The following is a 103,618-nucleotide window of genomic DNA, read 5'->3' as shown; positions in this document are numbered from 1 at the left end:
GTAGAAAGTGCTTGCAGAATTCAGTGACTTTTTAATTACAAAAAATAATTTGACTTAGCACTCAATTGTTGCTATGTAATGAAGTCATGGGCATTACATTACTGACCTTGAATTAATGAATGTTTCTGAAGTTGATTTTAATATAGTATACTAAGTTGGTAGGTCATATCATAGTCTGTATCCAGCATAAATGATTTTACAGCTAAGCACAATTGCCTCCCTAACTACAGCTAGGATCACCCACCTATAGAGATAGCATTTTCGATCCCCAAGAAATAGCTAGTCCAGCCTATCCCCACCACATTTTGCTATGACTAAGATAAGGTGGCAATTCTCATAATACCGATCAGTATTTTACAAACAAAATACAGATTGTACCAACTCCAACTCCGGTGGCTTTGAATTATGTGGTTCTAAAACAGAGGAGCACGATCTGAAACTCCAGGGTCAGATGCAGTCTCTGAAAACTTGGGATGCAACTGCAGAGCCTTCAAATATTGTTACCAATTTGTAATCTGATAAAACAGATAGTTTAAATATATATGCCTTTATATTTATATGTCTGTGACATGAAATCAAAATTAATGTGTGTGTGTATTTAGCTTTTGTCCCAGCCCTGCCTGCTACTCTTTGAAACATAGTCCCCAGCATACTTTTCAAAAGCCAAGAGTTGCCAGAAAAAGTTGCACACCCTAGCTCTGCAAGGTGAAGTGAGATCCTTCTAGGTTACTTGAATTAAATAAGGCCATCAGGAAGCTTTGTTGTAATGTGATGCTTCTGAATGCAATAGAAAGGCCACTGGTCTGGAAAAAAAATCCACTACTTTTAACTGTATTCAGAGAATGGGAATGAAATCAAGCAAAAAACTTAAGGGATCATCTCCAAATCAAATACTCCTTACATATTCCAGAAACTTGGCAAAGTTGAATTGCACAGAAGGTGCATTATGCCTGCATATAGTATGCATAGAGAGTAAGGAAGTTGACATTGACAGAGACAGTCAAGATCCGTTACCAAAACAACGAGGGAAAAAACCAGCAGAAAATATGTGGAAGAGGATCAGACAGAACCTCCCTAATTCACGTGAATATAAGAAGGGGAAGAGGTATAGCACAATCAGACTTGCAAGATTCTGTTATACTGTAGCCACTCAATACAGTAGCCTTAATCTTCCTGTGGAGTTGAGTTGTGGTCTGGCCTACCTGGCAGGGCTGACAGTACAGGAAGTCCTCACTTAACAACCATTTGTTTAATGATGGTTCGGACTTACAATAATGCTTAAAAAAACTGACTTAAGACTGGTCCTCGCACTTACAACTGTCGCAGCATCCCCATGGTCACGTGATCACGATTTGGGCACTTGGCAACCGGTTCACATTTATGACTGTCGCAGAGTCCCATGGTCACGTGATTGCCTTTTTTTTACCTCCCAGCTGGCTTCTAGCAAGCAAAATCAGTGGGGAACTGCATGATTCATTTAACAACCACTTGGTTTGCTTGATGCCTGTGGTGATTCACTTAATGACCGCTGCAAAAAGGGTTGTTAAATCAGCTCAGATTTGCTTAATGACCACTTTGCTTAGCAACTGAAATTCTGGTCCCAATTGTGGTTGTTAAGCGAGGACTACCTGTATGTGAGCGCCATTTTGGTCCAGCAATTAAGGAACTGGACAAGAGAGGGGAAATCCAAGTTTAGTCCCACCTTAGGCATGAAGCCAGCTGGGTGACCCTGGGTCAGTCATCTCTATCAGCCTTAGGAAGAAGGCAATAGCAAACCACTTCCAAAAATCTTGCCAAGAAAATTCATGGACTTGACCATGTAGTCGTCAGGAGCAAATATAATCCAATTATATATGAAAATTAGCAAAACTGCAACCCTTGCCTACATGGGATCTCCAGGATCAGAGACTGTCAAAAATGAAAAAAGCAGCATTGCACCATTGTGTGACAAGCTGCACTCCTTTTGTATGTTTGTACAACATCACAAATGTAGACAAAAATGCCAGAGCTTGCATTGTAATGGTGCAACACCACTTTAATCATTTGACCTCTCCTCAACCCCCCTTTGCAGATACCTCTGACTTTCTAGGTTTTAGAAAACACATAGAAAACACCTCCATCTGCTTTGAAATATGGCAACTGCCATCTCCACCAAGCCAGAAGAATCGACCATACCTGAATATTTCATTCCCATTTGTTGAAAAATAATGAAATTTAAATAATTATTTTAAAATCAACCAATGAATTAAACTAAATTTTAAATAATTAAATTAATTTTATAGTAATTTAATTCATTAGCAGTAAATAATTATTTTAATTACTGCCAATGAATTAAATTGTTTAATTTAAAATTAATTAACAATTTTGATTGATTGATTAAATAATTAATTAAATAATAAATAAACATAGGGACCACCCAACTCTAGATGACTCTGAGGTTTACAATTTAAAAAAATTAAAAGAGAAGCCTGGATCTCATTTCACTCGAATCCACTCTGGTTCACTAAGTAAAATTTGGCATCATCTGATTCATTCCAAAATAAAACAAACCCAAACAAAATATACGCAGTCTCTTTCCATCACACATGTCTTTCTAGCACATCAGGACATATGGACATGAATACAAGACTGTAAACTGAAATTATAGAAAAGGTTACTTCATTATAATGAGTGACATTGTAGGTAGTTTATTCTGGCCTGCTGACTATATGGCTACTGGATATTTGTGTCTACATGTAGTTACTTCAGCATGTCTGCCATATCTCAAAATAAGCAGGTAGCATTTTCTTGATTGCTGACTTTCAGAGGCCAGATTATGCCCCATTTTACAGAAGGTTAAGATAATGGCTTCCCAAACCATTGGTGAGTGCCAATTATCTATCCAAATACAACAGCTGAACAATGTAATTCCAGTTAAATTTACTTGGGGATGTAGAACCCCTCAAAGCTTTTTCTGCTTCCAAAGAACCCACGATGCACCAATTAGAAAATGTTTTCACAGAATAATAATTAACTTAGTGTTGTTAGGGACCTGAGGGAGAAAGGAAGAGAATTTGGCTAGTGGCGAAGTTTCCAGCAGTAGTTAATGAATGTGTAAAAAGGGCTTTGCATATATAGTACTTTTTATCAGAAGATCTCCACATATTAGATTTATCTTGAAGGCCCCAGGCCAGCTCATGCATACTTTGTATACAAGTGGTACAAAGTCAAGGTAGCAGCAATTTTAAAATTTGATTATATCTTTTCATTATATGCAAAATGTATTTTGCTATTTTATCTATATCTGTATTGAATTGGATAAAAAATAGTATTTGCTGGAGAAGTGAAAGGAAAGGCATGCACACACTAATGATCAGAGCAGAGGGACTGATAGCAAGCACAATGGTACTGAAATTTTTGTTCCGCTTAAAGCATTTTTGTGGTAAGGAGGATGGGCCTAATGCATTAGATTGCAAGCCAAGAGCAAAGCCTACCACGAACACTTGAGGGACAAGCTAGTTGGTCAAGCATTTCATTCCCCAAATCACTGCTAGCCAGCATGCTATTTCAGACCCTTTAATCTATCCAGCCTCGCACAGATTGCCCCATTTGTACAGGCTGTAACTAGTCAGTTTATAGGCACTTAAATCCTAACATCCTCTGGGAATTGGCCAACCTGGATGAAGCCTAACCCCCAAAGACCCTGGGATCTTCCATTTTTGAGATGTAATGGATTGCCAGGGATGAGCAATTGTCTGCATCAAGTAACCCACATCCTCATCTTATACTTCTAGCCATTTTATTACCACCTCTTGACCATCTCCTCATCTGAAGCAAGCCACACCTGTTGTGGGCTAAAAAGATATGCATTTTTATTGTACCATGAGTCAAAATCCCTCCAGTCTGTCTTCCTTGTAAAATCTACCCTTGACATTAATAAAACCTTGCAATGACATGAGCATTAAAAGCTACCTGATAAATGAGATTTCAGATCTGTATCTCATGAGATTAGAATAGGCATATCATCCCTCACCAGCTCCTAATGATCAGTTGCAGTGGCATAGGCTCAGCAACTTTTATACTAGAACATCTATGACGCTATGTTAAAAAAAAAAACCTCACTCTGGAGCACATAAATAAATTATGGAACACAGAAATGCCTTGCAGGCTAGCATAGGATAGTTCTGCAAATCAGAGCATCATTGACACAGACTTCATAGGTATACCAACTGTACTATAGGTGCAGACTCAGTAGTTCAGGACAGTCTGCTCTCAAAAATATCCTTACTGGCAAAACTTTCCTCTTCTTCATCCAAAACTCACTTTACTCATCTGAAGATGGCAATATTAATAAAATATGCATGTCACTGGTTAAATGGCCACTATTAGCTATTAAAGTAGGGTGGGAAACTTTTGGCTCTTGACCTAATCTCCTAATCGGCTGACTCAACCAGCCTATTACCCTAGGATGTAATCCATCTGGCCCTGGAGAGCTGTACTCATTCAAATTAGCTAATTTCTCTATTACCCTCTCCTTGTCTAGCCTAAGCTTTTGTTCCCCCACTGATGACCAGTTAGGGTTCCACTTCCCACTTGAGAAAAGACAGGCACAAAATAAGAGTTAAGAAGTTCTGCTTTCTCACCATCACTCATCACCACTTCACCATTCTCTCTTCACAACGGACCTACAATCACTTTGGCTTTCCTTTTTGTTCTTATACCCAAAGAACTCTTCTTGGCTGTTTTCAGTATTCCTTGCAAGCCTAAGCTCATTCTGAGTTCTAGCCTTTCTGACAGAGTCCTTTAGTTTCTGAAGGCTACCATACATTCTTCTTTGGTTATGTTCTCCTTCTTCCATTTCCTGCATAAAAAAACATGCCTCTTCCAGGGCTAATTGAAAGATCAGAACAGGAGCCAGAGACACCTCTAGGCTCAACTGTCTTCCTCCCCCTCCTAGAATAAGGTTTGGGGAATTTTCTTATTTTTATGATAGGATGATGCAATCAGGAAGTTTAATCAGGTTTCACCTAAGTGTAAGTCAGCTGAGAGTATGGAAGTATTGAAGTGATAAATTGTACAGAGCTAAGATTGACTGAGTCTGGAAAAGGGACAGTTCGAGAACCAAATGTGTGGCACCATGAACGCCACAAGGAATGTATATTTAAATTGGGGAAGAGGGCTAATTTAACTCTCTGGCTGCAGTCCATGTGAGAAGAATACATTCCCCATTCTGACTTGATCTGTGAAGAGAGAAGATATATCCTTAAGTTGCATGCAGCCGTCTCAGATGTTTGCCCCCAAAGATAGAAAGGCTACATTTAATGTACAAAATTAGTATGTTCAGTTAGGGTGTTGCTGAGGATATTAGCTATAATGTGCCAATGCTTAGGAGTTCATGACTAGATTGTTCTAGGAAACAATGACATTTTTAGGGTTTGATGTAGAAGATACCCTTAGAATTAATAAAATATTTACTTTAATACAGTATTTAAAATAAATTTGAAACATTTGTCACTTAAGCTAAATACACAAAACAGGAAAATTTCTGCATTTTACATAAAAAGATAAGCATTTACTATACAAAACATATTTGCCTTGAACCATCAAAATTGTGCTACTTATTCTTTCTTATCCAAGAGTGCCCACTTTATAAATATGCATAAAGATATGCACAAATAATTTACTGCATTAGTTTAACTATCTCAGTTCTCAATTTTCCTAACAGGGAAACCATGAAACAAGATTAGAAACTCAATATAACTACAGTAGTTCTTGTTATAAAGTGTTTTTCCCCATCTTTGTATTCTCCATTTTATAATATGTACAGAAACTGTAAAGAATCTTTTTTATTTAAAATAAAGTCTTCAGTTGTGAAGGCATTCAGTTGCTGTCTTCCCCACAGATTCCATTATATACATCCATGTCATATGTGGTATATAACATGTCCACAATTAGGTAACGTTCATTGAAAAGTGCAAAAGATGAGAGCAGGTAGATCTCTATCATCATCATCATCATCATCATCATCATCTCAGGATGGATTAATATTTAGATTCAACACTGTGGCACCGGGAGAGTTTTGTGCTCTTCTACAAATACCCTAGCAAAATTTTTCTTCTGCTGCAGTTTAGGTTTTAGAATTACTTCCAAGTCACCAGTATAAGATAAAGTGAGCAGATCCCTGATAATCAGTACATATATTCTCCTCATTCCCACAATGAGAAAGATCAAATCATTTCATACTTTAAATAAAGCAAGGGGGCATATTGAATCTTGTAAGCTGTGTTTTTTAAAACACACACAAATGCATATGCAAAGTTAAATGCATCTGAAGTCATCTTATGCTGGAAATGGATGGGCCACTGTCCTATGAAATGTCCCACGAAATTACTTTGACATTTCAAGTATTGCTTTCTCCAACTTTTATAACTGTAATTTGCTTGCAGATCTGTCTGGTAGGACTGGTAACACAACGAATGCCAGTAGGGATTCTTCCTTTCCCATCTTTCTTTGGAGGCAGGAAATTATAGCCTGCATTTTGACATTTTTTGGTTGGCTCCCAGGTGGTTTCTCTCCAACTAGGACACACAGAAAGGTTGAATACTGCAGGCTATACACTAGCAAACTGCTGGTTTGTCATTAAATACATTCATCACATCATTCTTCCCTAACTGCAATGTTAGAAGGCACACTCTTCATGGAATAATATTGCGGATTTATATACCAATACAGTACCTTGCATGGAACTTAGCAGGCACCTGAAGCCTTCTTTCTTTCATGTGACCAGGCAGCATGCTTATGTTCAACAGTGACCTAACGAATGATTTCTTGTAATACATGACTTCAGGATAGTGCAAACAAATTGTTCTTTGGCAATGTATGGTAGTAAGCTGAAATGCAGAATTAGACTGGCCACTACTTCAGAAGAGTTCGATATAAGACTAGAGAATGCTTTGTTTCTTTCTCTTGTTCCAGACAAAAGATCAAGTCCCTGAGACAAATTCGGGTTATTCTTGGCCAAAGAGGTGATCTGTTGATGCCCTAGATGGGAGAAAAGGTTAGATGAAAAGTATTTAATATGTGTAATACATGAAGACTGAATAGGTTTTTTCGTAAGTTTGACACCCAGTATCACTGCTTGATATTTGCCTTATACGTTATCTATTGAGGTCTGTTCCCATCATGACCCTTATTCACACAACCTATGGAGTAAAGCAGCCCCTTGCTTCTTTATTAGTGCCCATATCATACCAGCATACAGTGATTAAAAAGGTAGAAAATCCTTGCCACCAGAAAAGTTGCTTCACCGTATTAGTCACTTGCATATGCAAAGGACTCAAGCTAAGCCACAAATCAGGATTTGGTTTCTCAGACTTAAGGCAAATAAGACATGCAACAGTTTGATGAAAGTGACTGACCATGTATCCTTGCAGTTTCTTTTTCCTCCAAAGCTGGCCAATACTTGCATTACTGCTTCAGTTGCAACTATCTGAGTTATATATGTGAATACATTTGGAATCCATTGAATTTAACAATTACAATTAAAACTAACAAACTGACACCCTGAACATCTGTTTATGAAATATATTCAGAAAAGACAACTAGAAGGTTGCTCATTGGGAAAGGTGAAGAAAAAGATTTGTTTGTTTATTTATTTATTCACTTTATAAGACCATCCTACTCACAAATTGTGACTTGTTAAAGTTTATTGGCTTGACATTGATTAAAAGAACCCCAATAAAATAAAAAGTACGAAACAGACAAATATAACAATTACAATAAACACATAGCCAAGGCTGGGTATAACAAACCCTCTCACAACACAATAGATTCATTTAGCATCCCGGTTAGAATACCCACTTCTCAAATAATTGCCTATCTTTACTTCATCATTCCCCTCTCCCTCCATCAGCAGTTGCATGATGTTGTCTTTTCCTAGATATATAAAACTCATGCAGTAAGTTAGTTGCTGGCCTCTCAGAGGCCACCAGAATCTTTGTTGGTTTTCCTGCAAAGGATTTATTACTACTTTATAGTGAAAATATAGTGATCAGTTCAGTTGACTACAAAAACGTGGTAAACATAGTGAACCTCAACTTCAGAAAAGGATTCTACAAAGTTTCCCATGAGATTCTACTAGAGAAGACAGTAGAAAGGGGACTGAGTTATGACACTAGTAGATGGATACACAGCTGACTAAGCAATCACACCCCACATATATCCATCACCCGTTCCACATCAAGCTGGAAGGAAGTGTTGTTCAGAAGGCTCATGACCAGGGAGAACATTGGGAAAAAATCAGCAAAATGTATTTCAGAAAGTATAAATGCAAAGTCCTACCTTTGGGTAGGAAAAATCAAAGATACGAGTACAGGATGTGAGGGTCATATCAGACAGCAGTACATACATAAAGGATCTGGGCGTATTGGTAAATCATGAGCTGAATGTATACCCACAGTATAACGTGGTTGCAAAAAAAGCAACTCTTAGGTTGCATTGACATAAGTAGAGTGTCATGCTCAAGAAAAGCCATCATTCCTTTCATTTTTTCTGCAATGGTTGGACTGCATCTAGATAATTGTGTCTAGTTCTAGGCCCCACATTTTATGAAGAATACAGTACTAACAAACTGGACAGGGTCAAGAGGAAAGTAATCAAGATGACAAGGATTCTGGAAGGAAAACCTTTCAAGGAATAATTGGTGGAGTTTTGGTATGTTTAGGCTGGAAAAGACTGTGGAGAGACACAACAGCAGGAAGAAGAGGCTGGTCAGAGATCTTGGGGATACTGTAGCAGTGGATTCCTGCACAGAACTTGGGGTGGAGCAGATGATCTCTGAGGCACCCTGTATTCTATGATTTATTTATCACCACTCTATAGCAGTTATACCTATTCTTACCATTCCACTTCACTAACCCACTTCTCAACAACTATATGTGTATGTAAAATTTATTAGATGTTAGGAATTTTTTCCTAACAATGAGGCCTGTTTGACAGTGGAGCCAATTAGCCAGAGTTGGTGGCTCCCTTTCACTGGATGTGTTCAAGCAGAGCATGGACAGCCATCAGTTTGAGATATTTCAGTCTGGATTTCTGCAGTGAGTAGGGGGTTGAACTCAACGCCTACGTGGCCCCTTCCAACTCTTTCATTTTAATCCTTCTCACAGGACCATACAGATGCTCTGAACATGACCCACAAAAGTTTATGCTGTAATAATCTGTTAGTAGTTGCTAGTTTCCCACTTCTGTTCTGGGAAGGTCACTTGACCATGGCTCTTACCCCTGTTCTAGAAAATCTGAGCTGGTCAGTTCATTCACTTTTTCAAGGATGTGATGAACACAATATTAGTCTTCACACAGTCTGTACCCCATGTCAAAACCAAGTGTAACACTTTTAACATTATATTGCAAATTGCTTCAAGGGAAAAATTTTTGGCTAAAAAGTGGAGTAAGAAAACATTTTTATCTGAGAAGTTTTAATGATATGGAACTTAAATTAACTTCAACCTCTGCTTAGAAGCATGGCTGAAACAATTTAAGTGCAAGCACTTTGAAGTTTGATAAGTGATGTAAAAGGCATGCAGCAATTTAAGTAAAATAAAATGTAAAAATGGTATGAAAAAATGTATTGTCAGCAATCATAGTTAAGCCACTCTGAATAGTTGATATAATCTCCTTTTTAGAAAAGTAAAATTTTCCTGCTAATATCAGGAAGCACAACTGACTGATTTAATCCAAAATAATAAAAATGCCATTGGTTGAAACTTTCCATTTCTTCATGTTCATTTGGCAACTATGCATAACATTGTTCAATTATTGCTTCTTTACTTAAGCTTGAGTTTGGGATGGTTTTCTGAGACGTACCCCTAGAGCCTTTCAGGTTTTTAAAGAAGTGCAAGGATTCTTCATAAATTCAAAAGAAGTCAGAGGGGCAAAGTAGTATTTTGCATATATGGTTTAAACTGGTTACCACTTGAGGTTTTTAAGATAAATGGCACATTCCCACCTCTTTCCCACAGTGCATATATAATCCCCACCCTATACCCCAGTATAGGGTGGGGATTATATAAGGTCTCTAGCACCACTTTTATGTTCTCTGACTCCCTGAATTTTTTCTGTTGCCTTGTAGGGAGTAAGGAGTGTCTCTTAATCATACCACACACCATACCACACTCCACTACACTCCATTTAGGGGCCATTTCTGCCCTGCTGACTCTGGCAACACCATCAGTCACACCCCCTGGAGCCCTTAGAGGCAAAACAAGAACCAAAGAATCAAAGCAGTGCGATTATGGATGGCAAAAATACTGACGGCCTCCTTGTGCAGTCTGTGTGGTTTTTAAGAATCTCCTCTATCAGCTGTGAGGCTGTTAAGAGAAACTTCCCAAACCAGCCCAATAAGAAGGCACTGCAGTAAAAGTGCCAAGCATATACTGCCACAAGTGCTCCTGCGTGCAGACAAATGAGGACCACCAGAATGCCAACCGGGTGTCAGCCAAAGCAATGGTCACCTGCAAGATTTCCCAACATTTGTTGCAATTAAGCAGCTCCATACTCCATCTCTGAAATTTAACTTCTATCTGGAAGCCTGTCCTACCATATTTCTTTGAAAATGCTGACTACAAATGCTTAAGAGCAAAGGAAATTTGTATTTCACAAGAATGTATATCAATGTTTGTAAGCCATAAAAATCCACAAATGGAAGTTTTAAAGTTTACCTCCACTGTGGATGAGGTTTAATTTCACAAACATCTCCTGATGATAACTTGAATAGGATAGTGACATCACCTCTCATAAAAGTTGGCTTCTGAAAGGAGTCTACTCATCAAGGCTGTAATCAAACTACACATTCTCTTAGAAAGGCTAGTGCTTTTGCCTGTATCCACCTTTGTCTCTTCCCTCAAATCCTCATGATTGCCACATCCATGTTCTTCTTCAAAATCCTGATATAAACTGATGTTCGCTCTACAGTGTAGGCAATTTATACAGTCTTTTTCAACAGCGTATCAGTCAGAACCTCTTTTAATTCTTAATGTGCCATGGGAGAAATCAAAACCTCAAAAATGTTATGTGGACAAACATTCATTTATTATCTTGCATTATTTATTATCTGAGTCTCCTAATACCACATACATGCTTTTTAGTATGTTGATATTAGCACCTATAACATAAACCATACCTACAAAAGATTCAGGTTCCAATGTAGGATTTTGCAAATTGCTATTTAACTACTTTTAATATTTGCAATGCAGGTATAACCACTATGGGAGGGTTGCACAATAACATCAGAGCATAATAACAAGCATTTTAAATTTGTCAGACACTTTCAATCTATTCTCTGTCCTCCACTCCTACCTTCTGGATTTCTTGCACACCAGCAAGCATCCCAGGGCCTTGCTGAACATGCTTGGTTCTCAATGGGCTATTTTAGTGTACCCACTTTAGAAAGTTATTTTAGAGTGCTTGTTCTTTTGAAAACTATGATACTCCTGCCTGATGTTGCCAGTATATAATGTGGGTCTTGGCTAATAAGCAACAACAGTCACTGTAAAACTTTAGGAAAAAAAGAGACTGGTGTACATACTGTTTTTACTGTATGCTGTCCAGAGTCATTGTGGAGTTGGGCGGCCTTATACATTCCTAAAATAAATAAGCAAACGAACTTATCCTAGAAAACGTCCCAGCCTTCTGGACCAATACTATGGACATGTGGAGAAGATGAAGGCATATTGCTCTGGCTGACATGTAACTTAGAAATAAGAAAGCCTGCAATGTCAGCAGACCTTTGGCTCCAAAGTTCACTTACCCATTCAAAATAACCATGTTGCATTATGTCACAATTAACAGTTTGATTAGGACTGAGAAGTGGCACTAAAACCAGAATCCTAGAACAGACCAAAACTCTTTCCTTTGGGAAGACATTCTGATGCTGAAAACACTTGGAGATGGAACTGTTTTCCTACGGTTTCAGTCTGAGTGCACACAGCTTTATAACTGCAATCTATACCTACTATACATAGTTATACCACTAAACTTAAGCTATTTTGTCAATAGTGTTACAAGCATATCTAATACAGGAGTTTGAATTTTAGGAGGAAAAGAATAACATTTCTGGTGACAAATCATGCTACGACTTGAAAAGCATTTAAATACTGAAATACATTTAACAATTTAGGAATAAATGTGTATATTAAGGATCTTGTTATCTTGAGTCAAGTTGGAACTTCATTAAACTGTCAAAGATTTAGAAAAAAACTGGTATTAATATTCAGCTGTGCAACATTCCTCTGCCCCATTTCCTCTGTGACATTTCTACAAATTGGTTGAAATGTAACCAGCAGAATGTTTTACATATTGAGACAAATTACTGCAAATATGGTATCAGTTTATTCTCCACTACGCCCAAGATTCATATATGCATGTCACTTTCTGTGGCTACATCAGATCTTTAATCTGTACCTGGAGGTAACAAGTACTGTACAAAATATGTCATGTTGCCTTAATAGACAATTATTAAACTAAAGTATTTTGACTTTTTGCCAGATCATTTAAGCACTATAATCAAAATTATCAGTCTCTTGACCTTGCAGATGCCATCAACATTTATGTTGTCAATATGTTTAGCCCAAAGCTACAATACAATTAGTCATTTAAATTGCAGAGATCTTTCACACAAAATAATTAAGCTCCATTTATGAATAGGAGGAATATTTTGCCAGTGAGTTACATAGCTCAAACCTATGAACTGCAGTCTGGAATAGCTCTGTCTTTCTACAGGCAAAGTATATGTCAACAGTGTAGCCTAAACTGAAAACCACTACAAAGTTTAGCACCTTCCCGAATTCCACTTGACTCTGATACAAACTAGATTAGGTCTTTCAATTACATTCAACCATTATACTTGTTGTTTTCTAGCAATTTCTAGTGAAATCACATCTCAGTTACACATGAATTATGAGTGTGAGTAGCTGAAGAAGCATCTAACACAAAGGAGAATTTCATAGTTAGACTATGGAAATGACTGGCACGTTAACATGCTTCTTACTCCCTGGAAAAACAGATTCCTGCAACAACAGTCAATCTATGCATTATTTCAGAACAAGTGGACTACAGCTGAACAGATTTCAGGTTTTAAAGATCTGCTTTTGTTTTTAGTGTTTGTTTTTTTTTAAGAAGATCAAGTTTCCTACCAGGGTCATGCAAAATAAAGTGATCAAGAAGGGTAGAACCCACTAAAAATAAATTACCACATCCTACCAGTTTGTATTTGCAAACACATATCTACTTCTGAGTTACTATAGACCAGGGATTTTAACAAATCAAAATTCAATGGTAAAGTGGAACAAAGGCAAAGTAGGCTCATTGTATAGATAAACAACAACGAAGCAGAAGAGGAAAAAGCAATTAATATAATGTCAACAGAGACTTTTTGTAAACTGAAATTTTGTAAACTACTGGAAATCACACATCTTATGAGAGCTCCAACAAATACATCTGGCAGTAGATACTAATCTATCTTCTCCTCCACCTACATTATATAAAAAATTAGGGCCACAAACAAGAAAAACTTCTTTCTAACCCATCATGCTGACGAATTTTCATCTGAGCTGACCAATAACATTTGGCAATAAACACTCATATCAGTATGCTGCAGTGTCATCAACCTTCAATGAAGTACTCCTGATCAAAGTTGTACTTACACCTGCTTACAGGATATGACAGCTGTTGGGGGCTCAAATGAGACCACTGAGTATGAAATGCCAATAACCACAATGTTTTATGATTTTTCATGAACTGCACCATTAATATGACATAATGCTGTAGTCCAAATTTCATCACTATCTGAAAAATAGGAGTAAGTGATAGGATAAACTATTTTTAAAAGACCAAGTTCTTGTGCCCTACAATAACTTTCAGAAATACAAGAAATAGGATCACCATGCAAATCTGCAGTCACAGGCATAAGAGAGGGAAGGACAAAAGGTGATATTGAAGAATGCAAGATTCAGGTTGGTGTTCTTTAATAAGTCATTGCCTCCTGAAGACTCCTGAATTGAGGGAATGCTGGTTTTGGTAATACAAAATTTATGTTCACATTATGATGCAACTATCAACTTACCCATAGATACAGGTTTTTGGCTAATGAAATCCACGAAATATGTAAAATACTAAACCATTAAGAGTTTATAGGATCTGCTCTCAGTATCTAGTGTAATATACTCTAATTTTCCTTTTTTTAAAAAATTATATTACATAACTAGATCTTATGATAGTTGAAATCAACACAGGTCTGAATCAACTATTTTTACACTTTGCTGTAAATCCCCAAAATGAGTTTGCATTAACTTGGCTGCACTAATTTTCATGGGTGGTTTTGGGGAATGCGAAAAAGCCCCATAAGCTGCTAAATTAAAACTAGTTAAAGTGAGCTAGTGACATATTACATAACATAAAGCTTCAGAGTTCCTTTGTTCTGAGTGTTTTAACAGTCACGTTTCTTTAAAGCTGAAGACTTCCTACATCAGACCTGCTGGAGAAGGGGACAATTTTACCTTTTGATTTGTTTGGATCATGTCCAGTCCTTTTTATAGGGATGAATAATGGAATTATCTGAGAGGTATACTTGGGTAAGGAAAAAATGGCATCTTCCACTCAATTCCAAACAGCTATAGAAGAGACCTGCTCCATGGACTCACTGGACAGAGGCAAAAGATGCCTCGTTACTCTTTAAACCAGGGTTTCTCAACCAGGATTCCACAGAATCCTAGGGTTCTGCCAGAGGTCAGTAGGAATTCCCTGGGAGATCACAATTTATTTAAAGATTTATTTCAAATTTGGGCAACTTCACATTAAAGAGGTAAGTTTCATTCTTTACTTTTAGTTTAAGGACATCGTTAATGCATATATACAGGCTTACCCATGAAATGGATGTAACAGTTTTGTAACATCTGGTCTATATTTGAGCCTGAATGTGCAGGGGTTCCCTGAGGCCTGAAAAATATTTCAGGGGTTCCTCCAGGGTCAAAAAGTTGAGAAAGGCTGCTCTAAACTGTATATGCTAGAATTCAAAGCATAATTTGGGGGAATTAGCCCTGCTTTATTCACCACTGATAAGATCAGTAACTGGAGTTGCGACATGTGTGTGTGAAATTAATTTATTCCTGACATTTATTTGCCTTGGAAATATGCATCCATGCACTCAAGTTATTCAGTTTTACATATTTAAGTTAGTCAAGTGTTCTGAAAATATGCAACTTCAACTCCCAGAATTACAGACATTTTAATTTGCCAAGGTCGAGAAACATCAGTATAGACCTTCGAGCCATATTTTATTTATTTATTTATTTCTCCAAATTGTGCTACCGCCCATCTCCCCCCAAAGGAGGACTCTATTCTACTTCGAGGCCATCATTTCTTTGCTGAACAGAATATTGTTTACGTATCAGGATGTTTTGTCTTCCTTGTTATGCCTGCACTGCAAGCATTCTACTTCAAGATTTCCAAACTGGTATATCTTGTGGTGAGGAAGAACGATATACATGAAACAAGTTCACAGCATTTCAAGGGAATTTTATGAATATTAGTGGCAACTGGATGGAATAAACTCCATTGGCCCTTTAACACCTCTAAATTTGACAAGCTAAAGTGGATTCCATAGAAAACCAAAGCTATGGATGCCACAGCAGATTTACATGATAGAAATGAATGAACAACCCTGCCCCCCATGCCTCTCTTTCTAGAAAGAATCTCCAGAGTAATGCTTGGCAAAGCTATTACTAATCTTCTTTCCCCGCACAAGACAGATACCATTTTTCCCTCCCTCAAACCTTATATGTCAACTTTACATTTGAGGGGGAAAAAAATCCTGTTTTCACTCTCAAAATACACATGGGTTCTCTATACGGCCAAAAATTGCTGCTCTCATTGTAGTTCTTTGTTGAGTGTCTAGTGTAGCAAACTCTGATCTGCCAGTTTATTGTCTGAAGTGAAATCACTAACTTGCAATTGCTGTATTTTCTAGGCACCCTTATAAATATGCAAAGTGTACGTACAGTGTGCCTAAACGTACTGCTCATGTAGCACAAAATGTTGAATTCTATTGTTCTGATGCATGACTCCATTGCCACTGGCATTTTCATCAATAGTGTTATATAGGATTACACCAGAAGGGCTTAATAACAAAGGAGTCACATCAGCGACAGCAAGAATATGGCCAAGGGGCACCCATTACAAACCCTCTAGTATTATACAAAAGGAAAAGCTAGAAATAATTACTGCCTTGCTCTTCTGCAGCCTCTTCCTGCTTAATAGTAAACATAATGATTTACCTAATGAAAAGTTTAATTGTAATGGGAGGGACCTGGGAAAGCTCATGATTTCAAATCTTTCAGCAGTAATTAAGAGAGATAAAAGCTCATTCTGTATACGTAAAGAGGATAGCTACTAATTTATTAAAATTATACTCCCAAGCTCAAAGGCAAGTTAATATTTCCCACTGGTGGGTTAATTTGCTTTTGCGGGCTAGCTGGGCTGGTCTTCTGCTCACACGTCTCCTCTACATGCTTTAACATTCAACATTCCACATTCCATCTGCATGAATTCTTAAAGCAACCAGGATCCAGGAAGCTACTGCACAGTTCAGTGGAGTAGCAAGGGACAGGAGGGCAAGCTGCTTTCAGTTTTATTTACGTTATTACAGTGTAAGACATGTAAAATGAGCTTCCGCCAGCCTGACAATTAGTCTGCCAGTGATTTTTTTTTTACACCATTGTCAATTCATTTCTAAAACACTGCTTCCTCCAAATAAAAAGACTGCTCAGTCTATGTGGCTCACTGAAGTTAAGCAGGATCAATGGCTAAAGTATATTTAGTCTTGTTGTTGAGGAACTATAGTAACTTACACACTGATAGAGTCATGCAATAATGCTGCAGGACAGTTGGTTTCTGTTAGGATCCCAGCTGTTCCATTTGCATATACTTCTCTCTCCTTTTCTACCCTGCCCCCTAGGAAGTACAACCAATGATTCCTATTAAAAAATTTCCTTATTAAGGAGAAGTTCCCAAAATAGTCCAATTTATGGCTTTTGAGAGTGGGGTGTACTTCAATAGTAATAAAATCTGGGATTCTGTTCTGATTTCCATAGACTGTTCTCATTCCAATTAGAAGGAATAAATTGTGAAGTTTCTGTATGAACGAAGTACTCACTTATCAAGACAGTAAGACCATTTCCTCTGCACATTTATTTATTTATGATCTCTTCCCCTATTTTTTCCTACTTTTTCAGTCACAGAATTTCATTACCCTTCCAACCCCTTTTCAGTTCAACCCTCTCAGTCAGCATTCTGTGCAAGGCTCACTGGCTGTTCTGAAGTCTCTCTTTCCTTCTTAAACTAGGTTTTCTTTTTCCTCCTAAAGATTTTTTTGGAGTAACTGCAAACCTTGAGGTTACTCTCTCTGTGGTTTCTTTGCCATTCTTGCTACATAAGCACAAGTGTGGGAAAAAGTGAATTAGATACAGAGAAAATGGTGATTGCAATTCCTTAACCTTAATGACTCCCAGCAATAAAACAAAACTATTCAAAAAAAGAGTGTAAGTCCTAAGTTTCAGTGATGGCAGCTTGTTCAATTGGTTTCCGAAAGGGAAATAACTTCATATACAGATCTACCAAATGGATTTAGCCTGGATATTCCATACCGCTATTATTCTCAGAGGCTAGGAAAACCACCAAAGGGCAGTGGGATTCCAGACACTCCAAAACTCCCTGAGGAAAGCAGCATGGTGGATGTGGCACAACAAAATTGAAGGCAACAAACTAGTGCTGGAAGTCAAAAAGCACTTTTCTTAAAGCCAATCAGGACCTTAATGACCTGTCTCAGAACACAGCATTCTCTTAGAGTGATTCCACAACACAACGTGGGAAGCTTTGTCTGAAGCAATGTATGTAAAACATGGACACAGAATATGTTTAGATGCAGGAGTAAGAATTTAGAACAAAAATTACTTCAAACTGAATTTAAAATAAATTATATTAAATACAGTTAATACAATGGCTCCCAGTGTAGTTTCATCTGTCATATTAAACATTACACTTTAGCGATAGCCTCTGGAAGAGCTTTGAGGAGTCCACATTCAAGGCTGTGGTACATGTTTTGTATCACTTGAACATCTGAAGCTGTGGGAATATATAGGCACAGACTCCCTACCCAGAAACACCAAGCAAGACTTCTATTTCCTTAGTATGGCATACATGATTATGTAGATTAACTTAATTTCTAGTTACTCAGGCTCAGTATGTAAGTGCTAAGTTTGCTAAGCAGTGGACTGAAAACAATACATTTGGAGGAACGTCTAAATATATGACAGATGCACCTACTCAGTCATGTAAGCCTGCTGATTCTAGTCCTGCTTTCCACTTCCTTATCCTGAGTGTAAAAAGAAGGCAGGAAAGGGATAGGCATCTACGTACTACAAATGCTGTATTAAAAATAGTGACAACAGTCAAAGAGGTACTGTGAGAAAACATTTTTATTTGCTGTAACTGGAGTGTGTTTTTAACAGATGGAAGCAGCTTTTCTTTTCATAAAAAACTTTGTACTTTTAAGTATATTTAAATCTATGTTGATGTCATTTTACGAAAATTTATTTGAAACACAGCCAAAATTATTAGGATGCTTTTCTGCTAAAAGAATTCTAGGGACATTCCTAAGCTGGGTGGGATAAACTTTCAATAAGGACAATGGATTTTGTTGCATATTGTTAGATAGTTTCAACTTTTTTCCCCCACTGGGAAGCAAAGAGTGCAATACCCTGTAAGAATTCTATAGGAAGATTCTAGATAAGCATTTTCTCTAAGATGGATGGATGTGCGCAGTAACCCCTAACTGGTACCCATAACACTAAAAAAACTATTTGGAGGAAGGGGGGAAAAGTCTTACTTAACAGTATATTTTGCTGCAGGATTACTAAAGTATTTCCTTCACAGAATACCACACAATCAAGCCCATTTCTCTGGATATGAAATGGATGCCTAATTCCAACAAAACTGGTAAAAATATTCCACTATAAAAGAATTCTCTGAGCAGACCACATCCTTTATAAAAAGCAGAAACAGGGTTCAGCTGGTGGTGATAATACAGTAGAGGGAAAAAGCACAATGTTACAAACCTCAAATCCAGACACAGAAATAGATGGATCCAGTGGTCTCTTCTTTCTTGGCCCAAGGGCTTCCAGAGCCGCACGATTAGCCTCCCTTTGCTGCATTTGTGCAAATTCTAACTGTTGCATCTAAGATAAAGGGGAAGTTATAAATAGGTTAGATCTCAATATACTGAAAGCTACATCTGGGCATCATCAGTTTTTCCCACCTTGATCTACTTTTTAAATAGCAGGGAAGTTTTATGAGTCTTAAATAAACGAACAAGCAAGCAAACAAAGATACTGGGTTGTGTTGCAAAGTAACCAATAAGAATCCCACTCAGACAGCACTGTTCACAAGGTCCCTCTATACTATACATTAAGAAATTATTCCAGTAGGATTTTTATCATGTAAGAAAAGTGGTCCAAAGTTGTTAAATACAGTCATATCAGAGTATCATTTTAAAAAATACGTATTTTTTAACGCACCACGTTTTACAGTAATTTTTGCTTTTGCAAGAGGTATTTTAGCTACTTTCTGGCAGAGGGCAGCTTTGAAATATTAACATTCACTTAGATTCCATTCTGGGGCTGCTTTTAACAAGTTCAAATAGCTAGACTATCATATATAAATGCACTGTGTCTGTTTTGTTGTAAGCTATGACAACTGTATATGTGAACCACACCTGTGTCTTTATCTCCTGAGAGAACTGATAGTGATAAACATCAGCTACCAAAGTATATGGAGGAAGGTGTGTATTCCTAAACTAAACAAAGCAAGTCCCCACAAAGCTAACTCGTACTCCTGACTTCACCTTTATATATTCACTCAAAAAAAAGAGACAAGTCTTGCAATCAGGAGCCATAGAGAAAACATTTCAAAAGCATTTCCCTTCTTCGATTTTTCCATCAGCTCCAAGTACAAAGATTTCTTAAAAACCTGTGTAAAGATCAAATTGCCATGAAAACATTGCAGAAATGGTAAAATGGTCTTTGTTGCTGCTGGCCTTTTTAATAATAATATATAGGGTTTTTAAAGTCTAGTCTTGAAGCAGTCAAGCAGTTTCTAGGTGACACAATAACCATTTTGGTTAATCTGACCTGAAGCACAAATAAAGTAGAGGCACATTTTTAAAAGCCCTTCCCAATAGTTAGATGGCATTTGCAGCCAAGCTATAGTCACATAAAGGAATTAAGAAGGGAAACCCTGTGTACTCTGCTCAGCTTTAAGGGAAAAAAACCTTTATTTCTATCTTGCACAAATAGGATTTTTCACGTTTATAAAAGTTTACTCCACCATCCTCATTTTCCTCCATGTTTTGTGCAAATATGGTATCTACCTGTCGCTTAAGATCCATACAAGCTTAAAATGTCCATACAAACCGAGGTTTGTTGCAGGTCAACTGCAACATGTTCACCTTCAGGAACAGGTCCCGCCCTTTGGAACATCCTTCCCACTCCCTCCTGGACTTCAGAAAACAGCTGAAGACCTGGTTTTGCCACCTTGCCTGGAGTGGGGAGAGGAAGAGCCATTCTTGAGGCTGGCTGGTTCCCTAGTTCTGCCGGGACTGGTCTTACCCCCTTATGGGCTGAATTAGATCTGCCGTTACTTGGATTTCATTGCATTTTACATTTATTGATTACTGGTATTATTTATGATTTTATTGAATTTTAAATTGTTTTTATTGTGAACCGCCCAGGGTCCCTGGTGGGGAGATGGGCAGTGATAAAAATATGATAAAAAAAAATAATAAAACAAATAAACCTCTGCCCATAAACAATCACAATACATGAAGAACACTAGTTTATAATATGTCAAGAATTACCATTTGGATTAGACTACTCAGTGGTCAGGTGAAGTATATCATCAAAAGGTAGACTGTACACAAAACAGACACCTCTTATATTAATTGCTGCTCTGCTTCCTCCCTACAATTACATGATTTTATACTGCTGTTTTTATCCTACCTTGTTCATCTGCAGAGTGCTGCAGTCTATAAATATGTTAGTATGCTGATTCTCCAAGTACTCATCTTAAGCCAAATGGCATATGTCACCACCAACTTTACTAGGCAGAATCCCCTTTATTCCATGCTTCTTCATTCTTTCTGAACCCTAATACTACAGTCTTTCAATGAGATGCAAAGATCTTCCATGGCCAGCTGCTAAACTCTCCCCTAAACTCAGTTTATTTATCTTCAATTTTGTAACTTTTTCCTCTTGTCTTACAAATCTAACAGTATTCTTTTCCTTTCTCCAGCATCTTCCCCTACTGTAGCATGCTTACATCCCCTAATATTTTAACTACATTTCTAGATCTACCCCAGTTAAATAGGTGAAAATTATTTTCAGGCTACTAAAGAAGAGTTACAACATTAGGGTAACATTTTTACTTATATTAGAACACTTGATGGAGATAGATTGATATAGATATAAAAATAAAAATTCTGTCTTGATTTTAATTATATTGTTTTCATTCACATGTTTGCAAACTTATATTTTTAACACAAGCTGTTTGATGCAATACCCAAGTTTATTTTCAGACCACCACTATCTGCATTCTGAGAAGATTCAATGGACTATGATGAAGCTGAAGAAAATAATTGATTATCTATTAAGATGGAAAAAAAGATTCTTGCAATGGCACCACTACAGGAACAAGCATTTTGCAACTTAAAGGCAATAAACGTGTCATATTGTGGCAAATAGAAGAGCATCCCTGAAGGCAGTATTTCAAGTAATATTGAAATATTTTCTCAGACTCTGGAGAAAATAATAAAGTGAATCCTACAAGGGCAAAGTGTGCTTATCCCAGTGAAGACTGTGGCTAAATGTGAAAGAATCAGAGTGAGAAGGAATTGTAACTATGGTAATAAGGATCAGTAGGAAACTGACAAGTTATCTGTTAACTGCTTAATGGGGAATCGTGCATATAAAAAAGGATAGTATGAATCTGATGGTACTGAATTGGGGAAGAATCTTGCAGATCCTTGGAGTGTAGGATATGCATAGGGAAACTAGTTGAATGGGGCTCAAAGAGAAGCAATAAACATCAACGTTCTACAAGTAATCCTTTTTTATGTCATTTAAAACATCCATTAATGTTTTTTAAAGAGTTCACAGCACAAAGGAAAGGTTTGTTATGCTTTGATATCTGTTTTGCAAGATACAGTATGGAGCCACACAGATTAAGAAAACTGGTTCAAGCAAATGAAAGGCCAGTGCCATCTGATGGAGAGTTGAATAAAGGTGCTGCTTCCTATTTTGGAAAACCTATACCATTTTTCCATCATCCAAAGATGAGCTAAAAATACATTCATTTTCTCTCAAAGAAGAACAAATATCTAATCATCAACTCTGATAATTGGCTACTGCTGCCATTAAAAAAGCTTTTTCTCTGGGAAGTCTAACTTGTTTATATCTGTCAAAATATGAAGTGTAATAAAAATCCTTTGCTTAAGCTGCCTATCCTAGTGATGTTGATGTACAAGAAGGTACAAGGTCTTTCTCATCATTAACATACAGTTTTTCCATTCCATGAAACACTGGTGATCCAAAGATTACTTTGGTTCCTAAACCTTTTACTTAAGCTTCAGAAATGTCAGAGAAGTAAGTTTGAAAGCTCCCAAGTGTAGCATTTCAAAGATCTCACCAGCTGGTCTCTCCAAAATCTGATACATTTTCTGAAAGTCACAGGATAAAGATAATCAACCGTGTCCATTTGATAATCATTCTGATGTAACTATGAAATCAATACAACATAAGGTCTCTAATCCTCCTCATAAACGAGGTTAGAAAATAAGGCCGTGCTTCTAAAGATCAAAGTAGAGACACTTCCTTGGTGGACTGATAAAATGGAGTTATAAGAGAAATCTGAGTTACAGTGGGGACACTGGAAACAAACTCTAAACAGGAAACATATAACTGGAACGCACAAGATTAAGAACCTTCTAGTAACGTATGGATGGTCTCATGATTTGCTCACCCACCAAATAAAAGATCCAGAAGTATGACTCAGCACTCATGACAAAAAGTAAAAGAAAATTCATCACTGGTGAAACCCAATCATAGACACAAAAGTACAGAGGTTCTTGCACACAATTAGTTAGCAAAATGTATTGTGTTTACCAAAGGACACTTTTGAAGACACATCCTATTTCTTTGCTTCTTTACAACTCTGCATCCATGTTAAAGATTAATTTAGTTTTGGCCTTGAAAAGGAAGTGGAAGAGGTAAAACATGGGAAAGTAAAACATGTGAGAAAGACTCAGAACAGCCTTAACCTGACCTTGTTGTCCTTCTAAAGGGACAATGTTGTCCTTATAAAGGGATATTATTCACTGAGGATTTTTTTTTTGGCACAGCCATTTGTGAGAGACATTCTGGAAACTGTGGGAGTTAGGAGTCCTCTCTGAATCCCTCCCTCACTCACTCTTAATAAGAATTGACTAAAAAAGGTAATCTCATAACCATTATGTCAGGGGGTGGTAACTAAGATCTACTGTTAGAATTTGTAGATTTAGAAATGCATAAAACTGTCTCATACAGAGTCATGTTCAACCTGGTCCATCTAGCTCCATGTACAGGTTCCTGGATGACTAGGCCGCTTATGTTATCTCTTAAAACATGGGCAGTATGTCTTATGTATCAGTTGCTGGGAAGCAATAGTGAAATGGGATTGTTGTCCTCTGACTTAGGAGTTCCCCAAATGTATCTAATTGGTCACTAGAAGTTGGATTAAATGGGTCTATGGCCTGATCTAGCAGGATTCTTAAGCTTTAGCTCAAAACCAACTAGTGGCAGTCCATCACTATTTTAAAAAGAGAACTTTCCAAGCCCTGCTTTCAGTGATGGGTTGAAAAGCTCTGACTAACAACATTGCAAAGCATGTGCTCTAAAACTGAAATCTTGGTTTCCCTATTTGATTGGATGCTGATAATTTAGAACAGTCTTCCTCAAGTTTGGCATGTTTCAGATTGGGGAATTCTAGGAGTTGAAGTCCACACATTTGGAGAGTATATACCCAGACTGAGAATTTTTTTCCATGAAAAAATAGGAGCAAAGTAAACTGAAGATATTTCTGAAAGAGGTATTTCTGCAAAGTTGTTCATAAATGCAACAACAACAAAAACTCATTTTTTCATACAGTAAAATAGGAAAGCTATGCTCTAAGATATTATATGTAATGATGATGGTCCAATTCTGGAATGTTATTCTGTAGCTTCATCAAAGTATTTTAATGTTTTACTTGGGGTGGCGGGGTGGCCTTTGAACCAGCCTTGACTCCTGGCAACTACACAGACAATCCATGGAGTTTCTTTGGCAAAAAATTTGGAAGTGGTTTGCTATTGCCTTCTTCCTAGGCCTGGAAAAGACTGACTGGCCCAAAGTAACCCAGTTGGTTTTTGTGCCTAAGGCAGAAGTAGAACCCAGGTTGCCCCACTACTAGTCCATTATCTTAACTACTAGACCAAACATAGGGGGCAAAAGCTGGTAAAATACAGGGAAGCTTGACAACTCTGTCCCTGCCTTCTCATCCTCTGCAAGTCATCTTCTACATGCAAGCAAAAAAGAACCAGTGTTCCCTTAGCGCTGAAACATTGTAGGTCTGCTTTCTAAGATGGGCCTGAAAAAAAATCAACAAAAGGGTGTATCGAGCAACTTAGAGTAAAAAAAAAAAAAAGTGGCTTTTATGGTTTACAGGAGAGAACCATACTGGAGAATGCATATCCCACATGTTCTTCCAAGTGGCTAAAATATAAATGAAACCACAAGGTATTTTAAACCAAAAGGGCAGAGCAGCAATAAAAGCTAACAACTAACAGAATTAACAGATGGACCTCTCAATCATACTATCTCCTTTGATACCTGAATTGTTTAAAAGTTCTAAGTGCCTTCTTGGCCCTACTTCGCTCAAAAATATTGTTTCCTCAAAATATATTTCCTCTTCCAATTCCTTTCCTCATGTCAATTTATATTAGTTTTCCCAGAAATTTTGTTCATCTATATCTACTTTTTTTAAAGATAACTTTTTCATCATTATAGTTTCCTTGACCTTAGTATTTATATATCTTGGCATCCTCTTGGACTAGTCATCCTTTTAATTTGTGACATAATTTTGTTTCTGATTTCCTGTTGCAGAAGTTTTAAACAAAACTTTCAGGTTCCCTAAAGAGATCTGATCCCTACCAATTGGACATTCACCTTTCTTATAACTAAAATTATTTTATTTAAAAATTCTTATCTTTTGAAATGCGAGATGTGCATATTGAACCTTCAAGGCACCTTTCCAGTTACATCAAAGCTAGAGCTCAGCACTATTGCAAGTACTACTCCCAAGTGGTTCAACTATATTTAAATCTTGAACTAGATTTTGAAGTTTTCTGGTATTAAAACCATGGTCACAGCTCTTACGTTGGCTTCATGCTAAATAATTCTGTCTTAGAGCAGTTAATTGCATCTGTTGTTTATTCGTTTAGTCGCTTCCGACTCTTCGTGACTTCATGGACCAGCCCACGTCAGAGCTTCCTGTCGGTCGTCAACACCCCCAGCTCCCCCAGGGACGAGTCCGTCACCTCTAGAATATCATCCATCCATCTTGCCCTTGGTCGGCCCCTCTTCCTTTTGCCTTCCACTCTCCCTAGCATCAGCATCTTCTCCAGGGTGTCCTGTCTTCTCATGATGTGGCCAAAGTATTTCAGTTTTGCCTTTAATATCATTCCCTCAAGTGAGCAGTCTGGCTTTATTTCCTGGAGGATGGACTGGTTGGATCTTCTTGCAGTCCAAGGCACTCTCAGAATTTTCCTCCAACACCACAGTTCAAAAGCATCGATCTTCCTTCGCTCAGCCTTCCTTATGGTCCAGCTCTCGCAGCCATATGTTATTACAGGGAACACCATTGCTTTAACTATGCGGGCCTTTGTTGTCAGTGTGATGTCTCTGCTCTTAACTATTTTATCGAGATTTGTCATTGCTCTTCTTCCAAGGATTAAGCGTCTTCTGATTTCCTGACTGCAGTCAGCATCTGCAGTAATCTTTGCACCTAGGAATACAAAGTCTTTCACTGCTTCTACATATTCTCCCTCTATTTGCCAGTTATCAATCAAGCTGGTTGCCATAATCTTGGTTTTTTTGAGGTTTAGCTGCAAACCAGCTTTTGCACTTTCTTCTTTCACCTTCATCATAAGGCTCCTCAGTTCCTCTTCACTTTCAGCCATCAAAGTGGTATCATCTGCATATCTGAGATTGTTAATGTTTCTTCCAGAGATTTTAACTCCAGCCTTGGATTCCTCAAGGCCAGCTTGTCGCATGATGTGTTCTGCATACAAGTTGAATAGGTAGGGTGAGAGTATACAGCCCTGCCGTACTCCTTTCCCAATCTTAAACCAGTCTGTTGTTCCGTGGTCTGTTCTTACTGTTGCTACTTTGTCGTTATACAGATTCTTCAGGAGGCATACAAGATGACTTGGTATCCCCATACCACTAAGAACTTGCCACAATTTGTTATGGTCCACACAGTCAAAGGCTTTAGAATAGTCAATAAAACAGAAATAGATGTTTTTCTGAAACTCCCTGGCTTTTTCCATTATCCAGCGGATATTGGCAATTTGGTCTCTAGTTCCTCTGCCTTTTCTAAAGCCAGCTTGTACATCTGACAATTCTCGCTCCATGAACTGCTGAAGTCTATCTTGCAGGATCTTGAGCATTACCTTACTGGCATGTGAAATGAGTGCCACTGTTCGATAGTTTGAACATTCTTTAGTGTTTCCCTTTTTTGGTATGGGGATATAAGTTGATTTTTTCCAGTCTGATGGCCATTCTTGTGTTTTCCGAATTTGCTGGCATATAGCATGCATTACCTTGACAGCATCATCTTGCAAGATTTTGAACAGTTCAGCTGGGATGCCGTCGTCTCCTGTTGCCTTGTTATTAGCAATGCTTCTTAAGGCCCACTCAACCTCACTCTTCAGGATGTCTGGCTCTAGCTCACCGACCACACCGTCAAAGCTATCCCCGATATTGTTATCCTTCCTATACAGGTTTTCTGTATATTCTTGCCACCTTTTCTTGATCTCTTCTTCTTCTGTTAGGTCCTTGCCATCTTTGTTTTTGATCATACCCATTTTTGCCTGGAATTTACCTCCAATGTTTCTAATTTTCTGGAAGAGGTCTCTTGTCCTTCCTATTCTATTGTCTTCTTCCACTTCCACACATTGCTTGTTTAAAAATAATTCCTTATCTCTTCTGGCTAACCTCTGGAATTTTGCATTTAATTGGGCATATCTCCCCCTATCACTGTTGCCTTTTGCTTTTCTTCTTTCTTGGGCTACTTCTAGTGTCTCAGCAGACAGCCATTTTGCCTTCTTGGTTTTCTCTTTCTTTGGGATGTATTTTGTTGCCGCCTCCTGAACAATGCTGCCAACTTCTGTCCAGAGTTCTTCCGGGACCCCATCTACTAAGTCCAGTCCCTTAAATCTATTCTTCACCTCCACTGCATATTCCTTAGGAATATTAGTGAGCTCATATCTAGCTGATCTGTGGGTCTTCCCTAATCTCTTTAGTCTGATCCTAAATCGTGCAAGAAGAAGTTCGTGATCTGAACTACAGTCAGCTCCAGGCCTTGTTTTTACCGACTGTACAGATGTCCGCCACCTTTGGCTGCAAAGGATGTAATCAATCTGATTTCGGTGTTGTCCATCTGGTGAAGTCCATGTATAAAGCCGTCTCTTAGGTTGTTGGAAGAGAGTGTTTGTTATGCAGAGTGAATTGTCTTGGCAAAATTCTATCAGCCTGTGTCCTGCTTCGTTTTGTTCTCCCAGGCCATACTTACCTGTAATTCCAGGTGTCATTTGACTGCCCACCTTAGCATTCCAGTCTCCTGTGATGAAAATAACATCTCTTTTAGGTGTGTTGTCCAGTAGGTGCTGCAGATCCTCATAGAACTGCTCTACTTCAGCTTCTTCAGCATTTGTGGTTGGGGCATATATTTGGATCACTGTGATGTTAGATGGCTTGCCCTGAATTCGAATTGAGATCATTCTGTCGTTTTTTGGGTTGTATCCAAGCACTGCTTTAGCCACTTTACTATTAATTATGAAGGCTACTCCATTTCTTCTGTGGTCCTCTTGTCCGCAGTAGTAGATCTGGTGGTCATTTGATGTGAAGTGGCCCATTCCAGTCCATTTCAGTTCACTGACGCCCAGAATGTCTATCTTTAATCTTGACATCTCACCAATAACCACATCCAATTTGCCCTGGCTCATAGATCTTACATTCCAGGTTCCGATGGTGTGTTGATCCTTAGAACATCGGATTCGCCGTTCACCACCAGCACCGTCGGCCACTAGCCGTCCTTTCGGCTTTGAGCTAGCTGCGTCATCACGTCTGGGGCTAGTTGAGCTCATCCTCTGTTCCTCCCCAGTAGCATTTTGACCATCCTCCGACCTGGGGGTCTCATCTTCCGATGGTATACCGACATATCTCTGGTTGTACTGATCCATTTAGTTTTCACGGCAAGAATACTGGGGTGGGTTGCCATTACCTTCCCCAGGGATCGCGTTTAGTCTGACCTCTCTGTCATGACCTTCCCGTCTTGGGTGGCCCTTCACAGTTTAGCTCATGGCATCACTGAGGTGCTCAAGCTCCAGCACCACGACAAGGTAACGATCCTTTGCTGAAGTAATTGCATCTAGAAATAGTGTTTTGATACAGCGTTCCCTAACCTGGTGTCCTTCAAGTGTACAGGGATCACAACTCTCCCAATTCCCTATTAAAATTCCCTCTGGCAATTCTGTCTGGAAATTCCAAGTTGGGTTCCAATGTATCTGGAAGAATTCAGTTGAGAAAGACTATACTGATTATATTCTGTAAACCTAGCCTGCATGAAGAGAATTGAAATCTCTCATTGCAAGTGTGTAACCAATGTCTTTTGCCATTTCAAGATTGCTTTCTCAGCTAGGTCAGGAAAAAAGTATATGTCCACACATGAATACCATAGGAATAGTCTTTAAGAGCTACGAATGGAATTTCTTTCTGGCCAGACACTGCACTTTTTAACAAGAGCCACGGCTGGTAACATCACAACTGTGGATCAGACCAATATTTTTGGCCTTTTTCCGCATTTGGCAGGCAGGGAGGATAAAGGGAAAATGGATTTCTTGAGTCTGAAAGAGACTCAGGACACTCAGACTGCACTTTAAAACTTTAAAAGACTGCATTTATATTGTCCTTTAAACTCCCTCCTTCAAGCAAAAGCTGTGCTAGAAGTTTTGGCTTTACAAATGGTGATGCTTTCAGAGTTGCTAAAGAAATGCCGGAGATCACATGGTTGTTTATACTTTGTTATCTAGAATCACAGAATGGAAAGGTTGGGAAGACCCTTAGAATTGGTTACTGTACACTGACTTCCAGTGGGGACATGGCTGACTGAACAGCTGGGTCTGCGAGCTCCGCGGACTGAACTGACAGCATTTTTTTTTTCTGGGGTGCAGGCAGGTTTTTTCCTGAAGCCTGGAGCATTTTCACGGACAAAGAAAATGCTTGGAATCATTCCATTTGTCCTCTGGAACGGCGACTTGCAGCCTGAGAATTGCAAACAGCGTTTGCGTCAATTGGGTAAGAGTTGCTGGGAGGCTGGGATGTCATCATTTCCAAGCTGCGCTGTAGGCTTAAGGGACATTAGGTCGAGCCACCCCATTTCTAAACCACCCAATTTATATTTTCTTTTTCAGTTATGTGCCGTAAGAGAGACTTTCTACAGCAAGGAGAAATGATCTCTCTTGGTGCTTGTCATTATCTCTGGGATTAATTTTCAAAAATCTTTTAAAGCTTTGGCTTGTTTCCCCATTTGGATATTGAAGAGGATTGAAAATAAATAATTGTCTCCCTGCTATTATTTCTGTATTGAATTTGAAGGATTTAATTTTTTCCTACACGTTGAATTTGCTGTTTTGAATCTTCAGTTTTCTGTTCACTTTCTCTGAGAGCTGCTTGTTAGCATACTTTCTCCTGTGTCAACAACTTTCAGAGATCTTCTATTAATTCATTAACTCCTATGTCTGCCAGTCAAGTATCTAGGGGGCACCATAATCTACTGCCTAATGAAGGAGGAGATGTTTCTACCAACAGCAAAATTGAAGCTCTTGTTGTGCCAGATGTTGGTGTTGAAGGAATTAAAAGAACAGACTGAGTTGCAAATGACAAATGCAGTTCGTTTTTTGATGAAATGTTATGGGAAAGAAGAGGCTGTATTCTGTGGGAGATTTTTTTCTTTTATTGAGAAGTCTGAGTTTCCAAGGGAGGCAGATGGGCTGTTTGATTTCTGTATGAAAAATGCCTTGTGTGTAATATGGAGATATGTAAATGTTTTTGGTTTATTCAGAGGTTGGGTAGAGAATTAAGAATATTTATTTGGATTGATATTAAGGCTTGTATGATTTTATCTTTCTTTAATGATTTCGATTAAGTTTTACTCGACTGCATTTAGATTGTTTGATTTTTAATATTTATAAGATATAATATTTGCTTGGTTTTAGGTTTAATAGGTTTACAATTGTTATATTATTAATTATAAAAGTAAACAATTTAACTTCAGCAAAGGATCGTTACCTTGTCGTGGTGCTGGAGCTTGAGCACCTCAATGATGCCATGAGCTAAACCGTGAAGGGCCACCCAAGACGGAAAGGTCATGACAGAGAGGTCAGACTAAATGCGATCCCTGGGGAAGGTAATGGCAACCCACCCCAGTATTCTTGCCGTGAAAACTAAATGGATCAGTACAACCAGAGATATGTCGGTATACCATCGGAAGATGAGACCCCCAGGTCGGAGGATGGTCAAAATGCTACTGGGGAGGAACAGAGGATGAGTTCAACTACCCCAGACGTGATGACGCAGCTAGCTCAAAGCCGAAAGGACGGCTAGCAGCCAACGGTGCTGGTGGTGAACGGCGAATCTGATGTTCTAAGGATCAACACACCACTGGAACCTGGAATGTAAGATCTATGAGCCAGGGCAAATTGGATGTGGTTATTGGTGAGATGTCAAGATTAAAGATAGACATTTTGGGCGTCAGTGAACTGAAATGGACTGGAATGGGCCACTTCACATCAAATGACCACCAGATCTACTACTGTGGACAAGAGGACCACAGAAGAAATGGAGTAGCCTTCATAATTAATCGTAAAGTGGCTAAAGCAGTGCTTGGATACAATCCAAAAAACGATAGAATGATCTCAATTCGAATTCAGGGCAAGCCATCTAACATCACAGTGATCCAAATATACGCCCCAACCACAGATGCTGAAGAAGCGAAGTAGAGCAGTTCTATGAGGATCTGCAGCACCTACTGGACAACATGCCTAAAAGAGATGTTATTTTCATCACGGGAGACTGGAATGCTAAGGTGGGCAGTCAAATGACACCTGGAATTACAGGTAAGCATGGCCTGGGAGAACAAAACGAAGCAGGACATAGGCTGATAGAATTTTGCCAAGACAATTCACTCTGCATAACAAACACTCTCTTCCAACAACCTAAGAGACGGCTTTATACATGGACTTCACCAGATGGACAACACCGAAATCAGGTTGACAGCATCCTTTGCAGCCAAAGGTGGTGGACATCTATACAGTCGGTAAAAACAAGACCTGGAGCTGACTGTAGTTCAGATCACGAACTTCTTCTTGCACAATTTAGGATCAGACTAAAGAGATTAGGGAAGACCCACAGATCAGCTAGATATGAGCTCACTAATATTCCTAAGGAATATGCAGTGGAGGTGAAGAATAGATTTAAGGGACTGGACTTAGTAGATAGGGTCCCGGAAGAACTCTGGACAGAAGTTCCCAACATTGTTCAGGAGGCGGCAACAAAATACATCCCAAAGAAAGAGAAAACCAAGAAGGCAAAATGGCTGTCTGCTGAGACACTAAAAGTAGCCCAAGAAAGAAGGAAAGCAAAAGGCAACAGTGATAGGGGGAGATATGCCCAATTAAATGCAAAATTCCAGAGGTTAGCCAGAAGAGATAAGGAATTATTTTTAAACAAGCAATGCGTGGAAGTGGAAGAAGACAATAGAATAGGAAGGACAAGAAACCTTTTCCAGAAAATTAGAAACATCGGAGGTAAATTCCAGGCCAAAATGGGTATGATCAAAAACAAAGACAGCAAGGACCTAACAGAAGAAGAGATCAAGAAAAGGTGGCAAGAATATATGGAAGACCTGTATAGGAAGGATAACAATATCGGGGATAGCTTTGACGGTGTGGCCAGTGAGCTAGAGCCAGACATCCTGAAGAGGGAGGTTGAATGGGCCTTAAGAAGCATTGCTAATAACAAGGCAACAGGAGACGACGGCATCCCAGCTGAACTGTTCAAAATCTTGCAAGATGATGCTGTCAACGTCTGCTATATGCCAGCAAATTTGGAAAACACAAGAATGGCCATCAGATTGGAAAAAATCAACTTATATCCCCATACCAAAAAAGGGAAACACTAAAGAATGTTCAAACTATCGAACAGTGGCACTCATTTCACATGCCAGTAAGGTAATGCTCAAGATCCTGCAAGGTAGACTTCAGCAATTCATGGAGCGAGAATTGCCAGATGTACAAGCTGGTTTTAGAAAAGGCAGAGGAACTAGGGACCAAATTGCCAATATCCGCTGGATAATGGAAAAAGCCAGGGAGTTTCAGAAAAACATATATTCCTGTTTTATTGACTATTCTAAAGCCTTTGACTGTGTGGACCATAACAAATTGTGGCAAGTTCTTAGTAGTATGGGGATACCAAGTCATCTTGTATGCCTCCTGAGGAATCTGTATAACGACCAAGTAGCAACGGTAAGAACAGACCATGGAACAACGGACTGGTTTAAGATTGGGAAAGGAGTACGGCAGGGCTGTATACTCTCACCCTACTTATTCAACTTGTACACAGAACACATCATGTGACATGCTGGGCTTGAGGAATCCAAGGCTGGAGTTAAAATCGCTGGAAGAAACATTAACAATCTCAGATATGCAGATGATACCACTTTGATGGCTGAAAGTGAAGAGGAACTGAGGAGTCTTATGATCAAGGTGAAAGAAGGAAGTGCAAAAGCTGGCTTGCAGCTAAACCTCAAAAAAAACAAGATTATGGCAACCAGCCTGATTGATAACTGGCAAACAGAGGGAGGAAATGTAGAAGCAGTCAAAGACTTTGTATTTCTAGGTGCAAAGATTACTGCAGATGCTGACTGCAGTCAGGAAATCAGAAGACGCTTAATCCTTGGGAGAAGAGCAATGACAAATCTCGATAGTTAAGAGCAGAGACATCTCACTGACAACAAAGGTCCGCATAGTTAAAGCAATGGTGTTCCCTGTAGTAACATACGGCTGCGAGAGCTGGACCATAAGGAAGGCTGAGAGAAGGAAGATAGATGCTTTTGAACTGTGGTGTTGGAGGAAAATTCTGAGAGTGCCTTGGACTGCAAGAAGATCAAACCAGTCCATACTCCAGGAAATAAAGCCAGACTGCTCACTTGAGGGAATGATATTCAAGGCAAAACTGAAATACTTTGGCCACATAATGAGAAGACAGGACACCTTGGAGAAGATGCTGATGCTAGGGAGAGTGGAAGGCAAAAGGAAGAGGGGCCGACCAAGGGCAAGATGGATAGATGATATTCTAGAGGTGATGGACTCGTCCCTGGGGGAGGTGGGGATGTTGACGACCGACAGAAAGCTCTGGTGTGGGCTGGTCCATGAAGTCATGAAGAGTCGGAAGCGACTAAACGAATAAACAACACAATTTAAATGTTTTTATAATTTCATTTTTATTACAGTGGACGAAATATATAGAATAGTGGTAGGAAGGAAATAATTAAATAAATATTTTGGGACGGGGAGTTGATTTGAAGGTTTATATATTTCTTTTCTTTTAATACAAGGGGAAGGAGCAATTGTGATTTTTATAATGTGCTAATGGAATTATTTATAGAAAAAATATGATTAGAGTAAGGGATTGATTATGGAAATTGCTGTATATTGTTGTTGAAAGTCGGAAATCACCTCTTTATGTAATCTTCAAAATTCTTTTTTGTTGTGTTTTACACTCTTTTAGTTTTTTTCTTTTCTTTTTGTAGTTTTTTGCTCTTATGTAGTTTTTATTTTTGTTTCAAACTTAATAAAATCCTTATAAAAAAAGGAATTGATTACTATAGCATCCTCAATAAATGGACATCCAACTTCTGTTTAAATATTTTCAGCACAGGAGAGTCCACTACTACCCAAAGTAGTGTTCCACTGTCAAGCATAATAAAGGCAAAAAAAAAAGTAAACCTGTCCATCTTTTTTCTCTGCCCAATCTTACTGGGACTTTTTATTCTTAGTGACCTCCCTCGTTTTCTACTTAAGAAAATAGTAAAACTATTTAAATAGCATCAGTAAATAGCGTTACCACTATTACTACTATGTTTATACCCAGCTTTCCTCGGCGAGCTCAAGTAACCTGAAGCAGTCACTTGTTATCTCACCCAAGCAATTAAGTCTATGAAGCGACTAGCTCAAAGTCACACAGTGGGCACCATAATCAAGAGGCATTTGAATGAAGGCTCTCCATGTATCTTAGCCACTAACAGCACCCTGACTCAGCTAATGGAATTGATATGAACACTGACTCAGACGTATTTCCTGAGTAGGGATGTGATGGTCTATTCAGTTATTGCTGCCTAATAATCCTGCCTATGAATACACTACTGCAGTGTTTCTCAACCTTGGCAACTTTAAGGTGTGTGGACCTCAACTCCCAGAACTCCCCAGCCTGGCTATCTTTTCTGGCCTTAAACATCCTCCACAGTATCAAAATCTTGGAAACTGTCACTTTTTTTTGTATGGTATATCATGAAATTTCAGCAATTTTATCCTGGAGGAGAGGAGTGCTACACTGGTGCCCTCTGGCTTATGTGCATTTTATTAACCATATAAGCCATATCTGCACCACAGGATCATTTTCTTTCCTCAAAAATTCCACAGTCCTCTTCAGAAGGATGTCATTGTTCAACTAAATTAGTATAACCTTTTCTATGCTGAGTTCCCCATTCTAGTCTTTGATCAACCCCCTAGTCCTTATGCCCTGATTGCTACAGATGCTTAGATACAAGTACATGATGCATCTGTGCCTCCCCTTCCTGATATCCCTTATATTGGATTCTAGACTGTAAACTCATAAAGGTAGGGATATGTATTTTCGTACACAGAAATACACATTGGTTCAGCAATGCTCGTCATACCACCTTATCATATAAAGTTCACTGTAATAAAATATATGTCCAGTACACTGACATGAATATTCTTAGGAGAGACAATTATGAGCAAGTGAGTAAGCAGTTTCAATTATATGGTAACATGCATATGTTCTAAGGTGGCATGGTCTGGTTTAAGAACACAGTGTGTCCTCCTGGAATGCCCTACATTTCCTTGTAATTCCAGCCAACAGACTTCCAGCAGTACACAACTCATCCCTGAGAATGCTTAGATTAGCTCGCTCCATGGGAAAATGTCAAGCACTGGAGCCAAATTGTGCCACCACAGAATGTTTTGCAGGTCTTTAATGGAGACCAATGAGATCCAAAGACTAAGTTACTTTTGTTAAAGTAAGCAGTATACTTTTGACCCCAAAGCCCATCTGAATGAACAGCCTGCACCTTTACTTCTCTTTTCCTTCTCATCTAGGAGCATTTTTTTTTTTTTTGCCATGGCTGGAAACTGGTGCATTGATTTTCAGACCATTTTACCGGATAGCTATTTATTTTGCCTCACCTCTTACATTAATCCAAGCAATAAGGGCTTTTAAAGCATTCATAAATAACCCACTGCTGCTACTATTGGCATCTAGAAGCCAACCGTAGCAATGTTAAGCAACAACAAATTTCATAGTTCAAGAGGCACAGTTAAGAAAAAGGTTCCTCAGAAAAATCACTCATTTACTACAAAGATCCTTTAAAAAATGGCATGGAATCAGTCAAGTAACTATAGAAACCAATTTCTTAAGCTCTGCATCACACATCTCACACCTCAATTGTCTTTATTATTGTCTGCTGTCAGATCCTTAATCAGAAATGTGAACAGGCTTGATTTATTCAGTGGGGGAAAAGAATCTGTAGGTCAAGTTAAAAAAAATTCTCACTCACACAGTTTTCAACCTTAGGTATTTTCATTTAATTCTGTTCCCAGTAGCTCTGGGGGCAACTCCAGCGAGATCCAATATTAAGGCTCAATTAAAATAAGCTCCAATTAGTGGAGCTTTTTTCTCTCCGGCTAAAAAAAGTCAGGAAATGGATATTGGGAAATGTAAAAAGTCAGCTACTGAGAGGAGGCTGCAGCAGACATAAATGAACTTATTTGTTGATTTCTGCAGTTGCTATGCAGAGGCCTCTGGGAGTAACAGCTTAACCAGTCTAAGCTATAAACTAAAACCCCTGCAGCTAAACATGAACTGTGTGAAACAAGGGCTCCATTCCAGAACAGAAAACTGCTGGGCCCAGAAAATTAAAAGCCAGAGGCGTTTTCCATTTAAAACTAAATCCCAGTACCACCTCCCAGCCAAAGAATTATAAGCAGTATCAGATTTACAAAACGAACAATTACCCTGGAAAAATGTAGGCTATTGTACAGTCCCAGATGCTAAATCTTAAAGTGTCTTTTTCCCCCCTCCTAATCCCACGTTATATTCCTATCCAGCCCATTGCTGTAGTTGAGGTCTGCCTAGAAATAGTTCTTTGTGAACTATGAAAATAAAGTGTTCAGAGCTCATAATTCACTGGCCTCATTTGAAGCATTGCCCTTGCCTGCAGCAGTTCCTGTCCTTCCCCAAGGCCTCCACAAATGGTATGCAACAGCAAAATAAGCCCTGACCTAATTGCCAGGGGAGGGCTGCCAACCTCTCCTCCTAACACGAAGCCCAACGTGGTAACTTGAAAGTCGTACCTCTTTTGCTTTCTGCTTCAAACGCAGCTGCTCTGGATCTTCTTTACTGAAAGGGCTCTATCAGAGAAGGAGAGGGAGGCAGAGGAAGAAATGTAATGGAAGCTACCCAAAATACAAACATTATCTTTAAATATTTAATCAGCTACAATTTTCTGTTCTGATTGGAAATCTTAGCTCTAGGGGTTTAATGCCGCAAGCCAGACTGGCTTGATTCTCCCCCGCCCCGTGCCCAAACGTCCCTTCATCAGGGACGGTTGCCTTCCTTCTAGCCCAGAGGAAGCTTGAACTAAAAATGATGCTAACATTGTCAGTCAGGTCCAGCGTAGGCATGATGATGTTCATGTCAGGAGCAGACACTTGGGGAGAGAAAAGAAAAAGAAAGGCAGAAAGAAAAAAAGAATGCTCTAACCCCACGTTTTGCTGGAATAATACAGTAGACCGCCTTAGGGGCCTAATTTTAAACACCCTTATTTCAGAATGAGGTTGATTTTAAAATAGAGCCATTTATACGGGTTATGATAATCGGTTAAAATGTGTCTGCCACAAGGTCAATACAGACGATCAGCCAGCAGATGTTCTTAGTAAGTCTGCAAAAACTGGCTAAAGGCCAGTTAGCCCATGAAACCTGTAAAATGGAATAAAACTGACCTATTTTATGGGAAGGGAGCAAGACCCCGATCCTGTGCGGAAGGGAATGCACCATTGGCTAACTGGAAGCTGCTAATTTCAACTAATGCCTCTCGTTCCATCCAACGTCAAACTTCTGTCTGACATTTTCCGCACTTAGAACAGACCCTCTATAGGCTATTTTCTTGCATGCTGAACCATAGTTTGCTTTAATATTAATTTGCCTAATTCCTGGGATTTTTTCCCACCTCATTTACATGTTCTTGCCTATTTTTAGGGAAGTTAACTTCAGTTCTCTTGTATAGTTTATCCTTTCCATTAATCAGGAAGTCTTAAGGAAATTCCACCTTCTTCTGTGGGGACCTGCAGGGCTCTTAACAGATGGGACACTCCAGAAATCACCTCTACTTGGTAACAGGAGAGGGGAACAAGTTTTCCAACTGCCTAGTTGTTGGTATCTACTACACAGAACAGTCATAATATATCATTCTTTCTGCTGCAGGTTTTTAAAGTTATTTGCTTTAACACAGAGAGATGAAGAGAAAAAAAATTCCAGCAAAGAAAATAAACAGAAAAAAGATTTCTGCTGCAATTTTGTGCCTTCAGAATTCTCTCACCTTGGCTGCTCGGAGCAACTTTTCTTTTTCTTCTTCATCCTTCCTCTGTTTCTCAACCTGATCCAATTGTTCAAGAAACTGAAGCTGAGCCCGTGTATCATTAGATAAAATGTACTTGTCACTGCCCTAAGGAGAAAGAGCAAATGCATAATTTATTGCGGAAAATAAATTTCTGATTTCAACATAAAAATCCTTTAATTACAAAACACCATAGAATACAGTATTTTGTTTACCATACAAAACAAGAACCTTCTAGAGATAAATGCCTACATATCTGATAAGTCACTTAAAAGCTAACATGTTTGCTTTCTGCAAGCATTTAAAGTCCAGGTTCCCCTTACTCACACTCAATTCAATTTCTGATTCACTTGCATATCCCTTTGTGGCACCTGAATATAACTCGTCTTTCATTTGCAAGAAAAGCCATTCCTGGGAAAATACCTGGCAGAAACTTCAAAAGCAGCTCTGCAGTCTCATTGTTTTAACTGCCATATAACTTGGCTAGTTGGATTTTAAAATAAAGGCAGCTGTAGCTAGCACCCAAAACATTGTTTTCTGGTGAAGTTTACATTAATGCTGAGGTTTTTCTGAAAAAGCATTCTTGTGATGGTATGCTTTCTTATACCCAAATATGCCAAAACATGGTTTCAAGTCTCTACCTTCAAAACAAGTCAAATATCAAAAAGCGGAGGTGAACTCTTTAGGGAAAGGCTATGGAACTAACCACTGATTAATTATGAGTGTCCTGTACCCATTTAAATATACATAATAGCTTTCTCTCTCTATTAAAGGGAAGACAGATTTTATCAGAGATTTGAAATGATCTCTTGTAAAAGAGATTTAAATTAGATGAAGAGTAGTTATTTATTTATTTAAATTTATTGGCCACCCAACCCCAGTGACTCTGAAGGTTGCAGGTTGCCTATCCCTATCCTAATCAGAAAGTCCCAAACAACTGTATGGAACAATACTTAAACAAAAACGGATGCTTTAATCACAATGGAAGAAAACTGTTTACATATTTAAACTCCCATATGAGTTTAATTTAAGTATTGCCAGACCTCATCCAAGCAAAACATCCCATCCTTAGCCATTACTATGTTAAGTCTGCACTTTCCTCTCCCTATAGGTGCAAATAAAAGCAAAGGAATCAGTACTCTGCAGAAGCTACCAGGTTTTTGCTCCTTCTCATCAATGTATACAGTTTATTTTATCAACCCAAGACTTAGCAAAGTGTATATGACCAAGATCCTGTGAGCATAAAAGCAATACATTCTTCAGGGTAGATCATTCCAATATACCCATTATTTTAAAAAGACAAACTGAAGCTTGGCAATCATTATTTTTACCTTATAGGTCCTCAGACGATGCTGAGCAATTAAAGTTAGTTTTTCTAGAAGCCCTCTTAATCTCTCCTGTGTAGCATGGGAGATCAAGTTCAGAACATCAGAATTAACTTCCATAATGTCATGCCTTTTACCTGTTGAGGCAGAGAAAATCCATTACGTATTTTAGTACTAGCTGATAATTGAAATAATTAGCACAGCAGGCATTCTGTTCCCCCTGGAAGTCATCCCATTATGAATAAAGGTTTGGGAGATTGTGATTTTCCTGGTAAAGTCACAACTTCAAAGATCTTAGACATTACATTAATAAAACCTAGCCTACAGCTTCAGAAAATAGACATTGTTTCACTTAGCCTCTAGAATCACTCTCCTTGCAAGGTCATTTATAGGATAAAGTTAATAGGAATGCAGAAATCAGGCCTTCTGGTTTGGAGAAGGGGAGAAGTAGTAGCTGTAGAAGTCAGGCCATATTCTGTTAATTTCCGTAACTAAAAATAGAGAATCCATTTTTGCCCTGTACTTATTAAATCTTGACATGTTAATGAAGAGAGGTATCCTTTACATCATATTCCAGGCATGCCCATATCCGTACCATTTGTGCCGCAACCAAAATAACATGGCACCTTGACTCACCCTCCTTAGAGAGTAACTTGCAGGACAGCTCACTCAATTAAGATCCAAAAACATTCCATTTCCATTTCTATCATAACTGCAACTTGTCCAGAGTTTGCCTTTCCTGCATTGCCACCATCCTCACTCCCTCTGCTATGTTCACAGGAGCAACAGGAATGCTGTTTGTTTCAAGTGAAACTGCCTGAACATTGTACTAAGAGGAAGCATCACCTCTGCAATGCCCTTAAGTTGCACATATATTAATTCAGGGCTCTTTGTCTGGTTGACAACTGACCTTCATCAGTGTAGGCTTAGGAAAGTACTATGAGTACCTGGGCAATTCAGTGCTACAGAAGCAAACGACTTCAAAATACATCCCCAAAGGCATTTTCTTGCATCTGTACTCTCTACCTCAGAGGTGTCATAACTGAAACCGAAAACACCAACTGTACTGATGTAAAAAAAGGCATCTTATTTTATGCCAAGAGTAAAATGTGCTCTCAAAGTAGATGCATCCTGCCTTCTATGGCAAGAGCAGAACAAGAAAAATCACTGTTTAATACTAAACAGTCACCTTGTTTTTTACATAACAAAATAATTGTTGGGATGTGTTATCAACCAATAACCAGGTTTAGGCAGAATTTTCGCCAATGCAAAGTAGCTTCACTCTGGTAACTCAAATGCTGAGATCTGGTAAGCAAAGAACGAACTTGGATTTGTTTAAAACATGGATAGTCAATTTGCAAGCCCCAGACCAGGTGTTCTGCATATCATTCCTAAATCTTTGGAAGCAATACTCACCCAAATATAGCATCTCACTTTCCTCAGAACCAGAATATAGAAATAAAAGGTTTACTCTCCAAGAAACTATAAGGATGCAATGACTGCAGTTAACTGGGCCAAGAAAAGTGCTTTCCATGTTTTTGTAGTATACTGGATTACTGTTATTGTTGGAAAATGTTTCTATGATCTTACATTGTTCTTTGATTACTTTGAGCTACCTGTAAATGTTGCAGTTCTTGTAGACTCACTAGAATTAACTCTTCTAGACATTTAAGTAAAGGAAGGAGCAAACCAATCTAATCTAATCCTGACTCTATATATCTCTTGCCTGGTCAATAGAAAAGGCTCAACAGTTGTAAGCCTAAGGTCATTCTTCAGTCCCTCAAAAGCAACACTATTTAGAAGAGCAGCAGCATACATAAACTACTTCCAAATCAAAAGAAACTGAGATCAGAACATTCTAGTTGACACTAGACCATGAAAATCAGGCAAATCAAATCAGAATTGTTCCTATGATTTGGAAAATCAGTTCAAATTGGATTTCCAAAACCATTTCTGTACATGCACAAAAGCATCTAAATACTGTGGAGTCCTTGGTGCTCTCTGAGCGTGGCTGTTTGCTTGCAGACATTTCATTACCTGACTAGGTAACATCATCAGTGCTAGTGAATGTGAGGTTTGCTCCCTATTTATATGCAGTAGCTTGCCTTGCCAGTGCTGGTGCGGGTGTGGTTTTCTCCTTGGTAGTTCCTTGATTGAGGTATTGTTTTCTGCTTGATTGTTTGTCTGGTGTTAATCTCTGCTTGTCTGGGTGTTGGCTGCTGGAGAGGATGTGTTCTGGTCTTTTTGTTTCCTTCTTAGCTTTTTTATTGTTTTGTTTGAATGGTGTGTAAATGTGGTTTATCTCTATGTGACTATTAATGGCTGATTTGTCTGAATGCCAAGCTCTCAGGAATTCCCTAGCATTTCTGGATTTAGCTTGGTCTAGGATGCTCACATTTCCCAGTGGAAACTATGGTTGAGTTTGTCCATGTGTTGTGAGATTAAGAAATGTTCATCACATCTTCTGACTGCTAGTTGGTGTTCATGGATACGCTCTGCTAATCTTTTTCCTGTCAGTCCTACATAGTGGCTGCTAGAATCCTTACACTGTATGTTGTAGATGACTCCTGTTTTTTCTTCTTGGGCTACTAGGTCTTTTGGTTTACTTAAAATGTTTTGGAGGGCTTTGGTTGGTTTGTGTTTTATGGTGATGCCATGTAGATCTCTTGGTTAAGGTTGGTTGTAATAGTCTGTTGGTTGTTTCTGAGATGTTTTTGATGTAGTGTTATCCTTTGCATAGCTTGTGTTGGTTGGTCCTGTAGTGGGTCGAGTGGTCAGGCACTTTTTGATAAAGTTACATAGGTATCTATTTTGATGGAAGATGTTGTATAGGTGGTCTGTTCCCTTTTTCTGGTGTTCTGGGTTGCTGCAGCGCATTTGTGTTTGTCTGAATAATCTTATACAGCTCCTCTTGTGGGAGGTTGGGTTGTTACTTTGGTAATGGAGCACTTGGTTAATGTGGGTTGTTTTTTGATAGACGTGTGTTTCTAACTTGCCTTCATTTCCTCTGCTGATGAGGATATCCAGGAAGGGTAGTGTGTTGTTTTCTTCTTCCCTTGTGAATTTTATTCCTCTGAAGATGTTTTTGATCATTTCATGTGTCTTCTCTAGATGTTCCTTTTTTACTATGACAAAGGTTGGGGTTTGGGAGTTTTGGTTGTATGTGTTATATGTGTGGGAGTGCTATAGTTTTTGGTTGTATGTGTGAGATGCTGCCTTACAGTCTCTGCTATGTGTCCTGAGAATGGTGATGCCATGAGTGTTCCTCTGATTTGTTGGTATAGTCGTCCATTAATCTGAAAGTAGGTAGTGAGGCCGAGGTTGCTGAGGTCCATGATTCTGGGTATTTTGTTCTTAGTGTATTTGGCTGGGTGTGTTGTGTAGTACTGCTGCCATCGATTCTTTCATTAGTTCAGGATCTATGGATGTAAAGCAGCCTTTCTCAACCTTTTGACCCTAGAGAAACCCTTGAAATATTTTTCAGGCCTCAGGGAATCCCTGCACATTCAGGTTCAAATATAGCCCAGAAATTACAAAATTATTATATTTGTTTCATGTGTAGGCCTGTATATATGCATTAACAGTGTTCTTAAACTAAAAATAAAGAATGAAACTTACCTCTTTAATGTGAAGTTGCCCGAATTTGAAATAATTTTTTAAATAAATCGTGATCCCCCAGGGAATCCCTAGCGACCTCTCATGGAACCCTAGTGTTCCATGGAACCTGGTGGAGAAACCCTGACGTAAAGAGTGCTGCGATGTTGAATGAACCCATGATTTCACCTTCTTCTATTTTTAGCTCTGATTTTTCTGGAGGTATTTAAATTCTCTTCTATTGGAGCATCTAAATAACTCAAACTGATTCAGAGGAACCCTATTTTAGAATTCCAATCTGACACTTTCCAATTTAATTTGAAGATTTAATAGAATACTCTTTCAGTCAAATCTCTGAACTGAATATTTGAACAGTCCTCAGGAAGGGTCTAAATTAGCACTGTTGACATGAAGTCTAATTCTGGAATCAGGTTAAACATGGATTTAAGCTTCTGTCTGATCCTCTTAATGTAATTTGTAGCACAATCATAGAAATTTGTTTTCAAACAGATGAATTTCTTACATAAATAAACTTGAATTTGTTTATTTTTAAGCAAAAAAGTATCTTCCAAGGGATTTTCAAGGAGAGCTGTATGAGCAAGACAATGAACAAAGTCTCTTGGTTCATTCTATTTGGGTCAGGACATGGACATCTTTTCTAACTGCCACTGAACAAACCATATAGTACTAATTCCTCTGTTAGCATATGAATTAGTCTTGCCAATCATGAGGTTTGGACTAAGGACTTAAGTAGCTGAGGGGAAAGTCATAAACATTTATCATCACAAGGTCTTTAATTCAACCTTTTACTTCTTTCAAGAAAACCACGCATGACAGACATAAGAAGCTCAAAAGATTTAGTACTTGCTTGCAAATGTGTCAATTTCCTGACCAAATAGGTAAAACGGTACTGGTAGATTCTTCTCCATTGTTTGTCTCATATATTTTCATTCAGAATCTATTCAAAAACACCCTTCTGGAATTCCGTTCACATTGGCCTCAAAAAAATATCTCATACAATGCCAATGCAATGGCCCTAAAAAGTAGCATGAAATAAACTTTTGGTGAAGGTAACTTCAAATACATGCCCTCTGTTTCTAAGATAAATGTTAAGAGTATAAATGGGTTCCATTATATCCATTTCAGCAGTGATATACCATCAGTTTACTGCTTTAATTGGGCAGCTTTACTTTGAAAAAGAAATGTGTTCCTTCTTCAAGCAAAGAACTGCATGTACCTTAAATTATTCTTCCAACTTCTCACCTTTTTTTAAGATCATCTTCTGCAGTGCCTCTGAAGAGAGGAGGAGCTTCTCTGGACCAGAGCACATAACAGCTCTGACTGCTTCAGAACTGGTTGCCAATATGCACGCATGCTCTTCATTCAAGTTAACACCAGCCATAGAAGCTACATCATTAATGTCATCTTCTTCCCTAAAAGCAAGCATACATTCTGGATTGGGTTATATAAGCAAATAAGACTGTTCCATTAAATAAATGGGATACTTATCAGTAGAAGAAATTCAGTTACTTCACTTATTTGGCACATAGTACTAAAATTTAGCATAAAAAGGCTCTAATGGCTTAGTATTGTTTCCTTTTCATTAAGAAACAAATTTAGGTGGCCAAAGAGTAAAACATTAAAAAAGGATCTATGGCCAGTCCTTGAAGGTCAAGTGAGACAGCCTAAAAACACTTGATATGCGAGGGTATTTACTCCCATAATTTTTAAAACCTTTCTGAACAAGGCAGTCTAATTCACAGTATGCTAATCCATAGTAGCTGAGTATGCACATCATGCTAAGCCAGGACCCCAAAATTCTATTACAGAATGAGGCAAACATGCAAATCTATAGTGTAAAAGTCAGCCTGTAACACCCAGGTTTTATCCAGAACAGTACCTAATAGAAATCCACAGACAAATACTATGGCACAACAGCCCTTAATATTGTTCTGTGAACATCAGCCAGAAGAGGGAAGTAGGGGAAAACAAGGAGTTTATTTATTGAAAATCTAAATGAATTGAATAATACTTTGAGAAGAATATTCCAGCATGGAGAGGGTGCTTGATCATGTTAGGAACAGCTGACAAACCTGCTGAGGAAGATTCATGCTCACTGATGCAGAACATTTGACAAGATATCAAAGAAAGATATTCCTTTTGATATGGAGAAATGGTATGGGTATTGTAAGATTATAAGATAAGCAGTAGGATTTTGTCTTGTTCAGATTTCTATGCATTAAGCAATAAGAAATAGGATAATGAAGTCTGGCTTGGATAATTTCAGTGAACTCTGCTCTGATCTGAATTTTATTTCAAAAAATTCAAAGCTTTATATTTTCCTACTAACCCAGGAAGAAATAAAGAACACTGTCTTCTATGGTTTTTCAAGTACTAGGATCAAATCTGCAAGCCAATGACACTTGTCAAATTTCTGGTGTGTAACTGGAAAAGCTTTTTCTAAGTCTTTAAGTTTGGAACATTGTTTAAAAAAATCCACTATGATTTTTGCAGGCAGTTGATATGAAAATGGCACATACCAAAAGGGAATCTTAGCTAAGTGACTTGAAGTATTTCAGACAGGTGTGGGAATTATAAATTTACAATGATCAAAACTAAGCTTGATATTCTGCTTGTTTTCTGCTTTATTGTCACTAATTGCTAAGCTATTTCTTGTACATCTCTCCAGAGAGAGAGAAAATCCCATACACTAAGTAGTAATTAAAGGAAAAGGGATGTGGTGAAGTCATGTTCTGACCAGAATATACACTTGACAGTTAAAAATCAGTACCTTCTTGTCTGACATTTCCTTATGCAGAAAGGCTGGGAGGAAAATGTATAATTTTTGTAAAGTACTATACACATTCTGCTGCTTGACTAAACACCCATATCACTTTGGACACTTTATACTGAATTTCTTCAAAGAGGGCACACTTCAATTTGGGGTTCATCTGAAAAGGATGTGTGGTCCTAATAAAAATCCACCAAAGGATAGCATTAGGATGTTCAGGATTTTAATGAGGCATATTTGACTGTCCACCAGAAAATGTGAATGGATATTTTCATCATCTAAGATTTAGCATGCTGTTATGTTTGGGACCAAATCCTTAGGATTACATAAATAGGAAACAATAAAACATTTCCTTCTTCTAAGGTAATATTTCTTAAACCTTTTGCTTTCAGGACCTTCCCACTTTACGTTGTTCATATAGGTTATATTTATCAATCTTTACTGTATTAAAAATTAAAATTGACATATTCGTAAAATATTTATTGAATCATGTAAAAATAACATTATTAAACCCATTAGATATTAACATAAAATTTTCATGGAAAATCTTACTTTTTTAACAAAAATAATAAAGAATGACATTGTTTTAAATTTTTACAAATATGTTCAATATCTGGCAAACAATTTTGATTCTGTGGATCTCTGAGAGGGTCTTGGGGGACCCCCCCAGTGGTCCTCAGACCATACTATAAGAAATATACTTCTAAAGTATTTGTGAACCATTCACACAGAGTGATATTAAATTATTCCATCCATTACAGAAGCCTATTCTCTCCACTTATTTTATTGATAACTTAGCTTATGTCTGTGTCCTCAGGTATCACTGATACTGATATAATCAATTATTTGAAGTGAAAACCCTTCTGGATCTCATTTAATAAATTTGCAAGTGGCAAAACTTCCATGAACTGATCAAGCAAGTCTTCAGCACCCTCTGCTGTTCAAATACTGAACAAGCACTTTTAATATTAATTACTCCATTGTTCTAAAAATAGGGACAGGTGTAATGAACAAGGCAAGAGGGTGCTAATCTGAATCGACATGGAATAATTTAGATTTAATCTAGGACCAGGCAATAGTACTATCAGATTTTAAATAGGTACATATCTATCATATTCAAAATAGCGAATACACTTTCATTTTTCATACTTAGAAGGAACTGACATATGGATTAAACCTCTTGATACTGAGAAGTGAACAGCCTCAGAAACAAGGTACTTGCTTCTGTTCTCCAGTGTGAACATAGCACTATTCATAGGAGAGATTTAAGAATGTTTTATAAAAAGAAAATTACGCATACATGTTCAAACTTCTGATACTTTCCTATGCAATGAAAATGGAGATTGAAGAAACAAACTACAGTTTCCTTTTCAGTAGGGAAAGTTGTTTGGCTCAGAAATAGAAAAGGTGAGGAAATGTGAACATCCTCACAAAACTGGTCTGCATCTCCTTAAAGGAGCCCCTTTTCCCTTGCTTATACAGCAGCTGCACAGTCCCAGGAAAATACAGGTAGTCCTTGCTTACCAACTGCCTCATTCAGCAACTGTTTGAAGTTATGAGAGTGTCAAGAAACAGCTTTGCGACCAGTCCTCACATTTATGATCGACTGAATGTCCCATGGTCTGTGATCGCCATTCGGGCACTTTGCAACTGGTGTGCCATTTATGACCATCGCAGTGCTCCACAGCCATGTGATTGCCATTTGCATGTTTCCCAACCAGCTTGCAACAAGCAGAGTTAATGGAGAACACAGAAGTAAAATCACAAGTCGCGGTCACATGATGCCTCACTTAATAACCATGGTGACTCATTTAACAACTGAATGGGAAGTGGTGTTGTAAGTCCATCACAGTCACGTGATTTTCTGCTTCGCAACCAAGGTGCTTAAAGACAGAGTTGCTGGTCCAATTGTGGTTGCTAAGCAAGGACTACCTGTATGCTTTTAAGCTAAGGAGCTGGCAACAGGTTATGATGACCTTCCAGTCCATCACTGCTTCCTTAACTAAAACATGTATTTCCCTAAAACTGCAAAGTTATTACATGAATCCAGGAAAAGACAAAGCTTCTTAAAGGAGATGACGACAGGTACAACCAGGGTGCCCACATCCCATTCAAATCATTGTTTATACTTGGGATCTGAACAGACGCACATCATTACTTTCCTTTGACCAGACAATTAGAGCTTTCTGTGCAATCTGTTAATAAAGATGCATGTTTTAATTAAATCCTATGTATCATTCAGTAATAGTAGTATGATAATCCCCCTGAAATATATAAAAAATGTTCTGCTATCTACTGGAAAGAGTAAGATTTGTAAGGCTGAAAGTAATCTGACATCAATCAGCTGAAGCACAAACATCTGTATTATTTATTTATTGGAAGACTTCATAATAAGTTGTTCCACTTCCTCACCCCAAATTTCTAATCAGTTCTCACACTTGATTACATGTTATACAGTATATGTTTTGAGTATATTACCATATTAAAAACTAATATGCAATAATTTTCCTTAAAGTTTATTTAAAACTGTTCAAGCAATTATACTGGATAGAAAATATTCCCAGATTTTATCATTCAAATTCGAAGGAATATGTTAATAATTGCGAATTTTGAGGCTTCATAAACTGTCTTCTTTAATATCTTCAGGACACTCACACTGATATTTTGCATTTGATTTAATACATTTTTCAATAGTAACCAATCTGATTTGTTTATTACAGCAGTATATGTACTAAAGCTATCAGTTAACCAAGTGAAACCTTGGGCTTTGTGCTCCTGGAATCCAATGAAAGCTGCAAAGAGTTATTATTTGAAACAGCTGCTAGGACAAAATCTTTAAGTCTCTCCCCCCGCTCCCCAATCATCAACTCTAAATCTTTGAAGCAAGGAAGTGAGGACAGTTATCAGAAATCTTAAATATTTGCTGAGGTGCACACACCCACATGCACACACACTCACAACTCAGGCTTCCCTGTAGCCACATAAACTTCTGACTGCTTATTTTTTTACCTGAAGGATGTTGTTCCACTCTCTCTTATTTTATTTCTCTGAACAGGAGATGCTTCAAGCGACAGAATTTTGTTTCCTGCCAAGGTAATTTGTTTCACAATGGAGCCTAAAAAAAGATAAACAATCCACAACAGAAAGCAAAATCCAAAATGACATTCCGCAAATACACAGAAAACGGCAAAGGCTATATCCAGTTCTAAAGTGGAAATGTATACATATGTCAAGGTCAAAAATCCACTGTATTGGTATTATCTCTATAGTTATTCTACCAGGACATGGACAAGAGCAATATTCTTTATAGGCATTAAGGCTTTACTAAAGTATATAAGTCACCTCCAAGTACAGGTAATGAAAAAACATTGAGTAAAAGGAGGCAATTGTTCAGATAAAAGCAATCAATTTTAAGTAGCCTGTTCTTTCTTATAGACAAGCTGCTGAATGATTTTTTCAATGCAACTGAATAATTACACTGTTCATTTGTTGATCAAGTATTGTGCCAGTATGCCTAACTCCTGGGATAACACAATACTTTTCCATCAAGGAAAACCATTTCCAGCATGGCACACTCCAGCTGTGGGAATGCTGAGAGCTGCAATCCTAACCCATCTGAGCTGTATTATTATATCTACTCCTTACAAGTACCAAAAGGCATGAACCACAGCACTTATTAAACTGTATTATTTTTTTAATCTATCCCTTAGAGCCCTATCAGAATGCATTTATAATCCCTTTAAGATTTATGAATATTAGGTACCACCACTCCAGCAACACAAGAAAATAGTTTTTCTCAAATAGGTGCAGCAACAGATCATAGCTATATTTCTGCAGCGATTCTGTATCTATTACCCAGAAATTTGATAAGGGGCTAATAGAAACTGCTAGGATGAAAGTCATCCTCCAAATGGTTCATCTTTTAGAGAGCCATAATATGATTGCTATTCTCAATACTCCAACTTCTCACCTTAAGTCCAAACTCTATCCTAGCAACCTATTTAATTTTAAAAACCCAGTCAGACATTTATTTTGTCAAATTTCTCTGCCGCCCATCTCTTATACAACAACTCTTGACATGATGCCAAAGCATGTTGTAAACCTAAAAGTGTTGTCCATTTGGTTTAGGGGAAGTCATTGTTCAGCCCAATGTTAGAACCATACCTGCAGGAAGATGTCTACCTTGGATAAAAGCATTCAATGGCATTTTTTCACATAACTTGTTCACAATAGGGAGAGTAGAAACCTGCTGATGCTTGGCCACATTTCTTAAGATGCTTCCAGTTGGTTGCTGGACTACCTGAGAACAGGGAGGAGAAATATTGTTACATTTATACCTCCTTTTAACCAGAAATAAAATCAAAGGCTACATTACGCCAAAATGAAGCAGAAATGTGGGTACAGATTGCAATAGAGGCATCTGAAGTCTGGTATCTGAATTATGACTCTACCCAGTAATTCTGTTAAAATCAAGGGACTCCAACATTTTTGGCCCGAGAGGCACATTTGCAATTTTGAATGTACATGTGTCGTAAATATTCATACAAAATGGCTGCTATGAAGTAGATAGCTATGCCCAAAATGGCTTCCATAGTGGATATGATCAGTCATACACATCCATTCCCTAGAAGACAAACCCTGTGAGGTTGCTTCAAAACCCACCCTCCGGATGCTCCTTCTTTCTCCCAACTTTATTTTATTTTCCTGGACAGATAAGGAGACATCTAAACGAAGTGCCAGGCTGCAGCCATTCACCATTTTCTAAAATAGATGATGCTACAGGCTGATGCTTTGCAGCATACCTGCTTTTTGACATTCAAAATTAAGAAAAAAAGGAAAGCAGGTAAGAACAGTGAGTGTGGAAGGCACCTGAATGCCACCTTCTGCACATGTTCAACTCTGATGACATGCACATTTCTTCTAGTGAAACTAACACACCTAATTCTATTTTTATGCAGAGTCCTACATGAACCTATCCATAAAACTGAGTCCTACTGAACCTCTGTTCAACATTTTACCTAGTTGTTGCATGAAAGTTATGGATCTCTGAATATCTGATGGCATCTTACATTGCATCAGAACATTGCTCAGTATTTTCTGTCTTGAAACTATCAATGCTACCTCAGATCAAGCTAGTGTCTCTCAACCATTTAGGAAAACTCAAGAATGGGACTTTAGAGCTTTTACATGCACAGCAGATGCTGCCACTGAGCTGACTCCCCAGCCTGGATGGTAATCTTGTTTCTTTTAGGGCTTAGATGCCTACTGAAGGGTTTGTTATTTCAATATGTATCTGGCCTCTGTTTTTTTTTTTCCTTCTTTGATTCTGAAAGGCTCCTCAGGAGTTTTGCCAAAAGAGAATATAAGTGTCTAAACTACAGTAAATTTGTTTCCTGATTAAGTGAAATCAAGGCTCTTTACTGATAAAAATTTTAAAGGGCTAACTGAAAGCTCTTGTGCTTTAAAGGCATGATGTACTAAGCCAACATTTTAATGATTAAAAGTTCCTTTAACCTTTTTCCTGCTGCCAAAAAAATACCCAAGAGCTTTCTAAAATTGAAACACGGGACCAAACTTTTATACTTCATTAGAAGAGGAACTGAGCATCTCCCCATTTCAACCAAGAAGGGACTAAATTAACCACTTGGAATACCCAAATAAGAAAAAGGAACAACAGCAATTAAGTCCCTGAAAGCACAGAGTCAATAGAGAAAATGCTGCAACAAATCAAACAGCAAAAGTTACCCTTTGAACTGAGAGAGAGACATAGACATACCTTCCCTGCCAGTGTGAGATTTTCTTCTTTTTTGACCTAACCCATCTAAAAGGGCTAACATCAATCTTGAAAGTCTCTTAGAGACTAAAGGACCAATGCCATATGAAATGGGGTTGCTAAAAAGCAAAAGTGAGCACAACCCTAAGTTGTACAACATATCTGCTGAGAACTGAAGGAAAAATTTAATATAAAGAAGAAACAATGGCATCTGAAGGGAAGGAGACAACCAGAAGACTGAGAAGAAAAAAGCAGGATGAGGATGAAAAAAACTAAGAAAAAATGAGCTGAATTTATTACTGCATCAGGCCTTCTCTGGAGGATATAGAGCTATCCTACAATACCAATCTGAACTTCCATTCAAATGTATCAGAAAGCAATACATTTCAGACAGACATGGAACTTAGAAAATGATCTATGCTCAGTCTTACAGATGCCAACTGCACCGCTGAGAAAAAAATTATTCATTGCTCTACCCTAGTGTTTCTCAACCTTGGCAACTTTAAGATGTGTGGACTCCCAGAATTTCCCAGCCAGCATGTCCACACATCTTAAAGTTGCCAAGGTTGAGAAACACTGCTCTACCCAATAAGAATAATTCTCTAACCTTCAGCAAAAAGAGCAAAAATTGTCTTTTTCCTTCCTCCCTGTGTTGGATTAGTGCAGTCAGAAAATAATATAGAAAAGTTATCAAGAAAAATAGAACTGTTACTATCAAATTGTGGGTCTGGCCAAGTATTCAGAATTCAGGGAATTCATTAAATCTCTATCTTTAAGATGCTTTATAATAGTTTTATTACTTTCAATTATGATGCTTAGGTTTGTGCTGTTTTTAATGTTTCATTTTTGTGTCTATTCCCCTAAAGTTCTCTTTTGTCACAAAAGGCAGGAGCTACAATTTTTTTAAAAATAAATACTTTTCAGTCAAGACAACTGAATTGGAACAAGCCTCAGTTTCTCTTAATGAAGTATATGAGCTTAACCTCTTCCTGTCTGCTTTCACTCCTGGTGAACAAGTGCAAAACATTCATTTCTCTTGGGCCTGAAAATTAAAAGCAAACTGAAAGTAATAAAAGCAATAGATCACCACCCACAGCAACTTATACACAGTACATGTCTAGTCTTGATGCAGAGAATCCATATGGTGAAAGGTTTCACACTGCTCCCAGTTGTATTTTCAGTGTCTGATTATCATAACACTTCTGCTGCTTCAGTTCATCCCTGATGCTGTAGCTTCTCTCCTGTGCTCAGGTAATACCCAGAAGGAAATGACAGGCTTTTCCTAACAATTCCCCAGCTGCTTATTCGTTGTGCCTTCATAACACACAGCAGTATACCAAAGGAAATTCTCATTTCTGGCTTCTACATATCCTACATATTCCCACTGATTCTCTGCTTAAGGACCAGAGTCTGCTATCTGACAATTTTGCTAGATACTTGAAGATCTTGCCCACTACCTGAATTCCATGTTATAGGAGGAAAGATCAAAAGACAACTCAGAAGCCAGAAAAATTTGGCAGGAGTGTCCTTGGTCAGGTTTAGTATCAAAATTGCTTGTGCCACCATTAACACTCTGGCTATACACCTAACCTATTAAGTAAACCATGGCTTAGTACAAAATCAAAATGGAACAAACCCCATTCTGGTTTAGCATGATGCATACTCTGATATATCCCAAGACTGATCTCTTGCTCCGTATTAATAGCTTCTTTTAATACAGGTAGTCCTTGGTTAATGCTGGTAATTGGGACCAGGAACTCCATCACTAAGCAACACGATCATAAAGCGCGATGTCACATGATCGCCATTTGTGACCTCCTACTGGCTTCCCCATTGACTTTGCTTGTCAGAAGCCGGCAGTGAAGTTGCAAATGGTGATCACATGACTGCAAGACGCTGCAACTGTTGTAACTGAGAGCTGGTTGCCAAGCACCCAAATCGCAGTCACGTGACTGCGGGGATGCTGTGATGGCTGCAACTTCAAGGACTGGTTGTAAGTTTCCTCCTTCAGTACTGTTATAACTTCGAATAGTCAGTGAATGAATGGTCATTAACCAAAGACTACCTGTATGCTACTTAGATACTATCTAGGTAAAGCATGTTTATTTATTAAATTTGTATTCCACCACAATCACAAGACTCTCAGCAGCTAACAAGTACTTCATTGGCATAGATAAATAAGCATTCATAAATTTCATTGAGGAAGAGCAGAATTCATAACCCTGCTTGTACAGACAGAGGCATCCTCCAGGGAGGGTAGAGTAAGGAAAATATTTATGTACTTGTGTCAGAAGTTAGGACACTAGTACATAAGGGTGTCCTGCATGCCATCATTGTTTTTACACCATGATGGCTTACTGCAGATGTCTATGTGAAGAGACAGAATTGCTGGCTGAATTGTACTGTTGAGAATCAGTCAATTCAAAAGGCCCAACTTCTGCAGTACACAACACAGAACATTGTAGATGAAGTATCAAGCAAAGTTCTCTTACCAGATGTTTTACCTTTACAGCCTGAGGAGTCTGAATTGGCTGGGGAAGAGCAGAATTGGGATGGGCAACCCTGATAGATATTGGTGTCCCAGCAATGGGCACGACAGATTTGAGAGTTGTGGTTACTGATGTAGCTGAGGTTGCTGTAGTAGTCAAGACCAGCTTTGCAACTTCAAGAGATGTCATCACAGATGATGTGGCTGATTTCACAGAACTAGGAATAGTAAGAGTAGCTGATGATAATGTTGGGCTACAGTTTGGCTTTGCTACCTGAAGGGAATCTGTTGCTGTCTCCGTTCTAGTGGAGGCTGGCTGTATGGCCTTTGTGGTACTGATTCTTCCAACTAGTTGAGTGGAGAAGGTGCTGTTCTCATCTTGATAAGTGAGTGCCCCTGCAGCCAAGGCACAAGCTGGCTCAACAAGTGGAAGAGGTGTAGAACCGCTTGTCACAGCCGTGCAGGGTACTGAAACTGAAGTCTGTGGAGAAGACATTTGAAGTGGAGAGCTAGGGACTGGTGTTGCAGACTGAAAGGAGACTGTAGTCACAGGAGTGCTGTCAGCAACTGTGGAAGAAGTTGAGGATGCAGTGGGATAAGTAGAAGAAGCTGTCTGAGGCACAGATTGCTGAAGACATTGCTGTATAAAGGTCTCTGCGTTAGGCATTAATTGCCGTAAGGCAAGTAAACTTTTCTAGACAAGAAAGATGACAGAAAATCAGATTATTTATTTCATTGTTCCCATGCCACATTACAGTAAGTTAACATCTATGTCAGGAGCAAAGTCATCAATACACAGCTAAATTCAAAAGGATTATACAAGGCCTGCTTAATTCAGGAAGTTTATGTTCTCTGAGTTTCAAAAAAGCTTGCCAAGAATCAATCTATTTGCCTCTGTATCTCTGCAGTCATTCACACATTGTGGCTGAAGTCTTGGGTACATTGGTTAACATTAACATTTCTCAAGAAAATGCCCTGTAAATCTGAGCATTCACATGTAAACAGCTAGGTGCTGCCAGTGATTTGATGGAATTGTTTACCTGAGCCAGCATACCCTTTCTAGAGATGGAAGGCACCTATAATTTTTATCAGCAAATTGGAACTTGTGAAAAGCACAGAAGTGCATCTTCTTTTCTATAGAGCCAATTCTCTCTCTCTCTCCTTTGTTTCCTTTCAGTTTGACAAAGCAATTCCCATGTTTTGCAGCATCTCTAGTAAAATTGTTCCACACCTATATTGTAGCTTTAGCAAAAAACTGTTTTATGAAAATAATTGTGTTCATAATAGTAGCATTATTCTCGCATACACTGAACTTAGGTGGCCTGGAACTGTGTACTGAGCAGGGGCATCCATGTAATCACATTCATTCCTTTTCTATGAAGGCAGGATTCCCAGCTGAACTTCTAAGCATGTTCAATCACATGAGTTCAGAAACCACTTTAAGACTACTACAATGAACGCACAATGGTCTTAAGTGGGCCTTCCAGCTAGGTATTTTCAAGCAAATATCAATCCAGTGCAATATTCCTAGAAAACAGAAATGCACAACTTTTTCTTGGACAGAGATAGTTCTTTTTGTAGATGATGATGATGATGATGATGATAACAACAGTATAGCAGAGTTGCATTCCAAAAAGTAGTGGGCAAAGAAGCTGGGACAAAGCTAGATTTATGTCATTTCAAGCAAGTTTTGGATATATCTGACTTTAGGTATCTACATGAAGTCTTGGAGCTTCCGGCTATATCCCTTTGCTGCAGAACTGCAGTCTCATCAATATCAATAATACCTAATCTTAATGAGTTGTAACCATCTTTTCACTATAGAATATACTACTACTAAAAAGTAACTTAAAGTACATATAAATTGTCTGAATTTTTGAAAAAAGTTTTACAAATCTCAAGTTACAAGTCCATACTACAAATTAAAAGTAGCACTTGACTGTTGTTTTCTTAAGCTAAATATTCTTCACATTTCTCACACACAAGTCAGAGCAACTGGAGTGTAATTGTTTTAGGTAAATAGTAGGTAGGGAAAATCACTGATAACTAGAGTTGAAGTCAATTACATATACTTAAGCCAAGACTAAGGATTGTTATCACCTGTGCAGGAAGGTGGAAATGTGATCTTTTGCTTATAGCTTATATTTACTCAAAAGAGATGAGTATCAGTTCTAGAACAAATATTTGACAGGGAAAACTGTATGGTATCAAAAGCATGCTAAATTTTAAGCAGCCCTAAATTTAATATATTGGAGGAAAATTCTGAGAGTGCCTTGGACTGCAAGATGATCAAACCAGTCCATACTCCAGGAAATAAAGCCAGACTGCTCACTTGAGGGAATGATATTAAAGACAAAACTGAAATACTTTGGCCACATAATGAGAAGACAGGACACCCTGGAGAAGATGCTGATGCTAGGGAGAGTGGAGGGCAAAAGGAAGAGGGGCCGACCAAGGGCAAGGTGGATGGATGATATTCTAGAGGTGACGGACTCATCCCTGGGGGAGCTGGGGGTGTTGACGACCGACAGGAAGCTCTGGCATGGGCTGGTCCATGAAGTCACGAAGAGTCGGAAGTGACCAAACGAATAAACAACAACAAATTTAATAACTATGCAGAAACTTTTAGCTAAGGATTGCATCTTATCTCCAGGTTCATGGACAGAACCATACAAGCTGAAATGCACCCATCTGAAAGGAATGTAATTTAAAGGAAATTATTTATAAAGTGGGCTGTTTTTACCTGGTTTCCTTGCAACACCTAAGTGAACAGTGTGGTCCCTTAAAGTCATTCAGTGATAATTCAGCTTTGGTTTAGCCCAGTGTTTCTCAAACTTGGCAACTTTAAGATGTGTGGATTTAAAGTTGGCTGGATGGGGAATTCTGAGAGTTGAAGTTCACACACGTTAAAGTTCCCAAGTTTGAGAAACACTGGTTCAGCCTGTTCTCCAAACCCAGCCATGGTGTAATGCAGCTGTTATCAAAACATTGAGGGAAGGGAGGAATTTCATTAGCAAGTGCTTTCAAAGCTTCCTGTTGTTAAAAGTGCTCTCAGTTAACCAAACTCCAAATGAGATTTTCACCTTACCATTATCATAGTACCTGATACTTGAAACAAAAAGAATATTCATTAAGACATACCTTGAGAAAGGGAACAAGATATGGCTGGGGAGAAGACTTTAGTTCCACATACAGTTCTTTGGTAAATTCTTCTGGTTCAATTTTAGCTTCCTAGGTAGAAAAAGAAATTGTAGCACAAATGCAAACTGTAGCTCTGCTAGATATGCCTATAAGTAAGAAACATCAATTCACTTGCATTCTAGTACTAATTAATTCCATAAGCTGCAGATTTTCACCATACTTTTTCAATATAAAAATGTATCAGCTTGCTGTTAACAATATTCTCTTTCTAACCAATTTTCACTTATTAACAACAACAGTGGCAGATAAAGAAGGCAGATTTCTGAATAGTTTCAAGAAATTGGAAAATTTAAAGAAGTTGTAAAACATTTTTATAAAAAATGTACTTTGAGGGAGAAATTTCTTCTATGAAATATGCACTGTCACCTACCTAAACAAAGATATACTAGATATGGGCAACCTGATGCTCTCCAAAGATTTCAGATTTTAACCTCCATTAGGCCCAGTGTGCCTAAGAGTGCAGAGGTATGGGTACTGTAGTGCCAGTCATAGGAAAAGCAGCTGGTTGCCTACCCCCACACCGCAGTCACGCAGTGTACTTACTACTAGTTTAAAATATAAGAATTATAGCTTTACATCCTCAAATAAGATACTAAGAAAAGCAAATCCATGTGCATGATATTGTGTTTTTTTTTTCCTCCCTCCCTCCCATACCTAAAATTATAGCTATTTATAAAAGAGATTGCAAGAACTAAAAGTCAGTACTTAATCTGGCTCACTACAATGGAACAGAAATGTGAACACAGGAGTGTTGTTTCACGCAGTGTCTCTATTCTGGAATCATCTTACAAAATGGTACAAAATTATAGCAGAGCCAGGCTTTAAGCTATTATGATACTCCGGACTTAATAAACATACTTGCAAGTATGAGAACGAGTTTCCACATACAAGGTAAGTCCTTCTCTTTTTATCATGCAGCAAATCTATTTTTGGACACAGCAAAAACACCAATTCCCTTTCTTCAGAAGGTAACACTGAGAAGTTTTAATGTGATTTGACTTCTGCAAGTGAAGTACAAGTCAATCACAGACTAAAATGGTACCAAAAGGCAATTAATGTATAGATGCAAAGACACCTCTCTAATAATCTGAGAGTTGTTAGCCTCCCAGAGTTTATATATAAAATGTGCTCCCCTATAAATGTTCACAAAGATAAATACATACATACACACATGCTGGTGTAGGCTTTCCCAGCTGGTATCTGTTGGGAAGTGTTAGGCTTCAGGGTTTAGTGACCATGGTCTAGACTCTAGACAAGGGCTTCTCAACCAGGGTTCCGTGAAACCCTAGGGTTCTGCAAAATGTCATGGGGGTTCCCTGGGAGATCACGATTTAAAAAATTATTTCAAATTCACAGTAAAGAGGTAAGTTTCTTTATTTTTAGTTTAAGAACATTGTTAATGCATATATACAGGCCTACCCATGAAACAAATATAAATTTGTAACTTCTGGCCTATATTTGAGCTTGAATGTTCAGGGGTTTCCCAAGGCCTGAAAAATATTTCAAGGGTTCCTCCAGGGTCAAAAGGTTGAGAAAGGCTGCTCTAGACCATGGTCATTAAACCTTGAAACCCAACTCTGCCCAAATAAACAAACTAGGATTTTCCAGGATGAAATGACATCATGTGTGATCCCACCATCATATGAATGGGACAAATGATGCAAGTATGTAATTCATGTCACTTGTGTGATGACATCACGATGAACACATTATTTTAATGTCAATGTGGCTTTTCCTGGAGACCATGAACTTGCCAACAATGCTACATTAGTTAGCTGTGTTTTGTATCACACATGTAAGCACTGGGAGACAGATATTTTAAGATGGGCAGGAAGTTCTGGAAACTCCAACCAAGCTGCTTCAAACTGCAACCTCATGCACAGATGAAGTCCCACTGGAAACATTCCTGAGTAAAGACATTTAGGATCAGGATAAGAGTACTTGCAGATGAACTTTTACCAGCAGACTTTGAACCAGATTCTTCACATTCTGCCCCATCTGAGGTGCTTGGGGCCCACTAGATGCCAGTTTTATTAGTGTTGCAAGAAAGTTTTTGCACTTTTTCACATTTTCCAGCACTTCCTAACAAGAAAACAAAAGATTGTGAATTAGATCCTATCAAACTGTTATGAATTTGGTTATTTCTTCAGTCTTAGCCTATTTTGTACTTACTGTACAACTGATAGTCTGGGTGACTTTTGGGCCATCTGTGTCAGGAACTGGTTTTGAAGTGAAAGTCAATGTAGGAGAATCAGAAATAGGAGGCTTTGCTGATGATCCAACTATCAATGACTTTGTTGTTGAGGCTATTATATTTGTTGATGCTACTGACTGAAAGACATTCAACATACAAGTTACTTGTAACATTCCTGGCAGGATCAACAGACATTGCTGCATAACAAAGCTTATTTTCAAGGAAGTGAATTTTCCTTTGACTGATGTCTGACCTCTTAAAGAGATGTGAGGAAGAACTGCACATGAAATCAGGCACCCAAGAGAGGGTTTACTTCACAACAGTACCCAAGCTTTGGTTGTTGCCCTGAGAGAGACTCCGAAGACTCCTTCTCTCTGCATTTAGCAATGCTCACAGCCACACTAATGCTGGCATGTGATGATTAAAACAAAACTGAGTGTGCTAGATTGATTTTTAGGATAATTCTTTTACAGTGCTTATTTATGTTATTTTGACACTAATATTGCTTTTTACTGATTAGGCAATATTTTACTGATATTTTGTTTTCAAGTTTTGAAAATTACTGGATGAGATGGTGTTCTAAAAGAAAAGGCAGAGAAAGACTAGCATGAGTTTTTCTTCTCCACATCCAGTCTTCTTTGCCCTAACTTCTTTCCTTTGGACATCTGCTTCTTCCAGCCTCACAGAGAGACCTCATTTGCATGTCATCCAAATATATGATCTGGTTAGGGGAAGTATGTTATCTAAACCGAGCCCCTGGGTTGAACTGAAGTTAACTACAGCATTTTTGCTACTATCTGTACCCATGGTTTATCATACCTTTATTCATCTACATCAGGACAGGGTACATTATTGAAGTCCAAATAGGGAAATAATGGATGATTAATGTCTCATGTCTTGGCCTCTGGACATAAGAGACAGAAGGCACGATTGGCTGCCAAATGACTCCATCCAGCATCTTGGTCTTTTCTCATTCTTTATACCTCATGGGCACAATCATATCACCACAGAGTAACTGGGCTAACACAAGTTTCACTTTTCTTTTTCAATTCAAGCGTTAAGAGTCAGCGGGGCAATCACTGAAAAGGCATCTGGGATACTGGTTCACACTGAAGACTGGCAAGAAACCATGGCTAGCCACGATTTAGTGGCTGATTGTGTTACTGATTTGCTCCCTCCCTTCCCAGATTGTATCCCCTTACTTGATTCAATGCTTGCATAGCCTCCACATCCTGCTAAAGGCCCGCCTGGCAACTGCTTACTGTAGCAGTGAAGCTGATAGCCCTTTATTCTAGAAGGCGGCAGTCTGGTGCCTTGTAAAGGGACTCCAGACTGAGAGGAAGCAAGGCACCTTCAAAGGCTTTCCTATCTTACTTCTGGCTTAGCCAATTCTGGTAGCAAGAAGGGGCCAGTTGCATCTAGTTCTTGCTTCCTTCACGCACATAAAGCTGCAGCCAAGGGTTAGCAGTCACTCAAGCATTTCAACCAAGTATTTGTATCAGTTCCTGCTAGCAGGACTCTGTCTTACACCCTCCGACCACACAATGTTGGCTCTCATGGAAGGCCTTTCTACCCCTACACACCATTTTCTCTGAGCTAAGTACTAGCTGCTGCTGCTTCTGCTGATTTTTATTATTATTATTTTGTGCCATTGAGTCAATGTCTCCTGGCAATTGCCTGGACTAGTCCCTGCAGTTTTTTCTTTTCTTTTCTTCCCGCAGCTAAATCAAAGACAAATATACAGACAGCATATAGGTAGTCCTTGACTTACAACCATTCATTTAGTGACTGTTTGAAGTTATGATGGCACTGGGAAAAGTGACTTGCAACCAGACCTCATACTTATGACTGTTGTGGCACCCCTGCAGTCATGTGATCAACATTCAGGCACTTGGCAACCGGCATGTATTTATGATCGTTGCAGTGTCCGGGGGTCATGTGATTGCCATTTGCAACCTTCCTAGCTGGCTTCCAACAAGCAAAGTCAATGGGGGAAGCCGGATTTGCTTAATGACCACAGTGATTCACTTAATGACCCTGGCAAAAAGGTCATGAAATTGGGCGTGACTCACTTAACAACCACCTTGCTTAGTAATGGAAATTCCAGTTCCAATTGTGGTCATAAGTCGAAGACTACCTGCACCTAAAGCCATAGCTACTACAAGCACACGTAAATCCCCAAAAAGCTTTGCAAACTTCATTAACTGAGAAACAGAATCTACCATCTCTGATGAGGCTGATCACCTTATTGCTGCACATCTCACTAGAAACTCAGAAGCGCTACTCCCTACAGTCAAGTGTTCAGGAATATGGAACAGCAAGTGCGCGTGTGTGTGTATGTGTGTATATATATATACACACATACATATACATATACATATATATAGGCTTTTTGCAGTGGGGAAAGACACATTTGGGGGTGCAGGTCCAAAATTAATATGGAACTGCATATTTTAAAATAACACTTTTCATTAGATTTGTGAGCCACTGTAATAAAAATATTAGCTAGGTGAGTAAAAGCCAGAAAACAGAACGGAAATCATACCTGAATTACAGCAGGCTTCTTAACAGTAGAAGTTACAGAATGAGTTGCCCAAGATAGATTTTTAACAGGAGCCGTTAGTACTTTAAGTACCTGAGTTCCAGAACTCTTTCAGGAAAAGAAACAAACAGATATAATAGGAAAAAAAGCAATCACATTTCAAGGTAGTAGTCAATAAAAGGAATTACATTTCAAGTTAGTAATCAATGGAAGCTGGAAATACAAGTACTGCTTGCTTAACCACCACAATTGGGACAGGAATTTCAATTGCTAAGCAAAGTGCTCATGAAATTAATCTGACCTGATTTTATGACCTTTTTTGTGGTGGTTGTTAAGCGAATCATGCTGTTCCCCATTGAATTTCCTTGCCAGAAGCTGGCCAGGAAGGTCAGACCATCAGAAACCGTTAGGAGCACCTGTGGATATGGACTTGAGAAGGTTCAAAGGGCAAGGGATTTCATTTTCACCGAGGGTTCTTAGTTTGAATTTGCCCGCGCTTTTAGTAGTCTCAGCTTTCTTTGTGATCTTGCATACTGTTCTTTAATAAATCAGATATCCTTAAACTTCTGCTTGTGAGTCTGATGATACTTCAGAATAGGCAATCATTACAGTGCCCAAATCGCGATGATGTGACTGTGGGGATGCTGTGATAGCCATTAAGAGTGAGGACCAGTCATAAGTTGTTTTTTTCCAGCACTGTCATAAGTCCACACCATCACTAAATGAATAGTTAAGTGAGGACTGCCTGTAATTATCTGCTTTGGCATAATAATGGTAGCACCGCCCACCCGCAATTTTTTTATTTTTGTGTAAGTTGTAAACTTCCTTGAGTATTCAACAGGAAATAAATAGGGGAAATAAATAATGTAATAATTGCACAGAAAGATCCAAATGCATCCAAGCAAATGTTCTAGTATTCAGGGTAATGCAATAGGTTAGAGCAGAGATGCTATAGTTAATCTGCATTTGAACTGATTACACAAGTACAGACAGCCAGTGTGGTGTAGTGGTTAAGACCAGTAAGGCTAGAAACCGGGAGACCGTGAGTTCTAGTCCCACCTTAGGCACAAAGCCAGCTGGGTGACCTTGGGCTGGTCACTCTCTCTCTCAGCCCTAGGAAGCAATGGCAAACCACTTCCAAAAAACCACACCAAGAAAACTGCAGGGACTTGTCCAGGCAGTCTGAGAATTGGACATGATCGAAAAGATTAAAAAAACAACACAAGTACACATTCATGTTGGCTTACATGCCAGAAAATGTTTTTAAAAGTGCAGATTGTTAACAGATACGATCACGGGAAAAGAGTAACAGTGAAAAAATGCTTCTGTTGCACTTCTATTTTACTTTCTTCCTTACACTGTAAATGTAGTAACTTAAATTGTAATAACAAAAGCAACAGAAATCCTAATTCTAGGGATTCCATATCCACAAAGTTGCATGATACAAACAAAGGAGCCAGCAGTTTGGGGAGATGGGTGGGCATAAGTTGAAAATACTCTGGACACTCTCCAAAAATGGCTGCCATGGAGGATATGGGCAGTCACAACACACAAATTTACTACAACACAAGCTAGGAAGATTGATTCCCACCATCCATTCTAGCACACTGGTGCTCTATGCCACCACTGCTTAACGTTGCGTTTGGAGCTGTAGGCCTACTTCCAAATAAAGCATTTGGCTGTAATCAGTTACCATCTTCACTCTCTAAGAATATCTATGGGACCAATATGAGGGCCTAAAGCAGTGTTTCTCAACCTTGGCAGCTTGGAGATGTGAAGAATAGAAGGCTGACTGGGGAATTCTGGGAGTGGACCTCCACACATCTTCAAGCTGCCAAGGTTAAGAAACACTGGCCTAAAGCATTCCTGTGAAGGTCAATAATGACAAAGACTGATAGTCATTTTCTTATGTTTAATTAAAAGAATCTGAAAAAAAGTCAGAACAGGGGCTGGTGGACACTATTAGGAGTTACACTGGTGCCTTAAGTTTCATGTAGCCTAACCTCATACTAATCTAATTCCCACAGGAACCAAGAACAGCAAGAACATTTAAGAAATTCCTGGTAAGGAATTACCTGTACAGGCTGAATTTTGATTGTAGGTGCATTTAGAGGTATTGACCATCTTACACTGGTGTTATTTAAGGCCTGACTCTGAGCTTGTAATAATGCTTGTTGAGATACCAACATTAACTGACCGGTATTACTTCTGACCAGAATCATTCCTGCAAGAGAACACACTGTCAGATTTCCAACTATTCATCCTTAGCAAACAACAAATACATTTTTTTGAGTTTAGGGAGATTCAAACATGAAAGAAATACCATTCTTTACTGTATTTAAGCCAGAAGTTATGTTAAGATAAGAAATACTGCACTATTTTAGCACTCCTGTACAATAGTACAATTTACTTCTGCAGAATTTTTAAAATTATAGACAACTACACTTTTTGCAGTGTCCCAGCTAGTTACGATAAATGTGCCTAATATTTTGACTTCACAAAAATCCATCAATCATATTTAAGCAACAAGCAAATTCAGAATTAATTTGCTCACAGATCTTCACAGTCAGAACTTGTGAAATATATCAATATTTCAAAGTTTAAGTATGATCAAGCTTAACAGCTTGGCTTATTCCTAATTTTATGCAAATTAAAGATGGTTCACATAAGAATGTTGGCCTTGTTTGACACTAGAAAAACAGAGTAAAAAAAGATAGTCTTGGCTATATGCAAAACACATGGCTACATTTGCATTTATAGTTTTACTGAATAGTAAAGATCAATTGGGATGTTCTGTCCCAGTGAAGGATTTTATATGCTGTCTATACAAGAGCAACTGGAAAACATTTATGTTTTAGTTAATCTTTATGCATTCATAAGCAGATTTCCCCACCACAACCAAAGAGTTAATAATATAAATCCAGAAAAATTCCCACCTGGGCTGGAAATACGTTTTTTCCCCTCGAATGGCCTGAGACTGGGTGCAAGTATGAATTATTTTAAACTAAGGCTGTAACTTTCTGCCCTGCTTGAGCAGCACCAAGGGCGTGTTTGGCAACTCTGGTATGTAACTAGGGGAGGCAGAGCCAAATTTCTTGTAGTTTAAAAAACGTACACATGAGGGGACATTTAAGGAGCTGAATTCATGCCCCAACCTATTTTGCCCATGAAAAACTCCCAAACAATAACATCTGCCTGATTTTGGAGGAATTGCCATTTTTAAGGATTCACCGAGTATGGTAAGTCATTTGTTTTACTCCTTAAAAACCCTCCAAACTATCTCCCCCTCCTCCAAAGTAAAACATATTCAGCTCCATCAACTCTGGGATAACACTGGGGAGCCATACTCTTTCTCCACATGGTGTTTCATCTGGATCAGTCCACCATTTGTATACTATGGAAAACAAGATAGCTGCACAAAACACTCTTTTCACACCATGCTATTTATTCTTAATATTAACTGTTCTCAGATCACATTTTAACAGAAATAGCTATTCAAGCATACCTTAAAACATCTTTTTGACTAAAGTGATTTACATTGTTAAAACATACTGTGCATGAACATTTTCAAGTATAGGAAAGTCCAGATTCCTAAAACTCACCATAGTTATCTGCTTTTCTATAGCAAAAGCTGAAGCCATAGGTATATTGTCCATTTCTTTACAAAAACTACCATATCTCCACCCCACTCCACCCCAACTTCCAGAAGAAGTTATACATACATACAAAACACTGTGCAATGCCCAGGATCCCTATCTTGTCAACCTTGGACTGTTGAAATTAATCCTGAAAATTCCTCCCCCCATAAATTGCTCCATTTGACATACTTGTGTACATGTGTGAATAGATGCATCCACATTCACCTGCCAGAAGATACAACTTCAAAGGAAAATGCATAATTAAATAATAGACTAAAATTAATTGCTTATAATTAATTAATTACAAGGTACTCTTTTATAAAACTAATTGATCTGTCATTTGCATATACTAAGCATTCATCTTTCACAGAAACACACAGGGATACACACACACACACATTTCTCCTTCCAGCAGAAACAATGAAGAACAAAAAAGCATTATGGAGATGCAGGAAAAAAAATGGAAGCAGAGAAGAATGGATAGACAAAACTGGATAGAGGTGAAGTCAGAGGAAGATAGAGCTAGATGGGGAAAAAAGGAAAGAGAAGCTATCTTCAAGCATCGCAAGTAGGGTTAAATGTCACCATGCAAGCAACCCCAGCGAAGGGAAAGCTAGTCTTCAAAGGCATTCCATGAAGACTAGACCTCCCATCTTAAATTATAATGAAGAAAAAAAACCCCTCCTGTTTAATTGAGCTACGACTATGGCTTTCTTACTATGAAAGACTACTCTTAAATACATGAAACTTATGCACCGCTTGCAAAAGAGCCTTAAGCTGGAGCTATGTTACTTGGACTAAGGGGCAAGAAAATTATTAATAAAACAATGCAACCTTTAGGGTTTTTTTTCCTCTCCCAAGACAGTAAAAACAAAAGTCAGTAACTTTCAGAGCTGAGTTATTTGGTTTGTTTGGGCCATCTGTCTTTAATTAGTACATTGTTCCTGGATGTGTCAACAACTCAAAACTTTCTGCACAAAAACTTCAAGAAAGCTTTGGGACAAGGAATGAAATTTAGCCCCCAAATAGGTATCCAATCAACATAAGTGTTTATACTGTTCTACTAATATCATTGGCTACTCTTAACCATCTCTTGTTATTAAAAAGGAGGGAATTATGAAACACTGCCAGTCCACCTCAAGCATTTCTGTTTCAAACCAACTACTTCCAAGAAAGCATAAACCAGCCTCAGAATGTACAGACTGGCCTGCTTGTGGGGAAGAGAGTTGAAATATGTTGCACAATAGCACCTTGGATCTTGTGGTTAATACTGAAGCAATTCACCTATATTTAGACAATGCATGCAGGGAAAGTGTTCTGCTTCATAGACACACCAAATTTCCTACTTGGATAGCCTTGCCATGTTCAGAGAACCATTTGCAAATAATAAACTTGGAAACAAGCTTTACTCTCCAAATGTGGACTTATTCATAGGTGGGACTGTAAAAAGAAGAGACTGTATAAATATCTGTATGTCATACCAGGACCTGCTTTGTAATTCTGTATTAAATGTTAGAGAGATCTTCATAGGTTATAGTTTTTCGTATTTGTCTTCTAAACTGACAAAGGTACACAAATTTTATGCAAGGTCCAGAAATAACTCTTAATATCATGTATCAATCTGTAGATAAAGGCAAAGGGCTTAACCACCTTAAGAAATATTCTGAGCCTGTCAACTATTACACAAAGGTTATATAACACTGCCACCTAATGCTACAAATAAAACATGACATTCAAGTGTTTCAAGAATTTAAGTGTATTAGCTGTAACACACAACATCATTGGGAGAAAATTTTGTTTGGTTTAGAAAATAATGCAAATTGCTTATGTTTATATAATACACATGTATAAACGTATCCATTGTTTAGTATTTGTGTTTGTCTTGATTTTGCAGGAAGATTTTCCTTTAAAAATGGTGGGGGGGAAGAAAATAAAACAAGCTTTGGGGCTTTTAGAGATTCATATACAGATAGTCCTTTTTTAACAACTACTTGTTCAGTGACCATTCAAAGTTACGATGGTGCTCAACGAGACTTATGACCAGTCCTCGTAGTTGCGGCCATTGCAGCATCTCCATGGTCATGATTCGGGTGCTTGGCAACCAACTCGCAATTACAATGGTCGCTATGTCCTGTGGTCATAAGATTGCCATCTGTGACCTTCACTGCCAACTTCCAACAAGCAAAGTCAATGGGGAAGCTGGTAGGAGGTTGTAAATGGCAATCACATGCCATCACGCCTAATGACTGTGCAGGATTTGCTTAACAACGGCAACCAGAACTGCTGTTGTAAGTTGGTGCAGTCATGTGACGTCACACTTTATGACCACATAGCTTAGTGTCAGAGTTGCCAGTCCCGATTACCTTCATTAAGCAAGGACTACCTGTAGCTCTGCACACCCCCCCCCCCAGATGTTCCCTCAAGCTTTGGGTCAGAGTACGGGACAGATCCCTCATGTGGCATTTTGGTCTATTAGATGGTTGCTTTCCCAGACCTTTTTATTCTAAGGGATGCATATTTTGTTTTTATTGCTGTATTCTGTAAGATGCCCAAAGTTGTGATAGACTGGGGTAGCCTACAAATTTCATAAATAAATATGGGCATATGAACACTACTGTTCCTGAGATTGATGAGAAAGTGCCTAGTGGACTGGTTTTACTGATTTATTAGGGAAAGTGAGCAATAAATATATCTGCTTGTAAAAATAACGTACAAAATCACAAAAAGAAGGTTCTTGTAAAAAAATGCATTAGGGAAAGTGCATCTAAAATGCATGTCCTAGGAACAATGTGCTGATTTTTTAAATAGATTGCTTTGAAATAAAATGAATATCAACCGATGAATAAGTGGAATAAAGAGAAAGTTGAAAAATGACCACACATAAATCAAATTCAACAGCCTTGAAATGTAGTCTTGCAATTTTATTCACGCTTCCTTACATGCCTACAAAGATACATTGCTGAAGTGCTAGGCTTGGATCAAGGGGGCCCAAGTTTTACGTTCTGATGTGACTACTGGGAGACTTTGGGCCACTCACTCTCATTCCAACTTTCCTCATCAGTTTGTTAATGTAGGGATAAAACGAGGGCCTCATGTATGCAGCCCTCAGCTCCCAACTACGACGATACGCTACACTGCAGTGTACCATATTCCTTTCTTTGGTTTTCAAACCTAGAAACAATTATTGCATTAGAAGGGCTGTTGGTTAGCAGACAGCTTTGTACAGCAGAAAGAATGTGTAGAGAGAAACACTAAAGTTAAGAGCATTACTTCCATTAGGAAATATTCTCAAGGTTGTTGCTTCTGTGAAAATAATACAGTGAAAAGAAAATTCAAGTAACTTAAATATTTCTACAGCTAAGACCCTGTGGTGTGCCTCAATTATGGAGAGAACATTAGTCAAGTGAAAACCTAAACTGCACATGTCAGAGACAGAAGAATATGGAATTGAATAGAGAAGAAGGAAGTGATGAAAACCTTGACCAGTAAGAGCTATGTTTCACAGAAAGATCCGAAGTAAGTATTTTAGACAAGGAAAGGAGATCAAAGTGTAGAGTTTCTCAATATCACCCCATGTGATCCAAGTTTATAAATGTAGAAAACTGGCACATGGAACACTGAATTCCAGCAAGAACGTCACATCATCCTGCCCTCTGTTGACACTGCTTAAATAGGCACAAGCAGAATTAGAACAATACTCAGTTCCTCAAAATGGTATGTCTCAAAATGGTATGTTCCTACAATACACTGAACTAAAATAGGAGTCCTATAGCCAAGGATATGTTGCGCTTCCTCATTATGATTGAGTATAATTTTCCAGATGTCAGTTTCTACAAGTGCTATCTCCCTTCTTGTGGTTCTAATTGTTTTTATTTGGGAGAGCTTCACCAAAGACTGCTCATGCTGTTGCTGATCTAGATGTTGCTAGGCTGATCACAGCGTCACCAATGGGTCCACAGCTCCCACATAACTTCCTATTCATCTTGGGCACATTCACAATCTTTCAATTCTTATTATTCAGCAACTCCTCCAAGGAGAGGGTATTGGTATGCTTGATATGGCAAACAGTCTTTCACCTGGTTCTGATTCTAATTGCCTCATCTTCCTCTATGTAGAGAATAGAGAAGATAGCCTTGACAGAAAGAGGAAGATCCATTACCAAGGCAACAGATAAGCATGCCTTAAGCCCATACTAAGATAGAGATTTACAAAAACATCTAAGAAAGGTGTCCATCTAATCCACATGAAGATAGCAGAGGGAGGAGGGGAAACACATTCAGACTTGAAAGATTCTACTACAGCCATTCTAGTAGAAGTAGTTTTAAAGCTATGTAGCATCAGTTTCTTGATCTGGTCTACTTGTAGGGCTGACGCTCTATGCCTGCACTTGAGTTGGCTAGAGCAATGCTCTGGAAGGAAAGAGAAAAAGAGGCTGACCAGCAACAAGATGGATGGAATTGATTTCAGTGGTTTTGGAAGAACTGAAAGATGAGCATAGATTATCCTGGGGGAAGTCTATCTGTGTGGTCACTACAGACCTGATGACACCTAATCAATCAAGACCAACGCTTAGACCTTCCTTGTACGACTGATCACAGCTTCCTTCACTGTGGCTTTTTTTCACCTCAGGTGATGAACCTCTTCTGCTGCACTTCTTCAAATGCTTTGATAGGTTTGCTGTCCTGATCTTGTGTTTATGTACAAATTGTTTCAGGTGTTTTTAATATTTCATTGTAAACTGCAATGACAATGTGCTCGAAGGATGGGGAATATAAAGCTACAATAGTTACAGTGAAATAGATTGCCCTCTTTCATAAATGGAACAATTTCAGCAGTTGCTTAAGTTGCCTACTAGAAATCAATCTATATATTACTAAAACTCCCGTTTGTCTGTTTGTAACCTTCAGTTGGGTGAAATGGTGCACCATACGGCAACAATGTTTGAATCAACGTACTTCAAATGGGCTAACTTAAAAGAATGTGTCCAAAATCCGGGACCCATTACTCCTGTGGTATTGAAATTTGGAAAAGTTGTGGCTGCTTCAGCACCACCGCAGTCATGTGATTGTCATTTCCAACATTCCCTGCCAGCCCACAAGTCAATGGGGAAGCTGGCAGAAAGTATGAACTCTTCTGAGCTGATGACAGCACCGTATACCTCAGGGACTGAAATTTGGCAAAGTAAGCAAGCAGGAAGTCTGAACTCTTCTGAGGTGATGACGGCACCATACAGCATTGCGGGTAAAAATAAACAAATAAAAACTTTTTAAAAAATCATCAGCCTAATTATGCCGCATGGAAAGAGGGGGGACGTCACAGTCAACAGATGCCACCAAATGTCATTGAGAAGTGGTGAGGAGGAGAGAACAAGAATCAGATGAGGCCAGGGCCGCAAGACTCCAGGATCCAACAGCCAGGGCAAGTAACATGAGAAAAGGAGAGACAGAGGAGAAGAGGCATGCACATCTCCAGAATGACAACAAGAGGCACAGAAGGAGAAGAGAGGAAGAGACAAAGAAGCAGAGAAATGCAGGATCAGAGACAAAGAACAAATAGCAAAAGACATGAGCACAAACTGCTTCTACTAGAAAGGGCTGCATGTCTCCAGAATGACAACAAAAGCCACAGAATGAGGACACAAGAAGAGATGGAGGAGGGAAGGGGAGAACAACTTGAGAATATGTGGCAAACAGTAATTACTGTGAGAGTTCCTCAGCATGACAATACCCACCTCCAAAAAGACCTCAACAGAGAAGGAGCAAAGGAAAATGCACCACTCTCATGGCATAGTATTTCTGCTGATGTTGGTGCAATGGCCAAAACCTGCCCTCACTGTCATGCCTTCCTATTCCCTGGAAAGACCACCAAATTTCTGCTGTATGAAGGGAAAGGTCAGGATAGGCAATTTGCAATCTCTACCTAATGAACTCCTCAATTTATTCAGCAATGATGAACCAATTGCAAACAAATTCAGGAAGAACTGTTTCTCTGTTTAGGTAAGGAAATATTTCTGAAATGATGACCCAACAGGTCACTGGTTGTCTAGTGGGACTTAAAACTGCGTGAACATACTATGAAATTTGTTAGTTTTTAATAAAAAAAATATAAATATAAGAACCAAGCTTAGGCTCTTTTGCAATAAAAAGACTAATAAATCTATAAATAAAGTGCATGTGTGGAATATATTCTTCCTTGAGCATTAAACAATCTTACATATAAGCAGAAAACAAACTTGCAATAGAAGCTTAACAATGTACCGAAATGTTTGGAAAGAGAAACAGATTTTAATTTCTAAATATAAAATACTGTTAAAACATAGATATAAGTTATCTACTTACTGTGCCAGAAGCTACTAAAGAATCATGATATAAAGGGATTTTTTAAAACATTTGGAAATGGTTACTTATTAACCACTATTATTATTAACCATATTTCAATTTAAGATGCTTGAGATTTTTTATACAATATGAGAAATACAATATACTTGTATTTCATGAAGAGGATCAAACAAAAAGAGGGAATCCATCATACATGGCAGCTAAACTTAAGATCTCTGAACACAGAAAATTTGGCAGAAAGCTAAATTTTGAAGCTAACCATATTTTGAAAGATTGGTTAATCTGAGGAATTCTGAAATAAAGCATTCAAAAGACAGTTTTAAGAGAAACAGGTTTAACATTTAAAACAGCATCTGAAATTGCTACCTCTTTGGAACTGCTGCTGCAGATAACATAGATTTGCAGTCAGGAGTAAAAGCAAATTTGAAAAAGTTATGATAGCGTATAGACACTAACAGTCAAAATGAGCTGTGCTATCATTGTGGCAGATGTTTACACATCACCAACTCAATTAAGATTTAAAGGAGAAACCTGAAAATGTTTTTGATATATTGGGACACATCCAGAAGCGTTTGCTCAGGTAAAAGCACACCATTTATATATCAGCACTGTATCACCCAGCTTCATACAAACTAGCTAAAAGGTTTGTTTAAAGTGTCAATAAAGTTTTGCCAGCAATGTCTAGAGAAAACATCACATCAAATCAGGAGCTTGCAAATTTTCTACTTGTATATTGCAATACATACAATAAACCAAATGCCAGCTGTTTTATTCTTAGTCTACCCCAAACTAATACAACTGGGCATCTTAAAATAGAAATAGTCTGGAAATATATGATAAGGGTATTTAAAATCATGTATTGTATGGTAATTATATTGTATGAAGAGGGAACAGTTTTCTTTCTTCCACACAATGTTAGAATTTGAGGTCATCAAAATGCAGAGTAATTAGAAGGAAACATTTTTCACAAAGAACATAGCTAACTTGTGAAATTCGCTACCTGCATTTGGATGGTTTTAAAAGAAGATTAAGCATCAAGTTCCAGAAAAGAGTAAGAAGAGACAAGTTAATTATTTTATTTATTTATATTTCAAATTTCTATCACCGCCCATCTCTCCCAAAAAGGGGACTTTCATTTACTACAAGTCTTCCATCAAGAGATGGGACAGAAAATTTCAACTTAATATACAGATTCCAAGAAGATTCAAAAAGAAAAATACGGTATTTATGAATGGCTGTTATTATACACCTATTTTCCTAATTTATCCAGTGATATACTTAGCTCTGTAGAAAGAAAGAAAGAAATCTAGCATACTTCTTAGCTATGTCTTTTTCCTATTCCTACAGAGAACACAACTATAGAAATAGATGCTAATTTAATGCAAATGAAATTCCACTTTAATCAGAAGTGTTGGGGAGGTAATAAGGATCCACCCTTTCTTGGTCCACACTTTTTGTACTCCATTAAAACCTTTATTAGGTAAAATCATGAAAGTTTTTCTTCAGCAGAAGGCTTCTGGAATATGACCATGACAACATGCAAAAGGACAAATCTCCCTCCTGAAAATGTGGTTTGACCATCTGAGGGAAGTAGGCCAGCATTTACTATGAAGCTAAATGGGCCCTATAAAATATTAACAAAAATAAAGCTGTAGAAGAACAGTCTAAAACTTCGTTAGATGTAGCAATTAAAGTGCTATAGGTAGTCTGTAGATAACAGTGGAAAACAAAGAAATAGCCAAGGGACTGCAAAAGATAAATTCATACTCCTATACCAAAAAAGAGCAGTGCTAAAGAATGTTCACACTACCAAACAATTACATTTACCTCACATAGACTACAACAAATTGTGAATGGTCCTTAACATCACAGGTGAACTTATCTGTATGATGATTAGGAAACAAAACTTAAAATGAAATTTGGAGCAACTAAAAGTTCACAATTGAAACAGGACAGCACCAGAGCTGCACATTGTCAGCTTATTTAATGCAATACAGGATTTATTCTGAGAAATGCTGGAGGAGAAGAGACAGACACTGGAATTAAAACTCCTGGGAAAAACATCAACTATTTCAGATAGGCTGATAATGCTACTGTACTGTATTGGCTAGAAGTGAAGAATCTTTTATTGAAAGTGAAAGAAGAGAGTGTGACAGCCAGTCTGCTGATCAATTTTCTTTTTTAAGTCTTAAGATGGTGTCAACAGGCAATACCAACTCAATGCAACAAAGAAGTTAACGTAGGAACAGGCTTTATTTTTCTAGGCTCATGGAGATGGTATCTATTGTCAAAACCATGGTTTTGTAACCCATGGCTGTAAAGCTGGACCCTCAGAAAAGCTAGCTTAATTATTTTGAATAGATAACGCAAGGCAAGAATCGTCAGGAAAGACCTTGATGCTTGGAAAAAAAAAGAAGTGGCAATAAACAAAGAGCCCGACAGAAGACAAGGCAGCAGATTCTATGACTGATGATGCATGTGCCAGCTTATGCAAAGGAGCAACACTGACAGACAATCCAGGCAAAATGATGTCCATCAGGTTAGAAAGTTGGAGGTGACTGAATGACTGATCAGCAGCATCAGCTGCAGAAATGTCAGAAGGGCAATACCTAATCGGGTTGACTCATTGTTACAAAAAGCTTGAGTAGAAAAGTTTAACGCATCATATAAGGAAATGGTTAAAAGACAATGCATACACCAGCATCAAAAATGCCCATCCTGATACATGCATGCATTCCCCAAAAGTTACTTACTGATTCAAATCTTTGATTTTGCACAGGAAAAGTACTGTAATACTTACTTGCAAATATTTGGCATGCTTGACAAATACACAGGAAATCTGCATTTCTTTTGGAGACTCACCCTAAAATTTATAAATCTTATTCTAAATTTAAGAATTCAGTTACTAATTTCTCCTTGCAATTTTACATTACTTGCACTCATGATACCAATTCAGTTAAAGAAACAACTTCTAAAACGGAAAAATATGGGAAAAGAAGTAAGCAAATTATTTAGTTGTGCACTGCTTTTCTCAACTTTCTAAAAACTCTTGAATTTCCTCCTGGATCATATGCCACCCATCCTTTTGTTTGGTCTAAGACACATGTAGAATAAATTACTGTAACATCAGCATGCTATGAAGGCATACTGAGGAATGTTAAGTGCCTGGACACTTTCTTTCTCTCTCCCCCCACCCCAAAAGGCCAAATATTCCTCAAGAAATCTTGAAGACTTTATAAATAGTAAGCTGAGCAGAAAAAGTTATAGCTTCACTACTCCACACTTGGTTTTAGATATTGCTTAAAAAAAAAAAAGGCTCACACAGAGCAAAACTTCGCAGCATCTGGCATTATTAGGGCACTTCAAAAACTCGCCTCTCTTATTCCCGTGAAATCAGCCTATGGGGAGGTGCAGAAGACCTATAATAAAGATCAAGAAAACGGTCCAAAAAGGGCACAGCTTACCTTGGGGGATCTGAAAATTAGCAGGCAGCTGTATTGTCGTCGTTTGTGCAGATTTGGGTCCTCCCGAGGGAGGGGCTGGCTGCCTCGCACCCCTGTGGCTAAGCTTGGGGAGCTGTTGAACAGGAGTCGAGGGAACCAGTTTGCTTTCTAAGGGAGTAGGCAGAACTCGGGGTTGAGGAGCGAAGGATGGGGCGAGACTAAGGGGAAGCTTGGCGCCCACAGGGTTCAGGACAAATCTAGCAGCGCTGCCGGTGGGAATCGCCGGACAGCAGGCGGAGGGAAGCGTCTTCTGAGCGGGCAGCACTGCCTGGGGCTCCTGGATCCCACTAGCCGCGTTCACCGGGGGATCCTCCGCCAAAGCAGCATGTTCAGGAGGCCCAGGGGCCATGACCCTCCCCAGGACGGCTGTTGCCACCACCGGCGGGGTAGTCATGAAGGAGGAAAAAGGCACCGGAGGGCACAGGACTAGAGCTTGCGGAGCAGTCCAAGCTATTCCACAGCATAGCAGCCGCCAAGGGTGCTCGGGAGCTGAGCAAAAGCTCCGCAGCTGGCGATGCGGCAAAAACAGCAGGAGAGTCCCCAGCTCGCAAGCAAAAAACCACACGGTCACGCATCCGCCGCTGCCGCCGATCCTTTTCTTCCTCTTCGCAGGCATGCACGTGGGGATCCCCAGGCCACCAACCAGAGGGGTCAGAGAGGAAACAAGCGGCACGTGCCGCTGCGGGCGGTGTTACATCTATAACCGGCACCACCCTGCTAACCCTTCCACAGATTAAATCCCCACCCCGCAGAAACTAAGAACGCCTTGTCTCTAATTTATAAAGCTTTGCAGAGCGCAGGCGTACACTGTGCACGCCTCGAGCTTTCTAGCAGATACACCCAGTCACTAGATTGGGTGGCCTTCAAGGGACGTCACGAAACGTTCCTCCTCGAAGAGCTGTTCTAGGCGGGAAAGTCGGTGGTAAGCAGTAGCCCACTTTTACCTTTTGCCGTGTGCAATCCTTCAGGGTCTCTAAAAGTTACTGCTTCAGAACTTTGTTTTCACACATTAAATAGTAATCGCAGATTAATCAAGGAAACTATGATTCTTTGGTAAAGGGAAAGCCCCCATTTGCAAAGAGCTGTTCACTCATGAGAAAAGGAGGAGGTACGTTGATTTCATTCGGTTCTATGCCCAAGGATAAAGAGGTTCTCGTCTTAATTTCAGAGGTGCCCTGCAATTGAATGAGTTCATGTTTTAGATTTTCACAGTACCAAGTACCACAAATCAAAAGAAACTAGCCATAGAATGTGGGTATGTAATCTTGTCAAGAATAAGAGAGGGACATGCTATATGGAATTGCCTGCATATGGTAGCCCATTAATGGCTGAACATCCCAGGGAATTTCTCACATTCAAGAGTGTCCATACAGAAAGCAGTAGGGACAAGCAACACCACCTGGGTCTTCTCATGATTGCACAACTCATGATGCAATTAATGGCATTTACATATGACATGACAACACACATGATGTAATTGTGGCTTCTAGAGGAAACCTGGACTGCAGAGGGAAGGTTTTGTAAAAACCAGCGCAATATAAAAATAAAGCTTGGTTAAGCCTACTAGTGATGTCAAGTTTTTCCCAACTTTAGTTTGAAATATATATTCTAAATGTATGATTTAGTATGTTAAGTTTAATGGGCAGGGGCAGATAAGCCAGATAAATTTTGTGTGTGCTTTCAAGTCTCTCTTGACAACTCTATGGACAAGTCTATGGAGTTTTCTTGACAACATTTTTAGAAGTGCTGCCTTCTTTCTAGGGCTAAGAGAGGTTGACCAAGTCACCCAGCTAGCTGGCTTTGTGCCCAAGGCCAGACTAGAACTCAGATTTCCCCACTTCTAGTTCAGTGCCTTAACCGCTAGATTAAACTGGCTTTCATGTTAATTTTATGTGCTATAAAATTTCAAATTGCTCATTTCTTCCCCAAATCTTTTTTTTTATTATTTTTGGCATTTTGTTACTGTAATAGTTACTTGCAAATGTTTCACATGCTAGAAAAGCATACAATAATTTTGTTTCTTTCAGAGGCTCACAAAAAATTATAAATCTGATTCTACAGTTAATTCAGTTGCTAATTTCTTCTTGCAATATTATAATATTACATTACTTGCACTCATATTACTAATTCAGCTAATGAAACAACTGCATATCTGATTCTGGAAAACTTTCTGTGGATTTTTTCTTCTTCCTCTTCAGAAAAGTGTCCATATCATGTATTTCATCCTCACAGGTTTATCTGAGTCATCCTGAAAAACCATTTGACATATCTACTAGGTTATAACTGGATATGTACACATTAAAAGTAATAGCAAAACTAGGGGAGTCAGCCTTTTGATCACTGACAGACATACTTAATCTTTGGGGAAGCTGATAATGTGCAATGGCTGATAATGCACAGTGAGTAGACCATGCAAAGAAACAAGGCACAAGTGGGATTTTGAGGGAAGTCAATGTTTTTAATGGTACAGAGAGCATTTTGCAGTTCACCACAGTTTTGGAGGGTGATTCCTGCCTCAAAATAGCAGGAAATCGAGTTTAATATCACAGAGAATTCTGGAACAATAGGCTGCCTACTCCAGACATAGACCCAATGAGACATTTAGCATGGGATAAAAAGGTAAGCGAGTGATTTGGTTGTACACTGCCTTTCCCGACTTTCTAAAAATTCTTTCTAAATTCCTTCCTTGATCACATGCCACCCATCTGTGGAACGTGAAATTGGACTAAGAAATAACCCTAATCCAAAATTCTCAGCAGATGAATGAAATCTCTCCTGAATGTGGTCAGCAATTACCTAATGACTTAGACAACTATGGAAATAGTTAATCTTAGGAAAGACAAGGGAAAAAGGGAGATAGCTTTTTTTGCGGAAGAGGAATGGCGAGGAGGCTTAGGGAGGAGGTGTTTTTAGGAAAGGACCAGTGCAGGATTTGCAGGAATAAAGGATGCTGAGAGGACACAGTGCCCACAGGGAGCTGAGATGAAACAGATGATTTGAAAGGAGACTGAACCTCCATTGTTGCTCCCTAAGCCCTTGGAAAAAATTAAAATAGGAAAGTCATGTGAATTGTTTCCAATAGACATTGGAAGGGCTAGATCTGTTTCACCCTTTTAACAAGACTTTGCCCTTTTAGGAGTGGCAAAAGTGCAGGAAGCCCCTTTTATCAAACTAATATTTGAGTTTTAAGTTTTACTTCACCTACAGCTGCCACTGTTAGGAATGTGGCAGAGTGCTCAAAAGCTTTTGACCTGAGAGATCAGAAAAAACACACACCAGGCATTTCTATAAAAATAAGTGCATTTACAGAAAACATAAAACATAAACAGGTTTCCATATCCAGAAATCCTGGATAGGCACAAAAGCTTTACAAGATCATATTTTACAAGCTCATACACACACACACGTACTCTGAGTAGGACTGGAAAGGAAGGCAGCAAAAAGGAAACTAAACAAGTCCAGGCAAGTTCCTTCCACAGGCAAATCAGCAGCTTTACCTTATATGGTCATCTTTTCACACCCCAACCTGAGGATACTTAGGTTTGACCTTCTGACTCTGCCAAAGTGATTTGTTCCCATAGTACCTTAGTGGCTTGCTCCTTGCAAACAACCAAATACCAACATTCCCCTTTGTTATGCTAAGAAACAAACCAATTTTATCTGTCAACTGTCTGTGTCTTGGTACAGCAAGAGGTTTGGTTAACATGTCAGCCATCATATCTTTTGATTCACAATATTTTAACATTATTTCCCCTTTGGCTATCATGTATTTGATAGATTGATATCTGATATCGATATGTTTTGTTCTATTCTTGCAAGCTTCAGATTTTGCCCTTGCAATGCAAGCTTGATTATCCTCATAAACAGTTATAGGCTGGTTCACTTCCATGCCTATGTCTTTTAACAACCGTTTAAACCATAAACCATACAACCTCGTTACAGGTTTGTGCTAGGGAATAAAACTCTGCTTCTGCAGTGGAAAGAGCAACAAGTGTTTGCTTTCTAGAATGCCAGCCTAAGCTTGACCCAGCAAATTGAATTAAAATCCCAGAAGTGGATTTCCTGTCACTGACATCTGCTCCCCAGTCAGAATCTGCAAAAGCCTGCAAATTTTCTATTCCATAGGCATTTAGCTTTAGGCAATAATGCTTTGTTCCTTGAAAATACCTCATTAACCTCTTCAATGCTACTTTTCCAGTAGATGTAGGCTTTTCTACCTGTCTACTTAAAATGGCCACAGAATTTGAGATATCTGGGGAAAGAATGATTTGCAATGTACAGTAAACTTCCAATTGCAGATCTATATTTCTCTGCCTCAGTTAACTGAATTTCTCCTATTACTTTCTGAAAATCTGGTATCATAGGAGTGGAGTCTGGCTTAGAGTCTTGCATGTTAAAATCCTCTAGGAGCGTTTGAATTTTACTGCGTTGACTTAACAGAAAACTACCATCCTTCTCTCTATGTATTTCTAAGCCTAGATAATTGGTTACTGTTCCAAGGCTTTTTAATGTGAAATGGCTTTTCATGCAGGCTTCAAATGCAAGCCTTTGTTTTTTCTGTTGATGTGAACAGCAGCAGATCATCAACATATATGCACAGATACATACAGCCTTGTTTGTCTTTCTTCACATAGACACATGGATCTGCTTTCTTCACATAGACACATGGATCTGCTTCCTTTTTCAAAACCAAAATTCTGCAGTTTTTCATCTAATTTTTGGTTCCAGGATCTAGCAGCCTGTTTTAATCCATAGATTGATTTTTACAGTTCACAAACTAGATTCTCCCCTTTTTCATAGCCAGGGGGTTGTTGCATATATAATTTGTGGTCTAAGTCACCATAGAGAAATGCAGTTTGAATGTCATAGTGGTGAACTGGTAGTCCTTTGAGTGCAGCAATGTTTAGCAGTAATCTAATTTATTCACCTTTAGTAACTAGGGCAAAAGTCTTATCAAAGTCTAAATCTTTCCTTTGAGTGAACCCTTTTGCAACCAGCCTTGCTTTATATTTTTGGATTTTGCCATCAGCATCTCTTTTCAGTTTGAAAACCCACCTACAACCTAGACAGCGTTCATTTGGAGGTAGATTTACCAGTTTCCATGTTTTTCCATGTATTTTCTTTCAAGTTGCATGGCAGAATGCCAATTTTGTGCAATTTCAGGTGGCAAAGCATTTACTTGCTCTAAGGATTCAGGTTCTGTGAATATGTGAAAAGCCTTTACTGTTTCAGCCTGAAAACATGGAGGAACACCTTTATTACTCCTCTGAGATCTGCAAGGTAATACAGAGCTTAAATTTTGACTCCTATCATTTTCCTGAGAAGCATCTGTCTCATCAGACAGATCTTCAGTTTGCTTTTCTGGCTTAATGTCCTCACTAGGCAAAAGATCACTATCAGCAAGTCCTTGCTGTTCTCTTATAGTTAAATCAACTGGAGAGCTAGAATTTAACCTCCCCTAGTTTTGCTCAGCAAAAGAAGCACTTTTGCTAATTATTAATTTATCTCCTGCTATGAACCTGTAGCTTCTCTGGCTTTGTTCATATCCAACAAAGGTGGCTTTCTTTGTTGTGGGGCCTCCTTTCCTTCTCTGTTGTTTTGGAATGTGAACCCATGCAGTGCTACCAAACACTCTAAGATAGTTTACCTTTGGTTTCACACCATAAAACAAATGGAATGGAGTGTCCTGAATCACAGAGTTATACAGTCTGTTTTGCACATAACAGGCAATGGACATTGCTTCTGCCCAAAATTTAAATGATAATCTGGAATCTTTAAGCATGCATTCTATGGACTCTTGCAAGGTTCTGCCCTTTCTTTCAGCAACATCATTTTGCTGAGGGGTGTAAGGGTTAGAAAGAATTTGTTCTATCCCCTTGTCTGCTAGGAACTTTTTGAATTTGTGAGAAAGGTACTCTCCTCCTCTATCACATTGGAGTGCAGATACAGGCTTTGGGAATTTTCCATTTGCCCATGTCAAAAAACCTTTAAATTTCTCGAATGCCTCATCTTTGTGTTTTAAGATGTAGATAAATGTGTATCTTGAGAAATTATCAGTTATGGTCATTGCATACCTTGCTTGTCCAAAACTTGGAGCAAAAGGACCAATAATGTCAGAGTGTACAATTTCCAAAGGTCTAGTTGTAACTCTGTCACTGTGCTTACTCACAGGAGCTTTTAGTGTTTTGCATTCTTTGCAAACTACACAATCTAAGTATTTGTCACAGGGTTTTATCTTTAGGTCAGCACACAGCTGTGGCATTTGTGCTATATACTTGAAATTAGCATGACCAAATCTCCTGTGCATCAGGTGTACACATTGGTCATGATATGGAGTGTTGCCAACTGCAGCCTTGCAGCTTGGCTTCCTTGCATTTTGCACAATGTACAAGGAGTCTTTTAACATACCAGTAGCACACAATTTTCCATTTTTACATATCTCACAACCATTTTTTAAAAATGGTATGACATACCCTGTTGCAGCCAATTGTGCCACAGATAAAAGGTTTGACTGTAAATTTGGCACATACAGCACACCTTTCACAGTTTCTCCCAAGCAGGATAAAGTGATTAGAAACCAGATGCCCATTTAGAGGCAGTGTTGGACCCTCTAGGGTGGTATTTTATAAGCGCAGGGAAACTGCCTGTACCCAAAGTAAACAAATCCTGAACAATACCCATCACTCTAGTCATATGTGATCAAGAGCTTTGGGGAATTATGTGTCTAGAATATTTATTTGTCCTGGAATCTATTCAGAAGCTGGTGCAAGAGGTAGGATTAACATGACTGCAAGCCCTCCCCATTGGATGGCCCCCAGGCAAAGGCTAGGGGTCAGCCCATTTGGGTGACCCTACCCTGGAATTTTGAGTGGAGCAGTAGGAGATTTATATACCAAAGGAGAGGTATCTGTCCATAGTTTTTTTTTCTTTTTTCAAAACAGGTGTCTGCTGCCTTGTCTTCTTTGTTTACTTGCAGTTAAACCAACCTGTGGGACTTGACCAACTGGTTGAGCCCATTTGAACTACTCTACGACTGTCCGTACCCTTGCACCCCTTTCTCAATCCACCACCAATGGGGGAAGGACTCCTGAGACCACATGTCTGTGCCTGTCTTTCTTGCTGGAGGAACTGGTCCAGAACTTTCGTCCTGGGTATAAAGTATTGGTGAAGAGCTGGGATCCTGCTGCTGGACCTCTGGAGACTAAATGGAAGGGCCCCTTCCCCGTATTCTTGTCTACTAATACAGCTTTGAAGGTTCAAGGTTTTAAGCCTGGATTCACCACTCCAGGGTGAAGGGAGCCCCAGAAGTTAAATGGACTGTTAGCCGACCCCATGACTACAGCCTTGGACTGAAGCTGCTTTTTCCAGAGGCAACAGCAAAAGGACTGAGTTTGCAAAAGGAAGGTGGGGAGGAATGTGGAGCTGCTCAGGGAAATCAGCAGTTGAACCCATGCTCCCATCCTTTCCTTCAAAGGATTATTTTCTGAAGTATCTTTAGGGATTGATCATTTTTTTTATTTCTTACCCTCACATTTCTCTGAAAAATCACTTCTAAAATAGGGACTTACGCAATGCTCCTTTTCCTTCTTCCAACTGTCGTTTGGGGAGATAAACCTTTCTCCCTTCAGTCAAAGATCTGTCACTGTTTCCAAAAGTTTCTTGACCAAAATAACATGCATTGTCTCTCTAGGATGCCCCTGTAGGGAAAAGCCACCTTTGTTGGCCAGGTTGCTCGATGCAGTTGGACATATAATACCTCCAGAAATCCTTACAACCTAAGGCAGTTCTGCTGCCTGGATGGTTTTGGATGTGTGGGAAAATGGCTTACAAAGTCTTGCCACCAATGGTACCTGCATCCTTGGGCCCTGGTGCCAGCTGTAAGCATACAGCCTTCTGCTTAGTTGCCAAGCTAGCACTGGAATCATCCCATCCATCTCCCTAGGTCTGTCCAAAATCCTTTGGTGGAATGGCACCAAAAGGAGCTTGACTCTGTCTCCCAGATAGCCATACAAAACCGCATGGCTTTAGATTTCTTATTAGCAAGCTGAGGGTGTGTGTGTGCGTGCCTTGATCAAGTCCACATGCTGTACATATGTGGACCAGAGCAGCAAGGTGTTGACCAATGTGCATGAAATAATGGAACAGTCAGCCACCTTCCATGAGATTGCCCAGGCCACCCTTCTATCCCTTTCTGTAGTATTTGGGAGACCCTTACTTCTTGACTACCTAATTTTGGTTGGCTTAAATCTTTATTCTTGCTAATTGCCTTTGTTGTTGTACTTTTAATCACTTGTTGCACTATACAATGTCTGCCTTTGATTATGGGATGCTTCCAGAGTCTAGCACCCAGGCCTAGGAGCCAGCAGATGGTCCTTTCTGACCTCAGGAACCCCGATTATGGTGAAGCTTCTCCCTGGGATGTGGTCAAAGCTCCAAAGGGGAGGGGGAATTTGGAACGTGAAAATGGACTAAGAAAAATGGAAAGGAATTGGAAGCCAAACTAACAGACGCAAGGGATCTGGCTTATCTATGCACTTGCCAGGAGGTTGGAGAAAGGCTGGGGGCTCTGTTATCTGTTCCCAGATGTGCCTGTGATCAGTGCCTGACTCTGGGGTGGGGAAGGCTATGTGACTAACCAAGCTTCCCTAACCACAAGGCACTGACCCCTAGCTAAATACCATTCCAAAGTCTCCACCCCAAGGCGGGGATTTAGGGGAAAACATAGAACATGCTAAGAACTGTTATGGGATACCATGTGGGATGTATGTCGTATGTGAAGAAACTGCGCAAGTGCTGAAATAGTTAACCAATAAGAAGCTTTGATCTGCTGATGAACTGTTTTGATAACTGCTGTCAAAACTGTATAAAATTGCCACTCGCGATGTGCTTGGGGTTGTTCCCTCTTAATGGGGAGACCCTATTTCTTCTAGACGTCCTGAATAAATAGCTGCTTGATTCCCCCGTTCTGCGTGATCAATTGGCTGTTAAATTGCACTGGGCGAAGACCCAAGAAGCCTGCATTTTGCATGCAACACAAAACAAGAAAGACATTTGGGTATCTGAAAACAAGGCTTATTTGATCTTTTAGGAAAGAAAGAACACGGTTAGATCATTCTGACACCCACTGAGAACCGACCCTCATTTCCAATATTTCATTATATCATACACATTTCAAAAGCAAAAACAACAGTCTCAAAAGTATATATTATGCTTCAGCATCTGAGAAAGCAGTGCTATATATGCACAACCACTGTGTGTGAGAGAGCATGGGAGGGGGTGGGACAATGGGAAAAAGGAAATAAGATACAGTATACACTTTAGGGTTGTGCAATGCTTCAGGCTCCGATTCCAAAAAAGTGTTCCTGAGTGTGTTGGGTTCACAGTGGTGACATCATCAAAGACAGAGCAACCTTTTTTTTAGTTCTTTTTTTCCTTTTTATTAGTGTTGGAAGTCTTGATACATTATATTGTTTCAGTACAATGATATTTATACAATATTAATTGAAAATTATTGACATTTTGTTGTTTAGATAACTTAGAGTATTTCTCTTTTATTTCCAATACTCTATCAATATGAATTACAAGCATAACATTATTTGACTTTTTCACCCAAAGTTGAGTATAACATTAGAAAAACAACAGCTGCAGATTGCATCAAAGTAATTTGTTGTACAAATAAAGGTTTCAGTCTGATTACCTAATGTTGAAGTCTCCCTTGTATTGTTACTATATGTTAATAAAAGGGAAAAAACGATAAAACAAATTTAGCAAGAATTAAAATACCCAAATAATAATAAAAAAGGAAAAAGAACAATTGGCTTTCTAACTTCCCCCTTTTTGTATATATGCTAATTTACAATATTGTAGAAATGTAAGCCCCCTTAGAAGCCATACTGTAAGTAATTATATTTAGACACAGCAACTTTAAAGAGTCACAGACAAGTGCAGTGTTTTCTAAAACACCTCTGTGGAATGAAGAGCTTTACAGGATTCATGTTTGAGTAGAAAAGGACAGGTAGGTCGGTTGGCAATACAAAAAATGTACTGTATGTAATTTAACAAATGTAAAAAACTGTAGAAAGAGGATTGCTGATGGCATTTTCAGCATCTCTTGCAGCTGCGTGGTACATAAATGTTCTCCAAAGGCATACTACCCTAAGCAAGTGCCAAGCAAACCACATTATGCCTTAGCATACTGTCTGTACCAAGTCCATGTATTAGTCTTTCCCAATGTGGAGCATTCAGATGTGAACTTGCATAAGTTGTAACCAAAACAGATATGTTTCCTGGGAATTATAGGAGTTCTAATACATTTGGAAGGCACCAGGCTGGTATAAGTGTCAGCAAGAAGTCTTACATAGCTAGTAGTTAGTAAATTCAGAAAGATTTATTTATTAATATTTTTATTTATTAATCAAATTTATCACCGCTCATCTCCTAAAAGGGACTCTGGGCGGTTATTCCCAGTTAAGTAGGTAAAGGATTGCAACTTTAATTAGCAACTGCATGTATTAGCTGTACAAATAAAGATTGTTTAAAAATGTAACAATTCCCAAAATACTCATCTTCCATCCATTTTCTTTCTGAGGTCTATTATATTAGCATGGAAAGCTTTTGAAGTCCAACACATAAACCAGAAGCCAGTATGCAGTATCTTTGGATACTGAGATCAGTGGAGATACCCATCACTGATCTCCACATGATCCTAAAATTAATTTTTAGACAATTTAATTAAAAAAATAAATGGCCAAAGTCCCATAAGATTATTAAACCTTATAAGAAGTTGGTGTTTCCAATCTAAAGCTTTGCAGTTGCAGACAGGAATGCTGAAATGTCACTAGATTTCAAGCACAAACACCAAAATTTAGAAAATTTCTACAGGGTTCTTCAATTCCAAGAATATTTTACAGAAAATGCAACTACCAATTAACGAGGGAGGATTTGGTTTTCCGAATCTGGATCTATATCATCATGCTTATCTATTGTCAAGTATTAAATAACGGAAGCCAACAATTGGTGTTAATTTTCTGATTTGGGCAACTTAGGAATATACATACGTATATAGCACCTTTGGTTGGATGGACAGTATTAGGATCTAAATATACTAGAACTCTAGTATCTCTGGAAATAATTGCTTCAGTTAGAAAGTTATGGAATGTAATGTCTAATAAAAAAAGATTTGACTTGACCCCTTTTTCCATACTAAATTTATGGGGACTTTATGGGGAAACCCAACTTTAAAAATTGGGGAAAAGATGGTGATATGGAAAAATTGGATTGAAGTGGGAATATTGACTTTGGACCAACTGATAGATGATAAAGATGATTTTTTAACATATGTTGTATTAAAAGATAAATATCTATCAGATGTAACCCAATGGCAATATTTACAGATACAACATTTGTTAACAACAACATTTCTTGGACCAGCAGCATGAGATACCTGATATACCAGAACAACTTGTTAAATCCTTTAAAACTAAAAAAACCTATTAATTTTTATAGATAATTGCTATCAATAAATCAATTTGATATGCAGATGCTAAGAAATGAGTAGAACAAAGAATTAGAAGTTCCTATATTGCTTAGACGATGGGAGAGTGTCTTAACTTCTATAGCAAGAGTGTCAGTGGACTTTAAACTAAGACTTATACAACAAAAAATAATATTTAGAACTTATTGGACTCCATTACATTTGTATAGAAAAGGATTGTCTAAGACAGCGTTTTGTTGGAGATGTAATATGGATAATGCTTCTTTAAAACACATATTTTTACAATGTCCTATACTTACTAAGTTTTGGGAGAAAGTAGTGGACCATATAAATATGCAACAAAAGCTAAAATTTTCAGAGGATAATATTCTCTTGAATTACCTACCTAGTACATGGAATATGACAGCTGGACAATGTAAATGGATTCTCCGTGCCCTTACTATGGCCAAAAGACTGATATTGCAGCATTGGAAAGATAAATGTATAGGCCCCATTCACCCAATGGATTTAAGACCTGATTACACTTGCCACCTATGAGCGGATTGCCTATAGACATAAACTTTGTATGGACTAGTATAATGAAATATGTAACTCATTTGTACAAAATACAGCAGGTTAAAAAAGTCATACAAGTGTATTAGAAATTAATATATATGTACTTGAATAATATTTACATTAGTTAAGTATATATAGAATTGTAACTGTTAACTGTTATAATGATACATCATACTTGGTTTCTTTTTTTTCCTTTTTTCTGTTGCATTTTTTCACTTTTTAAAGCATTTTTTGTGTTTTTTTCTTTAGAAATATGTATTTGCATTATACTTTGTGTTTTCTTTTTATGTTATTATTTTAAAAGGAATAAATAAATAAGCAAGCAAGCACAAACACCAAAATCTCTCACAATCTGATGACCTTCTGAGCTTTTGGCCATTTAGAAAAACATATATTTGTTTTGGTGTGGTGCCTCCATAGGAATCACACATTCTCACAGACTGGGAATCGTTTATGGAAAGCAGAGAAAATGCATTGTCATGTGAAAGAAGCAAAAAAGTTATTGTGTTTTCACTGCAACGATTTGTCTCAAAAGAAGATCACATTTGTCCTACCCTGTTTATACCACCTCTGGAAGCAGACTCTTTATTTGGAAATGCACCATATCCAAATGTCTTTACACTGCATAGTATGTTCTTGAGAACATATGGTTGTTCCACATGTACAAATTTCTGAATTACTATTTCAGACCTAATTTTATCTGCTTTGCTCTTTAGAAATATGTGTGATTTGGTTTTCAGAGTGAAAAGACTGTCAGGCAGCCTAGCTGTAAGTTGCCTCTTCATTAGCTGCTACAGCAACTAAAGAGGCACCTTATCATAGAAAGCAGAGCAGAGCTGTGCAGCAGTTCAAAGCCATAAGGAGATTAATTTCTCTCTTGATGCCTAGACAATGTGTTAATTATCATATCAAATGAGAATATTAGGAGCCTTGTTTATTCACTGAAAATGTTGTCACTGCCATTCTTACTGCATCTGAAGAAAGGGCTGTTTTCTTGATTAAGGTCTTTTTCTCCAGTCCTTCAAGGGTTTTCAGATAAATCAGACAGCTGACTAGACTTGCTATCTCAGGGGAACTGTGGCTTTGGCAAAGGTACATACAATGGAAATACAGGATCGATCCTTATATGCTTCATGACCAGACCCTTATCAGAATAGGCGTAATCTCACATTAAAGAGTCTTTTGTGGCTTCACTGTTATGGCCCTTGAGGTAACAAACTGGACTTCATGGGGCACTCTTGCTTATTTGAATTTGAGAGCCCTGCTTTATAGCTAGTATATTTGCAAATAAGTGACCTAGCCTTTTATCAGCAGTCCTGAAGATTTTGCGTCATCTACTTGGTCCAGTAGCGGTCCAAGATTCAACTGAGTCTAGGCAATTTTTTAAAGGCCGTGACTAGAAATAAGGGACTAGAAGCAGCGCAGGAGCTGAGGATTGTACTAGCAGTAGTGGATTTGCTAGAAGCGTTCTATTATATTGTATATCTTCATTATATGCAATTGTATACATTTATCTGGAAATGTCTCAGTGGGGTTTACGTGTATTTAGCATTGTGTTGTTCTTGTGCAGGACTTTGCCATAATCTTGTCCTAAGATGTTTCCTATATAATGTAGTAGGTTGCTACAGGTTATTTTAAGTACCTTCAATCTAGAAGCTCCTAATGAATGAGCAGAAACCTCTTGGAATGATATACTGTATAAAAACAAGTTTTTTTCTACCAGCTTTAGCTATCCTATAAAATAACTGCTCAGTTGTTATGTCCAGGTGATAATGTTTAACCTGCTTAGTACTACTGATCTGAAATTTAGTAGCAATTTGTTTTCTGTTTGCGATGCTCAAGACCTACAAATTCACTTCCAGTAATATAAATTGCTTTATTTGAGCTACTGAAGAAAATCAATTACAATATAATTGTCTGCATTTCTTTCCTCTATTGGTACGGTACATCAAAATGTTTCATAATGAGAAAAAATAAGACGTACCATTTTTTTTGTAGCTCAGGGACACAGTGAACACATCACAATTGCTACCTGATTACTGGAAGTGAAATTGGGTTCAAATAGTGGGGAAGTATAAATAAACCATATTAGCAATATGAGAGTCGCTTCCTGGGCTTGTGTAAGAAATAAGCTATTTGTGGTTGGAGTTCATGGGTTTTTATTGAACAGAAATGCAAGAATGATAATAAATGACTGCTCTTTTGAAAACATGCACAGAAAGCTTGTAAATTAATAGACAAATCAAATGTAGTCATTTTTTCTGTTATGAAGCCTATTTACGTCCTTCTGGAAAGACTGAAGATTTATGATATCATTCAACTTTGAAGATGTAGGGGTTTCATCTAGTCCATAAGCTGGTTTGCCGGACCTGACCTTGTACCTGGCTTTCTGTGCTCAGCAGAAAGCAGCCAGGGAATTTGCTGCCTATGAATTTCAAAGTGAGAGAAGGAATAACTGGATGATAGTTTGTGAAACAAAACACAATTGTCTGGTTTCAGGCAACACAATAAGCATGCTTTGCTAGTTCACGTGGGGTACATTTGTTGGACGAATATGAGTGCCCTATCCACAGTTAAGATTAATTTATTTGTAAGTTATGATACAAATATGGTCATACATGGCTTAGGGGCTGGTTACTTGAGGAACCGCCTGATCCCCATAGAATCTGCCTGGCCGATTGGATCTGGCAGGGTTGGCGTGCTCTGGGTTCCATCGATTAAACAATGCCATCTGTCGAGACCCTGGAAGCGCACCTTCTCTGTAGCAGTGCGTGCCCTCTGGAATGAGGTTCCCCCTGAGATCCGAATGGCCTCCACCCTACTGGTGTTTTGAAGGGCTCTGAAGATGTGGCTCTTCGCCCTGGCCTTCGGCAAGGATTGATGCCCCTTTTTTTCTTTTTCTTTGTTCCTATCTTTAACTATTTGTGAATGACCCAAAATCACTGGGAGCTGGGCAGCAAATACATTTAATAAATTATTACTATTACTATTATTTATTTGTGAGTTATGATATAAATGTATTTTTTGTGTTATAAAACCTCATATCTTGAGCTCAGATGCCACATTTACACACTGTGACCAAACTTAATGTGGTTTGTTTAGTTTCTGCCAGAAAATATGGATAAGAATAGGCTATATCATATATCATATACCATATTAAACTATGGTTTATTTAGCTATAGATTACTGAATAATCATCAGGTAGGATTGGATATTATGGTAAATTATAAGCCATGATTTACAAACCAATGGTTAAGTTCTATCAACACTGTAATCAAGCAAACCACATTATGGCTTTAGTACAGTATATTAAGCTAGCAAGCAAGCAACTGTAATTATCAATCATATATCGGACCAACAAGTTCTCTCTGATGAGGATCTTTTGTATATTTCTAACAAGTTGATGACAGACAAAAATATAAATATTTTTCCTTTCAAGAAGATAGAAGAGCGGGAAAAACATGACCTTAAATTCTCAGTGGCATGTATTTATTAAGAACTCAAAAGATGCTCCTAAAAAGTTAAGGGAAAAAAATTGGATAACCCTAGGTATAGAACCTTTAAAGTTTGCTTCCAGATTGTGGGAGAAACAATGCAACACAATAAATAGCTGAAGGCAGAGTCTTCAACAATATACTCTTGTGATGTGCAGGTTTGGCAAGTCTTCTGTGTTGCTTTATCTTCTGATAATTAGTATTCTGTTTTTAACATTGCATATCATCACAACAGAGTTGTTTTGAATTGGATGGCCTTACAAATTCAATACATTAAATTTCTAGCTTAGCATTAGATTATAGGAAAATTACACAAAGCCAATTACTTAACTGATTTTTAAAAAAAATAAAGCTTCATTATTGTCCTGTTCAGTTTATGAGAGAGCAAGGCAGGATTACTTAAAACTCTTTTATTACAATAAACTATTTACAATAATACAGTCCTCAATAAGTAAGCAATACAATCAATCAGGTCCACCCAGGCAGTAGAGGAAGACTAGGCAAGGCTGCAGGATCAAGATCCAATGGAGACTGAGGCAACACAACTAGGCAGAACTTGGCTAGACCCCTCAATGACGCACCAAGACCCAGGGAGGCAATTGTGTGTGACAAGAAGGAGACGAGATGCTGGGCTCGATCTTGGCATGGAGTCTGGGCAAGGTTTGACTAATTCTGGAAGGCAGGACTTGGTTCTGGAGGCTATATAGGACTTGACTGAAGCAGCAAGGCAAGAGATGGAACTCGGAGTGGTAGTAGACTGGACTGGAGTGACGAGGCAAGGCTTGGATCCAAAAACAAGGCAGGACTTGACGACAGCAGAACGAGATGAATATCTGGACGTGGAGCTAGGCTGAACTGGAATGACAAGACTGGACTTAGGAGCAGAGGCAAGACTGGACGAGACTGAGGTGGCAAGACAAGACTGGGAACTGGAAGCAAGACTGGGCTGGACTGGAGTGGCAAGACAAGACTTGACAGGGTTAATGATTTTGGTAATAGGAAAAGGTCCTATAAATTTAGGTCCTAACTTTTTTGAGGGTTGAGGAGAATGGAGAAAATCAGTGGAAAGATAAACTTTGTCCCCAGTTTTCATGGGCCATTCAGGACAGCATTTGCAATCTGCAAATTCTTTATAGTCTTTTGAGCTTTGGTCAGGGCTTGTTGAATAATTGGCCAAGCGACCAGTCTGCTGCAGAGCAATTTTCAGGTGGAGAGAGTGGTAGTTTGGGGATAGGGACAAAATCCTGGCCATTAACTACTTGGAAGGGGGTGAGTCTAGTACTTGGATGTACTGCATTATTATAAGCGGCCTCAGCAAAGGGAAGGAGGTCAACCCAATCGTCCTGCTGATAATTAATGTAGCAGTGGAGGAATTGCTCATGAGTAGAATTAGCCCATTCAGTCTATCTGTCCATTTGCGGATGGTTCGATGAACTTAATGCTTGTTTGGTGCCAAGTAATTTTAAAAAAGATTTCCAGAACTTTGAAGTGAATTGAATTCTGCGGTCTGAGATCACACGTTCAGGACATCCATGTAATCAGTACAAGTGTTGCAGAAACAGCTTCACAAGTTGGGGAGCTGTAGGTATCTTAGTGCATGGTACAAAGTGAGCTTGCTTGGAGAACAAATCTGTAACTACCCAGATGGCTGTCTTGTTTTTGCTTTCAGGTAAGTCCACAATAAAGTCCATGGCAATCTGTTTCCATGGTCTAGAAGGGTTAGCTACACGTTAGAGAAACCCTTGAGGTTTTCCACCTTTCTCCTTAGACCAAGCACAAATAGGGCAGCTAGCAACATAGTCTTTGACATCCTTTCGTAAAGTGGGCCACCAGAATTGGCGGCATATTAAGTGCAAGGTTTTGACAAAGCCAAAATGACTGGCCGTTTTATCGTCATGGGAGCATTGTAAAATTTTGGCAGGTAACGACTTGGGGATATACAGTTTCTCAGCAAAGTACCAGAAGCCATTTTGTTCAGGTAAGGTAGATTTATTATTTTGTAACCAAGTATTAGATTGGAGAGCCACTCGCAACTCTTGTTGCAACTCGTTATGCACTCTTACTTTCGCCACCGCAGTTTGACTGCGAGTTATGGCAGCTAGCCCCAGCTGTGTGGAAGAAAAAGCAGTATCAATTATCTCTCTTTGTTGGCTATTGTGCTGAGGAAGGTGAGAAAGGACATCTGCTAAAAAAATTTTCTTGCCTGGAAAATAAGAGTGAAATCGAACCAACTAAAAAATTGAGGCCACCGGAGCTGCTTGGCATTTAATTTTCTAGGTGTGCGTAAGGCTTCTACATTTTTATGATCAGTCCAAACTTCAAATGGGTGTTGAGCTCCTTCTAGAAGGTGCCGCCAGGCTAAAAGGGCTGATTTACAGCAAAAGCTTCTTTCTCCCAACATGCCATCTGTGCTCAGGGTCAGTGAATTTATGAGACAAGTAGGCGCAGGGATGCAGCGTGCCGTGAGGGTCTTTTTGTAGGAGCACTATCCCCAACAACAGGACAAATCTAGTCCCAAAATTTCTTTGCTTTTTCACACATCCACCAGAGGTGGTAAAAAGTTCCTTCTCCCTGTGAACATTTCCAGCAAACATTCGTTACATTCTTAAACATTTTCAGTAACTTGTCAGGTATTAGGTACCAGCAGTACATTATTTTATTTAAAAATTCCTTTAAATTATAATTTAATGTAAATTTTAAACCTTTTGTCCACATTTTTCCCATTGTTCCATCATATCACCCAAAATTTCTAGCCCATTTAACCATACACTCCTTGACTTCTTCATCTTCCAAATTCATTTGTAATAGCATCTTATACAATTTGATCGTAATATGTTCATCACTCATACAAAGTTGAGTCTCAAGGCAAGTTATTTCATTTACAACTCTATAATTCTTTTTATCTGATAGTTCTTTTCTGTAGCTCTGTTTCTTTCATTTTAATCTGGTCCAGGACCTCCTATAGTTTTTGTTGAGTTTTTTTTTCTTAAGAATAGAATTATGATAGATAAAATGTCCCCTCATAACAGCTTTACTAGTATCCCACACAGTCTTCAAGTCTACTTCTTTATCTAAATTGATGTCAAAAAAATCTTTTAACTTCTTACAGTCTTCCACTACCTCCTCTTTTTGCAAGATAGATTCATTTAGTCTCCATCTATATGATCTACAAGTTCATTTTATTAACATCCTAACAGAGTTATGATCAGAAAAAGTCCTTGGCAATATATCTACTTTGGAGATTTTGTTCACCAAATCCTTCAAAACCCAAATCATATTAATTCTAGAAAAAGATTTATGTCTCTCTGAGTAAAAAGTATAGTCTTTTGCTAACCCATTTTTGTATCTCCAAGAATCCACTAATAACAAATTATCCATCAGGTCAAAAAAGATTTTGGTAATCTCCCTTGTTTTATTTTAATTTGTTTTTCAGATGTTCTGTCAATTAATGGAGAAATAACTCCATTCCAATCCCCCATCAGACATCAACTTTGGTATGAAAAGGCTGACAAGTCACTCAAAAGTTGTGTAAAAAATTTACTGTTACTTTTATTTGGAGCATATAGTCCCACAATAATAGTTTTTATTCCACAAAGTTCAATTTCAACTGCTACATATCTACCATGCTCATCAGTCAATAGTAAACATGGCTTCAAATATGGTTTAATATATAATACAAGTCCATTTATCTTCTTTATATTTGCTGAAGTAAAGTCTTGTCCCAAATTTTTATTTATCAAATATTTTGTATCTTTTTTCTTTACATGTGTTTCCTGTAGACATATCATATCACATTTCAATTTGTTCAAATAATGAAAAACTTGTTTTTCTTCTTTGAGGAGCATTTGCCCCATTTATATTCCACATGAGACAATTTAAAGCCCACCGGGACTTCCAGTGGGGATTAATGGCAGAAGACCGATTCTAGACAGCTCTGAGGCTAGATCGACAGCGCGGTGTTTAAATGGGGGCTCAAGCAAGATTCTGAGCCCTTAACTATTCTCTGGGAAGGAGGAAAGCCAGGAATCGCTCCCCAGGTCTTCTGGACAGCTGCAGCTTACTGGAGGGTCGCAGAAACGATGATCGATTGGTAAGTAGGACAGCTGAGAAGCGGGAGAAACACCTTGTCCCAACTGCGGCTGAAGCCCTTAAAGGGACACTAATTCTGGCCACCCCATTCTTAATTCACTTTGCTGCTTTACTTATTGAACTTTAAGAGGCTACTTTCTCTTGGTGGATCTTTCCTTATTTTTTGGGATTTATTTTCAAGTGTGTTTTGCCTACTTTAACGGATTAATAGTTGAGCAAGAAATCTAAAAGGTATAGTATTTTTTTGAAATTCTTATTTTTTTTAAAGAGGATAAAATTGTTCTCGGACTCTTATTTTTGTATTTTATGGAAAAGACTTTGTAATTAATTAAGAGATTTTGCTGGATCTGAGACTGAAACTATTTTTAGAGTGCATAAGAAAGTTTTGTTGTGGCTATTTTTTAAAGCTGTGATTGGACACTGTTTCAAAATACTGATGTTGCAAGGCTTTTGTTTTAAACATTGACACTGGGAAGCTCATATTTCAACCCAAGGCTTGTGATTGGATAATTTCCCCTATTTATCAACTATAGACTTCTTCCCTCCTGTAATTATGTTTGGACACTAGATGGAGCTACAGTAGTAAAGTTTAAAGTATTTGGATTTTGGAAATACTGGGAGATTGAAATTACACAATCCCTGTATAATTTTTTTTATATATAAAAGGAAAGGAGGAATCATGACTACTAGGAAGCAAGTAAGGTGTGGGTCTGGTGGACCTGCTGATTTGGACTTCATAAAATTGATGTTTGAAGAGTTCACATTAAAAACCACACAATTGATTGCCCAATCTTTTCAAGATTTGAAAGATCAGGGGGATAAAAGATTTGTTGAATTTGAGAAAAGATTTGATCAGAAATTGGAAAACGTGGAAATGAGATTTGAGGGAGGAATCAAAAAGGTTGATAATAGAGTTGATGCATTAGAAAAGGGAAGAGAAAATGATTTGGACAGAATTGCATTATTGGAACTGAGAGACAAGGAATTTTGTTTAAGGCTAAGGGGGATCCCTGAAGAAACAGAGGAAAATCTTGAAGATAAAATTACACAGACTTTGGCAGCTTTGATTGAATGGAAAGAAGATAAAATGATAGAGGAAACAGAAAGTTTTCTGGATTAATTCAAGATATGCAGATATTAACAAGAAACCAAGAGATGTACTGGTTCAGTTTGCTAGGAGAAGAACGAGAGATTTGGTCCTTCAAGCTCATTTTGATTCTAAACTCAGTATTGAAAGTGTGGATATAAGTGTTGAAACAAATTCCTGTAAGAATATTGAGAAAGAGAAAAGAATATACTTTTTTGACAAAGTATATTAAGAAAAACAAGATTCCTTTTTGTTGGGAGAAATTGGAAGGGGTGAGTTTTACCTTCCAACAACAAAGGTTTAGATTAACTTTAACCCTCAAGGCCAAGGAATTATTGACTAAATACAGAGCCAGGTTAGACCAGGAAACATCTGAGTCACAAGGTAGGAGCCATACCCTACAAGCTGAAGAGACTGCTGCTACATCACAGAACTGGTGAACTAAATTTATAAAGATGGCTTTAAATTGTCTCAATTAATTAACTGATTTTGAAGCACAAATACCTCTGGATATATTTCTACATTCTATCCTCAATTTCTCACAGGATAATATGCTGATAGAAGAATAGTCTGTTGGATCATCTCTTTAAAAAATTCCCATTTAAAGATACATAGATCCAGAAGAAGATCACATTTGTGATGCCATAGTATGTTGCCTCATTCCAAAGCAGTTCTCATTTACAGTTAAAACCAATAGAAATTTAAACCAAGATTAATTTCTAGTTTCAATTCCTATTACTGATATCTGAAAAGACTGCTGTTCCAGATTGGGTCACACATATAAGCAGAGAAAAAAATGAGTGTAATTGAGAAGCTAAACAGAACCACTAAAAAGCCAGAATGTTTTCATTTCACTTGTTAACAACTTAATCACTTCAACGAACCATGGGTAAAATATTAAAATTCTGGCTCCATTCATTGGGCAGAGGACTATGGATTATTGGATGATGTGTATGTGCAGTAAAAAAACACTTTTAAGCTATCTTTGGGATTATTGGTTCAGAAGGATGACGTAAATGTTTTAAACATGTTAAATAATAACAATAGGAAACCAGCCATCAAAAGTGACTCATTAAATAGGAATAGGAATAAACAAACTTCACCTGTATGGAATTGATATAAATTATTCTAACTAGCAACAGTGCTTTTCAACTGAAAATTCATGAAGTGCACAAGGTGTCCCCTAGCATCTGGTGGTACAACATTATGTGACTTCTGTTATCTTTGTCTCTAGACTAACAACGCTGTGAGCTATAGTAATTGATGCTAATTTATAATATACTGTAAGAAGCCCCATATTGAGAACATTACGGGAATGAAAGAGTTCTGGGAAAGCATATGAAAACATAATTTTGTGCATTATTTAGGGAGAAATTACCATTATAATTTCCACAGTGTGACAATCAGTTTTGTTAACATACAATTCTGCAGAATAGATTTTACAATTAATATTTCAGGGAAAACATACCACAGCTATCGTGATTGCTTCTGTGCATCTGCCACAGTGGGAAAGATATATTCATGGCATAAAAAAATTAAATAGAAAAATATGGCCCATACACAAATTTTTAGAGGGAGGGAGGGAGCCATTCCTTCACTTGCAGCATGTTAACAATGCTGAATGATATCAGGTTCTGCGCAAATTTACTTGTCTTTTAATTTAATTTAATTTTACTTGTCTTGTATTTTTCTTCTTTATAACTTGAAACCAATTCAGCTATTGATTTATGCCAGGATAACTGTTGTCTCTGGTCTATATGTGGTCCTCAAATCCTTTTGGTAACGAAGTTGGCATGCTTCAAGCCCCATCTCTTAAAGAACGTAATCTTGTGAGACCCAGATGTGAGTCCCTGTTCCTGTTCCTGCTCTCTGAAACACTAACCCACCCCTACCCCACCCCACCCCTGAGATTCTCATCTCCCCAGCCTGCCTGTAATGAGCTCTGAAAACCTGGCTCTTTCCAGTGTCACTAGACTAGAATGAGACATATACCCATAAGTGAGGCTGAGCTGGGCTGTAAATTGTGGTGATTTTCTTCCTTGATATGGCCACCTTATTCTTGTTCTAATTGTTAATATTGCTTTTAACCTTTATTAGCCACCCAGAGTTGTGCAAGAGCATGCAGCCACAAAAATTGACACTATTGACATTTATTGTTGGGATATTGTTGTCTTGTTCTTATTGTTGTATGCCACCCAGAGTTGAATTTCTGTGAGATGGGCAGCCAGAGAAATGGTTAAATAAATACTGTAAAGTGGTTGCCCAGCCCTGCTGTCTTGGGGTCCTTCCTGTTTATTCTGCGAATTTGGACCCTGGAACCCCAAAGTCTTATCCTGACAGTATACTGATGGTAAAGAAGAAAGAATATACTCCACCATGATACTCAGGGAGGAAGGAATACAAATGTGATTAATAAACAAGACTGTTTAGAAAAAGGCAAGCTAGCCTTAGTAGCTTTTCAGTCTTGAGGGAAGTTAGGCAAGAAAGGGTGATACTCCGTTTTATTTATCTGTGCATTTGTTCAAGTGTGAGATTCCCTTCAAAAAATAAAGTCAGATCCTTGATTAGGGTTGTGTCACTTGCTCCCATTAGTGTGGGCTGCTGAGCATGACATGTATTTTTTTATTCCAAAAATATCTGTTTGTGAACTAACGTGATACAGAGCAGAATCAAAATTTAATATCGCTGTGACTGCCACTTGCTTCATTATTACCTTCTCAGAAGATCTCTGAGGCATGAATATGTTTGCAAATGTGCACTGTTGCTTGGTAGTTCATTTTTTTATATTAGGACATTGAGGCTCATATTTCAAGTACTGTCCTTTAAATATTCCACCCAATATCCAGTGCAAATCATAAATATCAAATCTGAAAAATCCAACCATGACAAAAAAAACCCCCATAAATGGAATAAACTCGTGGCAACTTTCCTTGTTGATATCCCTTATATACAATAAAATATAGTAAGAAGGAAAGCTCTAGTGCACCTCCCCTCCAACTGTTTTCCGGAACAAGATGACATTCATAAACTATTATGCCAGTGGCAGCACAAGCCAAAGGAAGTTGGGCAGGTTTGATCACATTAAAATCCTTTGAATGGTACATAAGCACCAAACTTAATTACACTTCCTCAGAAATAAGCACCATTGAAAATTGCAATGTTCAGGGCATGTTACACTCCCCAGGGATTTCAACAGTTTAAATTTTCTACCTTTCTTTGGAATGCACCCAATTTGTGTAATTTTTAAAAACAGATCACTCTTCATGAAAGAGATGGTGTGGGGGAATTGTGTGCATTTCAAGTTGCAAGTTCCTGCTTGGACTTTTGAGATAGTGCTGAAGTAGAAATAGTAAGTACAGTCAGCTCTTGTTTTAACATTCAGTGTGTGTGTTGGAGGTGTCTGTTAATGGCGAACAGGAGTTGTTGACTCCAAAAACACCCACTCAGGCTGCAGCTGAGGGCTAGAAGCAGCACAAGCTGCAGGCATTTGTGTGCTATGACTGCAACCAAAGACAACTCAGTGGCAGGGCCATGAGACTGCTCTGCACAAACCTGGCAATGCAGCCTGCTAAGGACTGTGCTCACAGCTGAGAGGCCAGGTAGAGGCCTAGGATCAGACTCTAGGAGCACTGGAGCCTTAAAACTAGCATTTCCTCACTTGAAACATATAAACAAAAGCCATTTTTAGGGAGGCTGTCAGAATGGTATATTCAGTCCACTTTCACTCTGAGAGAGAGAGATGTGACATTATGTCATGTCCCTGTGAACAAGGTTTTATATGACTTCCATCCCCTCTCACGGAGGGGGAGGGAAATTGGAGGAGGGAAAGAGTCTGATTCTCTCTATATATATGCCCCAATATTTCAATATTGAGTTGCTTCCTCCTGCCTGTTTTTTGTAATGGATTGGTTGCGGTCCATTTTTGACGCCAACCAGTTGTTTGTGCTTGGCCTATATTCACAAAATGATCCAGTCTGTTCCCATGATCCGTATTTTGCACCTTGGCAGATCCTTGCAACTCGCATAGCATTTATGACTTCCTTTTCATTGGGATTTTTCCCTTTGGATACTAACATTTGTAGTATTCGTTTCAGTTCTACTCTTCAACATACAGGTAGTCTTCACTTGACCATTCGTTCAGCGACTGTTCGAAATTACGATGGCGCTGAAAAAATGGCCTGATGACCTGTGCCCAACATTATGACTGTTGCAGCACCCCCACTGTCACGTGATCAAAATTTGGGCACTTGGCAGCCCACCTGCTTTACAACTGTGGGGATGCTTCAATTCCCCCCCCCACCTATCTCCCCCCTTCTCTGCCCTTTTGGAAGCCCTGCAACCTGCCTTGGGGGCGGGAAGTCCACCCGTGCAGCACAAGATGTCCTGCCCTATCCATGCAGGCGCGAGGCCACCAGTAGCAAGCTCCATCCTCCCCAGCCTCATTTCTTCACCCAGCTGCCTCTTCTCCCAGCTCCCCACACCTACCTTTGCCTTTTTCACTCAGCCGCCATAGTCGAAGCAAAAATGCCTGGCTGCCTTTGCTGAGTCCTTTTCGGAGCCAGTTTCTCCAGCGATTGTCCATGTGGCTCCCTTCAGAACGCTATCTTCTCAGCTTATGCTATCTTCTCAGCACCACTGATAGAGTTGTGGGAAGATAGGTGGGGGGCAGATAGGCAGGGGAAGTTGAAGGCAGTATTTGGGGCTGGGAGGAAGCAAGCCCGGAATGGCTTGGATTGGGCTGGGTGCTCAGGCTAACAGCGGGTAAAATTCACTTAACAATGGCGATTGCTAGGATTGCCATCACTAAGCGATGCCATCTTGCTTTACAACTGCATGGCTTAGTGATGGAAATTCCAGGCTCAATTACCATCGTTAAGTGAACACTACCTGTATAACAGTCTCTAAAATATTCCTTCCAGTAACTTTTTGCGTCAGTTTCCATCCAAATCATTTCATCAGTTTTAATTCCATTCACTCCGCTGGGAGCTCCTTCTTTAGCCCTTGTCACCCTTCTAAAACCATTTATTTCTATCAAAATGCCTCTGTATTTTTTTCAGCATATTTTAATCTTAATTTTAACTGTTCCTTGCTTTCCTTGATTCCATTTGTTGCATCTGTCTTCTTTTTTATACCCGCAATAAATCTTCCATCGTCCTTCTTTTTGTAGCATATATTCTCTTCTATGCATAGTTTTTCTTTCACAGCCTTTTCACTCTACCATTCTACCAGCCATTCTTTTTTTCATACTTCCAGTTAGCATAACTGCATTATGCTGCAATCTGTATTCTTTTCACACTTGTTTGAAGGAACCTCCACATTCTCTTTCCTTATGTCTACCTTCCATTAACTCCACTGGGAGATTATCATCAAAATACTGCAGTTCCTTTGACTTCTTTCCTTTTCTTCCATGACCATTTTTTTCCCAAGACTCACTTTTGACATAATCATGGATATAGATAAAATCCTCCCCCATGTTGTCAGCTTAGAGGGCGGTTCCACCTGGAACCAACCTTGAAGATTCCATCCCCATTACAAGAATTGTGTGTATGTGGCACACTTACATATCTCTATGCAAATATGGAATTATTGAAGTTCAGGCTCAGAACAAAGGAATAAATTATTTATTGACTGACTATACTATTGATTATAATTAGGGATGTGGCCAAAATGGGGAAAAAATTCAAACCTGTAATAAGCCATTGCATTCCAGAGGTTCTGCCACACTGTTTCCAGTTAGGCATGGTTAACTGAAACACAGAACACTCTGGTTTTCCTGGAATAACATACAGTAATATAGATGAGCAGTTAGGGCAAGGCTGGTGCAGATCACCCTCTCTTCCTGTCACAGTCCCGAGGATGGCATAACACAGTGGCTAGCCACCCACCAATCTTCCCAGTACCTTCCTTCTTCCCCTATGTTCTCTTGGCCACCTCTCTCTTTGGCCATTTCCTCCACTTCCAACCTCCTCACCACCACTTTTGCTTGAATAAAAAAAACCCTGCCCCATTTTATTCCACCCATGGAGCAAAACAGCCCCATTGCACAGATCAGAAAACCCAGAATACGTATTTTGATTTGGGCACAGATCCAGAAAATAGCTATTCTGTGCCCAGAATGGTTCATACATGGAATGCACCCCTAATTAAGATTAATGATCTGTAAACTAAGGTACCCATTTTTAAAACTGATCCTCATCTGCATTCACCAACCATTATCTTATACAAATAAGTCTCACATGCAGAAGCACACACAAATTCCCATCCTCCAGTGAGACAGCCAAAAAGAAAAGAAGATGGAGTTGGGGTGAGTGGAAGGGGAATGGAAATGCCCCTGGAAATGGGAAGGAAAGCAAGAAAAGGGGGAAACAAAACTCAAACTGCACAGGAAAGAAGAGAAAGCTAAGCTCCATTAAATAAAGGAATGATACTCATTTGTGATACAGAACTTTATCCCTCCCAAATCTCTGGCTGGTAAAGCTAATTTTGAAAGGCATCCTCAGCATGGGTATCTATAGTCATTTACATCCCAACAGAGTTTTCTGCTCTCAATAAATGCAATATCCCCTGCCTCCCCCCCACCCCCATTTGCAGGTAATTATTTAGGGAAAAAACTACCTTCCTGTCTGGATGTTTTTTTTGCCTAATAAACAAAAGCACTGTCCCCACTTAGTTTAATGTGGTCCGTGTGAAACAGCTTTAAGTTGTTACTAAGCTCCCAATATAAAAAGAGCATTTTTCCTATTAAGCCAACACTTAAAGAGAGCCAGTTTGGTGTAGTGATTAAGGAACCAGGTTAGAAACTGGGAGACCATGAGTTCTAGTCCTGGCTTAGGCACCAAGTCAGCTGGGTGAACTTGGGCCAGTCATACTCTGTCAGCCCTAGGAAGGAGGCAGTGGCAAACCACTTCCAAAAAACCTTGCCAAGAAAACTGCAGGGACTAATCTAGGCTGTCATCTGGCATCAACACTGACTCAAAGGAATCCAAAACAATAACAACACCCACTTATAACTTAAAGGTTTGTAAAATCCTAACAGTTTGTTACCCATTAACTTGGAGGTTAGGTGAGCTTACCTGTTAGAGATCTGATCAGAGGAAGTTGTGGAGGCACACTCCCTGCGACCATCAGCCAACCTCTGCTATAGCCATTATGCTTCCAGCATTTGC

General features: G+C 38.6%; 1 protein-coding gene across 1 annotated transcript; it reads right to left on the bottom strand.

Moving 5' to 3' along the window:
* Positions 1 to 5,495: 5,495 nt before the first annotated feature.
* On the bottom strand, positions 5,496 to 76,381 carry TAF4B (TATA-box binding protein associated factor 4b). Its single transcript, XM_063299215.1, has 15 exons — positions 75,695 to 76,381; positions 64,330 to 64,478; positions 62,258 to 62,362; positions 59,691 to 59,849; positions 59,478 to 59,600; positions 57,459 to 57,548; positions 54,322 to 55,011; positions 50,221 to 50,356; positions 49,066 to 49,171; positions 44,529 to 44,698; positions 39,678 to 39,808; positions 38,329 to 38,454; positions 37,085 to 37,141; positions 19,146 to 19,265; positions 5,496 to 7,020 (listed from the first exon to the last, which is right to left on the bottom strand). Exons 1-15 carry the CDS (start codon positions 76,347 to 76,349, stop codon positions 6,895 to 6,897), a joined length of 2,943 nt encoding a protein of 980 aa, XP_063155285.1. The 5' UTR covers positions 76,350 to 76,381; the 3' UTR covers positions 5,496 to 6,894.
* Between the last annotated feature and the right edge of the window lie 27,237 nt (positions 76,382 to 103,618).

The sequence above is a fragment of the Candoia aspera genome, chromosome 3 (genome assembly GCF_035149785.1).
Source record: "Candoia aspera isolate rCanAsp1 chromosome 3, rCanAsp1.hap2, whole genome shotgun sequence".
NCBI lineage: Eukaryota > Metazoa > Chordata > Lepidosauria > Squamata > Boidae > Candoia > Candoia aspera.
This window is presented reverse-complemented; position numbering and strand designations above follow the sequence as displayed.

Coding starts and splice junctions, on each gene's coding strand:
- TAF4B (XM_063299215.1), bottom strand. CDS start 76,349: ATGCCTGCGAAGAGGAAGAAAAGGATCGGCGGCAGCGGCGGATGCGTG. Junction 59,850..62,257: donor AGAAGCCTGCTGTAATTCAG/GTATGATTTCCG, acceptor AATGTCTTTCAG/TCAGTAGCATCAACAAATAT. Junction 57,549..59,477: donor ATCTGGTTCAAAGTCTGCTG/GTAAAAGTTCAT, acceptor TTTTCTACCTAG/GAAGCTAAAATTGAACCAGA.